General features: G+C 42.9%; 1 long non-coding RNA gene across 1 annotated transcript; it reads right to left on the reverse strand.

Annotated features, from left to right (window-relative positions):
* Window positions 1–11,935: 11,935 nt before the first annotated feature.
* LOC123858717 (uncharacterized) lies at window positions 11,936–118,505 on the reverse strand. The gene is made up of 14 exons (XR_010410508.1): window positions 116,505–118,505; window positions 101,931–102,021; window positions 99,116–99,368; window positions 80,470–80,600; window positions 72,936–73,112; window positions 72,680–72,830; window positions 72,322–72,422; window positions 72,101–72,213; window positions 66,379–66,506; window positions 52,003–55,157; window positions 48,462–48,734; window positions 18,659–26,975; window positions 16,955–17,105; window positions 11,936–16,563 (listed from the first exon to the last, which is right to left on the reverse strand). It is a non-coding gene; the product is annotated as an uncharacterized LOC123858717 (long non-coding RNA).
* Between the last annotated feature and the right edge of the window lie 3,391 nt (window positions 118,506–121,896).

Genomic DNA, 121,896 nt, shown 5'->3' on the forward strand with positions numbered 1-121,896 from the left:
AGAAAGAAAGAACATTATGAAATGTATAAGTGATATTTGCAAATTTAGTTTAATTTAGGGACTCAGAAGGGTGATGGGAAATAGGAAAGACAGAGCAAAATCAGAACACTGAAGAAAAAAACTTCAGGGCATATTTTCAGCCCCAGTGAAATATATAAACCCTACAGTCAAATAATATTTATGCATGGCATGAAGGTTTTCAGGAACTTTCAAGAGAATCAATCCACAAAGAATAAATTAGTAACTCATCGAGTATGGAAACCACCTCATCAGCCCAAACACACAGGCAGATATTTACCAACAATCTGTGGGAGGAGAATTCCCATTGTGTATTTAGGATGTCATTCATTGTCCTGTTGAGTTCTCATGTTCAGAGAAATGTGGCAAGGTCTACTTCTCTTTCTTAAATCCCTGGATCTTTGCCTCCTACCCAGCCTAATCAAAGCCCTACCTGACTCTATTATTAACTGCAACCCACAAAACTGCACCCCCAAATGCCAAAGGGATGACTTAAATGTAGACCACTGATGCACCCAGAGCATTCAGTATTCAGTCAACATGGAAAGAGAGAATTATGTCTCCCATATTGCAGTTCTCTACTTAAAGTCAATCTCTTCTTTCAGATTATCCTTTCATTTTCAACACTGGAACAGGACACTGCCTTTTAGCCAGGATCTCAACATGCTTCACAGATGTTATGGAGAGGCCAGTATTACTTTCGTCTGTTCTTTAGACCCTTCTTGTACACAGCAGTTTAAACAAGAAATAAGAGCTTAATGTAATATTGAGGGTTTACATTTTAGCAGAGATAAGGGCCAAAAACTAAGGTGATGCTCCATTCCTCTCCTTCACCAATGGCATTTGTTCTCTGTCTGGGAAAGTTTTGGGAAAGGCCATGCGAACTTTGGAATCCCTTGATCCCACCCTGCTGCACCTTCATCTCTTCCCCTGCATTGTCATTGAGTGACTAAATCTGAGCGAGAACACTGGCTGCATTGATTCTAAGAAGGCTTCCGTGCTCTTGAAGTCAATTCATCACAAATATCGGTTAAGTGAGATTTGGGTTTTGCATTTATTTTTATTAGCAAGTGATAAAGACATTAATTAAGGTATCATTAGCTGCTATTATAAACAAATCCCCCAAATTTACAATGTTCCAAGCACAATAGAAATTTCCACAAATGTATAATCCAAAATGGGTGGTGCTGATCAGCAAGTGGTCCTCCGTCTGATTCCAGAGAACAGATTCCTCCATACCATGGGTCTATCATGTTCAACACAGGGGCCTCAAGGTTAATGGCTTCTCTGGGTCTGCATTAAGCTGATAGACTGGAAAGAGCACAAAAGAGCCCATGAGAACTCTTTATGTGCTGGGCAGGAAAGTGGGGCAGATCATTTCTGATCTCATCCTATTGAGTAGAGTTCAGCCCATGACCAGGTCTAAATGCAAAGGAGGCTGGGAAATGTAGGCTGTGTGCCTAGGGAGAAGAGGAAACAGGTGTGTTAAGCTGCTAGCCAGTCACTATCACAATACAGAAATAAGTCAATATCTGCACAATAACAACAAAATGACAGTTTCCAAACAAGTGAGGCTCCACCTCTAATAACAGCATCTTCAGTCCTACACTAGGACTAGTCCTACAGTAGGACTTCAGTCCCTATACAGAAAAAGATTTGGTGAGGTTTTCTCTCTAGAGATATGTAATCGTCATCACAGGACACCTCCCCCTAAAAAATGAAAAGAGGGAGATGCATTTCAGGAGGAAAAAAGGGTTTTAACAACCACAGTTGAAGGGGAAAAAAGCGTCAAAATCCCTAATTAGTTTAAAATTTTAATTTACGGATGAGCTGATAAATTAAATGGACTGAACTCATTCAGTCCAGCTAATTTAGGTTTTGCCCTAACCAGTTAATAAGCCAAGGTTATTAATAGTGATATTGTAGTATATTCATTATCCTAATGAATCCCTATTTGCCATATATTCTACCTCAGACTAGACAGATGTCTCATGAAAGAAAGAGAACGAGAAAGAAAGAGAAAGAGAGAGAGAGGAAGGAGGTGAGGGTGGAGGGAGGAGAGAAAATAGTTCCCCTCATATTGTGTGTTTTCTCCATCATTTGGACAACTACACTTGGCTTTTAGTCTCCCCTGCTCTAATTGCAATGACAAAAAGGAGCTTTGAGTGAAGAAACCCAAGAGTATTTGAAACCAGGTTATAACTCCCTTCAGCAATTTGGTTCTGTAAGAAAATATGCATGCCTGCAAATTATCTTTAACTCCTGCAAGGAGACATCCAGCTCTCGTGGGAATTTAAATTTATTTCGAGGTGGGGGATGAAGGCATTCTTTTTGCCAGTTTTTAAAATGGATTTCATGACTGTAAGCATGAAAGACAAGTTTCCAGCAGAAAAACACCTGAACTCCGATCAAGCTGAACTGACGTTCTTGATGCTGTAGGGTGCTGAGTGAGAGACGATGGATTGTGCCTGCCTCGAATCAGATACACATAACCACCTTGTCCGCTTCAATCTGAGCCATTATCCAACAAATGCAAACACTGAGGTGCAGTGTTCTCTATCATATATATTTTAAATAGCCCCTGATATTGACAAGGGTAAATTAAATAGATACACTCAAAAATCACTAATGGAAGTATAATTTGGAAAGCAGTTTTGTTGGAAATTTTATCAAGGTGAGATGCATTCATATTTTTATTTTTTCTTTCTTTCTTTCTTTCTTTCTTTCTTCCTTTCTTTCTTTCTTTCTTCTTTCTTTTATTTTTGAGAAAAAATATAAACTTGACAAAAGTTCCTCCTTAGGTTTGTATCTTCTCACACCTCAACTGCAGCTCCCCAAATGTGAGATCATTTAGGTTATGTGAGGCCTGACATTAACCATGCATCCGCAAAATTTCCTATGAGACACAAAAGGCCTCATTGCCAGAAGTAGTGAGATCCCTGGAAGGACTGATGTCCACGTGGCCAACTAAGTGTTCTGTGTCCACCCCTACTTCATTATGGAGCCAGGAGGATGAAGTCGATTATCAATTAACAAAACAGATGCGAGCAAGAATTCCATTCTTTCGCAACTCTGTGGCTCTCCTCCGCCTTGGTTCTAGAAATTACTTCTCAGGCTGAGCAAGTGTGGGGCAGCAGAAGAATCAGAATCTGCCTTTCACACTCCTCATTAAATGTACCATTGACAGAAAAACTTCAGCCACCACAAGTTCACAATCTCCTTACTGCTGTTGCGGCCAGAATGCGGTTTTGTCTCTCTTTCCCCCGTAGTGGCGCTGAGCCTACCCTTGGTCAGGGTTTTCTGCATCATTCTAAGAGAACTTTTTTTTTCTCTCTCTCTCCTGCATTTAGTCACATTCTCTGCTGCTAAAAGAAGCAGTACTTAGATCGTGTTCAACGGGGCATGAAAGATCACCTGTGTTCCCAGGGTTTTGATGGAGAAGACTTGCCTTTGAATGATGAAATATCTCCAGGATCTTGCTTGCCTGTGATCCCACTCTAGCCCCCAAGTCCTGTCTCCTCTTGAAAATTCAGCACAAGGTTGGGTTGAAGAGGTGCAGTGCAAGCGTTGCCATGTCACTTGGTTGGTGCAACGCTATTTCCTTAGAACCTTCTAGGTTACAGGAAGTGCATTAGCTGCTGCAAATAGGACAGTGGAGATGTGCCTCGAGCAAATGCTTTCCAAAAGTTATTACCTCATTAAGCTCCACTGTTTAGAGTGCTACAGGGGTATCTCAAAGGGAATCATACTTTAGTCTAAGGCAGAGAATCCCAACTGGGGTCCCCCAGGGGACATAAGGCAGTAACTGAAGACATTTTCAGCTTTTACAACTTGGTTGGAGATGAGGACATGGCTGGGAGTCTGGGCATCGAACAGGTAAAAAGTAGGATGCGGCTAAGCACCCTGTAATGCCAGTAGCATCAGGGTTGAGAAACCCCGGCGATTTTCAAACTTAAGCGAGCAGAGAATCACCTGGAGAGCTGGGCCCCATGCCCAGAGTTTCTGATTCAGTAAGTCTGGGGTGGGGCCTAAGAATTTGCATTTCTCACAAGGTCCCAGGTGATGCTGCTCTCTGCTGGTCTGAGGACCACACTCAGAGAACTGCTGGTCTGTATTTTCACAGAAGGCATTCCCCAGAAAATGATGTGTAAAGTTTTGCTGGAGAAAAAAGGAAAAGATAAACCTTTTCAGGTAGTTTGTGCAAAAACCCAGAGGTGAGAGGTTTGGGTTCAAGGAGCAGAAATAAGGGAGCAGGACATTGAATGGAGCTGGAGAGAGAGCCCGAGGCAGATGATGCAGGGCCATAGTAGGATGCGGTCTCTATTCCATTTAAAACAATGGAAAGGCACTGAGGAATTTTTACCAGGGAACTGGAGAATTTGACCAGACAGTTGGGGTTGGGGGTAGAAGAAGGCATGGTGCCTATAGTTTAACGTAATAAAAAAACATGGCCTTTGGAATCAGACAGTCTTGGGTTTCCATCCTAGTTTGGTCTCTTACTAATGATATGATCAAGAGCAAATTATTCAACTTCCATGAGACTCAGTTTCCTCATCTGTAAAATGGGGCTGCTCATATCCACTTCTCTGGATAGTTGTGAGAATAAATGAGATCATGTTCATAAAAGGGTCTGGCACACAGAAGGGCTCATTGAATGTTAATTCTCTTCCATTAAGTGTCAATGATGAAAGGACCAGGGGCTCCTCTAGAAGCTAATTTCCATCTCAAAGATCACACAGCAAAGCATGATGTCAGCAATCCAGGTCTGTCCAAAGAGCACTTGCATCACCTGTGTGTGCCAAACCTGTGCCAGGACCTGCTGCTGGCGTGTTTAAGTGAAAATTAGGCAACCACCAACCCACACAAAAATGCTGCAGAGCTAATGCTAGGTTTGCAGATACCATCACAGGGCTCAGGCCAAAGTTACCTAATTTACTGATGTTTGGATACTTCAGAGGCTCTTTTACCGCATCTCTTACTGTTTTGTAGCCTGACAATGGGGAGGAGAAACAGTGCTTGGAACCACAATAAATAATAATACTTAGCACTTAAATAACCTTTGCATCTTCAAAGTCATTTCCAAACACTCTCAAATTAAGACTTACCCAGCCCCAGCCTTGGGAAAGTGTCGTTATCTTTGTTTCTTCAACACAGCAAGAAGAAGGAGGTGATGGTGTTGCCCAAACCCTGGCCAGTTGGCATTAGAATGGGCTGCTTTAATTCAATCCAGATATCCCTAATAGGCCCATTCCAGAAAAATCTGGGCATTTCCTTGGACCATGAGTAGAGCAAAATATTTAATTGGAAGAGCTAGTTCCACTCTCCAAGAATCACTTTAAAATAAAAATAATAATAAATAAAGAAGGTGGAAGAAAACTTCTGGAGCAGACAGATATGTTTATGTTATAGACTGTGATGATGGTTACCAGGGTGTATACTTATCTCCAAACTCCTCAAGTTGTATACATTAAATATGTATGGCTTTGTGTATGTTCATCATACCCTAATAAATTGGTTTTTAAAAATTCCTTGTGAGTCTAATTTTGCACAGATGTTCTCAGCACATTCTGAATTAGACTTAATGGGAACAGTTGCTTTTTTGCTATCTCTGGTTCCCCAACTCCCTTACTCTGCCATCTCCCAGGAAGCTGGGCAAATGTTAGGACTTTTTGTGTGTTTGATAATTATCTAATTAATAATGATAATATCTCAAAGTTTCCTCATCTATAAACTGGAGATAATGACACACAGGGTTGTTGTGAGGACAACGTGTGAAGAATGCCAAGTAGGTAATGAACACAAGGAAACATTCTTTATCATTGTTGTGGTTGACACCATAGCCATTGTATTTATATCATTTTATTGTTTCCCATATGTTTCCCATATGCTCTGTTTTATAGTGTTCATAACCATTCTCTTGTAAGGATAAGCAGGTAGCATTATCTTTTGCGGAAACGTGGGCTCAGAGACAGAAAATAGACTCATCTAAAACCACACAGCTAATCACTCAGAGCAGGGGGAGGAGCCACTGTTTGTCTTTATATCATCTTATTTCATTCATAACTTCCTCTCCTCCTACCCCAAAGACTTCATCTTTGTGTTCATGAAGTCTAGGTCTTTGCATTCTCTCCCTCTTCCACGAAAGAAAAGGCATCTCTTACCTCCACACTCCATAAAGCCACAGCAATTCAAGACATTTACTAAACCCCTATTATGTGCCATACACTGGACCCAGGGTCTGTGGAGTATCTTCAAGAAGCTTGTCCTCAGGAAGTTTCATGTCAAGGGGCACCTGGGTGGCTCAGTCAGTTAAGTGTCCAACTCTTGGTTTTGGCTCCGGTCATGATCTCCCACTTGTGGGATTGAGCCCCACTTTGAGCTCTGCACTCAGTGCAGAGTCTGCTTCAAATTCTCTCTCCCTCTCCCTCCTGTGCTCTCTCTGTCTCTCAAATAAATGAATAAAATTAAAAAAAAAAAAAAGAAGTTCATGTCAAATGAGAAAGATGATCACCAGCTAGAACAATTGCTTCTTAAAATCAAGATTCAGAAAGGATCTTTAGAATGGTCTCCACTACAATTCTATATCTGGGAAATGCCAACCATCCCCACCTTCAGCCCTATTCTAAGGACACCATGTTTTAGAAAAAACATGCCCGAGACACTCGTTTGTCTCAAGGAGTAAGGTTCTCCTGCTAAGGTGCCCATAGGCTTATTTCAAAGTGGATGATGTTCACTAGTGTATTGCACTGACTAAGTGCCCAGGCTTTGGGACCAAATAGACCTGGACCCAAATCCCAAGGCCCACAGTAGCATGACCTTGTACATCTTACTTAACTTGTCAAAAGCTGGGCTTGTGTAAAATAGTGATGACGTATTTTGGGTGGAGGACATGAAGAAGAAAATGTACATGAAATGCTTAACATAAAGCCAAACATATGGTAGCTCTCCAGAAATAGCAGCTATTTTTTATTACATTATTATGCTATTATTGCTATTATTATACTGTGGTATTATTTACACAAAATTTGTATTAAAAATGAATGCAAAGTGTGCCAACGATGCTTCTGATACTTCTTTTTTTTTAAGATTTTATTTCTTTATTTGAGAGAGAGAGACAGCCCGCTTGTGCAAGGGCAGAGGGAAGGGCAGAGGGAGGGGGAGAGAGAGAATCTCAAGCAGACTCCCCACTGAGCACAGAGCCAGGCATGGGGCTCAATCTCACAACCCTGAGATCATGACTTGAGCTGAAGTCAAGAGTCAGGCACTCAACCAACTGCACCACCCTGGTGCCCCGCTTCTGATATTTCTCCTATACATAATCTTAGTGAAAACTGACTGGTTGTGTATGGTAACAAAAAGGGGGTCCTTGAAAATAATACAGCTATCCTTGATGTAGTTGCATAAATTAATTTAAAAAAATTATTTGTGATTGCAATAGCTCCATCTGGAAGCATTTGTCAGTTCATGACCATTAGAAATAAGAAGAAACCAGCTCAAAAAAATAGAGCTGGAATCAGACAGTGCAAATTCCAGCTCTGCTTTTCACTAGCTGCGTAGTCCTGAGGAACTCAGCCGCCCCCCGGGGTTCTGTCTCCTCATTTATAAAATGGAAAACTTAGGATTAACTTTCTTGGGTTACTGAGGAATTATGAAACAATATGTGGCACTTTACAAATGTTACTAAAATACTAATAAAATACTAGTATTTTACTGTTCTTAGAATAGTGTTAGCTTTCATTAATCAGAAACTGGACAGCATACTAATAACTATTTTATAAATATAGTTATTTGGTACATAAACTCTTTAAAATAGGTAGTTCAAGGAAGGAAGGAAGGAAAAAAGAAAGGAAGGGAGGGAGGCAGGGAGGAAGAAGGAAGGGGAAGGGAAGGTGGAAAGGAAAGGAAAGGAAAGGAAAGGAAAGGAAAGGAAAGGAAAGGAAAGGAAAGGAAAGGAAAGGAAAGGAAAGGAAAAGAAAAGAAAAAAGGAAGGAAGGGAGAAAGAAAAAAAGAAAAGAAAGGAAAAGAAGGAAGGAGGAAAGAAGGAAGGAAGGGAGGAAGGGTAGGGAAAGAGGGGATAGATGATATCTATATAGGTAAGATAGATAGATGATAGATAGATAGATAGATAGATAGATAGATAGATAGATAGATAGATAGATAGATAAATTATTGAAAGTTACCAGAGGGAAGAGGATGCTTGAACTTGAGAAAGAGACTATAGGGACTACCCCACTCTGGTGGGCTCTAAAGGAAAGAGAAATCCTCTAGGGAGTGGAGGTTGTGCCCGTGACCTCTGACTTCCCTTCCAGCTCTCAGATTCTGTGACTGTCTCCAAGGAATGGACACAGTGATGATTAACATTCCCTTTTCCCCGAGACGGGTGGTGCACGCTTTCATCTTTCAATGTTTATAAATGCCTTTGAAAATGGAATGTGCCACATACATACTATGAGCTATTATTAATATGGTGTCCAAACACCTCTCTCCACATGATAGTTAAGGAACAAAGCAACTGGGGTGTGAGTGTTAGGGAACTTTCAGAGTAAGCGTGTGTATGTGCACACACCCCGGTCAAGGAATGTTCTTTAGTCTCACCCTGGCCTTGGGAGAGGCAGACTATTTCACAGGGGCCAGAAATGGAGCAGAATCGGAGACGTACAAGGGCCTGAACAAGAAGTCGGTGGCAAGATCGGAGCATAATTGATCAAAGCCGTTTTTCTGGACCCCCTATAGGCTGCAAGACATGCTAAGCGCTGTGCAGAATATAAAAACTTGATGGACACAAGCCCTGATTGGAGCGCATATATGACAAAGACAGTAACCAGTTTTGAAGAAGTCTGCTCTGAGAAAGTGGACTTACAGGCTGGTTGACCGGGCCCCAAATACAAAGGACCCCTGAGCAAGGAGCAAGATCCTACTTGTAGATAACCAGGGGTAAGTCATCAGAAAGTTCTGCTGTCATTGCAGAGGCTGTGGTTCTAAAACATTTTGTTCATGAATGCTTTAAGAAATCCAGTGGAAGTTACGAACCGCTTCCCAGAAAAAATTTGCATGCCGATAAAATCTCGCACTGCATGTCTCACATAGCTCACACATTTCCTAAAGCTCTGTCCTCCCTGGGCCCTTTTCTGCAGCTCTTGTGTAGCTAAAACCTCTAAGATGTGAAGTCAGCGAACTGAACAGATTCACTAGCAGACTGATTCAAAGCAGAGACCAGATTTTCTCTAACTCTGGATCCGGGGCATCTAGCGCAGATTCCGGGGCATCGTGCACCTAAAATAAATGCTTATTTAATAAACCAGCACAGAATTAAAGCATTTTAATGAGCAATGACTCCTCCTTTAGCTATACTTCATACAGTCTTCTTTATTTGTTTGTTTTCTTGCTTGTTCTTTAACACTTCTCAGGAAATTGACCCCCATAGTCTAGAGAGCAAAGAACACATGAATGGATACCTGAATCGCCCAGAATCATTTCAAGAACAAGGAAAGGTTGAAACATTTACTCTCTAACCCCCAACACAGGATGCAAACTCTGGGTTGAAGAGCATTAAGGGACCATGTGTAAATTGCAAAATCCACACCTAAAATGGCCACATTGAGGAGGTGTCTCTTTAGAAATCCCAAAGAAGAGCAAAGCTGTGTGCCATCCCAGCCTTTGATCTGTCTGAGCAGAATGAGCGTGGCACACTTCTTAAACCTCCGAGCGTCCCTCCAGCATGAAAGACAGGAATAGGTCACACTGAAACTCTCCCTGGCTGCAAGCACCTCTGGGATAAGCCCCTCAACAAGACAAATAGCCTCTGGCAACAGTGCCCTGGGAGAAATGGGTCCTATCACTCAAGCAAGGTCCTCATTCAGAAAAGTCAAGATGGCAGGGGAGAGGCAAAGTCCGGAGAGAGTGAAAGAGAGAGGGTGGGCGGGCCAGAGGGCCAGAGGAGGGCTTCCGAAAGTCCCAGCTTCTGGTTTCGTCTCTTTCTAAAGTAGCCATTCCCCCTTGAAGAGGTAAATAAAACAACACCATATGGGTATGGCATTATGCAGATGAGGAGGCAGAGGCAAGAGACCTTCAAAGCTGCTAAAAGCCAGACCAAAAGCCATGTGTGCATGATGTCCCAGCACTCCCCACCCCCACCCCTGCCCCTGCAGCACCTTTGCATGCTGCTCCCGGACTCAGCCCTGGAGGGCTTCCAACTTCCGGCCACCTTGAGGGGCTTTTTGGTGAAGTGCCACAGAAGATAAAATTAGAAACCAGGCTTCCTTTTTTCCCCCCTCACTCTGTTAGTCACACACACATCAGCTCTGACTGAGAAGCAACCTCATACCAGCTTTCAGTGACAGACGCTCAAGTGAGCTGCACTTTAGCAGCTACCTGCGCCTGGCCCCTCAGACCTCTGCTTCTCCACCTGCCCCCCGAGCCAGAAGGGAGCCGTGCCCCTGGTCCCACGTTCTCACCATGTCCTCTGTTCCCTCTTCTTTCTGAATGTGTGACCCCAGCAAATGGCTTAACTTCTTCGACCTCATCTATAACATGGAGATTAAAAAAAAAAAAAAAGTCTCTCCACCTGCAGAGTTGTTTGAAGGCCCAAATGCAGCAATGTGGGTGGCGTTCGCCAGCCAGCTGGGCACCAACTTCACAGCAAAGATTGTTGTAGGAAAACCACTGTGAGCTCAGTTCTTCAGGCTGATAACTTCCAATTCAGCCTCAAATATGCTCCCAGAGGGAAAGGACCTGCTGCTTCGGTCACTCACCGTGGGGTCTGCACCCCTCATAGGTGGTCCAAAAATGCTGCAAGCCCCAGGGGTTAGGGATAAAAGATTCATTGATCCTTCTCTTTTCCCCGAGGCCTCTTACGCCATTTATGTTTATCAAAAGGTGAAGAGACGGTCAGGAGTTTCTTGTTGTCTTTCCATGAGGGTCATGGCTTGATTTGTTTGTACGTAGCTGTCACTGGCTTTGTGGGGGCTCTATCTTTGGAAGTTATCCAGAGTTGGAGCATGGTGGTGTGCCTACTGAAAGCCTGCAGGTGAGTCTGCAGGTGAATCTGACAGGTGAGTCTGCAGGAAATCCTGGCAGCTCCCTCAAGTGTGGCCCCACACGGGAGATGCTTCTGGGGGGCACATGGATAAACGTTATCTTTCTGTTGTCACATTTAGAAGTGTCATTACAACAATGACAACTATTTTCCAGTTAAAGTAGTAAGATCAATTTTTCTTTTGTATTATTTCTATTCAGATTTTTTTAAAAAGTTACTCTACAGAAAATATGAAAAGGAACAGTAATACAGATGGTTTCTAAGTGAGTCTAAAATCTTGAGTTGGTCTTCAAATTATTTATTTTTGAGAAACTATGGAAAGATAGGGAGAGCTTTGGAGAAAAGTTAAGGTACCTGGGCCCAGTTCTAGCTTGTTACTTTTCTGTGAACATGGAGGCATACCATATGACGTCTCTGTGCCCAGATTTCCCAGTCAGTGACAGTGGGGAGGATGCTCCAGGTGGGAGAAATATTCTCTCTCCACCCCCTCTCCCCACCCCCACTTGTGGAAAACATCCTCAGTCTTTCAGGTTTACTCTACCTTATGGCCGTCTCTGTTGGATGTACCTCTCCTTCCGCCCAACTCCCATATCATGGCGCATGGACTTCTTGGTGACCAGCACAGCTGAGTGATTATGAGCCTGCTGTGGGCTCCACATTCCAGCTCTTCCACTCCCCAGCTGTGACTCCATTTCTTCCTCTGAAAATGAACTATCTCCCTCATAGAGTCATTGTTAGAACCAAAAGAGAGTACACAGAGTGTGTACAGTGATTCTCATCTCTTATTTTGCAGAGCGCGGGATTGAAGCCCTGAGGTAAAAAACAGGTGCCCCCAAGATTACAAAGTGCATTAGTACCAGAGCCAGAACTTGAACATTTCTCTATATGCCTGGAAACATCACTACGATTGAAGTCTGTTCAGCCACTATACCATGCTCTGTTCAAAAAACATTAACAAACTTTATTGCCAGTAATCATTTTGAATATATACATATATCAAATCATTACACCCTAAATTGTACACCTTAAAATTATACAATGTTATCTGTCTTTTATATCTCAATAAAACTATAAAAGATTTTTAGTTGAGAGAAATTTTTAAAATATATACAGGAAGGGTTTGAATGACTACATGAAAGACTTGCTTCTCCAGGAAAAACACACCATCAAGTTTCCAGAAGAGAAGGATTTGATGGAAACCCACCACCCTCTGTGGTATGCATCAGTGTCAGTCAAAAGGATGCCAATTATTACGAAGGAGCCACTTAGAGCAGGGGTCTGTAAACTACACCCAATGGGCCACGTGGCCAACCACATATTTTTATACATAAAGTTTTATTGGATCACAGCCACACTTGTTCAGTTACATAGTGTCTGCAGATGCCTTCATTCTATAATGGCAGAAGACTGACTCAACTAATAAAACAGACAATATGACTGGCTTGCCTGAGGCAGGGTTCAATCATCTCCAGCCTATGGACTCCTCCTACATAAAAGAAAGAAGGTTCAGGAAGGAGGGGTAGTTCATTCAGTGCGCACCTCTTCATTTTGCCTATTTGACATTCATGCATCAACGTGGTCAGAGAGAATTTTATGACATGTATGGAAGCAAGACGTATCATAGAATATACTCATCTGAGAATAAATCCCCACTTGAAAATGTTTTTCTGGTTCTATCAAGATCACAAAAGGTTACTAATACTATAGGTCCAAGTTATTCAGAATTATATTTATATCCTCAAGATCAGAAATGCTGAAAGCCAACATCTTAAGCTTTCAAAGGACCTGCAGTTTAACCTCCAGGTCTAATAGAGGTTTTCCCTTAAGAACCAGCAAACCCAGAGAGGGACCAGAAGGGTAGGAAGACTGTAGATTGTTGAATCAGCATCTGAGTAATGAGCAATAAGACTCTTTAATTCCTAGATCTAGCTGCTTCGAATTTTCTTAAAGCCTTTGAGGTTGTGCTTATTGGGAGATTGCATTATTAGTCAGGAAATACTCACTCTCCTTTCCCCAGCACTACGGACAGGGCATACCACCCTCTTCAATGACTTTGGGCCTGGCCAAGTGACTTGCTTTGGGTGGAAGTGACAGGAGGTCGGTTTTGAGCGCTGTGTATTTCCAACCTCTCTCTGCCCTTCCTACATCCATATGAGAAGTAGATGTCCCGGGGCCGCTGCTTATTCAGCCTGCGTTCAGGAATGAGGGACATGAGGGAATACTCCTAAACCGGACATGCAGACAAAACCTGATCCACAGACCAAACCTGACCAGCAGACCCATGAGCAAGAGATAAAACTTGTAGTTAGAGGCCACTGATATTGGGGTTATTTGGTGTGACAGTTAATCTGACTCATACAGTTCATTTCTTTGTTTGCCCGTGAGGCTGTGGAAATGGTTGGTTTGCTGTCAGGTGTGTAAATTAAAACTCTTAATTAATGCTTAAACAGTAATTAAATGCCCTTTATTTCATCTTCACATAAGGAAACTGAGATCCAGAGAAGGAGTTCCCCAAAGGCCCTAACAAGTTAGTGGCAGAGAAAAGAGGATTCCTGCCTTGTGATCCACCGTCCTTACGCTGATTGGCTCATTCATCCACCAGTCACTCTTCTTAATCACTTGTAAACTTAACATTCTAACCTAATAAACACCTCACTCCATGAAAAAGTCCAGAAATTATTATCAGGAAAAAACCCAGCTGAATTAATTGGGGATGAAATAGATAACAATATATGAACTTTGCACCAGATCTCCTCAGAAATGCTCTGTGAGGTCACAGCAAGATGAGTCTTTTTTTTTTTTTAAGATTTTATTTATTTATTTGAGAGAGAGAGAATGAGAGAGAGCACATGAGAAGGGGGAGGGTCAGAGGGAGAAGCAGACTCCCTGCCGAGCAGGGAGCCTGATGCGGGACTCGAACCAGGGAGTCCAGGATCATGACCTGAGCCGAAGGCAGTCGCTTAACCAACTGAGCCACCCAGGCGCCCCGAGATGAGTCTTAATGGTAAATACAACCACATCTTATTTTTCAGCTTGAGACTTGACATTCACATGCTACAGATGCTGTTTTAGATTATCTTTCTAAGAAATCTAAATGGTCATCTTGACTAGCCGGCTACCCCCAGATGACTCAGAAATATGTTCAAATTAGGCAGTTAGACTACACGCTTCTCATCCACTAGCCCAACATTAGACAGCTAATTTTTCAAATATTCCTAGAACCACAAATTTTTCAGGTTATATGCTTCAAGCTTCTAATTAATAAAGCTGGAGTTTGAGGATCTGAAAGATCCTGTCTGAAACCTCACCTCTTGAAACAATTAGTGTGTGGCCTTGGGAAAATTATTCAATCTCTCTAGGGCTTGTGTTTTCTATAATATGAAGATAACACTACTACTACTTCGAAAGATAAAGGTAGAATTGAATGAACACAGGCACTCAAGGAGAGGTGGATGGAGTAAGTAGCCCCAGAACTGTTAACTTAGAAAAAGCACTTGGGTTGCTAAAAAGCATGTGAGTCTTGAGATGAATCTCCCGGCCCCAGTGATATCACTATATAACCTGGGTAAATCATAGAACTTCTTGTTTCCTCATTTGCCAAGTCGAGGGAAGCCAATGGGAAATGCTCACCAATGTTCCAAGTGACTGTCACTGAATCCGGACAGCAGAAATGCTCCAGGCTTCATTTCTGCCCTCCAGCCTCCAACGAGGAAAAAGAAGGAGCAGGATAGAGCAAAATATAGGACTTAGAACCAGCAATTCTGATTCCAAGTAGCTTCTCATAACCGGCTCTGAGCCTCTATTTTCTCATCTGCAAACTTCACATGGCCACTCTTGTACTGCCCATATCCCCTGCCTGTCGGGCTAATCAAATGACGTAATGCATACAGAAGAGCCCCAGAGCCCACAGTAGCCTCTGCATTTGTCAGTGGCTGTAGGAAAAAAACAACAATGGGAATTGATTGGGTCCTAAGGGCTAGTATTGAGAAAATGGGAAGAGAGGGCAGGAGTTTGAACTCAGCTAAGCTCTCCCCTTTTGGTCTGAACCTACAAACCATCAAATATTCAACCACAATAACTGGATCATGTAACAATGTGATTACTATACATATATTCCCAGAGACAGCAAAGAGAGGACAGGAGGAAGGGAAGAAATAACCAGCTTTGCTAGAAAGGAAGGAGGGGGCAGAGCTTTAGAATATGGATCCCATTGCCAGATTCTGTTCCTGAATATAACAATTCTTTTTTTTTTTTTAAAGATTGATTTATTTATTTGAGAGAGCGAGAAAGTACATGAGAGGGGGGAGGGTCAGAGGGAGAAGCAGACTCCCTGCCGAGCAGGGAGCCCGATGCGGGACTCGATCCTGGAACTCCAGGATCATGACCTGAGCCAAAGGCAGTCGCTCAACCAACTGAGCCACCCAGGTGCCCCGAATATAACACTTCTAAGCTCCATGACCTGGCAAGATAATTAAACATTCTCTGCCTCAGTTTCTTCATCTCTAAAATGGGGATAATAATAGGGCCTCCCCTAGAGAGTTGTTGTAAAGATTATATTAGTTACTGCAAGTGCTTAGAACTAGAGTGCTTCCCATATAGTCAACACTGAGCATGTGTCATATTTATTCATTCATTTATTCCACTCCACAAATATTTATTGAGAGTTCACTCTGTGCCAAACCCTGTTGGGACTGGGCATATAGTCATGAGCAAAACAAAGTCCTTGCCCTCCAGTAGCTTGGAGTTCATTCCAGAGCAGTTCCAGAAAGACAATAGAAAAATTAATATAAACTATATGTCAGTTCATGATAAATACTATAGATATAAGTAAGATGGGGCAGAGGGGATATGAGATTAAGGGGTTGCAATTTTAGGTCAAGAGGCCAAGTAGACTTCCTTGATCCTGTGCTATACTGAGCATGTAGGTGAAAGTATGGGGGGCTGCCCAGGTACCCCCTCAGGATGGAGGCACTCATTCCACTGCTCTCAGGAGCTCTGCCTGCTACCCCCAGATTCAGCCAAATAGAGCTTTCATCTCATACCCTTTCTCTAAAGGCAGTCTGCATCTCTGACTGGTCAACACAGATGCACAAAAGCCCCATTACTTGTCCTCTCCTGGGAAAACTCTGAAGAGACATCCCAGCTCCAGGGTTCCCTGTGGGATTGCCAGAGGTCTCCATTGAAACTTTATCATGGTCCAGCTCCTCCTTCTGCCCATCACAGATGTTGTTCCTGAACCTGTTTTCCAGTTAGCTTCCTCACATAAATCTCAAGAGTCTCAGACTCTCTTTCCAAGAAAATCTGACCTATGACCAAGGCTAAGTAACTTGTACAATATCTCTTTGAACAGAAAGTAGTAGATCAAGGGTTTTCTCCCGGGGCTGCCTGCCTCTGTGGCTTTGAGATTCTTCTGTTGTTATCAGTGGTATTGCCTTCTAGTCTGTTCCAGTCAGTGCAGTAGCAGGAAAACTTCTTGGAATTTCTGAGCCATCCAGAGCATGAGGGTGTGGCTGTGGATGAGAAAAGGAGAGGTGGTGTTAATGTTAAGAGCAGAAGATATTGTCCCCATTGAAACCCAGTGATGTTGAAAGTACATCAACACATTTGGAAAAGAAACATAATAATTTTAGAATTTGACTTTTTTTTGCTACAAATTCTTAGTGCTTTTGCCATAAACATACAATTGTTTGTTTTATATGAATTAAAACATATGAAAAAAAAACTCTTTTTAAGTAAGTTCCATCTTTAGTCCAGTTTTCCATCAAGTGTGTTTTTAGGTATTTTAGGATGGCATTTATATCTTGGGATAAAGTGACTTTTGGGGAGTCCTAAAATGTGATCTTCCTCCTGGTCTCAATGATGCATTTATTTTTATATTAGGATGCCTTGAAGGATACTTGCCTTTGGCTTCAACCTGGATCCCAGACACAGTAGATCCAGAAGCTGGTGATATGGTAAGTAGGTATCTCAGACAGGGAGGGGGGAACACAGAAATTCTTCAGGTGTTGGGAAAGTTTTCCTGAAACAGTGTAACAAGCTTCTGGATGGGAATCTAGGACATAAGAGAAGGTTAGAGTCACTATAGTAGAATCTTACAAAGAAAAAACAAACAAAACATCCAAGACTTGAGGAGAACCAATTCCAGATTCACGTAATTAAAAAAAAAAATTAAAAAGAATTCTTATCATCAGGATCCACTCTAGATGTATGTGTGCAAAATACATTCACATGACATGGAAGAGGGTATTAAATTCACCTTACAAGGAAGAGGGTATTAAATTCACCTTAAAGGTATGAAAACTGAGATTCAGGACGGGTTAAGTGACTTCCCAAAGTTTACACTCATGAGTTGCAGAGTGAGTACTTCAACTCTGATGGACTTACTCCCAGTTATGCCCAAAAGCAAGATTGCATTTCTATAATGATTGGAAATACAACTCAGGAGATAAGTATCCAATTCTTTCATAGTCCTACCCTTTGCTGGCCTGAGATGCAACATTGAAACCCTTGTTAAACTGGAATTCTCTGGGTTTATCATCAAGTCTGTGTAAAAGTATCATCCACTCTGAAGGTATTTGTAAATGTCTAAAATTTCTTCTGCTATCCCAGAATCATTGAGGTCTCCACCATGGCATTAACATCAGTGGCTAAACTCTATATTATCAAAGTTGACATAGGAATTGGTACAAAATTTCTAGTTGCGCAGCATTCTTTAGACAAGTTCCAGTCTGGCTGAGAGCCAGTGATAATAATGATACGTTGGTTCTGATTAAGAAATTACTAAAAGGACAAATAGTATCTCTACTAAGTATTAATGACTCTGAATTGTACTGATGTAGTGTTGGTCTCTTTCCATTTCAGAATCTTGGATGAGCATCTAAACCCTTATAATGCATCAGAGCAAATGTTACTTAACCTTTAATTGAAGTCTGTAAGAATTCAAAAGGTTCTTTCAAGCAGAAATATGAGGCATGATATTGAAATATTATTTTTAACTTCTATACTCTTTGAGTAGTGTATTTTTGAGCACTTAATCTCACCAAGACTCAGCCTTTCCATCTGCTAAATGGAGATATCTAGGGTGGTTCACTTATCACACAGGGCTAATGCGAGCAAAAAATCATCCCTTTGGCTTGCTGATAAGGTATTTGCTGAGTTACCTTGAAAACCTTATATTGGAAATTTACTGCTTAATGAGAAAAATTTGAATCATGTTCCCCCTCCACTTGTCCATGCTCAGCAGTTTTTGAGAACTGCCCATTGCCCAGTGCAACCACTAAGCTTGGTCCTTGAGGCCTTTTATGACCTGGCCTTAACCTCTTACCTCTCTAGCTGTGCTTAGACCATAGTCTAAGATACACCTAAAACATGGGGCACCTGGGTGCCTCAGTTGGTTGAACGTCTGACTCATGGTTTCAGCTCAGGTCGTGCCTGATCTCAATCAAGTTGGTGAGATCAAGCCCCATGTCAGGTTCCACGCTCAGCAGGGAGTCTGCTTGAGATTCTCTCTCTCCCTCTCCCCCTGCCCTTTTCCCCACTCAACGTGCTCTCATACTCTCTCTCTTTCTAAAATAAATAAATACAATCTTAAATATATATACACACCTGAAACATTATCAACTTTCACTTTGCGTTGCTCTGTTCAGTCAGCTTCCCCTGTGAAGAATGTCCCTTGCCCTTGCTTCTATCTGCCTGGTGAAATCAAGTTCATAATTTAAAGCCCAACTCTCAAATATCCCCCTAGAGAAACTTTCCCTACCACCCCCTAACTTCCATGATACTTTATCCATACCACCAACCAAGACCAAAGGGTTTTTGGCCATACTCAAGGTTACCCCTGAGACTGGCAGAATCATGACCCAGCCAGTCAGGTCACCTGCTCTCTTTTCACAGATGCTTCTGTGAAAATTACAAAATCATTCTAGGAAATGTGGGAGACTCTGATGAGCACTCAAAACAGTTATTCCATGTTTAACAAAGCTAATCTACCCAGCCATCCTAATAAAATTGTGGAAATGCAATTGAGTGGACCCTATGACTCATTCATGGCTGGCTCTGTCTCCTCAGATAAGGCATGGAGAGCTAGGTATAGAGCTTATTCAAACAATAAATAAGAGCAAAAATGAACTAAGGGGTTGTAATCCCATCAAGAGTCTCTGACAGTGACAGAAACCCCCAGAGGAGGCTTCTCTGGTCACGGAAATGACTGCCTCAGTGAAACCATTAGTCCCTGCAATGTTTGGCTTTGATTCTGACAGTGAAAAGACTCGCCAGATAAAGCCATGGGCTGCAGTAACAGATGGGGTTTGAGCAGTAAGGCCATCCACAAATGAAAGATTCACTTTATGTCAATGAAAGCAGATGAATCTGTTTAGTGGCGCCTTGAGTCTACAACCTCAAAATAGAATTGCGTCTCCTCCAGTTGGAACGCATTCCTCTATGCAAAAAGTGAAACACTTCAGGATGCATGTAAGTCATAGCAAGAGAGATTTTGCTATTACATCCACTCTCCATAAATTCACATCAGGTAAAGAATGCCAAGAGGGCCTATAGGCATTTAGAAAGTGGGAGCAAAGGGGTGACTCTGTCTTAGAATAAAAAAAGTAGTCTTTTGCACAACATTACACAACAATTACCTCAATAGATCCTTGCGAAATCCATAAATGTAGGCAAGCACCCCAGCAGCATCATTGCCCTCATTTCACACATAAGAAAAATGAGGCTCAGAGATGTTGAATGAACTCCCCAAAGTCATGCAAAGGAGACACTCGGGGCTAGAAACCGTCCCTAGTCCAGTGCTTTCCCCACTCTCCCAAACAGCCTCTCTGACCAGGGGGTTTCATGCACCATCAAACAGAGAAAGAGAAAATCGGAAACAGTGGGCTTCTATAAAAAGAAATGAAAAGTTCTACATTCCAAAGGAAATTGGTGATTTCTAAAGCTATCAGGCAATAATAATAAATATTCATAGTTACCACTGGACTAAGTTTTCTGATCTTTACTCTTGGTCTTTACTCCCATGGAATGTGCTTCCCCAGGGGGAGAATATAATATGTTTGGAGGTGCATGGGGATTTGGCTTCAGACACACTTGGGTTGGAATACCAGCTCTCTAGTTACCAGCTTATGCGACCTTGAATCTGAATTTTCTTATCATGAAAATAGGGGCAATAATTCATCACAGAAATAAGATGAGTAAACAAAATAGCATGCGAAAAGTGTTTTAACAGCATACCTGGCATAGAAGTTGCTCAAAAAACGTCAGATCCTGGGGCGCCTAGCTGGCTCAGTTGGTGGAACGTATGACTCTTGATCTCCAAATTGTGAGTTTGAGCCCCACATTGGGTGTACTTAAAAATAAAATCTTAAAAAAAAAGTCTTTTCTACAGAAACAAATATGACTCTTGATCTCCAAATTGTGAGTTTGAGCCCCACATTGGGTGTACTTAAAAATAAAATCTTAAAAAAAAAAGTCTTTTCTACAGAAACAAACTTTAACCATGTCTCATCTGCTAAGGATGAACAAGCCACCCACAGGGTCTTTGAAAGAGTGGCTTCATTCAATGTGGCACTGATCTTTGTTCAGCCTCTCACACTGGGAAGAAAGTACATGTTCATAATTTGGGAATCAAATCATTGTCTTCAGGTTTCTGCCACTGGGCCAGGAACTAAATAAGCCTTTTTATCCACCAGCAAAAGATGAGGTACTCTTTTTCTTTATTAATGGAGTTGCTGACTCATTAGTTCAAATGAAACATGCTCCCAGCATTTGAAATAAACCCTCATCCTGGAAAAGCACTAGATGCCAGTTAAAATTTCTTGAGCACCTGCTTAGTGCCAGTCTCTCGGGAAAGCACTTCTACCCACATTAGCACATTTGAATCTTGCAAACAACTCTACAAATAGGTTCTAGAAAGATAATATTCTCTCCATTTCACAAGTTAGGAAACTGAAGCTCAGAGCTGCCCAAGGTTGTTGCATAGCTCCTACAGCAGCTGAGACGGGGTTCTGAGTCTAATGTTGTTCCCTTTTCCTTCAGGACAAGGGCTCACAGCCATATGGCTGCCAAGTCACCGCCATGTCAACATCCCACAAAAAATACCCGAGAGCAAGCAGGGACGGATGAGAGGTTGCGCCCACCGTTGACTCACGACCAGGGCGATCTGCAGGAGCCCTTTGCCTGCTCTGACTCTTCACTTGTGAAATGGGACAGCACCGTGCTTGGTTTAGATTTAAGTCAGTATCAAGTTACCAAGTGGCCTGATTCATTTCAGAATTTTATGTAGTATGTTTCCCAGAAAGCCATTTGGAAAAGCAGTCTCTAATTTTGTTTTTTATTATTTCACTAAGAGAAATATCTTTTTTTTTATCCTCACCCACTGTTTATGGAGTGAATGCTACGGCCAGGCACTCTGCTAGGTTCTGGGGATAGAGCAACGACCTGGACAGACTCCATCCCTGCCCTCCTGGAGCTGATCGTCACTGGGAAATAATGGACAAACACTAATCTGTAAGAGTGGTTATATAATCAAAACTCTGATGACTGCCACAGAGAAGCCTAGAATGCAATGAGAGAGTATCAGGGGACATACCCTAGTTTGGGGGTCAAGGAGGGCTTCCTTCCCTGAGAAAATGATGTTTAAAGAGAAAGCAGAAGGATGAGTACAAGTTGGCCGACTGAATGGAGGGGAATGATACTCCCAGCAAAGGAAATCAGAGCTTGCAAAGTCACGGGAGTAAGAGGGAGCATGCCTTATTTGAGGAATTGAAAGAAGACCAGGGTGGCCAAAGCATAGAGACCCAAATGGGAAGGAAAGGATATGAGACCTGGGCCAGTGAGAACACAGCACTGCTTCCAGAAGCACTAGCTGGTGGTGGCTTTAGTCACTGTGAAGCCCGTGTCCAGCCCAATGCATATGCCAATTGATGTATCTCCTATTTACAGAAGTGAGACCCAAACAAATGAAGAGATCAATGGACCATCTTTTCCTTCTCCTTCTCCTCTTTCACCTTCTTTTCCTTCTTGATCATCATCCTACTTTCTAAGTACCATAAAAGAAGTCAAGATAAGAATTTCCTATGAAATGCTAGGTGTTCAAAGGGTACAAACTTCCGGGTGTAAGATACATAAGATCTGGGGTCTAATGCACAGCATGGTGACTATAGTTAAGTATACTATTCTCTCACTGCATATTGCTCGGGTTGTAATTGTCAATTTATGACATGAAATGGTCAGTTTAGAGGTCTTTCTCTTCCACTAGATCAGGACCACCATGATCAACCTGAAGGCAGGTACCAGGTCCCCTTCAAGCCAGGATCCTCAGTGCCTGCAACGGCTCCCAGAACACAGGGAGCCCTCAGTAACTGGTGGTGGAAAGAATGGATGGATGAATGAATTATTCTGAGTTTCTAGGGATGACACTGAAACCCCACAGGGGAAACACAATGATGACTTAATCTTGGGCTGGGATGAGTCCTTTCATAGCAAAGCTTGTGTATGATGACCTTGGTCCTGGTTAGTACTTTCCAGCGAGGAGCCTTTCAACTCCTAGGGGTCCTATTTTCAATATTAAAAAAAAATTACTAAAGTCAGGCATTTATTCATTACAGAGTGCCCAGGTTTCAAAAACATCCAACTTCCCTGCATTTAGTGGGAATTTATAAACTTGGCATGGTCACTCTTTATCTCATACAGCAAACCATCATCTTGGAACTTTACACATACTACCTTATCTCATCTTTACATGAAGCATGCATGTGAGTCATATAGCCTCTAGCTCACAGACAAGAAGACTAGGGCTCAGAGATGTTTCATGACCTGCTCAAGGATGGAAGTTTATGGTGTTACAGGCAGAATTCCAGTCTAGTTCTGCCTGACCTGTTAGCACATTCTCTCCCCATGTAGCAGTGGGCTTCATTTCAGAGAAGGGCCCTCTGATGTGTGTTTCCATCACAGAGATGCTTGAGATGGGGGTCTGTCCTGGCCATCGGCCATTCCTTCCCTTTCTGGGCACAATGCACACAGGGTCATATGACCACTTAAACAACCCTGGATTTAATGAGAAGGCAGATACACTACCCACTAAAGTATACGTGACCTCATAGGCTTCCCAGCCTCAGAAAGCCCTCAGCCCCTCTTCCAGGAGAATCTCCCTCTTACTCTCAGATGAGATTACATAGAACATCGGGAAGTCTCCCAGACCCTCTATTTTCGACCTTATATTTTTCTTGTGTTGACAACTTAATACATGTTGTCCACACTTCCTTTTACGGGGAAAGATAAGACTCTGATGGTAATCAGAGCACCAGGATAGGAAATGCCACATTCCTCCATGTAAATATTTGACTAAACTTTCTCCAGGCCATGCATCATTGTGCTGAGCCCCCAGAAAAGCTTCAGGTTCACAGATCTGCAGGTGAGATACCTTGGCAATGAATTATGAGAAGGCGTGTTTAAAATCCAAGGCCAGAGCAGTGGATTCCAGGGGGACCTTGCTCTACATGACCAAAAGCTGTTCTGGGGAAGCCAGGAATAGAGCCTGGTCTCAATGGGGATGGAGTTCTCCCCTATGGTCAACTAATACCTGATAAAGCCACCTGTTTGGGTGGCTTTTAAAAAAAAGAAATGACTCCAACCATGTAGCTAACGTTCAGGTCTTTTTATAAACTGAAAAATCAGGAACATCTGAAGGTCAGTGAGGAATTACTTATTGATCCATCCATGCAGTGGGCAAATAATCATAAAAGTATTGGTGATGATAGCTAACATTGATCAACTGCTGACAGTGTGCCAATAACCACTCTAGGTTCTTTTAATGTAATCACCTCATTTAACCCTCACAACATTCTTGTAAGGCCTCTCAAGGTATGTTATCACCCCATTTTACAACTGCAGAAACTGAAGCAGGGAAAGATCAAGCAACGTGGCCAGGGTTGCACAGTAAGCAAGAGAGTGAAGGAGCAGAAAACTAGGCAGCCAGCGGAAGCTATTTTATCAATGGATACTTGATGGCTAAAAAACGTTTATGGCATTAAAGGGGAAAATGCAGGTTTCAAACTGGTGTGAATCCTTTCATTAGTATTATTAAAAGAAATGGAGGGAAAAAAAGACACGGAGAACGACCTCATACCCATTGTGAGTGGTTACTATTATGCACACACACATACACACACAAACTAAAACAGAGAAGATAAAGAGTGATGGTGAGGATAGAGAGAAATTGGAACTGTTGGTGAGAATGTAAAATAGTGCAGCTGCCATGGAAAGCAGGATAGGGGTTCCTCAAATATATAAAAATAGAATTACCATATGATCTAACAATTCCACTTCTGAGTATCTACCCAAAGGAACTGAAAGCCATTTATCAAAGAGATATTTGTAGACACCTATGTTTACAGCAGCATTATTCAGAATAGCTAAAAGGTAGAAGCAACCCGAGCATCCATCAATGGGTGAAAGTGTTGTATACACACAAAGGAATATTATTCAGCCTTAAAAATGAAGGGAATTTTGTTGCATGCTATAGCATGATTGAATCCAAGGATATTATGCTGAGGGAAATAAGCCAGTCACAGAGAGACAAATACTATATGATTCCACTTATATGAGATACTTAGAGTCATCCAATTCACAGAGATGGAAGTAGACAGGTGTTGCCAGGGGCTGAAGGAGGGGTAATAAGGAGTTATTGCTGAATGAGAACAGAATTTCCATTCTGCAAGATGAAGAGTTCTGGATAATAATTGCACAACAACGTGAATATACTTAACACTACTGAACTGCACAGTTAAAAATGGTTAAGATGGGGAAGGAGAAGACAAGAATGGAAAGAAAAGAAAAAAGAAAAGAAAAGGAGAAAGAAAAAAAAACATAGTTACAATATTCAAGGGAAAATTTCAAAAGGATATATATCCAGTGAGTTGATAGTGATTTGCATTAGGTCATAGTTTTATACGTAAATGTATCTACTTTGTGCTTACTTAAACTTTCTGATCTTTCCATAAGGACTGTGTATTGTACTTGTAATAAGATCTTTAAAAATTATCTTCAAAACAAGAGAAAAGCAGCAAGGAAGAGTAAAATCCAGAATGCGGGGAAAGCAGTCAGTCCTGTGCACAGAGGAATAGCATGGCCGTGGCTTCTGCAGGGGAGAAGGTGCCAACAAAGAGGCTCCGCACACCACTCCAATTAGGTCCTTATGCTCAGACACTCAGCCTTTGTGAGCAAGGGGCTTAACAAGGAGCCTGAATGACCAGAAGCAGGGGATCCTCCTCCATTAAAGGACATGGATGGCAGGGGTAGAGAGTGAGAATTGTGATTCTCAGTGGAAGTATGCATTGCCTGCATGAACATCTGCATGGAGGATCTTGTATTGCACCTGTCTGAGCTCTAATTCTGGAAGTGGGATAAACAGGGGGAAGGAGATTTGTGGGTAGGAGCAAGTCTCATCTCTCGCTCACTATCAATTCAGATACAGAATTTGAACCTCTGAGCTTAAAAGAACCTTAAAAACTATTTAGCCCAAATGTCTCATTCTACAGAATAATTAAGGCCCATGCAGGTAATGGGACTTGGTTAGCATGCAGCTAGGTTTGTGGCAGACACTGGATTACCATCAGTTCCCTGAACATGCCTGCTTTGTCAGTCCTTCCGTCTCCCTATGCCTGTATGCACTGTTCATTCTTCTGTTCTTCAGTCACATTTGTTCAACTTTGAGGCTATACCAGGCTTGGAGGGAGGCACTTTTTTTTCCATCTTTTTGTCCCCTGCATTGCTTCATGCAGAGGATATTTGCAGGGATTGGGCAATATAATAGAATGATCAGATGCAAGTTTATGCTTTGCCACACTGTCACTTCTCTTCCCCATCACTGTGTTTGCATTATTGCTCATCCTTTACCCCACTCTGCAACAGTCACCCCATAAATAACCCAACCACCTCCCTGAGGAAAATTTCAGAGATGACAGCTATGTCACAATCTTCCATGTGAGTCCTGTCTCTTAATTAGGTTTTTATAGTCAAGGATTTGTTGTGTTTATGTGAGCTATTGTGCAGGGGGCATAGAGACAGTCTGGCTGCCTTAAGGTAGCCATTGTAAGATTTGTTAGAAGTACAGCTCAAAGCCAGACAGAGCTGTGTACAAATCCTGTGTCCACCACTTTCAGCCATGAGAGTTTAGGCAATTATTTAACCTCTCTATACCTGAGTTTCCTCTTCTATGAGGGCCATAATATTTACCATGGACAGCTCTTAGTAATAGGGGTTGAATAAATGTTAACTTTCTCCTTTAACTGTATACGATTCTTAAACTTTCATACCAGCTTTGCTTTTTCTCAAGGCCAACTCCTAAGGTCAAAGAACAAAGATAAATGAGAGGCAGAGTAATTCTTAGGCAAAAAGAAGGAAGTAGTTTAGCTCGTGTTGAGCTGGTTTAGAGCAGAGGTTGGTAAACTGCAGCCCCTGGGCCAACTCTGTCTAGTCCTCTGATTTTGTAAATAAAGTCTTATTGGAATACAACCATGTTCATTTATTTACAGATTGTCTATGGCTGCTTTCTGTACAATGGCAAAGTGGAGGAGTTAGGACAGAGATTTTGTATGCCCCACAAAGCCAAAAATACTTATGATCTATGTTTTTACAGAAAAACTTTAGGTATATGTGATATTTTATCAGGAGGTGATTGACACATGTAATTTTCCTCTCCGGATCGTCAAGATGAAGCAGTAAACATTGGCAAGGATGCTGAAAGAAGGAGGACCTTATGTTTTAAAGCAATCTGAGGATTACCTTTTACCAAATTCCTTCCACCCTTCTTTAGACTAGATGCTGTTGTTGAGTTCTTACAAAACCAGAATGTGGTTGTCAAGTGGCAGGCGGTGGGGAGACTTAATTGGTTTTCCACTGGTAGATAATTTGTTAGATCCTAAACAAAGAAGAAAGACCAATGACTCTAAGAGACCAATAACTAAAAGTCACAGGATATCTGCGCGGTTAACCCTGTGATACCAAAATGACTCATCAGAGTCTATGGCTTTCCTACTATTGATTTCATGGTTTCAATCCCCTTTGGTTCAATGTGTTCATCCTACAAGTGCTGCTAAGAATCTCCTAATGCATGTCAGAGTTAGCTGCAGAGGCTCTTGATTTGCTCTCAGTTGTGAGTGTGTTTTTTAGAGCTTTTGGCTTCTCTTGGCAGTTGAAGAAACTGTGAAAGTTTCTGCTTTACTCCACAGTCTCTGGGCTCAACCTCTGAGCTAACAACAACTCCAGGACAGAGTGTTTTACTCAGCCTCGATGTTTCAAGTTTGGAAAGGAAGACAAGCGTTCTGGGTATTTCAAGCAGAAAGGGACTCCATACAAGGAATTAAAGGTTTAAACAATTATGGGATGGGTTATAGACATATAAGTAGGGAAATCTGCAAGGGCTGGAATCCAGGGAGCTGCCACCCCTACAATCTAGGAAGTAGTGCTGAAGTGGATGGTTCTGAAGAATGTGGGTGAAAGGAAGCCACTGGCAACATGCCACATCTACTGACACCTACTCCCTCACACCTGCAGCTGAGAATAAGGACCTCTCCTTCTCCTTGGCCTTCAAAACACCATACCAGCACCTCTTCTTGGAAGGATCCAACCCCGAACCCTGCTGGCAAAAGTCTAGGGAGTGTGGTCCTAGGCTGGCTTCACCCATGCAGGGAGAATGTAGAAGGAAGGAAGAGATAGTGACTAGTTGATATGAAATGATTTAGCTTTGAGGAAACTTCAGGAAGACTTCCTAGAGAATGTGATGCCAAAGACTGGGTTTTGAAAGATCAAAGTTGGCCAAGCCCTGCCTTGGTCACTGATTCATCAAAGGAGTTTCCCTTTCTAGATTGCAAGAGCTAAAGTTAGGGAAGTACCACCTTCCCAAGAAGTGCTCATCTTATGCAACCAAATGAAGAGGTAGCTATAAATAGCCTGCTTTCTCATTATTTTGTGTTCAAATGGATAACTGCAAGAAACGTTTCCTTCCTGAAGAAACAGAGTTATAGTCACCAAATCAAACAGCAATACCTCTCCTCATTGGAAATACAAGTGGGGAAAGTTTTCTCTCTGAACATACTTCATAGGCAGTTTGGAATTGTTGTGCCAAGGGAAGAAAGATCTGCCAACTACAGTGGTTGTTAGGGCAATGTACAGAGTGAAACCCTAGCATCTCCACCTTGATTTGATCCTCCCGGTCCTTTGTAGCTCCTCCTCTCCTTTTCAGAGATACATCTGGAACTCTCCAGATAACCAGCCCACTGACAGCTCATATTTTTTTCTTTTCCTCAAAGTTTAGATTGATAGAAATCTTCCAGTGCTGGGAAGGTAAAGGTGCAGCATCGATTAAGCACCTGCTGTTTCTTTTAATATATTAGATGCTTTGTGCACCTATTGAATCTTGTAAGGGACCTTTTAGATAAGTCTATTACCTTCATTTTCCAGGTGAGGAAGCAAAGGTCAAGAAAGGTAAAGTAATATTTCCAAGGTCACATACCCACTGCTGTTCTCCAGAGGATAAGGCCAGACCCCCAATGCCCAACTATAAGTGAATCCTGAATTCAATGATGTTCTTGGGTCACACATAGGTTCATAACATCCTCATGTCTCTACAAAACCATGCAGAAGCTTGAGCCCATCCTTGGTGACTTCCCTTACTTCCCCCTTTTTTCCAGGAAATAAGGGACAGCCAGAGCTCACAACTGCCAGTGGCAATAGCCAGTGGGGTTCCACTCCCACTCTAGCCTTCCTCTGTGTCATTTTCCCAAAGACATGAAAAAAAAAAAAAGATAACTCCTTAGAACCTAGAACCCATGTAGATTTTCCAAAATTTCAGGTCAAATTCATCTTAGGGATTTTTATTTTCTATTATCTTCTCTCCCTTTTACCATTTCTTTAGCAATCAAATAAAAAGAAAATCTGTAAACACATTACAAAAATAAAATGTATAGGTCCTTTGTAAGGCAAGGTGTTCAACACTCTATTTTTCTTCTCCATACTTCATCTCATGGATGTCCCTGTCTTTGTTAATAATTCTTTGACGTTTTGGGATCCAGATTATTTTTATGACACTATTATTTTAGAGAGTATAAAAACTGTTTCCTTAATGAACTTCAGGCTTTCATTCAGTTTTAAATCCATAGTGGTGATATTTGCTTACATCTTTAATTGCTATCACCGCTCACTGCTTGTTCTTCTAAATGGTGACCATCTAGTTCTGAGCTCTTAATTGCTTTATGACTCAGTTTGCATACATGTCTTAAAGAAGCTTTTCAAGGAAGGTTTGAAGATAATACATTTTTTTAATCTCCTTTGCGTATGCACTGATACGGTTCTATTCCCTGCATATGTGAGTACTAACCAGAATTCAGAGGTAACACTGCTGGGTCAGATCCTTTTCTTCTCCAAACCGTATAGATGCTACTAAATTATCTTCTGGTTTTTAATGTGCTGGGAAGAAGACAATGAAGTGTAGGTTAATTCTCATCTTCAGATACAACCCATTGTTTTGTGTCTGGATATGGTACTTGTGGAATTTGTGGATTAAATACAAATACCTATTTGTATTTTTCTTAGTAGGCTGATACTTTCAGGCTGGTACTTTCACCAGGCTACATAGATGTGAGGCTCTGATCCCTGAGTTTTCCTAAACTGGGGTCAGTTCTTTCTGTCTCCCATGAGCTTCCTTTCCCTTTAGCTAGGAACGCTCACCAGTGTCACATAGCTCCATATTTTCTGCCCAATGTTTCAGAAACCTCCTTTATTGTCACTATCCTCCTTTTACCTCCCGGTCTCCTTTCTCTAATTTGGGAAGGGTCTCTCAAATCCGTCCTCCACACCAGTGACAGAGCTTCACGCAGCACTAACACTGCTCTTCCTATCTCTAACGGGGATTGAATTCCAGCCACTGAGCACATCTTCTCCTTGCTTCATCGCATCACTGTTCCCCACCCAATTCTTCTGCCTTTTCTCCCTCTGGATCCTGCCTTCAGATGTTCTGCTTCTATTTCAGAGAGACCTTCACTGAAATTTGTGGGAGTGCCATATAGTTATCTGAGATGATCATCTAGATTCTGAGGTAAATTTTTCTGAGTTTCTCTGCCTTGCTGATGTTATTTTTTTTTCCTTTTCTTTGCAACATTTTTTATGGGCCCTTTGTTGTGGATGATGATGATATTGTTCATTTTACTCATTCTTAGACAGGACAAGTTCAGTTTGTTGTAATTTTTAGAGTGGGAGAGAGAGATTTGCTCTGTGCACTGCCCTGGTGGTCAAATTCCCTTCTCCAATCCAAAATTTATATTCACAGATCCCAGTCTGCTCTCACTTAAATAGCCAGCCGTCACCTGGGACACCATGCAGTGAATATGGTTCCCCTACTCCAGCACTCAGCCCAGCTTCTTGTTCTTAGAAACAACGCATGATGGGAATAGCCCAGTCCCTGACAGGCAGAGCTAGCTCCGATCTTCATGCCTCAGCAGCCTTCTTCAGAGCTTTGTCACCGTTGCTTGCCTCCCTGAGGTCACTTCAGTTCAGCAATTTGCTGTGATTCCCAAAATCTGCCTGGATTGGGGGAAGTGGGACAAGTGGGAGAAGAGGAAGCCTGAGAAAAGAGAAATAATGCTATTCAAGGGAATAACTCCCGAGGAGGGGAAGGAAGTGACAGTACCATTTCCAGTTGACACCAGGCTTGGGACTGAGTTTGAGTTTAGAGGTTGGGTGGGAGTAAGGAAACCTCCTACCCATTTAAGGGAATTTCTTCATGAATGAGAGCAAGAGTATGTCACATGCTAGACCCAAGGTAGGCGATCCTCAATCCAGATCCATCCACCCCATAATCACTGTGAATTGTTGCAGATTCTGTCACTAGGTTGTATTTCCAGTCTAAGCACTCTGTCTCACCTATAGTTTCAATGAGAAGAGCTGAATGGCTCAGCTTTGGGAACCACCAGCCAGCTGCCATTTTGAACCAGAAGTCGGTGGGCAGCTTACTTTGACCTCTTCCAATTTCCAAGCAGCTGTTACTGCAAAAGGCCAAAAAGAAAATATTCAATAACTAAAGCTCATGGTGCCCTGTTTCTGTCCTCTATACAGTCTGGTTTAAAATTTGCTACAGAACAAAAGAAAAAAAAGTAAGAAAATATTATCTTATTTATTTTTACTCTTTAAGATTATTTTAGTAAATCCTTTTCATGGAATCTTTCAAAGTTCAAGTTTAGTTTTCACTCAACACCTCAGCTTCCGTAGGTTGTCCCAGCAGCGGGCTCTCGATTACTCTGCTGAGCACCCCAGGCTGGTCTGTGAGGCCCCATTTCTAACAGCCTGTCGTAGAATCCACAGACAGTAGGCTCTGTCTTTCTCATTTGGAGGCCCAGGCAGTTTGTTCTGGGCAGTCAGGGCCTGGGGAGGAAGATGACCTCACCCACCCTCTCACTTTCAACTGTAAACTTTAGACACCTCATGACTTTCCATCCCTTCCATCCTTCACCCCTTTCTCAACTGTGAAACCTCCTTACACTGGAGGGGCTGAATCTTATGCTCAAGAAAATGTAAAATGCATCCCAAAAGAAAAACAAATTTAAAAAGAAACTAACCAGTTTAGGGTATATTCATATGAAGAATAGCATGATGCTTATGTTTGAAGGCTCTGGACTGTGAAGGTTTAAATCCCAGCTCTGCTGCCTGGATCTGTACAAACTTGGGCAAGATATCTAACCTCTTTGTGTTTTATTTCTTCATCTATAAAATGAGATAATAAAAGTACCTATCTGATTGAGTTTTTGTGAAGATTAAATGAGTTAATGTATTCAAAGTGTTTTAAGAGGTAAATGCTTCGTGCCTGTTAGCTATTATTATTGCCTATTACACACCAAGTGCTTTGGGGCATGTTATTGCTAGTCTCTCCATCCTACTATTTAGTTCTTCTCCTCTCCAGGATTCCTTGCTCAGGTTCAACACACAAAAGGCTTAAGAGGAAACAAAGTCAGAGCCTTATTACTAGAAGGGCAAGCACAGCATCGTCAAAAGAGAGCAGGATTTCTCAGCCAAATTCAGTAGTAGGTGTGGCTCAGGCTCAGGCCTGAGTGAAGCCATTCATGTTCCAGAATGGCTGGTTGTCCATGGCAGTCTCTGAGCCCACTCATCCATCCCTCTGCCAAGACAGAGATGCCCAACCTACCTCTCCCATCTGGGACCAACTGGAAAATAGACCTGACCTGAGTCACCTTGTAGAGAGAGGCCTGTTCTGCCTACATGGAGGCTACATGTGGAAAAGAGAGTCCATCCTGAATGGGCCACACTCTGATGAATAATGTCTGCCTTCTTTCCTCATATCCTCTTTTCTGTGGAGAGGGACAAACATGCTTACACCACACCAACAATTTTCCATGGAAGCCTCGCCATAGCTCTGCCAACTAGGCATGCTTATCCTCACAGCCCACTTGAGGAAATGGAGATTCAACGAGATGAGAACCAGATTGTCCCCAGTCAACATCCATGCTGCCTCCACCATGACCCACAAGAGCAATATGTGCAGGCAAAAGTGAGAACACATTAGGTCTCTGCAGTAGGTGGCTAAGCCAGGTGCAGAAAACACATCCATCAAGAACGTGGAATCTTATTTCAGCTCCAAGTAGGAGCCTGTGAGGATGTCCATTAGGGCAGGTCCTTCAGATTCTCTTCGTACACGTGCACTTCTCTCTGACTTCCTACTCATGTGGTAAATAAAATTTGCTCACACACCTGCCAGCAAAATTTCTACAGGGTTTCTCAGATTTTACTGGGCTTTGGGTTTCCCATCTGTAAAATGGAAATAGTAGTATTGATTTTGCAGAGTGTTGAGAGGATTACAATTCATCTACTGAGTCTTGGGTGTATGTTAGATATTCACTTGAGAGATGATATTCTTATATATAAATGTGGTCTTCCCACTATTTCCTGATACTTCTGGTCTTTCCCTGACCTTCTTCCATTCTGGTGGTTAGACATAGCGGCATCAGGTGATTCAGGGGAAAGAAATATCAACAAAAGAAGAAAATTTTTTTAATGTCCCTAAATTTAGATATTGGCTCCAGACACAGAATAAAGAATAGGTCAGAAATAGGCTTTTCCCTGTCTCTTGAAATTAAGTAAAGACGTTGGGGGATGGGAGAACGGAGAGGAGAGGAGTCCTTGAGAAGGGGCCCGCTGCCTGTCCTGAGTATCAGGTAAGGAGGGGAGGTTGGGACGGACAGTCCCCAAGAGAGTTAGGGTTTCCATGAGCAAGAGAGCCTGTACCTTCTTTCCCAGATAGGAGCTGAGAAAGTGGCAAGTCCCCAGACACTCAGTAGGGTGTTGGAGCAGAGGAAATATTTACCATGTAGCCAGGAGCATCCAAGAGCCAATGGATCTGAAGGGCCTTGTGAGCAACAAGGGGCACTTGTGGGGACTCGCAATAGGAGAGCAGATAAGAACAGGATGGCTCAGTTGATGGCACCAAGGAGAGGTAATGATCCAGAACAGATGCCTTCTCTTCTGTCTCTCAGAATTTCAAAACCATGTGATGCCTCATTTGAAAAACAAAGAGAAACCACTTAGTTGCCTCACCTGCGTAAAGGGAAGAGATACTAAGTTTTAAGCTGATATTAAGTTGCTACCACCAGAAAGGCAGCTTGGAAGAGATACCAAGTTCTGGTAGAGAAGAGAAAGGACATTGTATGAGTTGTGTGCATGTGGTAGATCAAGTTTTATACCCATTGCACTACTATTGTGATTACTGTGGAATATAGTGCAAGAAGGCACATAATTTATTTTTTTTCCTTTTCTCCCAATTTTTATTTAAGTTCTAGTTAGTTAACACATAGTGTAACATTGTTTTCAGGAGTAGAATTTAGTGATTTAACACTTATATTTAACACCCAGTGCTCAGCATGACATGAAGAAGGCACATAATTTAGTGCAAATTTATATACTCGTAAGTTTCTGGATAAAACCAGAAGAAAGAAATAAGATCACAGCGTCTCCTTCCCCAGTACCTACCAAAATAACACAAATTAGAAAATAACTAAAAGCTAACAATTCACCAGGAACTACTTAATAAGAAAAAAGCTACAATCCTATACAACACACTTGGAAAGTAGCCACTAAGGAAAGGAATCGAAGATTCTGATCCACTGAAATGTGGTGATGTGCATAATCTTCAATTTCTCAAAGATGTCTTCCAGTTTGGAGAAGAATAGTGGGAAGATTGAGCATGTGCAAATAGGCTGCCATGGGAGGGGTCAGAAACAAATATTTGAGGTAAGAAGTCCCTATATAGCATTCACCCATCCATCCATTCAACAAATAATTCAGTGCCTACTCTGTGCCAAGCATCCTTCTTGGCATTGAATACAGCAGGGAACAAAGCAGACAAAAGTCCCTGCCCTACATTTTGATGGTGGTTGAAGGAGGAAGCAAATGATAAAAAAATAAAAGACAGTAAAACATATAGTGTTTCTGGTGATGAGAAGCGCTATGAAAAAAGAATATTAGAGAGGGGGAAGAACGTGCCTTTTCACCTGCTGTATAAAATAAGGAAGACCTCATCGAAATCCTGACATGTAAGCCCAGACTTGGATCTAAGAACAAAGCTGTGTGACTATCTGGGAGAATGTTCTAGGCAAAAGAGCCACCCCGGAATGTCTCGAGGAAGATATGTGCTTGGCAAATTGAAGCTCAGCTAGGAAGCCAGTGTGGCTCAAGTCAAGTGAGCTAAGGGATAGAGCAGTTCCAGGGGCCACCACACCAAGAGCCCAGGATGCACGGGAGCAGTGGGTGGGGGAGCTTTTGGAGTGACATGCTTTGACAAAGAATGTTAAAGGAGTGTTATGGCAGCTGCCATGAAAATGGGACACTGGTGAAGCACAGAGGATTTGTGCAGGGAGAGCAGAGGCCTCTGGGACCAGCTTTGGGCTAAGATGGTGGAATGCATGGGAAACACATCTAAATGACTAATGGTGGGCCTGGTACAGGATACTTGGTGGGACCCTAGAAGACAACCCGTGTTGGGCCAGCCAGAGCCACAGCCCTATATCCCCCAGAGACCAGGGGAGTATTCAGAAAAGAAACATCCACTCCAATCACTTTAACTAAAATAACAAGACAAGACCACATGATTAAAGACTGTCTTTTCCACATTGGCTCAGAGCAAAGAGAAGGTCTGGGCTGAGCTCTCCATACAAAGCATAAGGAAAAACTGGTGAAATGGCATTTTAACTATGCAAGCATTCTAGAACACAAAAGGGAAAAGAAACACAGTCTGAAAAAGAACAATAAAAAACTCAGTGTGGTGTCATTTATACAAGACTCAAAAACAAGACGATGAAGCAATATACCAGGATGAAAAGGGAGATTGCCGGGTTAAGGAAACAATTGGGGGGCCAAAGCAACATCCTTACAGATCAAATAAATAAATGCAAACAAGCAAAGAACAGACTAGGCGCAACTAAGAAAATCAAACAATGACAAAAAAAGAAGGCTTCAGAACATCACAGTGAATGCAAAGGAAGAAGACAAACTGAATAAATCAATGAGTGATGATGATAAGTAAGGACTTCAAAGATGACCCACGTAAAGGTCACTTACATTTCCTAAGAACAGTGCCCAAAAAATGGAAAAGTGCTTCACAGATGTAATTTCATGAGGGGTTTTTTTTTCCTATTAGAAAAATACTAAATCTGCACATCATAAGAAACTAATACACTAGAAAAAAACCACAATTTACATGGAGACACTGAGCATGCCCTGATCAACATTAACTGAGTGAGATCATCCAGGCACAAAGAAGACAGTGAAGGTGGGATCCAGCTGGCCTCAGATATCTCTACACCGTTATTTTTCCAGAAGAAACCAGAGTAATGCCAAAAGTCCCGAATAAAGGAAAGTGTAACTCAAGAATATTAAAACTGAAGACATTCTCAAACGTGAAAGAATTTGGGAATTATATGAGTCCTTTTGGGAAATACACTGGAAGACTAATTCAGTTACAAGATGAATTTATTGAACACACACACACACACACACACACACCTCTAGGATGAAGTTATGGGTAAAAAGAAGTGGCAATGAGGATTAAATCCATTTACACAGAGATAAACAACAGCATAACAGTAACATTTTCTGTTGCTGAACAGAATGTGTTATCAATCATTTCAAGTTTAAAATTATAAAAGTAACAAAAGTCAGGAGGCAAAAGAAATGAAAGTGTCAGAGTATGAATCACTTCATCTCTCATGGTAGGAGATTAATTAGTATGCCTGGAAAGTGTAAACATGTAACTTAAAAGGGGAAAAAATAACACCAACTTAACTGATGGCAGCAGGTTTTTACTTAGCCTTACTAGAGAGAGAATAGAGGAAATCCTGTTGCTGGCAGAGGAGAAAAAACATGATCTAAGTTTGAGCAATTCCTTCAGTTTCACTTTGGTTTATCATTCTTTGGTTACATTCAAGTGAAATTAGGTAAATGCTTTATTGGAATCAGCATGTCAAGTAGGATCTCTAGTTAGCTAGCTATTTATCTACCTAAATAGTCTCCCATCCTTCCAACCTATCTGTCTATGCACAGAGGTATCTGGAATGATGTGCACCAAAGGGTTAATGTTGGTTCTTTCTTGCTGGTAGAATTTCGCAGTGATTTGTTCTTTCTACTTTGTGCTTTAAAGGGTATTTTAAAAAATAATTTTATTATGAGCATGGATTATTTAATAAGAAATGGAGTTATTATGTTTTAAAACTCTATGTTTACTTAAGGCTTATATTGTGGTAAATCACTATTTGATGGTGTCCTGAAATCAGAATTAGTACTCTATTGTAATTGATGTACCATAAGCTTGCTGTGTGCCAAGTGCTCTGCAAAAGGCATTTATAAGCAAGGCCATTTTCTTTTAAATGCATCACTTCATGAGCATGTTCCCGTTTTTCTTTTTTGAGAGAGAGAAAAGAGAGAGAGCATGAACAGGGCAAAGGGAGAGAGAGAGAGAGAGAGAATCTTATGCAGGCTCTATGCTCAGCACAGAGCCCGATGCAGGACTTGATCTCACCACCCTGAGATGGTGACCTGAACCAAAATCAAGACTCAGATGCTCAACCGACTGAGCCACTCAGGTGCCCTGAGCATGTTCCCATTTTAAAGATGAGGAAATCAAAGCTCATCTATGTTGAGTGATGATATCACACACTTCCAAGCAACAGAGAGCTCCAATCCATGTTTCAGATTCCATGTTCATTCAATAGTTTGTACCCAGACCCCACTCTGTGCCACACACTATTTATTCTCCACTATGGCACAATTCTTAAACTTCCTCCTGATGACTAATTTTGATGAAGAATTTCCTCTTTAGATGGTTAAAGGAAAGTATATGGCAACATTTCACACTGATTCAGAGACTCTAATTCATATACCGTCCTAAAATAGTGCCTCTCTCTGGCTTTCCTTTCTTTTCTTTGAAGATGAAATAGTTACTGATTTTGCATGTACCCTGCAGATTTATTTTATTTAAAAAATAAAATATACTGAAATTGGAACCAGGGTGTTTATGATTCTTGCAGCTGCATATTTGTCCCTTGTGTATTTTCTGGATGTGGCTGTATTGCACAATCTCTAAAAAAGTTTTTTAAAGAAGGCTGCTAGACACAAGCAGGACCTCGCAGTTTGTTTCACTCAATAAAGTAAATTTTGATCTGTGATAAGTTGTAAAACAGATGCTTAACCATATTTATATTAATGTGTATAGGATTGTGCATTATATACCTATTGTTATATATCAAATCACCCCCAAAGTTAGCACTATCAAACAACAAAAGTGTATTATTCCACAGATGCTGGGTCAGGAATCCAGGCACAACTTAGCTGAGTATCTCTGGCTCACTTTCTCTCACAAAGCCAGAATCAGCATGTCGACTGGGAGAACCACCACCATGCTCAAATAGGGCAGGGCTGCCTCCACACTCATCCATGTGGCAGTTGACCCGTCTCAGATCTTTGCTGGCTGTGGATCAAAATCATGGATTACTTAATCACATGGGCTTTCCAATAGGTCTGTTCACAACATGGCAGTCTGCCTCTCCCAGAATGAGGGATCTCAGAGAAAAGAAGAGAGATCCAAGGTGGAAGCCACAGTCTTTTTTATACCCTAATTCCAGAGGTTACATTCAATTGCTTCTGTTTTATTATATTCATTAGAAGTAAGTCACTAAATCCAGCCCTCACTCAATGGGGAAAGGCGAGCCCACAAGGGTATGAATAGCTGGATGTGGGGTTCATTGAGAGACATGCTAGAGGCTGCTTATGACAGACTGGAAAGCCATGTATCAATATGTTAACACTGGCTGCCTCAAGTAGCAGATTGGAATTATGGGGATTTTAATATTATTTTTATTGCTTCTCTGGTGAAAGAAGTAAAATTGTCCATGGTGAAGAAGTAGAAATGTTTGGACTCAGACGCTCTGTATTTCAATTATGCTTTTGTTATTCACCACCTGGATAGGATATAGCCTTGCTAAGCCTCAGTTTCCCCAACGCCTCCTTATTATGGCTGTCATGAGATCAACATGATCTGTATGTAAAGCATATACACAGTAGCACATTTTATGAGCTTATTCAATATGGGTGTTTATCATTAATGAATGCCTAATTTTTGAAATACAAAAAAGAAGATGGGCAGAAGTTCTACTAATACAAAAAAGTGTTATCACATTTAAGTTTACACTTATATTTTCACTGGCAGGGGACAACTATGAACATATAAGACAAGGAAAAGTGAGGCCATAATATAAGCAAATGCTAAATTATATAAATCAGACCATAAATGAAGACATTAGAAATAAAGAGAAAATGGGAGGTGGAGAAACCGTGGGGAAAGATGCATTTCAGGGGAGGCAGGGCAAGCTGAGGACAGGCTGAAGGGCAGTATTAGAGGATCTGAAATTCTGGTCAGTTCCTCCTTCGCTGAATGCCTCCTCCAAGTCAGCCACTGAGGATGCAATATTGAGCAAGACCAAATGTCTGCCTTCAGAAAACTCATAGTCTAGAAGGCAGGGATATCAATAAAGAGATCCTTTCAAGACATTTGGTGCCTTCAGAGATAGAAGTAAACATTTAATCAACAACTATTTATTGAGCACCTACTATGTGCCAGGCATTATAGAGGATGCCAGAAACCACTGCCCTCAAAGAGCTCAGTGCACACTGCAGGAGAGGAATAATGAAACAAGTCATTTTAAGATAGCGTAACAAACGCTAAGATGAGCAAAGAGTCTTTTTTTAAAGAGATTGAATGAGATGCCTGGGTGGCTCAGTCAGTTAAGCATCTGCCTTCAGCTCAGGTCATGATCTCTGGGTCCTGAGATCAAGTCCTACATTGGGCTTCCTGCTCAGCAGGGAGTCTGCTTCTCTCTTTCTCTCCCTCTGACCCACAGCTCATTCTCTCTCTCTCAAATAAATAAATAAATACATAAATACATAAATAAAATCTTGGGTGCTATGAGAGCCCAGAGGAAAAAATGACATAAATGAAAGACAACAGTCTGGAAGGTTTAGACAGGTTAATCAAGGCCAGGTGAGGAAGAGTTCAAAACCACAGACAACAGGAAAGAGGGTGCATGTCTAAAATTTGCAGAGAGCAATGACTTAGTGGGTGCTCTGTTTAAGGATAATCTTGAGTTTCCTCCAGAGGAAGTGGGAATAAAGGGTGAGCTCAGCACCCTTGATATCAGAGGTGACCTTGATATCAGAGGTTGACATCAGAGGTGCCATCCTCCCAATGGTGACTTCCTTAAGTGCCAAGGACATCTGGACTAGAAGTCCACTGGAGCTCATTCTAAGCTCTGCAGAATCAGGTGATGCTGGTAGAAATGAGTCTCGTGCATCATAGACTGAGTGTTGGAGAGAATGAGACAGAAGAGGGAACTGTCAAAACAAAAACATACCAGGACTCAACTGGGGTCCTCGTCAAAGGCGTGCACAGGGAGGGGGGGTGCCAATAAGAGAAGAGCAGAGCAGAGCCAGAAACAGTGTGGGAGAAGTCCCCACCACAGTGGAATGACCATCTGATTTCACTCTTCCAGAGCAGGGTGACTTTGGTCTAATCGTTTCATCTTTTTGACCCAAGTTGCACACCTGTAAAGTGTGCAAAGTGTATAAAGTAAGGGTAGTCACTAACCTCTATTTCACAGGACTGCTGCAGGGATCAAGTGAGATTATCTTTATGAAAGAACAAGGCAGTATCCAACCAAAAGCTTACTGGACTATAATTATTACAACAGAGTATAACTATTAATGCCTGGATCCCAGAGTCCAAGCTTGGGTTCAAATCCCAGTCTTAGAATTACTAGCTGTGTGATTTTAGGTAAGTTACTTAACTTCTCTGGGTCTCCAATGCCTTGCCTGTAAAATGAGAAAATAAAAGTAGCTACTTCATAAGGGTTTTATGAGGTATAAATGATTAATTCATTTAAAATGCTCAAGCAATGCAGGCATGTAATCAATTCCCAATAATTGTTAGCTATTACTATTATTAGTGGTAGTAGTAGTTGTTGTTGAAATAGTAATAGTAGCACAAGTAGCATTTCTGGACTATATGACCTTGATTTTTAGAAAATGCTGATGGGGGTAGAGGAGTATCATATGCATGTCAATGACATTTAATTAGCCCCTCAAAGTTGCTTCATTGTTTGATGCTTTTCAAATGTAGTAGCAAGTTTGTGGCATTATTCTTATATTAAATATGAGAAAACAGAAACTTGGAGAAGTTACATAGAATTTTCCAGGATCACACACCCATAAAAGGCTACGAACGGAGTTGGCCTCAAACATCCTGATGCTAAATTCAGTGTTCTTCCTGATAAATTGAGCTGTCTTTCTGTGCTGGGTATGCTGTGCTTTAAAAAGAATAGTTTTGCGACATCTCACCAGGAATTACCTTTAGGTTCAGCTAAAATCAAACTGTCTGATATTAGCAAGTCTTGTTGTTCCTTTAAAATGCTTTTGTTTTCTCTGGTATTGCCTTTCAGATTTCTCCTCCAACAAGAAATTTTCAATTAACATTAGCTTATGTTGCAAACATTTGTTCTTAAATGCACTCATTCATTCTTGTAGGTGATTAAGGATGATGGGTATATAAATATACAAGTACATAAATGACAAGCCAAACCATGTACATATGGTAATTTAATTTTGAGATGAGTACCATGTTTATGCACTCTATCAGGCCTCTTACTTTTGATGAATGTGCAATTTCTTACCCACCATTTTATCACTGCCAATATTTAAGTAAATATCCTAAGTGCAGTGCTAGAGAAAACCATCTATGCCATACAAATAATTTGCAGCTGGGAAAAATAAGAAGCCAGTCCTTTCTAGATTCTAAATCCGGTAAATTGTTGCTCCCTGCTACATTCATGCTGCATGTTTAGCAGGTGTCCTGTGATTTGAACCATGCCACTGGGGGAAGTAACATTGATCATAGATGGGCATATAGATGTAAGAGAAAGTTCAATCATCTGTATGAAAATTGCCAAGAACATTTCAGAAACTATCACAGATTATAGAATTTTAGAGTTATTTATATAGAGAGAGGGGGACCAAACCCAGATAAGTGAGATTAGCCATAGATAAAAGAAGAGGAAGAGCATTCCAGAAAGTAGGAGCCAGATGAAAAATAGAATGGCTCTGTGCCAGGACCTATGGGAAGTTCTGTGTTGCTGAAGACAAAATAGCAGAGAGAAGACAGAGGTGGGCAAAAACCAGGTTGTGGATGGTCTTATGTGCCACACAGAGTGATGGGACTCTACCCCGAGGCCATGGGTAAGTTTAGGCAAGGAGTGGCCTGGCCAGGTCTACGTTTTAGTTAGATCCTGCCAGTGAAAATGTGGCGTAGCTGGAAAGATGGTGTCTTATTCCTATAGCAGGCTGGAACTCCCAGTATTCTTTGCTCTTCATTCACTGTTAAGTGTGGTCTGGGGCTTCCTTCTATAACAAGGAGGTTTACAGAGTGATTCCAGGAAGCCAGGAACATTCTGGGTTGCCAAAATCAACACCTCAAATCATCCCTGACCATGAGTAAAGTTGAAATGTTAATAGGTTTCATAGGGCTCACTGCTAAGGGATGGGAACCCTTCAGATATGATGTGAAACCAGAATTGAGACTCTGGGTGGCCATACACTCTCCTAGGGCTTTTTTGCACTTCTCAGGGTGTTGGCTTGAGCTGAGCTATTGTACAACTGTGGGTTTTGCAAACCTGAGCTCATGAGATCTTTTCCACACCTCACCCTGCAATTTCACCCCCCTGGGGTCTCCGGGTTTGAAGTAAAACCGAAAGTTCCAAAAGAACCACAAGAGACCCCTGCAGTCATCTTCTCCCCAAACTTCTCTTGCCAAACTTTACCCTCTTCTTGTATTACACATCTACTTCACAGATGTTGGGTTGACTCAGGTTCCAGATGTTGTACTGAAAGAACACTGGGCTTGGAGTCCAGGCACTTGGTTTCAGTTCTGGTTCTGCAGCTTTCTGACCATCTGACCTATCCATTCATTTAACATTTTGAGGCTCAACTTTCCCATCTGCAAAGTAGGAAATTAGTGAGATGTTGCCTGAGGGAGTATTAAACTCTCTAATATTCTGTGATGACGTGAACATCCTTTTACTCATCATTGTCCTGAATGCTGAAGAGTGATAAAATGAAACAAGTCACAATCCCCATCATCACAGTATAGCCATGATAATCATAATGGGCAGGTACCCAAATGATGTCGTAGGCAGATACTGAGTGACATGGAAAACTCTTCAGCTCCACTGTCAAGTGAGAAAAGAGTCTACAGAGAAGTACAGCATGATCTCTATTTTTGTAAAATAAATATATACATACAAAAAATATCCAAAGGACAGTCTCATCATCATCCCTGGTCATGAAATTTTCTTTGGTTTGTTTATTTTGATTTTTTCTTTCTTTTTTTTTTTTTTACAAAGAAGGTGCATTATTTTTGCAGGGATAAAATAAATCTTATAAAATAATAAGAGTTATTTTCTGGTACATTATTAGGATCACTGATCATTCTTATGGGGAATTAATGAACACTTTGCAGATGGTATGACATATAATCTGAAATGTGATGGTCAAATAGGAATAGCTTATTTCTCAGTAACCCCTCCATCCATTCATTGTCCCATTCTTTTCTCTTGAATGCATCATATCGTTTCTCATGAGTAAGTATGACTTCCCCTACTAAAGCAAACACTACTTGAAGGCAAAAGGTAATTTTTCTGGTTCTACTGTATCCTCTCTAAAAATAACAAGAATTTGTCCCCCAGAATATACAGAGTAAATAAACTTGCACTTATGATGGGGGTTTTGCTGAAGGTAGAGGTGTGATTAACACCTAAATTTGTGGGAACTTGTGCAAAAATCTGCTGTCTCCAATTTCTCAGTCTTCCAAATCTAAGGTCATGAGTTCACTTCCTGCATCACTTAGCTTCATTGTCTCCTTCCGTGGCTCGAAACAAAATCCCAACAAAGTATGGCAGTCACTGTACCAGAGAAGCTGAGTAGAGGCAGAAGAATAAACTATCAAAGCACAAAGGGCCAAAGATGAGAATGGATGGTCCTCTCCTGTGTAAAAGCAAGGAGTCATTAGGGGAGTGCAGACAGATGGAAAGAACAGAGGGAGGAGAAAGGAAGGAAGAAACTCCACTTCTTGGACCTAGGCTAAAACAAGGTGAAATCAGTCTTGGGAAAAGATCGGTTGTCAGCTTCACTGCTGCTCTTTAAATACCATCTATCTACATGCCAACAATGTCCAAATGTATGTCTCCAGCCTAGACCCACCTCCCAAATTCCAGACTAGTGTGTTCAACTCAGTACTTGATATGTCCACTTGGATGCCTAACCAACCTCTCCAGCTCAACATGTCCTAAACAGATCCTGATCCTTCCTCCCCAAACCTAGGCTATCTGCAGCTTCCCCATCTCAGTGGATGGCAATCCCATCCTTCTGGTTGTTTAGGCTAGAATCTAAAAATAGGAGTCATCTGTGCTATCTCTCTTTCTCTGTCTGGAAATACTCTTGGGTCTAGCTTCAAAAAATACCAGAATCCAATAGTTCCTCACCAACCCCACCACTACCACTCTGGTCCAATCCATCATTATCTTTTGCCTATGTTACTGCAATAACTTCCTAGACTTCCCTGCTTCTTTTTTAACCCCTATGCACAGCAGTCTATTCTAAGCAGAGCAGCCAAGTATCCACTTAAGACATACGTTATCTTATGCCACCCTCCTGCTAAAAATTTTGCACTGGCTCCCCATTTCAATCAAATAAAACTCAAAGGTCTTTGTAGACAGTGATCTACAAGACCCAATATGATCTAGTCCCCATTACTTCTCCTGCCTCCTCTCACTCAGTTTTTGGCACATGACTTTCCTTACCACTCTTTCTACACAATTATCCACTGCTTATTATTCATGGTTGTGTGCATACATTTTATCTCACTGTTGAGTAATATGAATAGCTAGTATTTGAAATCCCATATTTGCATAAGTTAACAAATTATGTTTACATATAACATTTCATTTAATCTTATAAAAGTGTTATAAACTAAGCATTCCTTTCCCCATTTTACATACAATAAATCTGACTTCAGAGAGGTGAAACAACTTGTTGAGGGTCACGTGGTTAGTAATTGGAGTGCTTGTATTCAAATATAGGTCTATTTGACTCAAATGGGGAAAAGGAGGATTTAATGTTGATTGATTTCTACTAGATTAAGGTCCTTACATTAATAATCTCATTTAATTACCCTTAATCTATCATTTTCCCTCCTTCCATTATGTTCTACTCCATTATACAAGGTGTCTTATACACAGCAGATGACTATAAAATGTTGATAAGCATCATCATCATCATGTCCTTACAAATTCTATTTTTAGTCTTTACTTCAGTCATCATGGGTCATGTTCTATTTATTTCTTCATTCCTGCACTAAAGAAAGAGACTTATGGGCAGCAAGACTGGATAGTTAAATTCAGTGGGCAGTAATTGCATTTCTTTTTCTTCTTTCTAAAAATTGTTACCTATTTGTTCTCAATATCTGCTCTATGGCCATTCCCAAGGGAGTTCTTGGTTCCTTGAGCTCCTACCTAATTCCCTTCCCAACAGCAATGCAGTTATTCAGCTTGCCAATTATATGTTTCCAAGTGGCCTCTCAGTTCTCTTTTGTAGAAGTCAATATGGTCTAATCATTCCCTAAATAGTTCACCTATATCCTTGGATATAATCCTTTTTCTTCCTTTGCAGATACTGTTCAAAGCTTGGTCAGTTATCTAGTCAACAAGTGTTTTTTTTAAAAAAACAAAAACAAAAACAAAAACAAAAAAAAAACAAGTGTTTTTTTAGTCCCTAATATAGGCCAATCCCTGATTTAGGAATTGGGAATGGCCAACTAGGACATTTTGTCCCACAGTGGTTCTTCAATAGATGAAGATAAGATGTGAGGTTGTTTTAGTCTATTCCTGGGTGATAAATCTGAGCTAGAAGTTACTTAAGAGATTGATCAATCTCCACTTTACAGATATTAAAACTGAGCCCCAGATTTTTAAAGGCACTTTCCAGTTTTTATACCAATTATTTTTATCCCAACAGGTTTTAAGTTTCTTAAAGATTGTGTATCCATTTTTTAAAAATACTACATTAAGCAATTTTAATGTTTCATGGTTTTGCTAATTGAAGATGCCAATTAGAGCTTCTAATTAGCATGAGGTTGTGTTACTACATTAAATTGATTTCATTTCAGCAAAATTAGAAAACCTTGACATTTTGCTGAGCCTATGCATTAATAAGAAGGCCAAACATAGTTTTTTTTTTCCATTGTAATCCCCACAGTGTGTGTCTGTGTGTGTCTGTGTGTGTCTGTGCACGCGCGCACACCTGGACATTCAAAAAGTACAGTTTAGAAAAATTTGATAGGATGGGAGAATAAGAATGCCAATGTCAAGACCAGAGTTCTCAGTCCTGTAGTCTACTCATATCTCTTAATACATTTTTCATTCAACAACCATTCCTTGAGACCAGCTCTGCTATGGCCACTCTTATATATACTGTGATACAAAGAGCTGCAGAAGCTCTCAGAGAAGAAGGGAGCTGGGACATGTAGGCTTGTGAGCAGCAAACCATTCAAAGCAGTTCAACCAAGCATAATGAGCAGAGGGTTGGAGGAGGTAAGTGAGGGATCTGGTTTTAAAGGAGTTTGAACTTTATTTCATAAGTAGTAAGAGGCCAAGAAGGGGTCCAAATGAGGAAAATGACATGGTACCTTCATGGTTTCTAGAAGCAGCAATGTGGAATGTATATTAGCATGGGGGAAGAGATCAGAGCAAGGAGACCAAATCAGAGTCTATCACAATAATCTAAGCAAGAATGTATGAAGGCAAAAACAGTGGGAGGGGAGAAACAAAAGGGAATTGATGTGAGAAATATTCAGTGTATTAGATAGCACTAGAGAAGCAGGAAAGAGGAGTTAAAAATTGCTGTAAATATCCACCAGTCAATTTAGCAGTCATTCCCAGCCTCCTTTTTAAGCTTAACATGTGCCATCTCCCACGGGACCCTCTCCAAGTTGATGTTAGCTTGTTGGGCCCAGAAGTAGATACCCAACTCCAAATGGGCCAAATTTTCTTTCGTGGAAATCTTATAGTAAGTCTTTGAAGCTTGATTGCCCATTCACAGGAAAGTCTTAGAGATTAAGGTTAGCATCATAGAGATTCAAGGGCTAAAGGCCATGTTGGGCTATGAACAAGTAGTCAAATGTAGTATCTTGGGTGGAGAATACAGATGACTCATAAAGAGATCCCAGAGATGGAGCAGGGAAGTGAAGGATAGGGGAAAAAGAGAGGGGAACATAGACAGAGACCTGGATAGTGCATCATAGAATCATAAGAAACAAAATCATTCTTCCTCAGAAACAAGAAGACTTACCCATCGCACCTGAAGAAGGTGTTGAGTAGAATGTTATATTCCACTTTAGAGTGGTTCCAGGAGACAGAAGAAGAACCTGGTAAAGAAGACCTTAGGGAGCATTAGGACCCTGTTACCATGCGACCAAATATGACACAAAGAAGCTGTGGCACCTAAGTGCTTTAGATATGTGACAAATCAAAGTGTTGGCCTGTTTTTAAAGAAAGGAAGCCTTTCACAGGAACAATTGGGTAACCACAGCCATTATATTTACATATTCATTTAGCAGTAGTAAATTGTAATGCCATATTTTGGGATTTTCTAAAGAATGTTTGTGGCAGAAGGGTAACAACAAGGCTCATTACAGAAACATAGAAATAAATATTGTTGGCCATTGTTCCAGGTATCACAGAAATTGATGAGACATTCCCCCCATGGAGAAGCTCATAACTCCAGACGATGTGGCAGTATAATGTTAAGTGCTATGGTGGAATTTTGAAAAAGAAGCCTTAAGAATCAAAGTAGGGATATTTGCATGAGCCAAGGTGAGATGGAGAAGTGTCTTCCAAGGAGGAGGCATTTGAGTATTATAGGAGAAAGAGAAATCGATTGGACAAGTAAGGTGGAAGAGTACACAGTGATGGAGTTATCACATATTTCCTCTCAACGGTATTTCATACATGTAGGCACTGATCTAAAACAAAACCTAAGCCTCATGAAAGTAGGGTCTATTTTTTTTTTAATTAATGAGCTGATATTTCTCTCTTTGAGTCCCAACCAATCTTTTTTTAATTTAAATTTAATTAGCCAACATATAGAACATCATTAGTTTTTGATAAAATGTTCAATGATTCATTCATTGTGTATAACACCCAGTGAACCAGTCTTAGCATATCTGGTGTTATACTTTCATGTTCGTTAACCCTATGTGAGCTTTGAAGTCCAACACACCTGCCCATAAGTTGTAATTCTGACATTTCCTAGGTGCACATTGACCGATGTTGTGTTGCCCCTTGACATTTAACTCTTTAGCTTTTTAACTTTTCTTTTCTTTTTTTTTTTCGGGCTTATTTCTCATTGTAAGAATAGGATAAGCTAGTTTGTACATAGGCTCAAATGACCAGTGCCAAAGACTTTGACTATCCATAGACCTTCCCCACTCCGTGTCTCCTCATGCAGATAAAGCAGCAGGTGATAGGCAGAAGCTAAAACTCCCTTTGTGTCTAAGATGTGATGACTTCATGAAACACAACTGAAAACAGACCAGTTGTTTCAAAACCATGCAATCCCTTCTAGTACTCATCATGCTGTTTTACCGGCTAGCTAGAGAATTTTTCAAACTTTTGTTTTAAACTTCAGTATATATATACATAGACATATATATTTATTTAAAGCCATCCCTGACTTGCCATGACAGGGTACTTACCAATCCTCTTGGGTCACTGTAGAAATTACCATCATGAGACCATGCATAGAATTCGAGGAGAAAACAGGATGCATCCCTGGAACCGCTGGTCAGATCCTAACAGGTCTCCTTGGAGCCAGAATCCTGTGTCCTCGCCAAGACAGAAGAGCACTGTGGAGACTCCCCAGGGGACTTGCAGACCAGTTGTTTCAAAAACATCATTGTGTAGTTGGGGGAATCCCTTCTTAGAGGGCCTTGAATCAGCTTCTTCTAAAAGCATCATTATCTTCCTGGCTAATCCAGAAGAAAATTAGAACAAAGTGAAATGGTTGCAGATGTTTAAGGAAAATAAGCAAGGCAAAGCCTTTTTTCTTACTGTGCATTAGAAAAACTACCTCTCCAGCATTTTTGTTTTAACTTTTGAGTCAAAAGCATCTTACCAGTAAGTATAAGTGTCATATGCATCGTTATGAGAATATTACTGCTATGAGATAATAAGCCATATATGAATGTTGTATACAACTTTAGGGTTTGCATTTAATCCTAAAGTGTTCACCTCCTTTCACCTCTATTTACGCTAGATTCCTATTTACTAAGTGGGGAAGGGGCTCCTTTTTATAGTGCTTCATTGTTAATAAGTCAATACTTGTTCTGTTTCTGAGATGTTCTCTTCGTGCATTAAAAAACTTCAAAATTAAAAATATATGTATCCCTGTGCCTCAGTGTTCTAAAACTACCTACTTTTTTCGTTGGTTTTGAGAATTATACCATATAAAGCACATAAAGCGCTTAATGCCCTTCTGGTAATACAGAAAATATTTGGAACAAGTTATTTAAGAACAAGCTTATGCTTTATATCCCATCATCCCATGAAATCATCTAAAAAATGTAAATATGTTGGCAAATGTGATTCATTCATTTACTACCTCTTTTTTAAAATATTATAGGAAGGGTGCCTGGGTGGCTCAGTTGGTTAAGTGACTGCCTTCGGCTCAGGTCATAATCCTGGAGTCCCTGGATCGAGTCCCGCATCAGGCTCTCTGCTCGGCAGGGAGCCTGCTTCTCCCTCTGACCCTCCCCCCCTCATGTGCTCTCTCTCTCTCATTCTCTCTGTCTCAAATAAATAAATAAAATCTTTAAAATAAAATAAAATAAAATAAAATATTATAGGAAGTTAAGAAAGGAAAAATTTTACCTATTATGTCTATTCAAACAAAACACCTACCTTTCATACCTCTTCGAAACTCCCTTCAAATTTTTATCCCCTATACCTGCAATTTTATTTTATTTTATTTTATTTTGTTTTGTTTTGTTTTGTTTTGTTTGTTTTGTTTTTTACCTGCAATTTTAAATGGCTAAAATTCTAGCATATATCTAAGTATATGTTCTGCTCCTTTTTGGCTAACATTATTTACAGACATTTTCTCTTTTGTTACGTTTTCCCTTTTAATTATTGCTCAAAATTCTTTAGTACTGACATATCACAGTTTATTCAGCTTGCTCCCTATTGTTAGCTATTTGAATTGTTTACAATCTTACACTGTTAAAAATAATAATGTATTGCCTTCATTTATTCCATAAACATGTATCGAGCAACTACTAAATACAAACTATTATACTGCCATGTGGGTTTAGGAAGTTTATTCTGGCAGAAATTCCACTTGCAAGTTTTCAGTCTGGTAGAGTACAGCTAGATCGGCAGATAGATAAATACATGCAGGAAGAGGAATTCCATGGGTGCTATAAGAGGTGCTAAGTTACTCTTCTAGAACAAGGGATTCTATTTGGCTATAATTCAGGATTAGTTGGAGCAACACATGGAGATTAAGTGGGAATAGTTAGGGCAGATCACATAAGGTCATGAACCCGGAGTTAGAGACCCTGAACTACTTTCTATGATTGATGGGTTACCATCAATTGAGGCATCATGGAATAATGGTTAGAAGAGCACAGATCCAACAATAAAAAGTTTGTTAAATGAATCATCATATGCACAAATAATGGAGTCCTATGCAGCCATTATAATAAGTGATTGAAGAATAACTAATGGCTTGAAAGTAATTTATAATGTTATCCACATAGAAAAGTAAGATTGTAAACCAATACATCCAGTATGATCTTAATTTTGTGTGAGAAACAAAACCTAAAAAAAAACAAAAAAAAAAAGGCTGGAACTATTTGCTCAGATTTCTTTGTGGTTATTTCAGAGTATAGGGATTATGAGTGATTTCATTTTCTACTTTGTGCTTTGCTTTCTTTTTTTTTTTTTTCATTTTTAAATTGAGCACTTAATATATCCCTGATAATTCAGCATTTGGATTGTTTCCAATTTCCATTACTGGAAGTAATGGTTTTTTTTTTTTTTTTTTTTTAAAGATTTTATTTATTTGACAGAGAGAGACACAGCGAGAGAGGGAACACAAGCAGGGGGAGTGGGAGAGGGAGAAGCAGACTCCCTGCCGAGCAGGGAGCCCGATGCGGGACTCGATCCCAGGACCCTGGGATCATGACCCGAGCCGAAGGCAGTTGCTTAACCAACTGAGCCACCCAGGCGCCCCTGGAAGTAATGGTTTAATGAACATCCTTGTACATAAATATTTGTATGGGTCTCAGTTAATTCATGTAAGTGGAATCTGGGGATCAAGTGGTATGCTTACAGGATATATATTACTTTGTTATTTAAATTTTTAATTAAAAAAAAAGCATGGGCTCTAGAGTCAGTCTATGTATGTTTGAACATGAATTCCACCACTCTGTATAATCTCAAGCAAGTTACATTAGTTTTGTGTGCCTTGTTCCACTCTTTTTAAAACAAGGATGTTAACTGTACCTTCCTCATGGGTTGCTGTGAAGATTGGATGCACTGATTCCTATAAAGGCTTACAACAGAGCCCAGCCCACAGTGAGTGCTTATTAATACATGTTAGAAACCATGAATTTTTATTGTTAATAATACAATAGAAGTTTTCTTATTTTGTTTTCCCTGATGCATTTTTGTCATTTAATGTATTCTATTATGACAGTATCTTATTTAATTAATGCTTTAATTAATCCATCCCCCAATTAATCTTTTGCTCTCACAATTTCTTCCTATTGCCCTTTTAGAAAACACTCTAAAAGGATAAAACTCGGGTTATGAGATATGAACCTTTTTCTTTTTTTCTTTTTTTTTTTTTTTTGCTCTTGATATGAAAGCTTACTTGCAAATATTCTTTAAACTACCCAATAGCTAGTCACAATAGATTTTGGCATGGAAGTTAGTTAGAATGTAGTTCTACAGTGTCAAAATCAATTTTGAAGGAACACTGGGATCTCTAAAGGATTTCAAGCATCCCTTTTCAAGGGAATATTACAGCTGGAGCAAGCATCTGTTCCCAACATTTCCCTCCGGGGCCTCACAGAGATATCAGATGAAAGCAAGGGAAACAGGTCTTTTTTACAAAGTGGAAGGTGCTCCCGTCAGAAGCAATTACTTATCACACAAGAAAGCATCCCTTATTTTTTTTGGTTTTTGTAGAACATAATCCTATCACATGAAATATTCTGTTAAACAAAGTCTTACCTGCAAGATGAGACTCCTTTAGAATTTGGAAGCATTCTGTGTGATAGCAAAAGAAATGAGTCCTTCCCAGAATTCTTTGTGCGTCCTCCCTACATATCTGTAACTGATAGAAGAATACTAGTGACTCACAGCAAGGAACTGAGGACTGGAAATCAGGATAGCTAGATTTTAGACTTGTTCCACTACAATCACCTGGAAGACCTTGCACTAATAGTGTAACTTCTCTGAATTTCAACTTTCTATCTGTAGAAATGAGGCATAGAATCAGCAGATGTCCAAGGTTCGGTTTGGTCCAAACATTCCACACACTTTTCCTTTTTTGTTGTTTCCTTCTAGACTTGGCTCAGAGTTAGGAATGCAGAAAGCAGTCATTAAATATTACAACAGAATTCCCCTTAGCACTGAGAGGGAGAGGGTGAAATCCATGTGCTAACATGTTCTCCCTTAACACACCACCCATATTTATAAGGTACCTACACGGTGTCAGTACTGTTACATGGTTGAGACACATTACGAGCAAAATAGAAACAATCTCTGTCTTTTGAAGTTTATAGTAGATCAGATAATGACCCAAGGGATGATAATTAAGTTTGATAGGTACTGTGACCTCAGGGGTAGCCAGCTTTGAGAGGCTATAATTTTAAAGCTGGACCAATAGTAGAGAAGACACTGATGTATCAGTTCCTTTAGACGACGCTCCCTGGCCATTCCCAACACCCTTAGCTCAGGCTAAGTAAGGATGTGTTCCTCCTCGGGGCTCCCATGGCACCCTGTGCTTCTTGCCATCTGATCCATTAATACATTGCTTTGGAAAATATATGGACATATGTGTCTACCCCATCAGACTGCACCATCCTCAAGAAGGACCATTTCAATTTCATTTTGTGCCTCCATCTACAACCCCTAGTGTAGCACACAACACAAATCCTGATATATAGTTGGGACACAGAAAATGTTTGTTGAATAGACACAAGACCTAATCCCTTTATAATTTCAGAAGAGCAGTGACAGGTGGTAGAACTCAGGATATAATCAGAGTTCAATCAGTCCAAGAGCCAAGGTCCACCTCTGGCCGACCAAGCACTGTCTTACTTAGAGAATATCCAAATACAGGCAGTTCTTTGGTTACCTTAATTCTCATGGAGCATTTTCTTCTATGGCCCATATTTCTTTAACTTCCTCCTTTAAAAAGCCCCCATTGGAGCATGAAAGCTCAAAGGGATGATGTTGGCCAAGCCCTTTGACCTCTGCAAGAAGATGAACACATACACACACAGAGTAACTTGGCATTCCTCTGGCTTTTTCTTTTCAATATTGAGATCTTATCAACATGTGATCAACAAGTGATCCCACGCATTTCAGGATACACATTTCTAATAAACTGTAGAAGGACAAGATGAAAAATGTACTCTAACACAACTCCAAGGTATTGGCATCCCCTTGCTGATGTCTAAAGGCAAACAGGTAGTGTTCCAACCAAGTTTTGCACCTCTGCCACCAGGCAACCTTGTTCCAACTTGAATCAGAGAGGAAGTGTTCTGCATTTCCAGCTAGCTTCATGTCTGGGGATCTGCAGGTCAGTCACCAGCTCACACTTCTGCTTCCTCCATCACCTGGCCCGGTTCTATCTTTCCTCCTTTTATTTCTTCAGTTCTTCCTTGCTCTTGCTAAGCTGATCTCTTTGTTCTCTCTGAAAACCCAGCTTTCTTCCACCGCCTTGCCTTTGCACAGAATGAACTCTGGCACCAATACTCCCCCCATTTCCCAAACCATCTGCACGTATTTAAATCTTTCCCATTTTCAAGGTCCAAGTCACATAGCAAATGCTCCAAAATGTTTTTTCTGAATGCTTCAGCTTAATATAGTTTCTCTCTCTTCTGAGCTTTATATGGAACCCTCTATTTATACATATTCTTCTTATAACTTCCTGCCTGGTGTTCTGGGAGTTCACGGACTGGCCTTATCTTCCCCGCTAGCTGCAAGTTCCCCAAAGGATGATTCATTGCCGTATTCCCAGCACCCAGTACATAAAGGATGCTCAGCACACTGGACACTGTGGCATGGATCGGTAGTCCCCCACTTGGATTTCTCATTCTTCCCAATAATAGATGAATCTCGTATTTGCAAGGATTGAAGGAGAACGGACGGGCTTGGTTGCCTTACAACTGCCCCAAATTGCATCCTTTGCTCTCTGCAGTCTGCTCCCAAGATAGGCTGATTAATGGGGGGAAAACATTCAATTCCAAGGAAACTGTGTAAGCAAAGGCCTAGAGAGGTGACCAAGCATTGACTCTTCTGTAAACTGTAGAGTGACTTTGATGCAGAGCCTACAATAGGAGAAGAGATATAACTGGAAAGGTAAAGAAAGCTTCATAGTAGAGACACTCACCCACCCTGTGAGGGGACTGGAACTTTATCCTGTGACCACTGAGGAAGTCACCAAAGGATGTTACACATGTGAGTTCCTGAAAGATGACCCTGGATGTAGCATAAATAAGAGACTAGAAAGGGGACTACAAGGCGACCAGCTAAGGGATGTTCATTGTGATTCATTGACTGTATGGTTCCTTTTGATTTACCCTGGGGTAAAAGAAGGAGAAATGGCAAATTTGTACAGTATACAAACACTTTTTTTACAATTAAAAAAAATCTGCAAAAAACAAATGAGCTAAATGTTCACAGAAGCCTTCAAACACCAAGGCAACACGCAAATGTAAGCTACACATCCCCTCAGGCTAAGGGAAGAATGCAGCTTCCAATGAGGTACTGTTTCGAGGCACATCATATTTATTCATTTTATTCACACAGTGACTTACACCTATTTTTATATGAAACATCCATTGTTCCCAGAACATGAGGAGGAGAAGGGTGCTCGAGAAGCTTGCTAAGTGGAGGGAAAGGAGCAAGTTACAGATTGTTAAATTCAAAGGTATATTTTAAAGTAAAAGTCCAAAGTATTTTTTTCTTTTTTTGATTTAACTCTTCATGCTCATGTGTCTTTTGGGTAAATTTTCATTCATTTCTGTCCTGAGATTAGTGGCCAAACCCAAAGTAAATAACTAGTATTCGCTGAAGAAGGTATTCCCCTTCATCTTGATTCCCTTTTTCTTCTGTTTTGGATAGTCTGTGTTCCTGTGGCTGCCATTTTGAGAGTTCTAAAAATAATATATAAAGAGCTGATCAGTGAAGAGAAATCTGAGGTGAACAAGGAACTCAAAATCAGTACCTTGAATTATTGCAGTTCTTCCTTTTTCACTGGGCAGAACACTTGATGACAATCCACCTGGCAGAAATTCCCGTCCAATTATCTTGTCAAGAACCTTGACTGACATACCATTATATACAGAATCAAGTCTAATTTCCTCTGCAGGGCATTCAGAACCTACATGGATTTGATCCCAAGCAACTTTCCAGCTGTATCTTTCCCTGCTTCCCCACATCCTGGTCTCCTCAACATTCTCCAAACCATTATCCTCATCCTGTGATGATGTTATCTTTCACCCCATGTGTCCATCCATCAAGATCTTCAAACACCTAATGCCACATTGAGATGCCACTTTAGGCACCTCAAGTGAGATGGAGGAGAGGGAATATATCTCAGTCATCTCTACTTGTCCTACAGTGATTAGCCCAGTGGCTGCACACAGTAGGTCCTCGATATTGGCTTGTTTGCTGTTATGTTCCAATCCTTTGTCCATCTACTTTTTCTTACCTGGATCTTTTGTGACCAGATAAGGGTCAGGCCATTGCAGGAGGGCAGGGAAAGGAGCAAAGCCTTATGTGTTATGCATTACATATTAAATTATGTGTTATGTATTCCTCAGGCTCATCCATTCATTATCTGTCATTTAGTAAGCACCTACAATGTGCCAGGCACTGTGCTGAGAACTTCACATGTATGATCACTCTCTCATTTACATTTCAATGAGCTAGATATTATTACTAGTTTTATTAGTCAAAAAGGGAAACTTGGGCTCAGAGAGGTGGTGCAATTTGCCCAACATCACACAGCTAATTTGTGTCTGATCATAGAACGAAATCTATGGTCTTTCCATTATATGTCATCGCCCTAAGACAAATACCCTGACACAAAGGAGCTCACAGACTTGAAGGGGATTTGAGTTTTATAGCCTGTTCACTAATACCCATTTATTCCACAAATATCACATCAGGCATCAGGAACACAGCTGTGAGGAACAGGCAGTGGTGGATGGGGAAAGAAGGGGAAAACATGAAATCCAAGAAAACCCAAGAAAGCAAAATAACTCATTCAAAAGATAAAACAAAAGAAGTGCATGTGCCTTATTCACATACTTTTTTTTAATTGTCAAATGAGGAACTTTACAAACCTGGGTGGGGTTTTCAACATGATTGGTCTAGCTGAAACAGAGGGGGAAGTGAAAGTCAAAGAAGGGAATGGAACATTGATTTGGGGATACTATCACAAATGTCCTGTTTTGTTTTTCAAACTCCCTAAGATGTGAGCTCAAAGAGGAAATGTCTGACAATCTGCTGGGTAGCCATGAAATTGTATTGCTCAGGTCTCCTTAGATGGGAAGCATAGTTGACTGAATGTCCCAGCTGCTGGATCCGCTACTGTGTTCATGCCAAGGACACACCTCCCACAGGCTACTCTCTGCCAATGACTAAGCATGACAAGGGTTCAAGTCCAGGCCCATTTCTTCAGGACATGGAGCTGCTCATATGGGCAATTTGGGCTCTATCCAAATACTGGATTTTAGAAAAGAACTTCCGTCTCGGACTCTTTCTGCTGGTCCTGTCCTTCCTCCTCTCCTTTCACAGGTGTGAGACCTGCATCAGGGTCTGAAGGCTCTCCCTGCCTCCTCCTACTTCCTCCCTCTTTCTCTTCACAGGTGTTTCCTCCAGTGACTGTCTTGGGCATCTAACCCTGTCTTAGTGTGTGCTTCTCAGAGGACCCAAACATCTACACTAGTCCATTCAGAGTTCCAGGTGGTCAAGTCAGAAATATTTTTAAACATAGCCCTTTAGTTAGTTTGAATTGACATGGAGAGTTGGAAAGAACTTGCCATAGAAGAACAATTGTTCTCATGCTCCTTGACCCAAAGGCTTTCTAGCATCTGAAAGAAATCTCCTCTCAGACCAGCATAAGTAACCATAATAATAATTACAATGAAATCATTTCATCTTTTACTCTGCAATAGCCAGTTAAATGCCATGGGTGGGTATTTAAATGCTCATGTTAGAGATTAAGAGGCCCAGAATAATGAGCAGTCTTGCCTGAAGTGACGATGTCTTAGGGGGTAGACAGGCATGGTGAAGATTGACTTTGCCCAGCTCCTGAACACCCCTCTTCTCCATGCTGCCACATGACATACTCTTGGTTAAAGTAAAAGTCCCAACTGCAGGACAGAATCAATTCAGAATAGATTCAATCCTAAGGGGCCATTTTGGGTGACATGATCAGTCAATTCAGCCCAAAGAACTTCATTTCTGCAAAATAAACATCAAATTCTACAGATGTTTTTTAACCACCCTTCAGTGACCAGTCAGAGTCATTCTCGGCAACATGAGGCCCCACTAGGTTCTAAAGATAATCCCAGTGCCCAGCATCATGCCGAGAATGCAAGCAGTGCCTCACACTAAGCTGGCTGTTGTTGGATGGACTGACTTTGGGTTTTCCTAAATGGCATCATCTTTTTTCAAAGATAACAACCACAGATGTCTTTGTAAAAAAAAAAAAAAAAAGTGCTCATTTCAATGGCAAACTGATGACTATAGCATGTGGCAACAGCAACTACAGATAGCATTTGTTGCACCCTTTCTTTGTTGTAGTCATTGTGCCAGAACCGCCCTCAATTATTGTCCCATTTTGTAGGTGAGAAAATTGAGGCTTGGATGTATTAAGCAACTTGCCCAGGATGTCACAGCTAATAAGTGACAGAGATCAGATTCCACTCAGATTAGACAACTCCTCATCATTCTATCTCCTTCCCAGGGATACTCCAGGATTGAGCATAAAGTCCCCACTTTGGTCCAACAGCAGGGGATAAACAAGACTGAAATCATGAATAACCCAGGATAGTCACTTATTTAAAGAAATATTTCCTAGTGCTTCATTCAAACTAGATTAACAAAGGGATACCTAGAAATGGTGTTTAGACCTTTTGAGCTATGAGCTAAGTGGAAGGGGCTTATAATAATCTCATTAAATGCTTGGTAACAAATGCTTCCAAGATGCCTGGTGCATATCAAACCATATCTCTTTAATATTTTCCACAGATCTTGTTATTTTGTTAACATTCTAACACAGGAGTTTAAAAACTCATGGAGAACTGCCCAGGGAGAGGACTGAAGGGAATGGACTACCTTGGTTTCCTTCTTGGCTGTGCATGCAGTCCTTGAGTGCACAACCGGCCTCACCTACCTGTCCTCTCCTTGACCACACTGACCAACCTACACCAAAGGCTGAAAATGGACAGTGTGATAGGCCATATTCACCTCTTACCGTGTTACCAAATTTAGGAAGCATCATCTGCAGATAGAAAGAATAGCTCCAGGACTGCCTACATCAGACTCAGAGAAATGAGGAAACCAAAAGAATAAATAGGGGGAAAGGCAAGGAGAAGGATATTCTAGTCATTATTTATCCATGCATTACTTTACTCATTCCCCAATAAATACATATTGAATGCTTATTTTAGGTCAGGCACTGGATTAGGAACTGGTAAACCAAACAGACATAAGAAGAAAATGACAAAAAAGGTATGGCAGACCCTGCCCACCCACGTACCATGCCTCCTCTTTGCTTGTTCTAGCCCCAGTGAATGAATCATGACTCTTCTCAGCCAATCACAGTTACCACACTTCCTTTGGGAGCGATTGGTCTAATGACCAATGTGACACATTTCTGGTCAATGGCACATAAAAAGAAGTTTGCAAAGGGCCCTTCTTGGGAAGATTTCCTTCCGCAGCATAAAGGAAGTACATAAGGAGGAGGCCCTTTTTGTTGCCTGCTTTCTTTCATCTTGTCTGAAATGATGCCGAGAGGACATGATGTTTAAAGCAGAGGCAGCTGTATTACAACCAGGAGGATAGTCATTGTCGGAACTCTGAGAATGGAAGAATAGAAAGACGTGCAGAGCATGGGTCTTCAATGTCACATCAAAAGGTGACATGCATCAGAATCCAGCCAACATGTGATCAGTTCAGATAGGCTTAACCCTCAGTAAGATTTGCGGATTGTCATGTTTTATTAATAACTACAATAAAGAAAGATGGAAATGTACGACATCCATTTATTCCAGCTCTATTTTGTAAGAGGCAACGAGCAAGGTGCTTTTCACAACATCTTTTTTTATCAGCGCAAGAGAGGCAAGCTGATGCTCGCAGGGGTAAGATGAGGCAGCCACTTCCTCTCTACCCAAACCAGATGCAATTTTTGAATCTCTAGACTCCATTCCCTCTTCTCCTGTTAAAAGCACCTCAATTTTGCAATGGGTGGTTCTTGATAAACCATCAGCTGTGGTGTGTTGGCCTTCTCTCACATACCTAACACATAGCAAGGCTTAAAAAACTAATACTTTCTCTAAAGCACACTTGTCTTGTTCTCTTGATCCTATGATCCCATATATATATTTTTTAAATATGCTCTTCTCCCAAGACTTGACCAAATTAAAAAAAAAAAAAAGACTGTATCTTTAATATCTTTTGCAGGAAACCACTTATTCTAAAAAGATTTACCATATAAGTAAGGTTCTTAGGAGACAAGCGAAGTTCCAATCTTCCAAATTCCCATTTTTCTCACCACAGACTAGCTTCATGTATGTAGAGAAGGTGCACTAGTCCCAGTTCACAAAAAGTGGGAGGGAAAATATGCGGGAGGGCTCTCACCGCTCACACTTGTTAAAGAGGTATTATAAACAAATACAAATTCTGAGAATAAGATTTCCCTGAAAGTACGCTGTCACTGCCAGGAAAATATTGCTTATCTTTAACACAGAAAAGAAAGGAAGGGATACGCCTTGCCTAGAAAGTTCAGGAATATTTACAATCTGTTGATGTGACCCTAGCACAACCCTTTAGATTCACACTGCTCAGACCATATAGTACCCCATACATACCCCAAACATCTACAGGGGCCATATAGGGGTCAGCAAATTACAACATGAGGGCCAATGGCCTGTTGCCTGCTTTTGTAAATAAAGTTTTATTGGAACACAGCCACACCCATTTGTTTACGCATTATCTATGGTTGTTTTCACACTACATTGGCAGAGTTGAGTCTGCAACAGGGATCATTTCTTCCACAAAGCCTAAAATATTTACTGTCTGGCCCTTTATAGGAAAAGATTGTTGGGTGCTGGTATAGCATAATGATATTAGCAATTATTATCAGTTATTGAACATGTACATTTATCACCACTTTTGGTTCTCAGGACCTGTGGAGTAGGTACCTGGTCCCGTATTTCCAAAAAGGAAGGAAAATGAAGCTTAGGAGTTTTTAGTAACTTGCCCAAAGCAACAGAGACAGAGCAAGGATTCAAACCTAGACATGCACGTTCATTTATGAATATTTGTTGGTCGGCTACTATGTGCAGGCCATGCACTAAGTACAGGCGACACAGTGGTAAACAACACTGTGTAATCTTTGTCTCATAGAACTTAAGGTAGATGGAAAGAAATTGTTGTCAAACAGGTAATCACACAAATGCATATATTATATATGATGACCAGTTGTGCTAGATAAAGCTGTGAGACAAAAGAATAGAGCAGTTGAGTGAAAACAACAGGTGGTCAAGTTTAGGTGGGAAGGGAGGTTCCTTAGGCTGGGTTCCCAAGACAGCAAAGCCTGTAGTAAATATCACTTGCTAATGCTTTATTGGGAGGGCCAGTCTAGGACAGCAAGAGGAAAGGACAAGGGGAAGTGAAGGAATGAGGGAAAGCACATGCAAGGTGGTGTTTTACCAAGCTGGCATCAGCCTTGGAAGAAAATATAGCTGATGGCTCCGATGGATGAGCCATCTGGGACAACTGTGACTTGGAGAGCCCATCCAGGAGAAGGAACAGAGGGAGATTTATCTGCTGGCTCCTTCCCATCTCCTGTTTTCCCTGAGGAGAGCTGAGACAGCCTGAGGTGTTAGGAGGTCAGGGGATGCGCAGGAGATTGGGCTCTCTATCAAGCATGTCGCCACAGCAAAGAAGGTCAGATAAGGCTGAAAAAATCTGGAAAACCCAAATGAGTCCATCATGGATCCTATTTGAGGAAGTTACGTTTCTACTGAAACCTGAGAAATGAAGTGAATTAATGGGAGGAAACTTAGTTCAGGTTAAGGAGAAAGGAAGTGCAAAGGCCCTGAGACAGGAGAGAAATTGGCACATTTGAGAAACTGAAGAAGTCTTGGGACTCAGGAGTTACATTCCACAGGTCCATAACCCTGCTCCACTATTTACTAGCTATTTAACCTTGGGAAGTTTCTGAATGTCTCTGAGCTTCTATTTCTTCATCTATAAAAGGAAGATGATAATTGTCCCCATCTCACAGAGTAGTTGTAGGATTAAACAGCATCATACGTGTAAGCACTTAACACAGTGTTTGGCTCATAAAAGGCAAAAAATAATATTGGCCATTATCTTTATTATTATTACTGTTGTTACTACTTACCCTGACCTATTGAATTAAAATAGCTGGAGAAGGGCCCTTGAATTGCATGGTTAAAAAAAAAAAAATCCCTGTGATAATTTGCATTACAGATCAGTCTCCTGTAGAAGGATTATGCTTCCACACCCTTGCCACACTCCCTACCAGTAAATTTTCCTATTCTATTGTCAGATTTGGCTCACTGAAATTGTTTTGGCCAGTGGACTGTGAACCACATCCCTGCAAAAGTCTAAGGTGACTGCATACCTGAAGCTGGTCTCTTGCACTCCTGCTTTGTGTTAGAACAGCACTCTGTGCATAGGGCCTGCTCCTTCTCATGCAATCACAGACCAAGAAGACCTATGGAACTGACCCTTAAGCAACCTACAGCCTGAAGCACAGCAATTGCTGAGCTGTAGGCATCCTGTGACATAAATGGAAAATAAATTTTCATTATTATAAGCCACTGAGATCTGGGTTATGCAGCAAAACTGATAGATACACTCTCTGTGATTCTTTTACAATAAAATTATGGAAATATAAAACACTGAGGCCCTGCTCTAGGCTCTTAAGGGAGCTTCTTTTTTTCAGGGACAGATATCTGGCAGAGACTCCGGGAGACACAAGTGTGTATTGAGGTGGAGTGTGAAAGATGTCAGTATAAGAGAATTGGCTCTACTAGCTGATGTTAAGAAATACCCAAAGCTAGGGCACCTGGGTGGCTCAGTCGGTTAAGCGACTGCCTTCGGCTCAGGTCATGATCCTGGAGTCCCCAGATCGAGTCCCGCATCGGGCTCCCTGCTCAGCGAGGAGCCTGCTTCTCCCTCTGACCCTCCCCCCTCTCATGTGCTCTCTCTCATTCTCTCTCTCTCAAATAAATAAATAAAATCTTTAAAAAAAAAAAAAAAGAAATACCCAAAGCTAACATGAAGGCATTCGCTCAACTCTCTCCATGCTCTGTGTAAGAGGGGCAACCCCTTTTCAGCCTTAACACACACCCCACCTTCTATATGTCCCATCTGGGTGATTTCTGTTCCTTTCCAGGCATCTCAAGATGTGCATTTTCATTTTCTGCTGATAGCAGAGGTGTGGGGGTGGGAAGTGTTGACAAGATCCCAATTCCCAGTGTGTTTTTCTCCAGACCTCACTTGGCCCTTACACCACAGGTGATCCCAAAACAACTCCAAGCCCCTGGAAATCCTCATAGACCACCTTTGCTCTATGCTCTTCTCTAAGAACTATGTTAATAACAACATTCATCATTATACAATTTCGATGAAATATATATTAGAAACAAGACCTCTTTCTACTCTTACCAACACCTGCTGTCCCCTCCCATAGTGGTTAAGAGGGGAAATTCTGTCATCAGAATGCTTGCGTTTAAATCCTACTTGCCAGCTGTGTGACCCTGGACAAGTTACCCAACCTCTCCGTGCCTGCATTTTCTCCTGTGTAAATGGGGATTATAAAACTAGTTCTATTGTAGGGCTATTCTGAGAATTATTTGAGTAAATACACATAAAGCTCTGAGACAGGTGCCTGGCATATAGTGAAATGCTCAAACAAATGTTAGCTTTTCACTATTGTTATGAATATGCTCAAGTATCTTGGTCACATGGGCAGAGGCAAATTGAGAGATTACAAATTCCAACCTCCTCTAAATGCTAGAGATGGTCTGGGTCCCAGCCCTCTGCCATACCTCTCAGGATCCACTGCTGTTTTTGCCCTCACTCCGTTGTTCTGGTCTAGGCTGCGGGTGTTCTTACTAGCAGAAAATGAGCTGCAGCTGAAGATTGGAGTGGGAGCCTGCACAGCAATGTCCAGGGAACCATAGGAAGGAGGGGAAGGGGTGAAAAAAAGAAGAGAGGGCCTGAGGGCCTGAGTGCCATTCTAAGTGGGGTCGGGACTGCACTGAGGGGTGGGAGTACCCTGCACAGGGAAATCACTCAGGATGTTTCAAAAAGAAATTATTTATTTCATAATCCATTATGTCCAGGAAAATCAGAGAAGCAGCCTTAGCCTCCCCTATGTCCACTCAAACAATTCCACTCTGGCCCAAACTTACATGTCATCCTGGCATTAACCATCATCCCTAGAAAGTAACTTAATGGGGAATTATTCCCACACTCCCAACTCTGGTTAACATTTATTGAGCACTTCCTACACAAGCCAGGCAATCTGCTAAGGGTTTTGCATATGTTAACTCCCTTGAAACTTCCCTCAAATCCTGTGAGGCCAGAATTGTAAAGATCCTCATTTTGGAGATGAGGATCCAATCTCTGAGAGGTTAAATAAACTGTGTAGGGTCACTGGCAAAGCCAGGAATCAACCTCAAGTTCAGCTGTGCTGCACTCTATGTCTGGTACCACTCTAGAGCATTTACAGTCCAGTAAATGGTGACAGTGATGACCAAGATGAGGGGACAGTCGGGGGGGTTCCAGAACACGACATCTCCCTGTCTCCTTTCTGTCCCTTTCTGAAGCCCTCCCTTCATATTTCCTCCTTCCTGGTACCAACAGCCTGCTGTACTTTTTATCCTCCCTTATCTTTGTCAGAAGGTTGTCGCCATTACCAAGAAGAGTTTCTCATAATTCAGAGGGAATCTCTGAACATCTATGACTCAGCATGCTCTGGGGGAGATGCAGCTGCAACATACTCCAGAAGGAGTCAGGGACTTGGCTTTGAGTCCAACATCTGTCACTAGTTACCTGGCCTTGGCCAAGTCACCTGACTTCAGTGAGCCTTCTGGATAAATGATACGTGTCCTACAAACACACTGTATTCTTGGAAAGTGGCTGTGATGTCACCCCTTCCCACCTTCTCTTCCCATCAAATCATCTCTCTCGAAAGATTCTGCTTCTTCTCTACTCCCCCAGGTATGCTCCACAAACCAAAACAACAGCACGTTCTGGAAAGCCATCTTCCCAAGACCAGGCTCATCTGGTGGCCACAGTGCTCTGGGTAAGTCCTTTCTCCCTTAAAGCACAGCAGTACAGCTTAGTCCAGCTGTCCTCAGACATGAGTGTGCACCAGGATACACAGAAGGCTGCTACCACCCAGAGGGCAGGGCCCCACATCCAGAGTTCCTGATTCAGTTTCCCTAACACGTGCTGGTTGATATCAATGCTGATTTTAGGACCACTTTGAGAACCACTGGTATCATCTTAATATTTGACAAGTATTTACAGAGGCAGGATTAAGTGCTCAGACTACCTCTTGTCAATTCCCAGCTCTTCTGCTTTCTGGCTGTGCAATCTTGGACAAGTCAATTTCTGTGAGCCTCAGTCTCTTCATCTGTATATGGACATGACAATGATGTGTGCCTCATAAGGTTAGCGCAAGGAAGGGTGAGCTCCTGCTGAGAGTCTTCAGCATTCTGCCTGACATTTAGTAAGTGCTCTGTTTGTAAGTTCTTAAAGTTCAAGGGGTTCTAAAGCCCTTGGGGTCATTTAACCTGTATCTCCTCACTTTGCTACATCCCTCAACCCCCAGAAACAACATCTACTGTCACTATTGAATGTGTCTCTATTCTGGGAGCTGCCCAGAAATGAAGGTAAGCTTCAGAGCAAAACAGTAATTAGATAACGACAATGAGCCAAACATGTCGAATCCCTAGGCTGGTGGCTGGGAAAAGGTCAGACTTCTCAGATTCTTGCTATAGGGAAAAAAAACTCAGGACATGGCATCAAAAGCTCAGAATTTCTGGGCGCCTGGGTGGCTCAGTCAGTTCAGCGTCTGCCTTCAGCCCAGGTCATGATCCCAGGGTCCTGGGATTGAGCCCTGTGTCCTGGCTCCCTGCTCAGCAGGGAGTCTGTTTCTCGCTCTGCCTGCCCCTCCCCCTGCTTGTGCACGCTCTCTCTCTCTCTCAAATAAATAAATAAGCTCAGAATTTGAATCTAGGCCCTACCAGGTTTTGCCTGGGTAATCTTAGACAAGTTCAATGTAATCTCAGACTCAGTTTCCTCATCCGTTCAGTGGGGACAATAATGCTTACCTCAAACTGAGTGAGCTGCCAGTTTGTTTTGTAAGCTATGATTCTCCTAGTTGTGAGAAACCCAGCAGCTACCTGAATATTTGTGTCCCTACTGCTCCCAACAATTCAGCCCACGCTCCCTGCCCACCTGGTTGTACTGCCATCTGGAAGTTTACTTAGTGGTCCCTCATTTCTGGGAAAGGCCAGGACACTCCACTCAATCAGCTTTCCCTGGCCTCAGCTTATCCGTGTTTCTGAGGAACACCACTGGCCTATGTACCCAACTACAGGTCATCCCAAAAAAAAGTAATGTTCAGCAAAGGCTAGGAACAGTCATGGTCAGCTACAGCCCTAAACCCCTCAAGAGACAAGATTCATGATAATGTTCATTTTCCTTCTTCTTCTCTTTCCTCCAAGAAGTCAATTTCACCCATCACTGGACATACTTTGAAAGACCTCAGTAAATCCCACAGGAAAGCACCAAAGATTGTTTTTATCATTTTGTTCCATTCCTCCTGTTTGCTTAGTAATCCTGGTAAACAATTTTGTGCAAACAGAAACCTTTTTCATTCTATTGAGTTCTTGCCTGGGGCACTGTTGCCTCAATCTTAAGGTTTGGGGATAGGTGGAGAAAGCACTTTGGATTTAAACTTCCTGATAAGTGGGCATGTGACAAAAATAAAAGAACACCCACTGGCCATTTATTTATTCATACAACCCCCTTGAGGGGGTTGGATAGGAGTGGCTTTCTAGGTATCCATACGGATGTTCTATTTTTTATTACCATTATTAATACCATCATCATCTTCAGAGGCTTGGGCCACAAACACAAGTTGTATTTGTAGAGTGTGAGTTACTCCAGGAGATCAGAGACGGGAGCCCCAGGTCACCTGGTCAGTCACAGGCAAAGCCCTAGAGGAAAAAAAAAAAACCTGGAAGTGTTTGGGTTGGGAAGGGGGCATCAGCAGAACTTGCTGACCTGGTCTGAGCCAGGTACTCTGAACCAGGTACATCTTACAAAGACCCAAAACTTTGCCAGTTTAGAGTTTCCACACTGCCCCACACTGCCCCACTGACCCTCACTGAATTATCACAGCCAGCGGCATTCAGTGACTCTGCACGGAGCACCATGCCCACACCAGGAGCTGAGAGGATAATAAAACCTTCAGCTACAGTTTCCTAGCCTTCTCGCTACAGACTCTCTTACCTCCCGAGCCTTTCCACACAATCCCTGCTCTTTACATTCTCCATCTATGCTGTCCGGGCACCTGGCTTTTTTTTGCCTGTTCCCATGCCTGGAACAGATTAGCACTCTCCACAGCCTTAGCTCCAATTAATTCTTTGTTTTGTTTGATTTCTAGCCAACGGCCAGCAACTCCCTGGGTTTTACTCCCAGTTGCTCAAATAAATAAACCAAATGTTAATTTGTTGCTCTTTGATTACAATTAAGTGCAGAGATGGTGGAACCTGAAATACTGTTTGTCTAGGCGTCCCCAGGAGCACAGTGGTGGCACTGGGTTTTGGTTTAGTTTGGTTTAGTGGGGGAAGGGGACGCCCCTTCTTTGACGTCCATTATCTCATTGGATTCTCTCAATGGCCTGGCAAAGTGGACAGGACAGGAACTATTATCTGCATGTTGCAGATGAGGAAACCAGGCTCAGAAAGATGAAATAAGTTGCCCAAAGCCACACAGCTCGGAAGCAGCTCACTGGGGCTAAAACTCAACCTGACTCCCAGTTCAGCAAAGCTGTTGTGGGTGGCTCTGTCCCCCATCGGCTCATCATGTGGGATAATAATACTTTATGTGATAGAGTTTCACAGACATTTTCTGGGTTATCCAGAGAGCATTCTATAGAGCAGTAGTCGCATGAAACACTATAAGAAAAAATTCTGTGGTCAAGTAGGTCTGCGATAAGCTATATACTATATTCTATTCTTGGAGATCTAGTATATTGATTAGAACATGAAAACCTCTGAGAAGTTCTGCTGTACAAGACTTAGACATATTTATGACCCAGAATTGTCTGAACGTATTTGACTCTGGGGAGGCCAGAGTGGAAGCCAGGAGATCATGTCCCAGCAATACACACAAGAGACTAGGCATGTTTCGACAAAGAGGGACGGCACCAAGGTGGTGAGACATGGGTAGATTCTGGACATATTTCAGATGCAGAGCCAACCAGATTTGTTGGTGGAGAGGATGTAGGGTGTAAGCAAATAAGAGGAGGCCAGGATGGCTCAAAGCTGTTAGGCCTGAGCTATTAGATGAGTAGAATGGCCACTTCCTTAAGAAGCTCTCCCTGGACTAAGAGCTCCATCCTATCACTGCAGCTTCCTACAGCATCTGATCCCCAGCCTTCAGAGATCACAGTTTTCATTTTATCTGTTGATGAGATCACTGCCAATGGCTGAGCTTACAATTTTTTCCTTACTACTGTATCTCCAGCGTCTGGCACATTGTAGTCAATAAATCTTTGCTAAATAAATGAATGAACAGGACTATCATGCAGGAGTTGCTTAGCAAATTGTAGCTAACATACTATTAACCAACCCAGTACAGAGACACTAGTTGATTAGTATGCAGAAGGCTGCTGGAGGGAGGTGGGAGGGGCATGACTGCTAACTGGTTGGAGGACCCAGTTCTAATCTAGAGCCCCGCCCTTCTATCTCTCAACTTGGGTAAGGCCCTTCCCCTCTCTGAGTCCAGTTCTTCTGATCTCATTCAACCAGGGGTAGGATAATAGGATTTCCATCAAACTGCACCTTGCTGCCCATGAATCTAAGTGGAAACCAGGCCTGTATCCTCTGGAATGTGTGATACAGGACAGCCCAACAGAGACCAGGTCTGATCAAATGCTCCACGATCTAGCCCAGCTTAAGTTCTGGACATGCACAGAAAAGAAGAATGCAGTGGTAGCTAGAGTCACCAAGAAGGCTTACTGGAGGTTCTTTCTCCTTCCAAGAGTCTGAAGTAACATGAATATGGTGTTGTTTAGTGGAGAAAAACAACAACAACAATAAAAAAACATTCTCTGGTTTTTCTTACCCCTGGTCCAATTGACAAGATTATAAGAAGAACTTGCCCCTTTCCTGCCCCCAAAGAGGGATCACTGAGCAAAAGCCACTTTTCACCTTGCTTTATGCATCTGAAGTAGTCTTTCTTTTCTCTTCCAGTTAAGGATACACAAAAATACATTTCCCATCTGGACCTTTTTTGATCCATTCTCCCTAAAGGCTGGTCTTGGATCCCTGGATCTGGGTAGCTTGCAGGGGCCTCACCACAAGGCATAGACTGGGTCCCCAAAGTTTCAGCAGCTCTGTCTATGATAGCTCTCTCAGGGAGGGCTCCTGAGCAAATGATTTTCAGTTTCAGTTCATTTGTTTTTGTTTTCCATTTGGTTGCTCAGGGCAAACATCTACCCTGAGAGTTTCTCCCCTGGGGACCATCCACTCTATCGTTGCTTGCCTTGGTGCAGATGTGTAAGGGTCCCCTAGTGCTGAGGCTCTGCTTGCCTCTTTCGTTCTCCAGAAGAGGTCACTACTTGATTAAGAAAAACGGTAACCCCCCCCCAACCCCCCAGTGCCAATCAATGCACAGTTACCAGCCGCTAATAACCAAACCCCCAAAGCCACCCAATCCTTCCTCATATTCTCGCTATTGATTCTATTATCACTGCTATCGTGAAAAATATTCACAGCACCATGTGGTGATTATCACCACCTCAGTCTCACTTTACAAAGATCCCAGCATGACAATCATTTTATTTCTGCCTCACACTGTCCCTGCAGCTGCTACTTACCCCAGTTTATAGGTAAGAAGACTGAAGGACAAAGAGGTGAACTGGCTTACATAAAGATTATCAACAGCAAAGGTGGGATGAGAACCCATGTCTTCTGAAAACAAGTTCCAGTGTTGAAAGAAAGGATGCCGAGTTTCACTGGCTGAGCACGCCTTCTTAGGCAGGAGTAAAAAACTGAAACATGGTAACAATTCAAGGTGAGAGGTGTCACCCTGTGAAGACAGAAGGCAGGGGTGGATTTGAAAGCCAGTGGCTGAGCTAGAGGGCAGCTCAACATTCTTTCTGTTTTCAGGGTTCACAAAATAGATAATGGAAGCCAAGCTACCAAGTTGAAGGCAGCAGAAGAGCCCACCCAGCCATTGTGGGGATGGGATCGAAGACCAGGTTAGCGCACCATGGAGTCTTGGTCACTGAATGAAGTGCCTGAGGTGCACAGAATGTCATTCTCAGTTCTTGGTTTCGAGTTACATATGGAGAAAAACTGGGGGTGAGGAGGGTCAGGTAGTGATTTACTGCAAGCTTACAAGGCTCACAGCAATAGGACACTTAGAGAACAAGAACCATAGCGGTCTGGATGATTAAGGAGGAGCAAGCTCAACCATGATCTTGTAGGAAGAAGGAAGAATGCAGCCGAATGCCACCATCAGAGCTGCCTTAGTTGTGAATGAATTCTAAGTGACTGTTTAGCTTTGGACATACACTCAGACTTCAAAATCCCAGAAGCAAAAGTCGTGCAGCCAGGATCCCAAATCTGAGACTCAAGGTGGCAGAAGAATCCAGTGGGCCAAGCGCTGGATATTTGCTCAGCTCTGACAGCCTAGGGATGTGGGGTGAGCCTAGACTCTCTGACATCTGTGGTAGGTGGAGGCCACTACTCCTCAACAAGACTCCAAAACAAGAGTCTGTACCAGCAAATGGAGGACGTTGGATATAGCCAGCCCCCAAAGTGAAAGTCTATGAGAGCCCACCACACACGGGATTGGATGCAGCCTTATAAATCCAGTGGTTCTGGCAAAGAAGATGTGGACCACTCTAGCATCTATAGTAAATATCAATCACATCTATAATTTAATAAGCACCTAGTATGAATTGAGCAAGATAATGAGTGCCACATACATATATCATCACATTTAATTTTCACAACTGCCCCTGCAAGGGGTTTTATGTATTCTATTTCACAGAAAAGGGACCTGAGGCTCAGAGAGGCAAGATAACTTTTCCGGTGTTGCTCAGCTTGCAGTTAGAATTATAACTCAGATCTAGATATCTAAGCAAAGCAGCAGCTCTTTCTACCACCAGATACTATGATCTCCTGGCAAGACCAGGTAACCCTGCATTTCCATAGCAAGAGGACTTTGGTGGAAGAAGGATGAAGAATCGATGGTAACCAGGTTGGAGAGGACACTGTTGATAAGGGTTGAACCAAGCTGGCATCTGAAGTCATCCCCCCAAATGAGAGGGAAGCAATCAGCTACTAGGATAATCCTAACAGTACATTATTTCCAGTTTTTACATTTTATCCTATGGCTCAAACAACTAACAGGCAAGTGTTTGTTGAGCAGAACACTGTGATGTTAGGTCCTATGGAGGATGCAAGAACAAGTAACCTTGAAATCTTACTGTTTTCCTATATGCTTGAAAAGCTATGCAGCAACTTGAATTATATGGCCTCAGATATTAAGTGACAAGGGTCCCAAGGAGGGATAGTCAGAAGAATTTCACAAAAGAATTAACTTTTGTTAGCTCATCACTGAACATTAGGTTTGGACAAATAAAATAGAGACAAGACAGTATATACTTAGAAGGGGGAATGACATCTGCAAAGGCAGAGAGACAGCGAGATTAGCCCAGCCTGGAGTGGAGAGTTGATAATGTAGTGAGAGAGAAAATTAAAAAGCAGGTTGAGGGGTGCCTGGGAGGCCCAGACTTTAAGCGTCTGCCTTCGGCTCAGGTCGTGATCCCAGGATCCTGGGATCGGGCTCCCTGCTCAGCGGGAGGCCTGCTTCTCCCTCTCCCACTCCCCCTGCTTGTGTTCCCTCTTTCACTCTGTCTTTCTCTGTCAAATAAATAAATAAATTCTTTAAAAAAAAAAAAAGCAGTTTGAAACAGATATATGCAGGTATTTTGAATTTCTAGCTTAAGGGGCTTGATATTTACATTGAAAGCAATGGGAATCTGAGGGAGGTATTTGAACTAGTTAGGCATAGGTCCAGCACCCACTATAGTTCTTGGAAGCTAACAGATATTTGATACATGTTTGCTAAGTGAGTGAATGACTGAATACTATGTATAGGATGGGCTGGCAAGAAGAGAGAACAAATCAAGGACTCCAATTAGGAGCCTCTCCCATTAGCAGTCTGGATGATACAGATAGAAATAGAAAAGCCACAGAAAGCTTAGAGACAATGAAAAAGACATCATAAAAAGAAAAGAAGATTATTCTAATTCCAGCACTATTTTCTGATTGATAGTTTGCACCAAGAACAGAGGGAAACAATCTACTAACCTCCAAATTCAAGACTCCATAAATCTACCAGTGGAGCCAAAGATGCTTGTGCGTGTCTCTGGAAGTCCAGAGATTAAGTCGAGAGAGAAAAAGGACAGAAATTTTTAAAACAGAAAGCAAAAATATAAAAACTCATACATGTTAAGTTTTGGAGCCAATGTTTCATCTTTCTGCTAACGGTTAATTGATACTCAACTTACCTGTGGTGAATGAACAAACACAGAACGGCAGGTCTTGTTATGTCCATTTTGCAGATGGGAAAAGTGAGGCTCAGAGAAGCCCAGCATCTCACAGCGACTTGACTCCAAGTAATCTGAATACAAATCCTGTTAGCTTTTTGTTTGTTGTTGTTTTCTATGATCTCATATGGCAGAAGGAGAAAGGAGAAAACAGAAAGAAAAATATAGAGAAAAATACAAACCTAAGAAGTCCCACTGGTAGGTGGCTGGGGAAATACGTGGTGAGGCTGCATGAACCTATGCTCAACTTTTCTCTTTGCCGTATGAACACTCATATGTTTACCTAAAAGGATGAGCAGTGAATCATAATCCATTTTCTCTCCTGACAGTATATATTTTCTTTTTAATGCAGAGAGACAGCATATACGTACTTGGCATTTTTTTAACAAGTCTGTGTTAGGTCAGTAAATGCCTGCCTTCCCCATTTCGCTCCCTGCATCATCAGTTATAAATTCCATCAGATGCCAGGGAGCTCTCCCCCAAGCCAGTAAGCCCCAGAATTACATAAAGCTACACCCTTCTGACCAAACAAGATCTTACCACTGGGAACAAGTTGCTTGGTTTCAACAATTTGGTTTCTTGACAAGAGCCAGAAAGTGCTGAGATCCCCTCCCTGGAAGGATCAGAAACCTGGAAGAAGTCATAGATGGCATATTCCTCATGCTCAGCATCCTTCTTCATGACACGGGACCTACCAAGGGGATGACAGAGATACCATAAAAGCTTTACAAGGCACAGTGGAGCACAAAGGTTCTGAGCCACAGTTGTCTTCATAAAGATCAGCGGTTGTGCTCACCTCTCTCATAAAGCTTCAACAGAAAGGTTGGCCAGATTCCTTTCTGTGTCTTGGGAAGCCCCAACAAGTTATGTTTCTTCATTATGATTCATTCAGACTCACTGAGTTCCGCTGACAAAGGAGGAATGATCCAGAGTTAGCCTCCAACGTAACTAGCGACTTCTTAGAGATTGTCACCTGAAAAATGTGTTTGAGTTTTAAACCACAACAGCCGATGACACCCCACTGAAGGCTCACAGGGTGATACCTCTTCACCTGGGCCACTTTCTGCCTTTTCTCCGATCCCCTGCCAACACCACCGCCTAGCCTTGCTCCCTAAGAAAAATGGCTTCTTTCGGAAACCAGAATCCAGGGTTACTGGGATGTATGAAAACCCCTATAGACAGGAGCTATATTATGGAGCTATAATATATGGACCATATTATGGAGTAGCTCACCAGCACATGTGGGTGAAGGGGTGAAGATCATGCAGGGACATTGTTCCCTTCAGCCCTGTGGGTAGCTCAAGCCCCCAGGGAGGTTGGCTTCCAGCATATTCTTCTCTTTGCCCTCTGCCCTTGCTTATGCATCCCTAAATTATCCTTTCTTACACATGCCAAGAAGTTTAAAAAAGAAGTTGGAAAACATTGTCATCGATTATTTTGGGAACAACTTGGTAAAGCCTTTTAAGGGACAACTGGGCAGAATTTATCAAATGCCTCAAAAAGTGCATGCCTTTTAAACCAGAGATGCCAACCACAAGTGATTTATTCTAGGCCCACATTTAGGTATAAAACTGTAAAAGTATAAGGATGGTCATCACATGTTGTTTATAATGAGGAAACATTAGAAACAATTTATGTGTCTACAAACAGGGGTTTTGTTAAGATCATTACGGCAGAATCATTCAAAATCATATAAAAATCATTTTATTGATCTGGCAGGAAATTTATGATATATTATTAAGTAAAGAAAAGAAGATCAAAAGACAGTAGTTGGAAGTAGTATTACATTTTTGTTGAAAAATAGAACATTAAAAGAATAGAATATATTAATATGGTCATATATTCACAAATATATATATTATAAATATAATAAAAGCCTGTGGCATGGTGGTATGGGGATGGCTTGGTGTATAATCGCTACTATGGTGGTGGTATGGCCTTAAAATTTGGCATTTCTAAAGTTAGGCAGTGGCTCCTGGGTGGCTCAGTCGGTTAAACATCTGCTTTTGGCTCAGGTCATGATCTCAGGGTCCTGGGATCGAGCCCCACATTGGGCTCCCTGCTCAGCCGGGACCCTGCTTCTCCCCCTGCCCGCCGCTCCCCCTGCTTGTGGGCGTGCTCTCTCTCTGTGTCAAATAAATAAATAAAATCTCTAAAATTTTTTTACAAATTAAAAAATAAAGTTAGACAAAGGTGAAGCCCTGAGGATAAGGGAGAAGGTCTTTTCCAAAGTGGAAAATCCCTGCTGTGGTCAGTCCCTCAGGAATAAGGGTGTATATCTTAGCAATTAAGCATTAAAAAAAAAGAGATTTCCTTCCTGGATCTTTTGTTCCCTGGTAATCTCCTTGAAAGTCTATAAGATCCATAATCCTTCAGAGTGAACTAGTCAAGGGAGGAGATGTCAAGGTCAAAGCTGAATTCTGGGTCATTTTCTTTGTGCAATCCCTTAAGAAGTTGTAAAATCTTTTCTACATTTTGATCTGTTCTGGGGAGCCAATAATAATGATAGCAATAACCACCATTTGGGGGCTAGGCACTTAATATCCATTATTTCCAATCCCCCTCCTTCCCCACATCTGCGTGAGTTGGAAAGGAGCATTTTCGTGTTGCAAGAAGAAAGAGCTAACAATCCTGAGCATTTATGCTAAGCCAGACACTCTTCAGGCCTCTGCCTCGACTCTCATTAATTCCTTACGACAACCTCCAAAAGTACTGATTCGCTCCCACTTCACTGTTAAGGAAGCCAACGAGGAGCTGCAGAGAGATGAGTAGCCCTCCCGAGGTCACACAGCTTGTTCGTGGGGGGATGGGACTCAGATTCAGGTGGTTTGACCCTAGAAGTTCTAACTGTAAGATCTACTCCCAAATGACGGAAACACAGGAAGGGGGCTTATCCATGGTAAGGCCAAAGTGTTAAATCGGGAAGCAATTAACACTGGAGGCCAGCGTGACAGTGGCAGAAGGATTAAAAAGAAAGCCGTCCTCCCCAGATGGAAAGTCAAATCTCCCAGGGACAGACGGATGCTGACATGGCTGGCTTGTCTTCTGACACCCTGCCACCCCCAGGCTCTTCATCCGATGCTAACTTTGGTCAACTCGTTCTCCACTTTATTGAGAGAGGCTGCATTCTTTAGTCATATCGAGAAGAAACTCGGATCTCCCTGTGAGATGTGTGTTTTGGTCATTTGATACACGTTGTGGACCCAGGCCTAAATCGTGGTACTGGGTTACAAGGCTAAGGTACTCCCAGTCCTGTGGTAAACATATGAACAGTCTTAATTATGGAGCATGGCTGACATGTGAACCAGGGTTCACAGAAACAGGGAGGAGCGCTCTTGGCTCTGTTGGGGAGAGGAGTGCTGTGCTAGGCAAAGCCCACGGACACCTACAGCTTGGTCACAGGCTGGCAGGCATCACCCCCAACATGCTCTCAGGCTCTCCCAGGGGGCTCCATGAAATAGGGAGCACTTGGCCTTACCTTTGGAACAAGCAAAGACCCTTGAAGCAAAAGTCTCTAAGGGGATCCTCTGAGACCTAAGACAGACAATCCCTGTCGCCCTCATCAGCTGTCTCTCTCTTCCTTGCCTATCAGAACAGTGACAATGGCCAAGGTGGCTGAAGGGGATCCGATAAGCCTGACCATGGACTGAGGCTGCCTTCAGACCCAGTATAATAAAGTTTTCCTCCTCACTTTATGCTTCGCCTCTTCTAGAAGCTCTTTTCAGCTGGATCTATACACCCAAACATGCACAAGCATGCCTACGCGCATACACTTAATGCACGTGCCCAGATTCTCCTGAAGCAAATATTATTTTTAAATATTTGAGGGCAGTGACCTGCGGGTCTATTGAACTGGAATTACTGCTGCAGCAATATCCCTTTCAAGCCAAGCTCCGATTCGAGTCAATACCTCCGGCCCAGATGCTGTGTCATGGAGCGAGAATTTCATGTGGATTATGTCAAAGTGAGCCCAGCACGCAACTGATCCATAATCGTGCTTGCTAAGAGCATTTAGCCTTTTGGCTCCAGCCCCTCTGACGTGGGCCTTAGACTTACGTCAGGAGCTAATAGCAGAAACAGGGGCTGTGCCATTCAGCTTAATTGGGCGATCATTAGGACTTCCTCCAATAAACAGAGGACGCTGGGAGCTGCAGCTGACCTCCCTGAGGCTGTCTAGGGGTCTCCTGCCCAGGAACTACCTTACACAGGATCAATTTATCTGCAGTTGCCTAATTTCCCAGCCTGATCTAATTAGTAAACACCTTCAAAGGGATCAAGCTGACTTTTGAGACAAAGTCTACCACACACGGCAAAGGTGGGCAAATAAATATTTAAAGGGCACATCTGTGTAGGTGGAGCGGGGAGGGGCAAACAGATTAGACACAGATATGCATTAACTCTGGGAGCTGTGTTGTGTAATTGTCCTTGCCCCTCCGCTGGCCCAACTTGCCCCCTTCTCCAGGGCTTCTGTGGGATCTGGCTCCCTAGACACTCAGCTACCCAGTGTCCAGAAAGCACCATCGTGAGACCTGAGCATAGCCCTGGTCATTCACTACCACAGTTGTTTTTGGATGTCAGTACTGAACGAGACCTGTGTAAGGGCCTAGAACAGAACAGTGCTATTCAGGAACTGGCTGCTGGCAGCTGGCATGCAAATGACTGCTTGGTTGTTGGCTGTTTTTATTTATTTTTTTCCAATTCAGCAATGATTGAAATGAAAGTCTGACCCTCCATCGATGACATTCTGGCAACACCAGCAGTTATCAACTGTAGCTTGGCCGAAGACCCACCCTGTCTACACCATTCCCTGACTCTTGGTGCTTTTGCTGTGGTTTGCAGCCAATTATCACGTAGCTCCCCCACCACACGGTGCAAAAACAGCAGCTCACCAGACCTCCCGGGTCACACGGTGGCTTCCAAAGAATCAAAGCTCATGGTGCACAAATGAACCATGATCACTCCACCTCCACCGTTAACACTCTGGAAGAACCTATGATAGGTACATTTTCACAAATGGATTTAAAACCAGGAGCCAGACTCGGAATCGGAGTTTGGTCCTCTGGAGTGGATCAGATGGATGGACCAATATGAGCTTCCTTAGTATGCTTGATGGCACTCGTCTGAGGGGAGATGGGACTGGGGGTGGGGGAGAGGAGACCTTTCTCAGAACAGCGGCTACCCACCAGGCATGATGTTGAGTGGCGCCTAGTCATCATCCCACTTAATCTTCCCAGCAAACCTGCAAATGAGGTATTATTACCCTGATTTCACAGAAAGAAGCTGAGGCTTAAGTACATGAATTGAACTACATACACTCCAATCTGTTCTATTTCGTGTTTGTTGTTTATCGGTTTGGTTTTAGTTTTTCTGCTCTACCAGGTATATATTGATCATTCATTCTGCAAAAATTATAAAACACTTGAAGGCAAGATCCTTGTCTGTTTTCTCCCCACTGTATTCACAGTGCAGAGCTGAGTGTGGGACCCATATTCATTCATGCATGCATTCATTCATTCATGCATGCATGCATTCACTCATACCTATTTATCAAATATGAGGGATACAACTGTGAGTAAAACCAAAAAGATACCTGTTGTCATGAAGCTTACATGTTAGTTGAGAGAGACAATCCATCAATAAATAAGCATGCTGATAAAAGAAGAATGGAAGAAAGAAAGAGAGGGAGAGAGGAAAGAAGATAATTATCAAAAAGTCATGAATGTCATGCAGAGAACTGAGATCAGAAGATATGATGGAGAGAGGCAGTGCCCGTGAATTGGCCCCTCAGTATTCTCAAAGGAGGTGACCTGAGATCTGAACAACAAGAAGGAGGAAGCTGTAGAAGATCAAGGGAAAGTGATTTCAGCCAGAGGGACCGCAAAAGCCTTGAGGTGGGAATGAGTTTTACAGGTTCACAGAAATGAGAAAAGCCAGTATGGTTTGAGCAGGTCAGTGAGGGGAAGTTACAAGAGATGATGTCATAGAGATGGCAGGAGCCAGGTGACATAGGGTTTTGTAAGCCGGGGTTGGGCTCATTCATCAAATATTTGTTCATTGAATAAATGCACAGGCCTTAAAGCACTATGGGAATGTAAGCACCAGCTGCCTTTTAGGAGTTTACAGTTGCACCAAAAGGATGAAAGAAATCCACATCCATTCATTCAAGAAATATTTACTGAGGCTCCAGCTGTACCAGGCACTGTGGTAGATAGAGGGGGTACCAGGGTGAATGAGCCATGCTCCTTACTTTCAACCAGCTTTCAGCTTTAAAGAGAGAGACAAGACCACATTACAGAGCAATAAGTTCCTTCATTTAAGGAAGCACTATGTGAGCACATGGAAAACATTGGTCTCAGCCTGGAAAAAGTCAAGGAGAATGATGAGACAGCCAAGATAAAGAATCCAGAGATGGGTGGGTCCCTGGAGGCTGGAAAGGTCAGGTAAACTTCCCATAGAGAAAACCAGCCTTAACCTGGCACTTCAGAAATGAATGGAATGTAGAGGAAAGAGGGGGAGGTTCCAGGTTGAAGAACAAGAGCGCACAGGTTCGAACCAAAGGTCAACACTTCAGTGGGCATTCAAAGCTCCCACAGTGTTTGTCTCTCTTAACCAACACCTTCCCTGCACACGCATGCTTACTCCTCCATGCTCATCCTCCCCTTGTGCCAAAACACAACTGAAATGATCTGCTAACCACTCCCCAAATTGCTGAGTGTCTCAGTCGCTCTGAAATGAAAGTCTGATCCTCATTCTAAGAACACCATCTACAGCTTCCTGATAATTGACTATTCCATGGATAGGGATCTCTTAACTTCTCCATGTGTTCTACTTTAGGACAGTTCTTTTCCTTACCAAAGAGACTCCCCCTTAAACAAGTCTGCTTCCTTGATGCAGCTATTCTTCTATCTTAATTTTAATTTCAGAAGTATTTCGGTCAAGGATTACTGGGTATGAATCAATATTAAAACCCCAGGAATGTATAACAATAACCATTAATTTCTCACTCATGAAATATGGGCTGGCTGGAAAAGCTCTGTTGCTTGCTGGTGGGTGGGTTCTGCTCCACAAGTCTCTCATTCTCCTCTGGGACCAGTGGGCCAATTGGGACATGCTATTATTATGGTGATGGCAGAAGTATAGGAGAGTGAGTCTGCCACAGACAGTAACTTCTGCCTGTGTTTCATTGGCCAAATCAAGTCACATGTCCAAGCCTAAGGTCAAAGAGAGTACTCAAGAGAGGAGTATACTCTGCTCACCATAAGGACGTGGCAAGAATAGATGCAATGGGATAAGTTACAGCCAATTTTTCAATTGACCACAGAAGTTATAAAGAATTCATCCCACTTCTCCCACTAATGTCAAATCTCAAAATGTAGAGCTCGTGTTCCTATAAATATCCTTACTTTCCAGATTAAGCTTCCTTAACTTCTTATCCAGCAGGTTCTTAGAACCCTTATCCTCACTGTGCCCTGAACACATTCTAGTTTGTTAACATTTCTAGCTAATATTTTTGGCAAATGCGATCATGGTACTGTCTTCCACTGTGGATTTGCCAGTGCAGGATAGTGTGTTTATCTGTTAGGATTTGATGCCTAATAAAACACTCCAAAAGTTAGCTCCTAATTCTTTGGGTCAGCTAGACAGTTATTCTGGGCTGGGCTGGGCATGGTTGTGCTCTTCTGTGCTTGCTCAAGTGTCTGCTATCAGCTGGCAGATCAGCTAGAGGTTGGTTGGTCTAGGATGGCCTTGGCTGTGATACCTGGGGTCTCTCTCCATTGTCTACATTCCTCCAGGAGGCTAATCAGGACCTATTTTCATGTCTGTATCAAGAGTTCAAGAATGGAGACTGCATGCTTGAGGAGTAGGTTCAAAATGGCACAACATCACTTCTGCTACATTCTATTGGCCCAAACCAATCACTGGGTCAATTCAAAACCAAGAAGTAGGGAAATAGACCCTAGCCTCCCACAGAAAAAGCTGCAAAATGCTTTGGCCATGTTTGCAATCTCCCTGACAGAGGTACCTATATCCTCTGTCCATGAATGCATTGCATGGAGTCAGGCTTACCTTGGGTCTTGGCCTCTGCCACACTGTTGACTCACAGAGTTAGAAGTCATTTAACAACGTCAGACACCGAGTCATGAACCGTTATCAAGCAAATGCATACTGCATATGCTGTTGATCTGAACCAAAGTATGATCCCTCATATTCCATTTCAACTCCATTGCTTCATCCACCTTTGATCCTTCCATATCCCTTCTTGTAACAATTCTTTGTATATCTTGTAAAAGAAGTTACCAAATTCTGAACATCTTCATGTATTTCCTTACCGTATCTGGTGTAAGCAGCAGGTTGTTATCAGGTTGGTTATAACAATGGTTTAAGGACAGCGATGATCACATTGGCCAACACTGCAGGATACTCTATGGCAGCATCATGGTACTGGGCACACAGCTGCCGCCTGCTTAACATATGAAGTCACACAAGAGTGAATCAATACTCAATGCAACACAAACCCAATGAGGTAAATCAGTAGCTCTTCAACTCTTTTTTTTTTGGTAGATTCTCCTTTTTTAAACGATGAAATATCATATAAAAATCTAACATGAGAACCAGATAAACATGGGACTACTTTGGCCAGAAGAGGGGACATTCTTGGAGCTCTTCCTACCCAACTTCTCCCATCCCAATTTCCCCTAAGATATCTGAGGCCTCGCTGGATGCCGTGGAACAAAATTTGAAAATCACTGAATGAAACCAATGCTTTTCAAACTTGGACAAACATGGCCCTCAATAAGAAATGCATTTTACATAGTGACCCAGAACACACACACACATAGGTAACTGAAACAACTTTCTCCCTGAGTGCAATATACTCTATGTTTGCTATTCTACTCATTTCACTTTTGGAATATTGATCACGAGCTAGGAAGTTGTTTTTACAACCCACTAAACAGGGCATGCCCCATAGTTAGAACCCACTGGAAGAGATGACCCCTGAAGACTGAAGAAGTCTTTCAGTGTTGAAACTGTATTGGCCTATTGTTCAATAGCTTCTGTACCCTCAGTGCTCACTGTTTGCTCTCAGGGACAAGGAGAAACTGGTGATGGACACCACCAAAAAGAGCAGAAGTGAAGTTACAGATAAGCCATAATAATGCTCCCAGGAGTAATGGAGACCATGTGCCCTCATGGACACTAATAAAATTAGTAGATTAGCTCATGAGAAGAGTTTACTCTGGAGCCAGACTAGCTAGGGTTAATTTCCCAGTTGTGCCAGTTGTAGCCTGGGTCACTTGGGCTTATTACTTATTCTATCTACACCTCAATAATGACTTCTTCTGACATACAGGTCTAATAACTAGTATCCACCCTGTAGGGTTGTCAATGGTACTAAACAAGATAATGTCTAATGGACTTAGCAGAGTCAGGAACACAGTAAGTTCCCAGAGTTCCCTAATATTAATAAGGGAGTAGATGGAGTAGGTGGCTTTTTCTCCCCCAAAGAAGCGGGTTCAGTAATCGATTAAGACAAACAATGAATTGGTCTCTCCTCCAGTCCTTCTCCCTTTCTAATAGCCAGAAGGATCTGAGTTCAAATTCTTGTTCTCTCAATTAATAGCTGGGGTCCTAACAATGGTCTTGGATGACTCACACTTTCTGAACTTCAAGATCCTCCACTGTGAAATGGGAATAACAAAACCTCTCCGAGAGAGTTGCTCTGAGGATAGCTTAAATAATGAATGTAAGACACCTGGCCCAGAGCCTATTCTGTATTAAGTCCTCAACAAAAAGGAAAGAGGCACAGAAAGAACCCGAGTCAGAGATGGAGAGAACATCTTCCCAATTATCTCTCCAAAAAAAGGAAAAAATGCTTTGAAAAACAACTGTTCATATTTTGAAAGTAATTGAAGAGCATTCAAGTTGTGTAAGGAACAGTCAACCACAGCCAAATCCCATTGGTTATCTTAGCTGTGATTTAGTGCTCTTAAATGCAGAGTCCTACTAAGAAGTTCCAACAACATGAATCATTAAATTCGCCATTTGGGGGGTGTGTGTGTGTGTGTGTGTGTGTGTGTGTGTGTGTGAGTGTGTGAGTCTCACATCTGTTTGACTCAGCAAACACAATTGTCTTCTGGGTGTCATGAAATGTGTTGGGGTTCTACGATAATTCAGGCAAGTCCCTCCCATTAGAGAATCTATAATCAATCAATAGCTCAACCTGCTCCCCTTTTTATTGAGCACATACTATGTAGCAGGGGTTTTAGACTGTGTCAGGTGTTTTAGACACGTCATTTTGCCTAATTCCCAGAGCAACCTTATCACATAGAATTTGTTATTCCCATTTCACAGTTGAAAATGCTGAAGCCACATAACTGGTAAGAGGAAGAGAAAGAATATGGACTCAGATCTCCCTGAGTATTAAAGCCTTACTACTGTGCATCTTCCCATAGATTAATAGATGTAGGTATAAAGATGCCAGAAAGAACATAGAATACCAACTGCGTGGCACCTCTGTGTACATATCCCAATAATACAGGGTAGTGGTTAAGAACACAGGCCTGGCCTCAAAATTCTTGTTCTTGACTGAATAACTCCCAAGTTCAAGAGAGAGAATTAGATGGATACATGATATAAAATAAATTTTCTTCAAATGCGCGTGCATGCGCACACACACACAGAGCTGAAAGGTACCTTAGAGAACATTCCATTCAGTCTCCTTACTTTGCAGATGAGAAAGGCAACACAGGGTGGAGGTGAGTGCACCAGGGCTTTCATGGCTGGGGTCCAATGGGGAAGGAGAGACAGTCACCCTTAGAACCAGGGGCATCAGAAACCCCAGCCCTGGGCTCTTTCCAGCACCCCTCCCCCACCCACCTTTCTTGATAAATGTGCCCAAATTTTCAAATGGTTACTCCCCGAATTGAAGGAAATGTCTCAGATAAGGCAGATTCTGGCAGAGGAAGAATGTCCACCTCATTCTGAGATTTTCCCCTATCTGCTCATTCGTAGAGATCACAAGGGGGGCAGGGGAACGCTCGCATGACGTGACTTCTGGATCTTCATTCCCAAGAATGCAGGAAGGTTTAAATAAATCAGACTGCAGGCAAGAATTCAGACAGGCTCCCCCACATGTTCGGTGCTTTTTTTCCCCTGGTGGATACCATCAGCTGTCCTGTTGCTAAGAGACCAGAGTGGGTGGGAAAGGCCAATAGTCATATTTTTCAAACTTATCTGCAAAACTGGTTGTGCCTCTGCTCCCTCCAGGGGTTCAGCTTTCTCAAGAACAGGATATTACAACCAGGCAGATGGAGAGAGTGAGAGTACATTTTTTCGAGAAATGAACTGAGCTTTTCCTGGACATTCAGTGTCATCCAGCAGAGTCCTGGGAGCCGCCAATTATGCGTCTGAGGCAATATTTGGGAAACAGCCTCAGAGTACATATGACTCAACAAAATATTCTGATTTGCATTCCTATCTGTTGGGAAGTTGCACTTATCAGCACCAACAAGTGCTGAGGGTCGGTAGGAGTGCTGGGCTGAGCTGGTCACTGGAAAATTAAAAAGGAATAAAAAAACAAGCAGAGGTTGTGGGGAGGAGAGTATTTGAATCACTCCGGGACTTTCCTTTTCAGTTGCATTCCAATCGGACAGACCTAAACCTGGCAGAGTCATTCCATTGCTCAATGTCAAAAACATTCGCCTGGAATGCAGGACATGTGAACTTGGACACCCCCCGCAGCTTCCCTGTGTGGCCCAGCATGCTGCATCCACTATAAACACACCCATCATGAGAGCAGAAGGAGAGCCCAGGCTGGGGTGACCAGGAAGGTGGCACAATTTCACATAAAGGAAAGCAGGGATATAAAAGGTGAGCTCTGAACAGCATTCCTCCCTCAAGGTCTTTGTACTGGCTCACAATACACTCCGATGAGCCAAGCCGAGATGGAAAATGAGCCCTTGGGAACAGGCTGGTGGATTTTTTTGCCTGCAGAAGAAAGCAAGAATGTGAAGTAACTTCCTCCTTTTCTGGGTTCCTACTTGGCAGTTTGAAGGCAGGAAAAAAAAAAAAAAAAAACCAAACCTGCTCTAATCACATATTTCCAAAGAACTCTAAGAGAGATATACATGAACATCTGATTCCCTATTCTGCCAGCTGCTCAGTGACTCCTCCTACCTTGACTTAATCAAGGTAGCAATCATTGTCACTCTCGTATAAATGAGACTATAACTCAGCATACACAGAAAGCCCACTTAGACCTTGCATCATGTTCCAGAGCTCAGTGTCCCGGCCAGCAAAGAACTAATGGTTGGCAGAGCAATCTGGGTAACCAAATACAAATCACATCACCCCCTCTCCACCTCCAAATTCAGGATAAAAGAAAGGAAGACATCACCAGTGATGTGCCTTCCACCATGGAGAATAATGGAGTAGAGTGTAGGATGCTGTGTGTGAGGATCAGGGATACACAGGTTCTAGGGAAAAAAAAAAAAAAAACACTTAAGTTAAATCAAATGTTTACTGTAAACTAAAAACTTGACAGCTTCATCCCATTTAATTTTCATAAAAGCCAACAAAGTGTCAGCAATCCCTTTTCAGACTTACTGTTCTGTAGGATATACTAGCCTTGAAAGTCCCTACTCTGCCAAAGAGGAAAACTTGCTTCTAAAAGTGATGATTACTCAAGCCAGCTGTCACAGATGATGCAATCTTTCACATAGGACAGCAATTAGCTGAAATAATCCCAAACCACTGTTGCCCTTAATTCCTGATCGCCCTTCTGGGTTTGCAGTTTTGTCTACCAAACAGACACTTAAAGTGGCAAGTGAAAGGACTATTCAAAGAAGATTCTAGAATGAGGTTAAGTGTGCCTTTTTGGAAGACTGACAGGTGGGTAAGAGACCACTCAGCCAAGGTGAGTGAGATAAAAGGCAGGGTGCTCAGAATTGAGCTTATTGCCCTTTAATCTCCAGAGCTCGGCTGGAGGAGGTGGAAAGTGGGAGGGGCTTAGGGCAAGAACACTGATATCAGGGCAGATCCCATTATTGTTTTGATTGTGGACTGACTGTGTGACACAGACCTTTTATTTTCGAAGGCATCAGAATGTAGTAGTCTGGACATCAGCCACCTTGTCCCTCTTCAACGGTCTGATGAAACTTATTGTCTCCCTCATGGCATGAAAACTTATTGTCTCCCTCATGGCTGAGCCAAGTGATAGCATTCAGAGCCATGATTATGACTTCATACATGATCCATTGCAAGACAGGGTTTGATCATATTGACGTATCATCAACAGATAAAACAATGAATCACATTCATGTCTGGATTTGTATTTGGAGAAGGTAGTAAAAGAGTGGGTCAAATTCTCTCTTGCATTGGCCAGAACATAAAGAATAATGCTATCCTCGCAGTAGGTGCCTCTTGCATAGAAAGATGCTTTGTCATGGGCTGAGGAGAGTAACGATCACTTCCAAGTTAAACTTTAACACTGTTTACTGGGCCTTTCGGAAAATTGCCAAAAGAAAGTTGTCAGCATTTCCTTCCTAGCACACAGCACAGTGCAAAGCAAGCAGCAGCTGTTGAAGAAATGTTTGTTGAGTGAATCAGCGGTTCAAGGGAATTCAACCTTGATAGAGTGAGAGGAGATCCTTCTCTAACGATATTTGGGATTTTGTCCATGGGGGGCAACTTGCGCTGGGCTGGGCCATGACTTTCAACCCCCACAAACTTGCCTCCCTTATCCTGCATCGCCTACATTGGTCAACACTGCTTCCCCTCCATGAAATGCCTTTCCACCACATTTGCCTGGAAACCTCCTCATCCCAAATCTCTACTCTGTGGAAAGACTGTCCCTGCTGTAGCTCTACAGACAACTGGTCACTTTCTCCTTTGTGTCCAGCCTAGCAAATAGCATCACCTGATAGCATCACCATGTCGATTGATGAGCAATGAACAAGCGGATGGTCAATAGAATACAAACACTGGGAGTAGACCAGTGTATAGCCATGAGATGCCTACTAAGTATAAGGCACGGTGTCCCCTGACTCTAGTTAGAATCACATTGCATAACACATGGCCTATGACAGGGGAGTGGGGAAGAACCTATAAAGTGAAAACCCATGTAGCTACACAGGTCAGTGAAGTCAAAAGATCAACTATAGCTAGCTGGCTGGAACCAGGGGTAAATTCCTTTGACCTGCTTTCCAGATGTTAATAGCAATGTTACTTTGAAGGTGCCTAAATTATTTTATTCTTTCCAGAAAAAAAAAAAAGAAAACCCATGTAGCTTTTGTGGTAGTGCAACACTCCCAAGAGCGTTTGGATTGACCCCAACTAAGAACATTCTATAAAACTGAGGAGCCAAAAGAAGCATGGATGCCAACATTACCCCTTAAATAGGAACCATTTCAAAGTGCGGGATCCAACACCATCTCTGAAGGACTTCCATCCACTCTCAAAAGAGAAAAGAAAGCAGAAGCAACTGCCTTCCTCCTCTGGGGTTGGCATATGTTTTAAAATAATGTTGGTCATTTTCACAAGTACTTTGACTCATGCAATTTGTCATCCAGACACTTATTTCTGCCTGGGTCTGTCCCATTTCCTCTTGGAAGAGGAAGGATCATTCGAGCCAAAGGGACCAAGTCTGTCAGGAGATAGATTGTCCTCCAAAGCAGCAGCCCAAGGACTACAGCAAAGCTTTGGCCATGTGGAAATCTAGAATGTCAAGAGGCTTCCCAGCATTTCCATTTTTTTTTTAAATTTTATTCTTATGTTAATCCCCATACATTACATCATTAGTTTTAGATGAAGTGTTCCATGATTCATTGTTTGTGCACAACACCCAGTGCTCCATGCAGAATGTGCCCTCCTCAATACCCACCACCAGGCTAACCCATCCTCCCACCCCCCTCCCCTCTAGAACCCTGTTTGTTTTTCAGAGTCCATCGTCTCTCATGGTTCGTCTACCCCTCCGATTTCCCCCGCTTCATTCTTCCCCTCCCGCTACCTTCTTCTTCTTTTTTTTTTTTCTTAACATATATTGCATTATTTGTTTCAGAGGTACAGATCTGAGACTGAGTAAAGCATTTAGGTTTTTCAGTAATCACCCTGGGCAGAAAAGCTATGGTATGGGAGGGGGGATTGGTTAGCCCGGTGATGGGTATTAAGGAGGGCACGTATTGCATGGAGCGCTGGGTGTTATACGAAAACAATGGATCGTGGATCACCACATCAAAAACCAATGATGTATTGTATGGTGACTAACAACATAATAAAATAAAATAAAATAAAAAAAGAAAAGCTATGGTGTGGAGAAACAACAAACAAACCCATCCTTCTGCTCTCTCTCACCAGCATTTTATTTTTCTCCTGAAAGCTTCATGAACATTCAAGTCACAAAACATTTGTAGCACTGGCAAGGAAGTCTATGTCTGAATGTTACAAATCCCTAATAAAATGTCTAGGAAGGTGCACACACAGGACACTTTTCACTGCGGTTATCTCTGGAGATGTGAATGGGATTGCAGGGCAATTAGAGGGAATTTTTACTATTTTCTCCATACGCTTCTGAATAATTTGGTTTTTTTCACCAAAAACATATTGATTATAAAATTTAAAAAGATAAAATACATTTGTCAAAATGAGGATAAAGGATGAGTTGGGGCCAGTTTGGCCTCAAGAGCTCTCTTTCTCCCCAGAAGCACTAAAAATCAGTGCTATGTGATTTCCTCACTCCGATCATGGAGCCTCTAGGTACTCAGATTCTCCCATCCTCCAACATTGACCAATGAGTCAGGAGGGCATGGGAGGGATCCCAGGGAAGAGAAGATGCTAACTAAAACTGGTCCCAAAACTGGTTGAGCCTTTCATCTGCATGATCTCATTTTGATACTCTTAAAATTTCCACAAAATAAGTACCACTAGCTGCATTTTGAGGATGAGAAAATGAAGTTCAGGGAGGTTAGTCACGTGCTCAGGGTCACACAGTGGTGAGTGACAAAGCAGGAATCAGAACTCAAATCTGCCAGGGACCCAAGCTCCTACTTTTAAAGGTGTGCTCCCCACTCCGTTCCAATGACCACTGTCTCCTAGGAGCTCTGCCATGACATCCTCACTAGACCAGTCCTGGCCTCTCCTCTTACCCACTCTCGCATCAGGAAAAGTTGCTCTTTCCAGATGAGTTGAAAAGGAAAATGCAAAGCTCATGCATTTTACTCCCTCTGGGCTCGACAGTATGTAGTAGGTGTAATCAGCAACTTCTCACTACCAAATTACAAGGCTTATTCTTAGACTTCCTCATAGTTAATGGTATGATTTGAATGCTCAGGCTTCTCCACCTGTCGGCTCCATAATAAGTTCACTCAAGTCCAAAACCAAAAAAGAGAGAGAGCAGTAAAGCACAAGAAAAGGATAGAGGAGACACGACCAGTATGAAAATGTCTGGGGATTTTAGTCAAAGTGGGTCCAGAATGAGTCAGCAGGGAGATGTGGATGACGGGAGGACAGATTCAAACTTCAGCACCTTTGAAAGGACTGAGGTGCCAAGAATGGGGAAAGTCATCGCCCCCTTTTATGTAGGAACAAGGCCAGTTTCTTAGTCTCCCTAGGCATCAGCTTCCTCATCTGTAGAGCGGAGATCATGATAGAGAATATGCACATCAATTGCTTAGCTGAGTACCTAGCACACAGTCAACATTCCAAAAACATAACCAGTCTCATCAGTTCCTCAACAATATAAGAAGAGGCATTGTTTGTTATTTTACAAATAATGAAACTAAGATGACAAAGCTCTCAAGTGGCAGAAAATAGACTAACACCAGGTCTGCCTGATTCTGAAGGCCATTTTCATAACCACTAAACTATACTTCCTCCCTCAATAGAAAATTTAGAACAAGAAGAAAATCCCCCATAACCTCATGACCCAGAGATAAGCACTTTTACCCTCTTAAATACTTTCAGATTTTCTTTCATACAGATATGAATACTATTGTTCAAAATTGGGGTTCATGCTTTACATTCTGCATTTGCCTTTTACATTTGTCAAGACACCATAACCATCTTCCCAGGTCAATAAATGTTTGTTCGTCTAGCCATTCTTTTTTTTTTTTTTAAAGATTTTATTTATTTATTTGACAGAGAGAGACACAGCGAGAGAGGGAACACAAGCAGGGGGAGTGGGAGAGAGAGAAGCAGGCTTCCTGCCGAGCAGGGAGCCCGATGTGGGACTCGATCCCGGGACCCCGGGATCATGACCCGAGCCGAAGGCAGGCGCTTAATGACTGAGCCACCCAGGCACCCCGTCTAGCCATTCTTGATGGCTACTTAGTATTTATTCATTTGGACTATGGACATGCTGTATCCCTGTCACTTAATCCCCTATCATCGAATATTTAAGTGGTTACATTAAGATGTTTTTAATTTGTCTTATTATTTTTTTGAAGATTTGTTTATTTATTTTTAGAGAGAGAGAGAGAGAGAGCACAAGCAGGGGGAGCGGCAGAGAGAGAATCTCAAGCAGACTCCCCGAAGAGTGAGGAGCTGGATGCAGGGCTTGATCCCAGGACCCTGAGATCATGACCTGAGCCGAAATGAAGAGTCAGATGCTTCACTGACTGAGCCACCCGGGCACCCCTAATTTGTTTTATTATTGAGGTATAATTGATATACAATGTTATATTAGCTGCAGTGTGCAACATGGTGATTGGGCAATTCCATACATTATGCAGTGCTCACCACAATAAGTGCAGTGACCACGTGTCACCATACAACGTTATTACATTATTATTGACTATATTCCCTATGCCGTACATACTTACTTGATAACTGACATTTGAACCTCTTAATCCTCTTCCCCAAATGTCTCACAAGTGTGAGCAATGCTGCAGTAAGTAACCTCACTGCTGTGTCTTCATCTTAGCTATTACTTAAAGAGGGACAGAAGCACTGGGGCTCATTCTAGAGAAGTGAGGCTCCAGAGTCAGGAATAGGGACAGGACAGCTGCCCTCATGGCTGGGGAGGAGCCTGTGGTATGAGGACTAGACCTTCTCCAATGGTCCTGAGCAAGTAGACCCTCTGCTGAAGGGCAGACCCGGCTGTCAAAGGACCTATTAATTAGCCTACCTTAAGAAATGGTGAGTTCCCCACCATGTAGGAAGCTCAATGTGGGGACCTACTGAAAACCAGGTGCTTTAGAAACATCACCTTGTTTAATTCGCACAGCTGATAAGTCCTGGGAATTCAGACCCAGATCTTTCTGATACCAGAACTCTTACATCCAGGTATAGTGATGAAAAGCATGAGTTTTAAAGGAAACCACACTTGGGCTCACTTGCTGGCTGGTTGACCTTGGGCTAGTGACTCAACCTCTCTGAACCACAGGCCTCTCATCTATTGCAGCAGAATAATAACTGCATTCACTTCTGAGAACGCTCGTCAACATTAAAGGCACTGACTCGTGTAAAATGCTCAGCACGGTGCACAGCACAGATGAAGGTCAATCAATGTGGAACACCTGCTGAAAGAAAGGTCTAGAAGAGAAACATCAAGGTTTTCAGACTTCCTTTGGTGATGCATTAGTTCTTCTCTAAAACTAGCCCACCTGGAATTATCCATGAAGACCTCTGAGCACCCCAGCGCCCAGAGACAAAGTCTGAAACACAGACTCACACATTAGATTCATCCATTCATCCATCACTGGGCTGTAGACCAGCTTCCATGGCTAGCAGGATTGAGCAAGACAGTGGTGATGCCCAGCCTAATGGAGCTTCTAGCTTCTGGGAGGAGACAGATCCTAATACATGATGATAATTCTGGGTGGAAAGTCCGCTCTAGAGGAGAAAAGCAAGATGTGATGGGAGCACGTTGCGGGGAGTCAGGGTTAACTTCATAAATGGTGGCATCTATGCTGAGCTCTACAGAAAGAGGAGTCAGGAACAGAGAACAAGGTCCTGGGTGAGCAGAACTACTTGAAGGTTGGCAGGAGGAGGTGAGAGGTCATGGTGAGGCCAGGAAGCTCAACAGAAGGCCCTTAAGAACAATCAGACTTTACCTGGAGGGCAATGTGGGCACATAGTGCAGGGTTTAAGCCAAAGAGTAATATGAAGAGACTGGCACTCAGAGAGCTCGCTGGGCACAGGAATGGATTAAAGGGGGCAAGCCTGGAGGCAGGGGCTTCTGGGAGAGAAGAGAATGGCAGTGGGACACAAGAGTGGTTGGAGTGGGAACCTCAGGAGCCCAGACCTGCCAAGTGCACCCACACTGAAAGCAACCCAGGGCACCGGGATGAACAGGATTTTTCTTTCTGGATTCTGTTCGGAGCTTGACATGCTAGCTCCCGTTGGGATATTAAAAAGCCAAGCCAAGAAAGACTTTGGTGTCAGAATCCTTTATCCTTCTCTGGTTCCACATGTCCAAATCATAGCAATTCAGAAGACTCTCTTGGTAAGCAGAGCAGGATTTTTCTAGTTTCTGGCTCCAAAGGTATCCCTCAGCAGAGCTTCAGCCTCAAGCCAGTGCAGGGGTTGGATGGAAGGATCAGGGAAACCAGTTCTTAATAATAATGGGTCGGCTCCGCATAATAACAGCTTCTGGTTTACAGAGTACTTTCACAGACATTATCTCATTTGATTCTCACAGTGAATGGGGAGTGGAGGGAGGAGGGACATGAGGCAATTAGCATCAGCCCCACCCTTTCAAATATGAAGGCTTGTGGCTCAGAGAAGTTAAGTGATTTGCCCAAGATTACAAAACCTGTGAGTGGTTTATGACTTTCACTTCAGTGCCTCAGCTCCCTCCTTTAGAGCTAATTTTTTGGGAGTGAGAGTGGTTCTTTCTGCCTTCAGAGAAGGATGGCATATGTATACCATTAACTTCTATCAACAGTATTCACTGTTGGTGAGTCACTGTTGGAGAGTGAAGTCAAGGCTACAAGAGGATCACTGGGCATTGATGGGGCCCCAAACAGGACAGTTTTGAATGCTGTGGGCAGGGGATACTGGTGAAAGGAAAACATGCTCTGAGTACCTGCCCAGGCTGGGAGTGAGCTGGATGTGCCGAAGGCAGGAAAACACAAGTGCGCATCTGTGACCAAGAGAATGGTTGGAATGAGAACTGGGGGAAAGAACGGAGGAGTAGGAACTCCACACAAGAGTCCAAGGCTGCTGGATAGCTGAGTCCTTCAGCAGAGTCCGAAAGCCCATCTAGATGTCAGGAAGCAAGAGTAAATTCCACAAGCACTCCCACCTACTCTGAGTAGGGGCGTTCAGGTATGGCATCCTTGCTCTGGTGCCTGTTCATTTCACCACAGAGTCGATATGAAGAAAGACCTGAATTCTGTGTTGGGACAGACAACCCAGTGAAATCCATAAAGCAGAAACCAGTTCTTGTGGCCTTGTGGTATGGGGTCTGGCAGCTGACCAGGAAGCTGTGAATGGTTCCTGTTTCCAGAGCAGTTGAGCTGGGTCCCTCCCACACCAGAGAACCACAGAAAGGAATTTTGCAAGGATGATCTATAACTGCCAACCAGGAAGGAAAGAGGGAACGGTTTCCCAGGATCCTGCTGGAGACCCACATCAAAACGGCTCTGTCATCTCCATCCTGAAGTGGGGAGAATCAGGGTATATGAACCTCAAACCACAGGCACTTTTGGCACTTCCTGCATACCCACTGTACCCCAAATCCCATGCAAAGCCCTTTATGCTTGACCCTACTCAATCCTCACAACAACCCTGCATTATGTTGAGGAATCTGAAGCCCAAAGTGGATAAGCACTCTGTCCAAGGTCACATCAAAACTGAACTGCAGAACAGATTTGCCGGGAGGTCTGGAAGCACAGGACTCATGTTCTTTCTACTCCCCCACAAAGCCTTGTGAGTTTGAGTGCTCTAAATAGCAAGGCAGGAATATGAGAGGAAGGGTGCATGGAGTGGGGTGGAAATTGTGTCTTAAGCCACCACCCTGACTCACTCCCTTAATAAGCATCTAATGACAGCTGAAGTGTCTGCCTTGGGGGAAGTGGGGGTTTCTAGAATGGTACTTTGGAGAAAAATTCAGACTGGCAGTGACTGAAGCATGAATCAGCATGGCAACTTCCAGGTCAAAGAGGAAGGCTTAATGAGTAGAAGCCCCAAATGCAAGAGGAACAATTCAGTGTTATCCAACAAATCTGGGACCCAAAGGAACAAGGTCTTGGCTTTCTGCTTCCATCTTCAGCCTTATTTCAAACTGCTCCCTAAAATGCAAACTACTGCAGCCCTCCCCTCTTCCAGGTCACCGATATAAGGATCCCCATCTGGCCTCAGGTCTTTGCTCCTGAAGTGGTCTTCATTAGGAATGCTCTTGCTCTCTTCTCTGCCCCTCTGACTCTGACTAGTTGAACCCAACTTCCTTTCTTTGCATGAGATCTGTCTGACCTAGTCTGTTCACTGATGAATTCACTGAATCATCCATTAGACCACATTTGTTAAGCACCGCAATTTCTAAGCATTGTGGAAGATATTGGGATGCATTGACAGAAGACTCCCAGCCCTCATTGCGTAGTTGGAAAGGGAAAAACATGTCAATAGAGTATAATAGAAATAACAATAAGAGCTTGGGGGATGCTTCAGTGTTACAGAAATGCTTAACTTTTCTGGGCTATGGAGGGGTTGAGGAGGCTTCCAGAGGAGGCAGCATCCTGGACATGTTTTGAATGATGGGTGAGAGGAATGAAAAGCAGTGTACTAGGAGTCAAGAGACCTAGGTCCAGTCCATACTCTGCCTCTGTGCTGACCTCAAATGAGGCATCTCTCCTCTTTGGACCTCATGACGGGGGGTAGACTGGCCCAGCAGCCAACATCTCTCGCCTGAGCTCTGGTCTTCATTTTCACTGACTGCCTAATTATTGCTCATCCTGCATCCTGTATCTCCAAATCTTTATTTCCTTATATGTAAAATGGTGATGCTAATAACCAAACTTTGGGACTCTGGAAGATTTAACAGAAGAATGTATAGGAAAGTGCTTTTGAAAGGCTAATATGTGGAGCTCTGAGAAGGGATGTGTGGCTATAGGTCAGCTCTCCACTGGATCATGCTTCCCTCTACCTTCTTTGGGGGTCTAGCACAAGGATGGACACACCATAAGAGCATTATAATACATGCTGAATTGAGCTTTATTTTACACATACACACACACATACTCATCCTCCCTACATCTCAGAATATCCTCCTCTTTCATCCCCATCAAAACACTGAACTCCTCTGTCCAAACCCTACCTGACCAAGTGCCCACTCCCACAACAAGACACTAATTCATCTCTTCTTTCTCTGCTCCTTGTCATGACTCAGCTACCTACCTGCCATGTGTGAACACCATTTCTGGGTCCTGCCTTCCAAGAATTCCCTGTGGCATCTTAGACCCTCCATTCTTGCTGGAGTATGTGGTTGGTGAAGCTGCTATGGGGGTCACAACCACTTACTGAATGCCTGCTCTGTGGTCCGGCTCTGTGACGTCTCCCACTGATCCTTACAACGCCTCTGTGTGATGGGAATTATGATTCCCACTGTTCTGGTAGCTGTCATGAAATGAATGCCTATTTTGGGCCAGGCACTGTACCTAGTGTCTTACAAGTCCAAGCTCATCAAGTTGTAAATATATGAAATTCATTACATAACAGTTAGACATAGATAAAGCTGGTTGTTGGTTTTTTTTTTTTTTCCAAGAAAACCCTGGAATTGGGGGCAGAGGGATGTACATGTCAATGATATGGGAAGCTTCTCAGTCTTGTGTAAAGTGGGCTCTGAGAGGACACATTTGCCCTGTAACAGTAATCCCAGGAAAAGTCACATTCTGGCATCTGCTGGGACCTCCCTAGAGGTAGTTGATGTAGAAGAAAAGCAGATTGGTTAAGTAAGAACAAGAGAAAGAAAGGAAAGAAGAAAGAAAGAAAGAAAGAAAGAAAGAAAGAAAGAAAGAAAGAAAGAAAGAAAGAAAGAAGAAAGAAGGAAAGAAAGAAAGAAAGAAAGAAAGAAAGAAAGAAAGAAAGAAGAAAGAAAGAAAGAAAGAAAGAAAGAAAGAAAGAAAGAAAGAAAGAAGAAAGAAGGAAAGAAAGAAAGAAAGAAGAAAGAAGAAAGAAAGAAAGAAAGAAAGAAAGAAAGAAAGAAAGAAAGAAAGAAAGAAGAAAGAAAGAAGAAAGAAAGAAAGAAAGAAAGAAAGAAAGAAAGAAAGAAAGAAAGAAGAAAGAAGGAAAGAAAGAAAGAAAGAAGAAAGAAGAAAGAAAGAAAGAAAGAAAGAAAGAAAGAAAGAAAGAAAGAAAGAAAGAAAGAAGAAAGAAAGAAGAAAGAAAGAAAGAAAGAAAGAAAGAAAGAAAGAAAAAGGAAGGAAGGAAAAAGGGAAGAAAGAAAGAGAGAGGGAGGGAGGGAGGAAGGAAGGAAAGGACCTGATTTCTTTTTTTCTTTTTAAGATTTTATTTATTTATTTTAGAGAGAGTGTGTGTGTGAGCAGGGGTAGGAACAGAGGGAGAGAGAGAATCTCAAGCAGACTCCCTGCTGAGTGGGAAGCCCAATGCAGGGGCTCGATCTCAGGACCCAGAGATCATGACCTGAGCTGAGATCAGGAGTCAGACACTTAACTGACTGAGCCACTCAGGCACCCTGGACCTGATTTCTAACTCAGGTCTTCACATGGAAATGCCCCATGTGTTGACTGGGCAGGAGCCAAGATCTCATTGCAGGAGGCAGCAGGGCATAACAAAATGGCAAGAGTTTGCAACCCAGACACACCTAGATTGGTTTTCCCACCTTGTCATTGAAGAATGCACAAAGCCAAAGTGTAGAGTGATGCATTTTCACACCCTGAAGCCCCTCTCCCAAGTGACCTGTATCCAGATCAAGAATCAGAGCATTGTCAGAACCCCAGAAGCGTCCTCATGCCCCCTTCCAATCACTCTGTCCACCAAGCAAACCTTGATTTGACTTCTACTTCCTTCACTCGTTAGCTGTGTGACTTTCAGCACATTTTCTCGTCTATAAAGTGGAGCTAATAATGCTAATTTAACGAGTTTTATTTCTTGAAGAAGAAAATGAAATCACATGTTTAAAACACCTAGCACAAGGCCTAACATGTCAGAGGTGTTTCATACTTGGGAGTTCCCTTCCCAAGAGGAAGCTTGGAAGGGCCAAACCCCAAGGGGCAGGGGGCATAAAGTGGGGGACACGGCACTGGCACATCCCTGGGTGAGTCATTTGGCCTTCCTGGGCCTCCGTCTCCTGTCCTGTAAAGTGAGGGCCCTGTAAATGCTGGACTCAACATCACACCCCTCCAGGGCACCTTGCCCAGGATACAAATAAGACATAGCTTTTGCTCCGTAAGAGCTCAGAATCCAGAACTCCCCAGTTCTAATCAGCTATGAGTGGGAACCCCGGCTTCTGTGCAATGGGATAAATATCTGTGAATGCACAAGTGGGGAGACCAGAGCCACCTTCATTGGACTGCTCACCAGAAGCTTTTGAAACGGAAGTATCCCTCCTTCTCCTCCCAAATCAGGATCACTTAGAGTTAGGCCCCAGGAATGTGGATGTGTTGCTCATGCCCCAGGTGATTTGGGTGCAGATGATCTGCAGAGACCAAGTGGGAGCTACTAGGGAAGGAGTCGGACCAAAGTGGTGCTGAGACTAGGACACACTGCAAGTTAACCATTTCTTGTTAGAATAAATCTCCAAGACCACTTTGCTTTTTCATTTTCCTTTTCCCCTTCACATATGCCCCAAACATACTCTCATTAATTAAGAGCATCCAGCTATTTGAGCTCCAATCAAGCAACTCATTTCTTCTTTCAAACCAGGGTCTGAGTTCTCAATTCCTACTGAATGAACCTGGGCTACAGGAAATGACTTAACCTTTTGTTGAGCAGCACCTGATTATGAAGTGACAAGCCAGTCCCAGCACCTCCTTTGAGCAAACAGCCTCCCAGGGCCAAGAACAAGCTATTCTGTCAACCGGCCATCTCCTCACACTGACAACTCTCTACACCCAATGTCATAAGTGCTAATGGTAAGTGATGGGTATCACTGAGGATGTCCATAACAGCCTTTCCAAAGAATGGACCTCTACAGGGGTGCCTGGGTGGCTCAGTCGGTTAAGCATCCAACTCTTGATTTCGGCTCAGGTCATGATTTCAGGGTTGTGAGATGGACCCCCAGGTGAAGCTCTGTGCTGGGCATGGAGCCTACTTAAGATTCTCTCTCTCCCGACTATAGACTCTGAAAAACAAACTGAGGGTTTTAGAGGGGAGTGGGGTGGGGGGAGGGGTTAGCCTGGTGATGGGTATTAAAGAGGGCACGTTCTGCATGGAGCACTGGGTGTTATATGCAAACAATGAATCATGGAACACTACATCTAAAACTAATGATGTAATGTATGGGGATTAACATAACATAATAATAAATAAATAAATAAATAAATAAATAAATAAATAAATAAATAAATATTCTCTCTTTCCCTCTCCCCTACTTCCCCCTCTCTAAAAAAAAAAAAAAAAAAAGTTCGAATTTGAACAAAAAATAATGGACCTCTATATCCAATTGCCAGCCCTGATCTGTACTAAATAAGGAATAATTATTAATAATGCTAACAGTAGTGATGACACTAGCCAGCCTTTCAAGGCACTGACCACATGCCCAGATACCCCTGGGCACTTCACAGATATTATTTTATTTAATCCCCCCACAAATGGAGTTATTGATCCCAATTCTTCAGCCCTCTTTTTGGCAGTATCCATGCCCTCTGCCATGAGACTGTAATTCTCCCTAGAGATAGTGTGTCTCTACCCCTTTTCCCTCAGACAATCCTAGGCTAAATCAGTGAACCTGCAGATATCTGAGCAGGAAAACTGGCTGTGATTTGAAGTCATTAAGTATTGGGATCATTTGTTACACAGCAACAGCTGACCAAACCAGTCCCTGAGGACAGACGTTGGCAAATACATAAAATAAGTTTTATTGGAACTCAGCAACACCCACCCATTTCTGTTTTGTCTATGGCAGCCGGCATGGACCCAGCAGAGGCAGGTGGTTGCAACAGGGACCATATGATCTGTAAAACCTACACTGTTTACCACCTGGCTTTACAGAGAATGTTTGCTGATCTCTGCCCTAGAACAGGGTTTCTCAGACTTTAACCAGCATCAGAGTCACCTGGAAGCCTTATAAAAACACAGAATACTGGGTCCCAGCTTGAGAATTCTGATTGTGTAGGTCCAGGGTGGGGTTCAAGAATTTGTCTTGGTCTCCTGACCCTCCCCACTCTTTGTGCTCCCCACTCACCCCAGACAGCCATCCTGTTCCTTTATCAGGGCATTTGAACTTGCTGCCCCTTTGCCAAGACCATCTGGGCCCCAGATGTCCACCCGGCCTATTCCTTTGCTTTGTTCAGACCCCTGCTCACATGTTACTGCATCAGAGGAGTTTCCCTGGCCGTCCTTGCTAAAAACAAGTCTCCCCAGCCTGTTCGATCTTCATCCCTTTACCTGGCACCCCTTTTTTCTATAGCATCTACTATCCACTTACACACACCTTCCCAATTGTCTGTTTCCATGCACTAAACAGGAAGCTCCCTGAGGGTAAGGATTCGGCTTCAGTCCCTGCCGCATCCCCAGCACTTAGGACAGACCCATGGCAGGGGCTCCATCAGTAGTTTTGAATGAATGAGCAAATGAACAGCCGTTATTTAAAGTGGGACCTTCTAGTTCCCATAAGAAGTATCTTCTCTTATTCCCTGCCCCTGCTTCCCTTCAAAAGGACTCAGCAAATAGCCTAGAAGAAGCAAAGGGAGGTCTGTCAGCTGGCGGCCCTGCCCCTTCAGTGCCCTCGCCCTCCACCACCCGCCGGACCGCCCGGGCTGCAGCTGGACCCCCACGGTGACATCTGCAGACCACCGGGCCCAGGGCAGCTCCGCCGGGGACTCTGCAGGAGCCCCTGGGGACACACGCTTCATGACTCACCCGCCAGGACACATGTGACTCTCCCCTGCCTGGACAGCTTCTTCACATCTGCCCCTGTGTACTTTGGCTTCCAAAGCCTGTGTTTACAAATCTGGGTCGAGGAAGGACAGGAATTCCAACAACATGCAATTCACAGAAGCCGGCCAGTGCTTCCTGTTCTGGTTTTTCCTTGTAAGTAGGCAGTGCAGAGAGACGGCAAGTCATCTGTTGGACTCTGAAGCCACACAGACCCCGGTCGTGTCCAGCTGGGACTCTGGGCAAATCACACAACCTCCATGAGCCTCAGTTATCTCATTTTAAAGGAAGATAATAATACAAATTTGTTATTGGAATTAGAGCCAATATGCAAAGTCCCTTAAGAATTTTATAATATGATTTCTATTTCTGCGTTATGCACCACTATGTCTATTTTGGGCAGAGTCCCAGACTCATCCTCAGTTCCATTCTTTCCCTGAGATAAGGGACCATCATCTTGACATTCTATCTCTTAACATACCACAAGACCACCTCCTTCTCCTCTCCCTGTGCAGATCTCCCCAGGAGAACTGGCCGTTCCAAGCGTAGACTCAGGCGCTGTCAGCCTAGGATTTTAACCATGTCTGCATCCCTTCTAGCTGAGTGATCTTGAGCAAGTTACTTCTCTTCCATATGACTCGGTTTCCTAATCTGTGATATGGGGATGAAGGTGGTAGGTGCAGAGCAAACATCGCCAGTTGATGGCTTTAAAGCCTCTTCCCTCCCTCTTCTCCATTGCCCCCTGCCATGCAGAAGCTGGGAAACCCATCTCAGAGTCCCCAGCCCTCCTTGCAGCTAGGGCTGTGAATAACTCACTCCGGCCCAAGAGATCCAAGTGGAAGTCTGCCAGGGAGGGCTGACAAAGCTTGAGGATTAAATGATAATATCCCTGTGAAAAGTGTGGGGAAAGGCCTGGCAAATCGTGCATAAATGCCTGTGGAAAGAACGTGGAAAGGTAGAGACTGCATGAGTCAGAATTCAGCTGGAGGCACGAGGTGAGGCCCGGAGTGGCAGGTTTGGAGCAGTGGATGGTGCTAGAAGACAGGATAGGATCTGCGTAGGAGGGGATGAGGTGTAGACAGGACGCAGGTTAGGGCCACAAAAAGGAGCACACGTTCAGGCCCCCTTGAGTGCTGAGCCTGGAAACACCCCCAGCCCAGGTTTCAGAACAGGCTAAGGAGAAGCCTGTCCCTGGAAGGAAGCCAATTAAAGGGTCAATCACAGGGATCCACCATTCATCGATGGACTGAGAAGTGCTTATGAATTGGTCTCCACATCCACAGGTTTTACAGAGAGAGCATTCCAGTCACTGTGAGCGTGAACAGTGTCTTTCATCTCACACCGCCTGGTGGCCTGCAGGCCAGACAGGGCTAAGTTCTGTGGGAAGCCCCAGGACACAGGGCTGCAAACAGCAAGGTCCCCTGGGCTGCTCTGCTGGAGCAAAAATAACCACAGCGCCGCTCTGGAGAAAAAAGCAAACGACCACGTCTGAAATCCCCTCAGGTACCCTGCCCCCAGCTGGAGAGTTGCAATGCGGTGTCCATGGCCTCCCTCGGAGAGCAAAAGATGGGAGGAGAATTCCCTGTGAAGGGACCCAATTTGGCTGATTTGGCTGACCATTTTCCTGAATCCAAGTGGGAGTCTCCCACCCCCAAAGCCCCCCACAGGGAGGAGCTACTGGTATTGGGGAAGAAGCTAGTGAACACACCGGGACCACCGATTCCCCTGAGAGAGTGACTCTCAGGTGCCCCATTGGAGTGACTGGTTGCACAGAGGGCATGTCCGGAGGCTGAAGCTGAGCAGGGGTGGTGCTAGCCCAGCCTGGAGACTTCTCAAATATGTAAAAGGTTATATTATGCTGGGCACTCAGTAGCCCTTTGAAAACATGTTTCAAATACCTTCAGGGTCCAGTTTCTTGCAGGATGAACCTAGAACACCACCACGGGAGTGTTCTTTCCAAAATGCAAACCAGAGAGTGTCACTTTCCTGCTCAGAATCTTTGGGGGCTCTGCATTAAGGATGCGAATGAAGCTTAGCCTGGCAGATGCTCCTGCTGTTTACTTTTTCTTCATTTCTCTTTCTACACTGGAGATCCCAAACTAATTTATATCCAACACCCCGACACAGTGACTCTTATCCCTGCTTACCTCTGTACATTATTTCACTCATTCAGTGATTCATTCATTCACTGAACTCTTATTAAGTGCCTACTGCATGTCTCTGTGTCAGGGACTAAGATACAATAGTGAGCAAGAGTGACTTCCTGTTCCCAAAGATCATAGCATTGAATTCAGGAGTTCTCACACCTGGCAGCACATCAGAATCACCCAGAGGGCTTCTTAAAAGCACAGAGGTTTGGACTTCATCCCAATATCCCAGGATGGGAAGAGAAGGAAAAGAATCAGGCAAAATTGTTACAAAAGGAACGGGGAGCTAAACTCCAATTTCTTCTGTGACTTCCCTAGGAATCAATAGGATGAGTGGGGAAAAGCTGAGTTTGGGAACCAAAAAGCCTGTCTCAAAATACAGGCATCCGTATATTCTCGCTTTCTGGAACATTCAACGTTTACATGTGTTGTCTGGCAGAAGTCCTAATAGTCCCACTTTACTCTCCAAAGTGCCCTGATTGGGATGATGAATTACATGGCCACTTTTTTCCAAACTCCATTTTACCCTCTCCTACCATGAGAACCTGGAGTCTGTTGAAGATCCCCAAGCCTCAGTTTCACAGTCTACACCACAGTGTGAACAGTACCCATGTTAGAAAGTAAAAGAAGTAAAAGTAAAAGATCACGGCTACCTCGTGCCTTGGAGAACAGGTGCTTAATTCACAGAAGCCATTATTATTCTTCACCTTGTAGGAAGTAGCCCTCATTTGTTCGCATTGTTCCCTGGCAAATGAAATGATATGTTAAGGATGAGAACACAGTCAGATGAAAAATAGAGCATATATATTCATGGACAAAGTGTCCCTGAATCACCAGGACGTGGCTTAGGTGGTTGTTGGCCAGAACCCATCTTGCGTATCTGTTAGAATATTTAAACAGCAGTTCAACCTTCTAGAAAGCAGAGTTTTCCTACCCTCCTCATTGGTTGAAATTTCTCAGAGAGTCGGGTCAAATGTCTCTAATGGGCCCAGATGGAAGAAGATGGAGGCTATAGTCTCATGTCTGGGGCCAGGCAGAGGGAAGAGAGAGACTGACACATCCTCTGTCTGGGTGACCATCCACTCGTGACTCATCACATGGGGAGAAGGGCCCCTCTTGGCCTGTCTGCACTGTGATTCTGCCAGTGATTCACTGATGCCCACCAGGAAGCCCCCTTTTTAGGTCCTCTTTCTGGGCTCTTCGATTAGCATTTGGGGCCAAAGGGAACCTAGGGGGAGACGGAGATGTAAAGATCTGCCAACTGGATGGAGTGTGGCTTGACCCAGAGGCAGTGAGAGACAAGGACAAGAGGAAGAAATGCTAGCATGCCTGGTTCCCTGGGTGGAATCTTACAAACAGCTAGAGAAGAAAATTTTAATGCACAATGATGGATATTCATAATATTTCAGAGATCCTCAAGGGCTGAGGATTTCCCACGGACAAAGGTAAGGCCTAGAGCTTTACAGAAATCAGAAATCTCTTTGGATGAAGTTGCATGAAGGAATAGCCGCATGAACAGATTGCTTAAAAGTCTAAGGTATTCATCTGAAGATAAAGTCAATCAGCATAGAGAAGGGGTCCATAGACTCTAGAATAATAAGGAGACTGAGACAGGAGTTATCCAGCTCTGTTCTAGGATAGGCACTGAGGCTGGTAAGTATTTGAGTCTCTAGAATCATTCTGAGTTCTCAGGTGTGGGTCGAAAATAAGTGATTAGTTTTCCCAGAGTGTGATAGGCAAATGAGTACAGCATAGATACAGAAAGAACACTTATTTTAGTAGTTATGTATTTACTCCTACCATTAGTACATACAGCCCATAATATTACATGTATCTTTCTTTGAACAAGATTGGGTAAAAATATGCAAACTTCTTTCTTTCTTCAGACATGCCAAGTCTCAGAGCCCATGCAGTTCTGTCTACCTGAAGTGTTCTCCAGCCAATCCTCACCTGCCCTTCTCCTCCCTACAGAGCTCAGTCCAACACCACCTTCATAGAGAGTGGCCTTCCCCGGCCACTATGTCAGACATGAGTGTCCCTGGTCATCCTCTCTCCAGCCTGCTGCCTTTTTCTTACGAAGCACTTCCAAGATCCTGGTTTATTTCTTTATTCCATGTCTCTGTCCTCCCGAAGGTAAGCGCCATGAGAGGAGGAGCTCTGTCTTAATTTTGCTCCATCTCCAGCATCTTGCCATTGCTTGACCCATAATAGATGCCTAATACCTATTTATTGAGTGAAGACCTATTGAAATGAATTATGACCTCAGTAGTGACATTCTGGCATGCAAGAAATAAGTATGAGCTGTGGCTAGGGCATGGTGAAATGTGTGGCGCCCTGGATATGGCCACAGAAGGAGATAAAATGTTTGGTGATAATTATACCTGTCTCCCCTCCAGCTGACCTATAGGTGAGCCACAGACCTGGGAGTGAGGTAGGGATGGACAATACGCCTTATGGTGGTAAATATGGACTACAGAACATGGCTTAGAATTGAGTCCAGAATAGGCTTCCTGTTCCTTCCTCTTCTGAGGAGCTCACTCACCCCATTGCAACCATAAACTTCAGGCCTTCCTCCTCTTTTTCTCACCCTTCCTACCCCTCCTTCACTCTGCCTCAGGGTGAGGTCTGCTCCAGTGGATTGACTTATGGCAAAGGTAAGAGCTGAAAGAACATGTGTGACTCGGAAGAGAGAGAAAAAGACATAGCATGTCAGTGCTAGCCAGGGGCCCTGGTCCGAGCCTCACCAGTCAGAAAAGCCATTCTTTCATGTGAAGGAGGAAGCCAGGGTAGAAGCTTCCCCTTCAATTCTTCTGAGACTGTGGAAGTTTCTATGTGGAAGAGGGTAAGTGCAGGAATAGTCAGAAGAGAATGGTTCTCTATAGAGTCAAGGTCACACATGCATCTGTGTGAAAGGGAAGACAAAGACCACTGTGAACAACAATGAGCTCCTGGATATCATAAATTATGTCTTGGATACCACTGGCCCTAACATATATCTCTATGCCTGGCCAATGGTAGTGAACAATAAGTGTATGCTTAACAAAGTGTGCTGAAAGAATGGAAGACTGTATGAATGAGTAAATGCACTAGTGATGGAGTGAGTAAAATATGTATTATACATCAGCCTCTTATGAATCTTGTTAATATGTCTAATCTTAAATCCTGATCACCTTAAGATATATACCAAAAAAATGACTTTACAAATATGTAAGGGTGAGACCCAGAACCTGGACCATAGTGCCCCCACTAACTTCTGGTCAGGGTGTAAACCCTTTTAGAATAACTTTTAGCTCCAAGGAGGTTGAATTACTTAGAGTAGGTGGTCCATATCATCTGTGATCAATCAATAAGCCATCTCTGTCTGCCTTCCCTCTCTTGAGCAGGGGATCTTAACTTGGGTCCATGGACTTTGCAAGGATTAGAGGACACATTTCCAGAGGTCTGTGAACTTGGATGTGGAAAAAATGCACCTTTATTCTGACCCATCTCTAACTGAAATTCAGCATTTTTATCACATGTGAATGTAGGCAACAAACCCCAATATTAATAAGATCTGTGACTTTATCATCAACAGGAATCACAGATAACTTCATATCATGCATCAGCTTTTGCAGGTGTTTGTGTCTACTTCAAAATTACACTACTTATTGGACCTCTTAGACCTTATTTAATGCCTTCATAAATAAGCACGTGCCATGCCCCTGAGATGATCCTTAATGACCCCACCTCCTGGTATTCACACCCTGGATAATCCTCTCCTGTGAATGTGAGCTGAACCTAGTGACCTGCTTCTAATGCATAGAGTAGGGCAAGAGGGAAAAGTCATGCACAAGATGAGACTATAGAGACAGTGACTTCTGTCTTGCTTTCATTCTCTCCTGCTTACTCTGATGAAGCCAGCTGCCATGTGTGAGCTGCTCTATGGAGAGGGACTAAGGGTGACTTGTGGCCAACAACCAGTGAGGAATTAAGGCCCTCAGTTCAACCTCCCATGAAAAACCAAATCCTGCCAACAACCATGTGAGTGAGCTTAGAAAGCAATTTCATCCCCAGCCAATCTTAAGAGACTGCAACCCTGGCCAATACCTGCATTGCAGCCTCAGGAGAGACCCTAAACCAGAAGCCCCAAGCTAAGCCACGCTCAGATCCCTGACCCACAGAAACTGTGAGATAATAGATGTCTGTTGCTCTAATATGCTAATTTTGTTGTGCAGCAATAGATAATGAATACAGTTATCTATCTATCTATCATCATCTATCTATCTATCTATCTCCTGATTGGTAAGTCATCTCAATATAACTAGTTTCCTTTGAGGAGGGGTCCTGGGCTTCACCAGTCCGACAAGGTGGTCCACGCCACTCAGAGGTTAAGATCCCCTACCTCAGATTCTGTTTTGGAGAGACTCTGGTTCTGGAAGGGGCATTAGGGCATAGCATACATCTGAAGTCACATCCTCCTGACCTTGGAGGTAGCAAAGGGAAGGAATAAGGAGAACCAAGGAGCGAGGTTTGGTTCAGCTGATAGGGTGTCACAAGTTGGAGCATTTTCATCAAGATTTTCATCAAGATAGCCAGAAACATCAAAGGGAGGTAAGACAGCTGAGAACCAAGGTGTTAAGTTTGAGCCCAAAGTTGGAAGGGTAACAAAGCAGAGGGTAGATGGAGAAGCCAGGGATGGAACTAGGAATGTCAGACCTGGGGAGAGAAGAGTCGGCCTGGCTATGCAATGCAGGGGTCCTAAGCACACACTGCGTCTCGGGTGTTTTGTCCTGGTGTTTTTTAAGGGCAAGACCAGCACAGAGAATATAATTCCATCTCCCATTCCGAGTAGGAATCTCATGTTGGCTGATAGGGATTTAGACAGTATTTCCCTGCCCTCTCATCTGAATGGTAAGTTCCTCGGAGGCAGGGTCCCCGTGTCCTTGTTTCCTCGGTACCCCAGAGATGGACAGCAGCATAAACTTTCATACATCGAATATCTGCTAAGTGAAGGTGCTGCACTTGGCAACCACAGATGAATTAGGCTCAGTCTCTGCCTCAAGTTGTTCATGGTCTAAAGAAGGAGCCAATAAAGACAGATAGTGGCTTTAGAAAGCCCTAATTCATTTATGAGCTGCATTTCCTAACTGTGCTTCCTAATTTGGTGGTTCTCCAAGCCATGATTTTACATCTATTAAAAGGAAGGTAGTAACACTCATTTCCCTGGGTGGTGAAACTTTAAACCAGATGATATGTTTAGAGAACACCACTCAAGGCATGACGTGTCATGGGTCTTCTACCTCACCTCCTATTCTGCTTCCAGTCTTTGGTCGCAAGGCCCCAGGGTTTATATGAGATCTAAGTCCTGTGTGAATGTTGTAGCCATGTGCCACAGCCCATGAGCTCTCAGAGGCAGGGACCATGTGGAACTCATTTTCTCAACCCCAGTGAATGGAAGAGCACGGCCTCAGAGTAGGGGCTGCTCAACACATGTTTGATAAATGATTAAGATGATAAATGACAAATCCTAGAAAATCCTCCAAAATTGAGTGCAACAGCCCTCCACAAGAAAGATCATCATGAGCTGGAGGATTGGGACTTTGACCCTGCTCTTAAAAAAATGCGGAGGACTTGGGTGAGTAGATAGGACCTGGTAGCAGAGAAAGAAAGATCCAGAGGCTACACACCAGCCTTACAACAGTGGTCACCTCTGGGCAGGAAGGAGAGGTATGTGATGGGAGGGACACAAAGGGAGTCTTTGGCCTCTGCCAAATTTTCTTTAAAAAAAATAAAATATCACAATCAATTGCAGCAAAACATCAACATGTGTTAAATTGGAGGCGTAGGCACAAGGGGACTGTTACAGTCCCCCTGCTTCTTTCTGTGTTAGAAATATTTTGTGCTGAAAGAGGAAGAAGCATTTCAGATAGGAAGACTGCTGGGTAAATGCAGAGGGGTCGGGAGATTGTAGCAAGGACAGAACAGGGAAGGCCTGAGGTAGATTTGTCTGTGGACCCTACAAGCAGAGTGTCCCCAGTGAGGGGGCAGGGAGCAAATTGGAACTGTCCTTGGTCCTGTCCTTGGTCCTGAACGAAAACCCCACCCTTGGACACTGTTATTTCTGGTTATCCTAGAGCACTGGAGGTTTCTGCCCAATTCCCCAAGTGCTCATTGGTCTTCTTGGTATTCTCTAACTTAATGTCTTTAAGTCCAATTTTACCTAACTGCTGCAAAAAAAGAGCATAACATGAGTATTTCTCAGCCTAATAATAGTATCTACTATTGATCAAGCTGTCATGTGTGGCAGGCACTGATAGCAGTTTTTATACATTGCTTCATACTGTTATAATTAGCCCCATTTTACAGATGAAGAAACAGACAAAGACCGAGATCACATAAATGGCGACATTGAGATTAAAGCACATCACATAAGTACATAGCCCAGGAATAAGCTAATCATTCCCTGGCCCATGCAAATAGGCCTTAACTCAGAAGAAACTAGCCCTTATGAAGTCATTGGCTCAATACTTTCCGGATTTTTTTCTATCTACAAAAGCAGGATTGTGGATTCCAAAAAAAGACCACGTGGGTGAAAGTATCTATAACTATCAAGTCCTCTACAAATGTTGGCAGCTCTCTCTAGGCTTATTATCAATAGGAATGGTGATAATGAGGATAATAAGCTTTCTGCAGATGTCAACAACATAAACCATATTCTACATCCATTGTCCATGGAGGGGGGAATATATACATATCATATATATATATATATATATATATATATATATATATATATATATATATATATACACACATACACATATTGAGAGAGAGAGAGCCCCAAGATAGAGTGGGACAGACCTGGATGTACGGCGTCATCTCAACATGTATTAGCAATGTGATGGTGGGAGAGTCATTTGATAGCTTCCCATGCTGTGTCTCCAGCTGAAAGTGGTCATGTCAGACCAGAGTAATCAGTAAAGACAAGAGATAACATGTGATGAGTTAGCCTAGGATAATTATGGTAACTGATGATGGTGACAGAAGCTATTATTTATTTATTTATTTTTAAAGATTTTATTTATTTATTTGACAGAGAGAGACATAGCGAGAGAGGGAACACAAGCAGGGGGAGTGGGAGAAGGAGAAGAAGGCTTCCCGCTGAGCGGGAGCCCGATGCAGGGTTCGATCCCAGGACCCTGGGACCATGACCTGAGCTGAAGGCAGACGCTTAATGACTGAGCCACCCAGGCACCCCCAGAAGCTATTTATTCATTGCTTGTGGCCTGGCACCAGGCACTGTGTTGGGCACTTTATGCACATTAGCTTCTATCCTTATTAAGGCCCTAGGAAGTGTCAATTATTCTCTCCATTTTAAAGATGAGGAAACTGAGGTTCAATGAGCCCTTACTAACTGTCAGCTCAATCAAATGGAATGCGACTCATCCATAAGCAGATGGCACTTGAGAGACTGGATGACAGGGACTGGCAGGTACAAGGTGGCCCTACTCTTCAATCTGTCTAAAGCCTAAGCAGGTACTCCCATCATCAGGTCTCACTCTGAGCCGGTGCCTGGAGAGAGAAAACTTCACAGGCAGACACACAGTTGAATCAAAATTCCAAATTCCACGGATGGTGGAATCCAGTCTGGCTCCTCCGATGCTCAGAGGCCAGCTGCCACTGGCTCTCCTTTTCCCGAAGGTCTGGATCTAAGGGAAACCTGCCCTCCAAGCAGGACAGAGCCAGTGCAAGGGAGCTAGGCTCCCTCCTTTCTGCCTGGAGAGCAGGAGAAGAGATAGGAGGGAATTGTGCCAAGGTCACTGTGTTCCCGGTCAGCGTGTTCCAGCTTTGAAGTCAGAGAGCTGCCAGTGTCCAGGCAAGAAGAATGCTGCCGGGTGCTCCACCTGCCAGGCCTCTGATGAGCTCCAGCTGGGCCTCAGCCTCCACACAGCTGCATGCTGCAGAGAGGCCACGCTCACCGAGACTGCCTTTCCAGCCCCGGCGGTATCCCTAGGAACCTGTGACTGGGGAGAAAGCCAAGCCATGGAGCACACAACGGCCTCACAGATGTGCCCAGGTACCTTGCTTCCAGCGGCTCTGCAAAGCAGCCAGGCATGCCTCCATCACCAAATCCCGTGAGAATTCTCCACACAGCCCCTGGGTCTCTCTTCCTTCTGTCACTTTACTTACAACTTTTCTTTAATTCATTCAGTCCTGGACCCCTAGAAAAGGTTTATTGTGCACCCACTAGGAACAGGTCCACTCAGAGCTGGATCCTGGGGAGAGCACAAGTGTCTTGGAACAGCAATGCCATGACCCACATGCTCAGCACGTCCTCCCATCCCTGAGCCTAGCCACCCAGAGCAGGCCAGCTAGCTCAGATGTGGGCACGCTGGGGATGGCCACCTCCTGCACTTAGGGCAAGCCCCAGTTTGCTGTTCTCACAGGGGACCAGGACTGATGATGTAAGGGGAATGTGGGGCCACTTGGAGATGCAGGAAGGAAAAATACCATTCAAAGCACTAAAGTGTACAGTTTTTTCCTTTCTTCCACAGCCTTGCCCTTGACTTGCCGTGGTGGTTTTTATTTGCCATTTAATGTCATTCTAAGTAAAGCATAATTACAACTGTAAATTACTAGCATCAATTTTAGCCTATGTGTTTATATTGTACTTCATGTTAAGGGCAAATGTGAGAGCATTTGACTCGTGCAGAATCACCAGTATTACACAATTTGTATTTTGTCGCTCATGCATGTGTATATATTTTGTTCTTACCAGAACAGTGGAAACACAGCACAAACAACTCAACTATTTGATTTCACCTTCTCAACATACACGCATTTCATCAACAGTCAGTGGCAGTGGCAGCTTCCTTAAAACATATTTGGTACTGGCTTTGAGTCTTGCCAACTCCCATGAATCATGGGTCTCCCAGAATTCTGTCCTCACGGGGCATGGAAAGCACTCTGTGTGACTGGGGTGGCAATGAACAATGGATACAGTATTGTGCCTATCTCCTCTGATCACTCTGTTGCCCCATCGGACTTCACTCACAAAGCTCAAGTTCAAAGATAAGCTTATTGAGAATTCCAAAATGGTAACAGCATAGTATGACACCAAGCATGGGGCTCTTTTGAGTATGAGGCCCGATAGGACTTTCCTGGCTGCACAAACATGAAGCCAGCCCTTTGGAATGATGCTCTAGTTAGGAATCTTGACTATAAGCACTTATGTGGCCAACTGTTTTGACTGTCATAAAAGATTTAACCTTTCTGGGTATAATTTTATCTTCCTAGAGGCTTTTGCCCTGTGGTTTGCAGATCAAGTGGGGGTGATGGGTGTAGACATGAAAACCAGGGAAAAGGTCTCCTAGAAGAGCCCACACTCATACTAGCTTAGGTAGTGGGTAGAGCCAGATTCAAAGCCCTGTTTCACCACTGAGTAGCTTAGTTACACTTGGCAAGTGATTTAGCCTTCTGAAGTCTCGATTTCTTATGTTGTAAAACAGGCGTAATGGCTACCATATCTCAGAGGAACTGCTAGAATTCAAGATAACTCGGGGGAAGTCCCTGTGCCCAAGGGACACAAAATTAATGAGCAGTATTGTACTGTTTTGTTAAAACACTTCAGGTTTCTGAACTTCAGCTGTCCTGGTTACTCCTAATACCCCCCAGATACTCCCTAAATCCCTTGTTACCTGCAGACACACATGTCTCGCAGAAGAGGCAGAAATGTGCTATGAAGGAAGGTGAGTGGTTCGGTGGGTTTCTGACTCAAGCAGACATGGGTTCCAATTCCATCCCCATTTTCTGCTTGGCCCTGAGCACATGACTTCACCTCTTAGGGTCTCAGTTACCTTGTGGGTAATGCAGAGGAAAGGAATGATCCTAGGGGCTGCTTCGTGAAGCCACGGTGGGGATTCCATGGGCTCTATGGAGTCTGCTCCACTTAGCAGACTGCTGGGCTCAGAGCAATGCTCGGTCATTTATCCCATGCGTCACTTACCTGTCTGCAAAATGAGGATGCTGGTAGTCCACACAGCATGAAGTTATTTCCAGGGACAAATAAGAATGTCCACACAAAGTTATCAAATACAGCACCTGGTACATAGTTAAGGCATCATGACTATGAAATGTTAGCAATGATAATATTTGGTAGTTATCACATTATTGATGATAGCAGATAACCACCACAATTCTCTCTCCCCCCTGTGCTGGGCGTCCCTGACAGTGCCCAAGAGCACCTCCTAGTTCAGTGTCCAGTTTCAGCTTTTGCTGGGGCCACTTCAACACCCTTCCCCACCAGAGAATACAGTTTACCCAAGGACTGAGTATATTTTTGTTTTTGAAGATGAACAAATCCAAGTTCCAAAGCACAGACTTCTTCAAAACAAGACAGGGCTCCAGACAAGGCCATGGCCCTGACTTTTAGGAACTGGAAGGGGGTGTACTTTCTAGTAACCTCTTGGAGGAAGATGATAGCTACAGTTGTGAATCAAGGTCTCCTTGTCCTCTAGCCTAGCTTCCCTGTTAGAAGCTGTGGGATTATCTTCTTTCAAACAATCACAGAGCACCAGCTTTGTCCCCAAGCTCCTTCACCCTTCTTTCTGTAACAGGGAGACATTCCCCATGAAGCCTGAGTACAGTATCCAGGCCACAAGGTGGCCACTATATGCATCCCTTTCAGATAAACCTCTTGGCTTCCCCCAACCCAATACAGGCCCACCTTGGTTAGCTCATTTTTGCACTCAACAAAAACTTCTTGAGCACTTATTATCTGCCAAGTATAGTGCTAGACACTCAGAGACAGACCTGCTGAGTTAGAGACAATCTGTTTTTTGTGTGTAAGCCAAACTATAAATAGAAGTTATTAATATAATGTGTTAAAATGCAGTGAGGAAGGAGGAAAAGGAGCACCATGGAAACCCAGAAGAAAAGAAGAGGGACTTAGGTAGGGTTTCAGCATGAGCTGCAGAAGGTGACACCTGATCTAATCAAGAAAGGAAATTGCTATTTCTCACCTATAACTTTACTAAGTCATTCATCTCACACACACACATGGAGGAAGTGACCCTTCCCTCCAACCCACTCACGTTCTCTGGCGGCCCCCCATGCCCGGCCATCTCGGCTCTCAGCACACAACTCTAGAAGTGCTCATTCCATCATCTGACCCCCAGACCAGACTGTAAGCCCTGGGAAAACAGCAACAAGTCCAACCAGGTTCTCTGTTGAGAGCATACACAACCCTTAACAAAGAGCCCAGCTTCTAGTAGGCATACAGTTAATATTCATCACATTGAATAACACATCTTTTGAGAACCTAATATTGTGAAAGCCCCATGTTGGTTCATGGTGATACAAGTTCGACAAATATGCTTACATAAGTAATTAACAAGTGGAGTTGACAAATGGAAATATTAAATGAATGATACAGATTGAAGAAGTTGGGAAGAGTGGCATGTTCAATTCAGCTCAATTAGATTCAGTCCAACAAACATTAACTGTGTCTTCTGAGAGGAACATTCTATGAACAAGTAAGGATACAAAAATATATCAGAAGAAGGAAGCCCTTACACTCACATGTAAACTTAGAGGAGAGAATACAAGGCCACAAAATAAAGATCTACCTAAATCAGAGGCCATGAAGTTTCAAGGGCAGGAGCCTCAGAAAAGATTTTAGAAGGGCTTCAGAATGCATCTTGAAGTAAAGCACTTCTCCCATGTGGGTTCAGATTGAGTGTGGGGAAGAACTCATTCTGGGAAGAGAAAATAACAGAGGCAAGTAGGAAGAACATGGGTGGTGTGTTTTGGAAAGTTCAGCTTGACAGTCCTCTACAGACAGCGCTCAGGAGGAGAAAGAGCCTGGCTTCAGGGACTCAATGACCCAACCAATTCTTCCAGAGCCTCCTATATCCACAGTGTTGCAGCCCCAGGACCCCAGGTGTCTGTGGAGTGGACACAGTCTGCTTTGGTCCACCCAATATCTCTGCTTCCTTGGAGGGCCATCCACCTGCCCCCATTCTGCATGGTCTTATTAGGACTTCAGTCAGGGTAGCCCACCCCAAACCCCAGCCTCAGGGGTGAATACTGAAAGCTCCATCATAAAAACCAATCCCCTGCAGTAACAGGGCGGCCCAGTGGCTGGCATGTGACTCAAGGATGGCCGTTAATATCTTTTCCTGAACTGATACATAGACATTGGGAAAGAGAAGTACCTTTTTAGCTGATGTTGCTAAACTGGGAGAAAATGAATTGGAAATATTTGTGGCCATCCTCTCTGCCCCATAGAAACAGCCTGCCAGTGGCATGAAGCCAACACACAGAGGAAGCCAAGCTGAAGAATGGAGAAAGGGCCTGATAACAGGCTTTAACAGATGCCTGCGTTTTTAAACTTGGATGGATCCATTAACAGAAATGCAGAAGTCAGGAGGATGAGCTGACATCCAGAGGAAGATGGTATCACCCCAAATCACCAAATCCAGAGCTATAAGAGATCATAAAAAGATTCGGCTCAACCAGTCATCTGATGCTCGTACTTTCTGTTTTCCCCATAGTTAAGTTTCACTCCGCTAGCTTCCTTCAGTCAACAATGTTGATTAAACATTTGATCAGTTTGGTGAGCAAAGCATTAAGGGCCTTCTTTCTGAGGAGCTTACCATTTAGTTGAGGGGAAAGGAAACCAATGAATACATAATATAGTGTCAGGTTTCAAATGTAGGCTATTAGGAAAAAATGAAGAGGGTCTCATGATGGCTTTGGGTATGCTGCGTTAGATTAGGCAGCCAGAGAAGGGCTCTTGAAGGAGAGCATACATAAGCAGAGCTTGAATGATGGGAGGAAATAAGTCATACAACTACCTGGAGAAAAAGAGGAAGGCTGTTCCAAGCATAAGTCACCGAGGTAGGGGAGTGCTGACAGGGCCATCGGACGCCCCCGAAGCTAGGTGTGTGCAGAGATAGGAGGGCATGGGAGAGACCTGCAGGGGAGGAGGTCATGGTAGTAGTCGGTGGGCTTGGTGAGCCACGGTGAGTATGACCAAAAACCATTAGAGAGTTTTAGGTAGGGGATGCCCATACAAAGAATACCTATGAGAGTCCTGACCCAGGTTCCATTAATTGGAGATGGACTTGACTTGAAAGTAGAGAAAGACAGTAAGTGGGCAGGAAAATGAAAAGGAGGTCAGGCAGGTGAGCCATACAGAGCTGGGAGCAGCAATAGAAACACAGCTGATACGTTTGGAAGAGGGGCAAAGATGATGGATGCAGTGGAAATTTTAACTAAAACCCAGCGGTTCAGAAACCAGAAGAGGGAGGATGGCATCCTACTTTGGTGGGCTTGGATGTCAGGCTGAAGGAATGACTCCTTATCAGGTGGGCAACAGGGAACCATTAAAGGTTTTTGGAAAGGGAGGGTGACCTCACTCTCTGCCTCAGCAGATCATAATCGTGTCCCAGGAGAGGACGTGTGTTGAAGTAGGAATAAGCATGAGCTGGGATTCAGGCAGCGTTAGTTCAAGCACAGATTCCACTCTTACTTTGTCATCTGGGACCACCCATGAAAAGAATGAGACCAAGGAAAGAAATCAGAAATATATCAAAGAGGTGCCTCATCTCCCACAAGGAGTGAAGGGGGCAAACTACTTTATCTTTGTAAATAAAACTTTATTGGAACACAGGCACACTGTCCATGTACACATCATCTGCCCACAACAATGGCAAGGTTGCGTGATGGTCATAGAGAACATATTCCTGGCAAAGTATGAAATAATAACTGTCTAGCCCTCCTCAGGAAAAGCTTGCTGGCCCCTATCCCTCAAATCTTACAGACTCAAACTTGATATAATAGGTTGGCCATGGTGCAGAAGGAGAGAAAACATAAAAACTCCTGGATTCACACATAGCAACCTAGAAGGGAGGAGAAGTTAACAGGATTGGCAGTTTTCCCTAGGCATAGGGGAAAAAATATTTTCTCCTGACAGACAGTCAGATAATGGCAGTTTTAGTGTGAGATAAAGAGATCAGAGATAGAAATGGACAAACACAGATGAGAAAGATGGTCAAACCAAAGAGAGAGCAAGCGATGGAGACAGGTGAAGAGATAGTATTTGATATATTTCCAATTTATTTATATATCTGTATGCGTGTGCATATATACATGTGTATGTGTGTATATCTGTATCTATATACCAGTGTACATATAGTAGCCCCACTCTGGAGTGTTGACAGAGTATTTAAAAAAAAATATCCTCAACACAAAGAAAATTTCTTGGGTGGAGATGTCAGAAAGTCATTTCTTCATTCCAAACTATCCTGAGATAGAAAATCAGGACATATTGTCCCAAGGGGTAACTGTGTTGACAGAGACTAAGACAAGATCAATACTGGGTTTTGATAGTAAAGTTTGCAGTACGTGGAGGTAAATAAGACCATGTTCCCTGAATGCTTTTATCAGAAATATCGGCTGCAGGTTTATGAGGCTTCCTTCCCAGTCTGTCTCTTTCTGAGCTTATAAAAGTGCTTTTAGGGGATGTCTTACTGATTGCAAATATCACAAATGGAAGTAATGAGTTTTTAAAACCACAAACCCCACCCCCCCAAGAAAACAAAGCTGTTTCCTGATTTTAGAGACAGGAAGAAGGGCCTATTATCCCAGGGAAGAAGAGTCTGGCTGGCCTCGGGAAAAGCCACAACCCCTTTTCTGAGTGCACGCCATCAACCAAGACCACAGTCTGATGACTGAACGGTATCAAAAGCCTTGCCAGAGGTAGAAGAGAGGGCTCAGGAGAAAGGAAAAGAGGGTGAACTAGGGAAGATCCTTCCATGCCATTCACCAGCTTTGCTCTGGAGTGATTCATGGTGCCTGGTGCGGAGGCTGATAAACCAGGATCTGAATTCCAAATCTGACACAGGGTTGCTGGTGGATCCTGGGCAAGAAGTGAACGTTCACCACTTTGTTTGAGGACCTACAGATAGTTTTCTATAGTTGAGGTAGGTGGCACTTGTGGGGACAGAGCAGGAGGCAGCGGGGATGAGAATGACAATACACAACTACAACCATGCCCACCACAATAATTGCTGTCATTGCCCGAGTGTTTGTGCCCAAAAGTGCTTCAAGTGGCTTAAAATACGAACTCCTCTTCTCACGATAGCCTTCAGAGGCGAGTTATTACGAATACGAGCTCCGTGGGATAAATGAGACTCAGAATGGCGAAGTGAAAAAAAGCGAAAATTTGAATCCAGAAAGCCCACCTGAGGGCCTGCAGGGTTATCTGCTCTGCTCTGTGTCTTCTGCGATGAGGCTGGAAAAATAAGCAGGAGTTAGACCATAGTATTAATTTCCTACAGCTGTCGCAACAAATGACCACAAATTGGGTGGCTTAGAACAACAGAAATCAATTCTATGTCAAGGGCCATGCTCCCTTTGAAATCTCTGGTAGAGGGTCCTTCTCTGCCTCTTCCAAACTCCGGTGGCTCTTGGCAACCCTTTCCTTCTTGGTGTATAGGTGTATCACTCCAATCTCTGCTCCCATCTTTACATCACCCTCTATTCTGTGTCTCTGCGTGTCCTCACTTCTTCTTACAAGGACATCAGTCATTGGATTTAAAGCCCACTCTGACCCACTATGACCTCATCTCAATCCTAAACTAATTATATCTGCAAAAACCCTATTTCAAAACAAAGTCATGTTCTGAGGTTCCAGGTAGACATGAATTTTGTGGGGACATTATTCAATCCACTACAATCATGAAGCCCTTAAGTTCTAACCTTATCTTGCAGGGGCTAAAGAGACAAGGCTCTTTCATCTAGCGCTCCTTGGGTTATAAGTGATAGAAACTCAGCTCAAATTGGCTTAAGCATAAAAGGCATTTGTAAGTTCAGGTAACTAAAAAGCCTAGGTATACACTTTAGGTATGAAAAATTTCAGGCAGATCTGCTTCCAGGAGGCCAAACTAATACCTTATCTCACCATCTCTCAAGTCTAATTTCTCTTGTGTTGGCTTCCCTGAAGCATAAATTCTGCCCAAATCCCTGGCTGATAGCTAAACTATGCACACATGGGAGAGAGGCAGACGGGCCAGCAAAAAGCATAAAGAGATCAGGAGGAAGTCTACTCTTTAAAGATAGAGGGACAAGGGATGAGATCTGTGAGTGTTCTGTTCTCTTTTGTTTTGTTTTTTTAACTCTGCACCACTTCGCACAGCTTGGGGAGCAGAAAGCCGAAATCTTATGGGCTTGAAATCTCAGGAGACAGAGCCTGGGGTTAACAGACAAATTAGAAATATGGGGTGGGGGGGAATCCCTAGGGAACAAAATTACTGAAAGTGTGAGTCCCATTGTTGCCCAAATTCTTGACAAATAACCAAGTTATGCAGGCATCCGAAAGACTCCCCAGGAACCAGGCTAAAGAAGCCACAGGAATAGAGCAAAAATATCAGGTACTACAATATCCTTTCAAGCCAGGCAGGTTAAGTGCTTCCAATAACAAAAATCCAATAATCCTCAGAAGAACACAACATAATACAGAGTCACTACAATGTATTATCTGCAATGCCCCATTTTCAACCAAAAATTATTCCATGTGCAAAGAAACAGATAAGAAGAATTCACACTCAGGCCTTAGGAAATGACAATACCTGGGAACAGATGTTGTAATTATCAGACAAAAGTTTCAAAATATGGTAACAATGAATGATCATGTAAGGAACGAAGAAAACAATCAGTGAATATGTAATAGGAAGATAAATCAATGGAAACTATCTCATCCAAACAACAGAGATTAAAAGTAGTGAAAGAAAATAGACAGAAGCTCAGAGCCCTGTGGGAAAATATCAAGCATGATCCAGCATGTGTAGAATTAGAATCTAAGGAGAAGAAAAGAGGTAGAAGGGGGCAGAACAGTTCTTTGAATCAATAATGGCCCCACACTTCCCAAGCTGGCTGTAAAGAGGGTAAGGGAGCCAGCCTTCTGCACATAAACTCAGATCTTCATCAGGACAGAATTAGCTTCGGAACATTTGGCCCAATGGGTCACAGCTGAAGGACAGCTCTTAGGTGGTGGCCTATGGGCGAAGAAATGCGGAAGTCAGAAAGACCTAACGTGAAAGCTCAGGTGTACCCTTTCCCTGCCATGTGACACTGACTGGTCATTTCAATGCCTCGAATGCTTCGTATCCTCATCTGTAATATGGGGTGTCTCCTATGCAGGTGATCTTGCTCTCCCGTCCTGAAGTGGCATATGAGGAGCATTTCTTTTTTACTAATTTTTTTTTTTTACTAATATATTTTATCTCTCCCACAGAACATAAATTCCAGGAATGGGGGGGGGGGGACTTCTTTTTTTTTTTTGTCTGACTGCTCACTCCGATATCCCCAGCACCAAGAACAATGGCCAATGTGTGATAGGTACCCAGTAAATATGGGTTGGAAACAGACACGTGTGACTGAATCAAGGAGCGGGTTGCCAGCAGAGAGCCTGCAGAGTGTGGAGGCTCAGTGAGCACTCTTTTCCTCTCCTCCCACACTCAAGGAAATGGATCTGCCAGTTACTGAGGGACTCCGCTCTCGGCTCTGGATGCATTCTCATCCCAGTCAAAATAAGATGATTATTTGGCTGAGTGAGACAGGAAATGACCAATAGCCACAACTAATGACACAGCTCCGGGCCTGGGAGATGAAAGAACAGCTCTGTGCAGAGGGAGCAGCGAGGGAGCCACAGGAATGTGAGACAGAAGCATTTTTTAAGGATTATTCCTAATGAAATGATGCCGCTTGCCTTCCAGTTATTCTTTGATAAATCTGACACTCACCTTACACAACTCCACTAGGATTTAGTCAGATGGAATCCTCCCTGCCTCTACACCCACTTCTCAGGAAAAGGGTAAATTGTACTCAACAAATGAGAGAATTAGAGTCCTGCTTCTCTTCGGGGCCACAGACCTGTGCCAGGACCTGACAAATATTATGGACCCTCTGCCCAGAAAAAGAAAAACACAGACAGACAATGTTTTGCATATAATTTCAGGGTGTTAAAGATCCCATCAGCCAGATCCATGAACCATATGGTCTGAGACAAAGTGCTCCATTTTGCAGATGAAAATACCAGAGTGCAGAGAAGGTAGCCCAAGGTCACATAGTAGGGTCTCTAATAAGAAACAGCTACACACCAACCCCCTAACTCCTAGTATCAAGTCCAATGTCATATTCATTGCTTAGTAATTATTTCGATTTTCATTAGCAGTCAAAATATTTACTGTCACCTCTCCTGAGCAAGGTATGTGACTCAGCCTGTAAATATCCACTCGGGTGGGATACAGTAGGAGCCGAAAATCATGACATGAGGGTTTGTGCCTGAGACCAGTGCAGATTTAAGTCTTGGCCCTCCTCTTAGCTGTGTGATCTTGAGTCATTACTGAACATTTCTGAGCTTCTGTTTCCCTTGTCTGGACGATGAAAATTAGGAGTACTGACTTCCCAGGGCTGTTGCCAAGATTAAATGAGATAGTGCTTGTGAAGCATGAGCTGTTATCAGTAGTAGCTGGACCTTTAAAACCTTAAAGCAGTTTCCAAAATGGATGTACCAAATATTTTGAGTAGCAGCAATTTGAGATAAGTGCCCAACTATCTACAGTAAGGACTGCAGTCAGGGGCGCTAATAATGTGCCTCCTGAATTTAAGAGAAAGGCCATCCGTTGAGAGTTAAACTCATAATATTCAAAAGAAAGAGAATGTTTCATCAGGATAGGCTGTTATTCTCCCACAACAAATAATCCTCCAAGTCTCGAAGGCTTACAACAATAAAGATTCATGTCTTATCCACACGACTTACCCTCCACTGGTTCCACTTGGCCTTGACTCCGTGACCCAGTTGTGGAGCAGACTCTACCTAGAACATGGCCTGGCATCAGGTCAGTAGGGAGGAGTAAAGAGATGTGACAAACCACACGCTGTCTTCTGCCTGGTAGCGACACGTATCACTTCCACCTACATGCCATTGGCCAGAGCCAAGTCACATGGCTGGGTCATTTATCCATGGGGTAGGGAGGCATAAATCCACACCCCTCCCCAAGATGCAATGAATGTTCATGAACAATAATGCAATCTACCGTGGTAAATGGGAGCTGCTTTTTGCAGAATGGGCTATCCTAAGTGATGAAATGTAATTATGGAGCTGAAATACTCAAGTCCCATCCAAATGGTCAGTTGAAAAAAAAGAGTCTTCCCATGACATAGAACAAAAGCCAAGACCATATCAAAATGATCCCAATGAGGCAAACCTGAAAGAAGGAGCTGAGTAAAAAGACCATGATCTACACAGAGGCTGGAAAAGTGGAGGTCTGGCTGGGGGCAGGGGGGTGGGGAAGACAAACCCTGAATGTCACCATCACTGCTCAGGAGAAAGAAAATTCTAATCATCCGACAAGAGTTTCCTGGCACCCCGGCAAGCATGTTTTTGCCACGGAGAGATCTGTAAGATAGGGTCATAAAAATACATACCACTCAGTGTGGTCATGGGAACTTTTAGGTAAAATAATGAGTGTGATGTACTGAGCACAGTGCTTGGTCCATATTACGGTCTCATTAAACGCTAGCTCATATAGATAGAGACGCAGACAGGGACACAGACACTGATGTATTTCCCATCACACCCAGCAAGGCTGTGAGCCTCAGACCCTGACTGGACCCAGCACTCCCCTGCATCATCATGAAGCATGGCCCAGAGCCCTCGTATCTATATTGTGCGTTAATGCTTGCAAAGTGCATTCTCATCCACTTTTTCCTGTTCAATCCCTGCAAGTCCATGAAGGGCAAGCTCCCACGGTTTGCTTTTTGTTGTTGTTGTTGTTCTGTTTGTTTTTATTGCCGCATAGCTGGCACACAACGTTACACTGATTTCGGGTGTACAGCATCATGATGCGACAGCTCTGTAAGTTATAACCACGCGCACCACAGGGCAGCCATCTGTCCCCACTCAGCTCTATGATACCACTGACTATATTCTTACCTTTTATGCCCGTGGCTTACTCTTTCCATAACGGGAAGCCTGTACCTCCTACTCCCCTGCATCCATTTTGCCCATTCCCCCACCCCCTCCCCTCCAGCAACCACCAGATTGTTCTCTGTGCTTATGGATCTGTTTCTGCTTTGTTTGTTTGTTCATCTGTTTTGTTTTTTAGATTCCACATATAAGTGAAATCGTATGGTATTTGCCTTTCTCTGTCCGGCTTATTTCACTCAGCATAAATACCCTCCAGGTCCAACCATGTTGTCACAAATGCACGGTTCCACGGTTTTTTAAGCGGCAAAGCCAATCTCCAATGCTGACTTCACCTGATGCCTTTGGGCTACAAATCCTGTGCTCTTTCTCCAATGAATTCTACCTGAAGCAGAATTCTGGCCACATTTCTTTGATCTCTCTCTGTCTCTCTCTGCAATAGTTACTTCAAAGGGATATTATTTGAAAAATAAAGATACTCAGCTACCTTACTTTTCATTCAGGGCATGCATCCTTTTCCCCATTCTCCAGCATGTCCGACCTGGGATATGACTGGCGTTGGGTAGTTTCGGTCCCTGTTCTGGGCTCTGTATGCCCTGGCACAGAAGGCTGCGCTTGCTTCTCATTGTAACAAGGTTGCACTAATT

This window comes from Mirounga angustirostris, unplaced genomic scaffold (assembly GCF_029215605.1).
Source record: "Mirounga angustirostris isolate CCGP_5_RB_7025 unplaced genomic scaffold, mMirAng1.0.hap1 SCAF_4, whole genome shotgun sequence".
Lineage (NCBI taxonomy): Eukaryota > Metazoa > Chordata > Mammalia > Carnivora > Phocidae > Mirounga > Mirounga angustirostris.